At 34.8% G+C, this 142,721-nt stretch overlaps 14 protein-coding genes, 1 non-coding gene and 2 pseudogenes across 20 annotated transcripts in view; 11 read left to right on the top strand and 6 right to left on the bottom strand.

The window, feature by feature from the left end:
• LOC110732749 overlaps nt 1-4,957 on the bottom strand; it is a 5,840-nt gene extending 883 nt beyond the window's left edge. Inside the window, exons 1-5 of one of the 3 annotated variants that reach the window (XM_021912739.1) lie at nt 4,461-4,957; nt 2,231-2,404; nt 1,757-1,879; nt 957-1,494; nt 1-802 (exon numbers count right to left, since the gene is read on the bottom strand). The exon at nt 1-802 is cut by the window's left edge and continues 883 nt beyond it. In XM_021912739.1, coding sequence (XP_021768431.1) covers nt 1-802; nt 957-1,494; nt 1,757-1,879; nt 2,231-2,341 — 1,574 coding nt within the window. In that variant the 5' untranslated portion in view covers nt 2,342-2,404; nt 4,461-4,957. Of the gene's footprint in view, nt 803-956; nt 1,495-1,756; nt 1,880-2,230; nt 2,405-4,460 lie in introns of those variants that run through there. The other 2 variants (XM_021912740.1, XM_021912741.1) reach the window with 2 other exon arrangements.
• Nucleotides 4,958-11,589: 6,632 nt separating this feature from the next.
• Nucleotides 11,590-15,124, top strand: LOC110732747 (flavin-containing monooxygenase FMO GS-OX-like 4). Its single transcript, XM_021912737.1, has 8 exons — nt 11,590-11,976; nt 12,567-12,830; nt 12,925-12,995; nt 13,410-13,562; nt 13,688-13,770; nt 13,891-14,026; nt 14,135-14,308; nt 14,734-15,124. Exons 1-8 carry the CDS (start codon nt 11,646-11,648, stop codon nt 14,950-14,952), a joined length of 1,431 nt encoding a protein of 476 aa, XP_021768429.1. The 5' UTR covers nt 11,590-11,645; the 3' UTR covers nt 14,953-15,124.
• Nucleotides 15,125-15,314: 190 nt separating this feature from the next.
• Nucleotides 15,315-18,036, bottom strand: LOC110732748. Its single transcript, XM_021912738.1, has 5 exons — nt 17,610-18,036; nt 17,325-17,510; nt 17,156-17,230; nt 16,902-17,048; nt 15,315-16,806 (listed from the first exon to the last, which is right to left on the bottom strand). Exons 1-5 carry the CDS (start codon nt 17,610-17,612, stop codon nt 16,438-16,440), a joined length of 780 nt encoding a protein of 259 aa, XP_021768430.1. The 5' UTR covers nt 17,613-18,036; the 3' UTR covers nt 15,315-16,437.
• Nucleotides 18,037-18,938: 902 nt separating this feature from the next.
• LOC110732249 lies at nt 18,939-20,370 on the bottom strand (annotated as a pseudogene).
• A 1,714-nt stretch (nt 20,371-22,084) lies between these two features.
• On the top strand, nt 22,085-29,831 carry LOC110732746 (3-oxoacyl-[acyl-carrier-protein] synthase III, chloroplastic). 2 transcript variants are annotated; one of them, XM_021912736.1, is made up of 8 exons: nt 22,085-22,976; nt 25,768-25,916; nt 26,290-26,426; nt 27,499-27,598; nt 27,687-27,805; nt 28,533-28,597; nt 28,758-28,980; nt 29,151-29,831. In XM_021912736.1, the coding sequence occupies exons 1-8, from the start codon at nt 22,777-22,779 to the stop codon at nt 29,370-29,372; spliced, it is 1,215 nt and encodes a 404-aa protein (XP_021768428.1). In that variant the 5' UTR covers nt 22,085-22,776; the 3' UTR covers nt 29,373-29,831. The 2 variants fall into 2 exon arrangements, with proteins under 2 accessions (XP_021768428.1, XP_021768427.1); XM_021912735.1 differs by having other exon boundaries at nt 22,087-22,976; nt 27,493-27,598.
• Nucleotides 29,832-30,089: 258 nt separating this feature from the next.
• Nucleotides 30,090-33,095, bottom strand: LOC110732745 (probable xyloglucan galactosyltransferase GT19). Its single transcript, XM_021912734.1, has 2 exons — nt 31,608-33,095; nt 30,090-30,719 (listed from the first exon to the last, which is right to left on the bottom strand). The coding sequence occupies exons 1-2, from the start codon at nt 32,537-32,539 to the stop codon at nt 30,308-30,310; spliced, it is 1,344 nt and encodes a 447-aa protein (XP_021768426.1). The 5' UTR covers nt 32,540-33,095; the 3' UTR covers nt 30,090-30,307.
• Nucleotides 33,096-33,188: 93 nt separating this feature from the next.
• On the top strand, nt 33,189-37,874 carry LOC110732744 (protein INAPERTURATE POLLEN1-like). Of its 2 annotated transcripts, XM_021912733.1 has the most exons (3): nt 33,189-34,683; nt 34,790-34,904; nt 37,326-37,874. In XM_021912733.1, exon 1 carries the CDS (start codon nt 33,819-33,821, stop codon nt 34,569-34,571), a length of 753 nt encoding a protein of 250 aa, XP_021768425.1. In that variant the 5' UTR covers nt 33,189-33,818; the 3' UTR covers nt 34,572-34,683; nt 34,790-34,904; nt 37,326-37,874. The 2 variants fall into 2 exon arrangements, with proteins under 2 accessions (XP_021768425.1, XP_021768424.1); XM_021912732.1 differs by lacking the exon at nt 37,326-37,874 and having other exon boundaries at nt 34,790-37,316.
• Nucleotides 37,875-61,123: 23,249 nt separating this feature from the next.
• LOC110732743 lies at nt 61,124-63,248 on the top strand. The gene is made up of 2 exons (XM_021912731.1): nt 61,124-61,588; nt 61,691-63,248. The coding sequence occupies exon 2, from the start codon at nt 62,169-62,171 to the stop codon at nt 62,754-62,756; it is 588 nt and encodes a 195-aa protein (XP_021768423.1). The 5' UTR covers nt 61,124-61,588; nt 61,691-62,168; the 3' UTR covers nt 62,757-63,248.
• A 4,347-nt stretch (nt 63,249-67,595) lies between these two features.
• Nucleotides 67,596-73,923, top strand: LOC110732742 (probable trehalose-phosphate phosphatase F). Of its 2 annotated transcripts, XM_021912729.1 has the most exons (13): nt 67,596-67,938; nt 71,066-71,154; nt 71,279-71,789; nt 71,885-72,025; nt 72,122-72,193; nt 72,279-72,401; nt 72,491-72,547; nt 72,639-72,740; nt 72,833-72,910; nt 73,006-73,075; nt 73,236-73,306; nt 73,394-73,486; nt 73,597-73,923. In XM_021912729.1, the coding sequence occupies exons 3-13, from the start codon at nt 71,505-71,507 to the stop codon at nt 73,666-73,668; spliced, it is 1,164 nt and encodes a 387-aa protein (XP_021768421.1). In that variant the 5' UTR covers nt 67,596-67,938; nt 71,066-71,154; nt 71,279-71,504; the 3' UTR covers nt 73,669-73,923. The 2 variants fall into 2 exon arrangements, with proteins under 2 accessions (XP_021768421.1, XP_021768422.1); XM_021912730.1 differs by lacking the exon at nt 71,066-71,154.
• A 794-nt stretch (nt 73,924-74,717) lies between these two features.
• LOC110732741 (transaldolase-like) lies at nt 74,718-80,993 on the top strand. The gene is made up of 13 exons (XM_021912728.1): nt 74,718-74,865; nt 74,945-75,062; nt 75,149-75,227; nt 75,316-75,391; nt 75,491-75,574; nt 75,666-75,770; nt 77,369-77,449; nt 77,556-77,620; nt 78,234-78,303; nt 78,385-78,462; nt 79,060-79,157; nt 79,256-79,391; nt 80,505-80,993. Exons 1-13 carry the CDS (start codon nt 74,812-74,814, stop codon nt 80,649-80,651), a joined length of 1,191 nt encoding a protein of 396 aa, XP_021768420.1. The 5' UTR covers nt 74,718-74,811; the 3' UTR covers nt 80,652-80,993.
• Nucleotides 80,994-83,764: 2,771 nt separating this feature from the next.
• Nucleotides 83,765-88,507, top strand: LOC110732739 (acid beta-fructofuranosidase 2, vacuolar-like). Its single transcript, XM_021912726.1, has 8 exons — nt 83,765-84,509; nt 85,249-85,257; nt 86,007-86,863; nt 86,963-87,124; nt 87,249-87,484; nt 87,595-87,682; nt 87,765-87,933; nt 88,077-88,507. Coding segments are annotated over exons 1-8 (1,983 nt in total). The 5' UTR covers nt 83,765-84,049; the 3' UTR covers nt 88,079-88,507.
• A 6,256-nt stretch (nt 88,508-94,763) lies between these two features.
• LOC110732740 (monocopper oxidase-like protein SKU5) lies at nt 94,764-99,242 on the top strand. The gene is made up of 9 exons (XM_021912727.1): nt 94,764-95,141; nt 95,445-95,554; nt 95,652-95,922; nt 96,009-96,144; nt 96,989-97,355; nt 97,470-97,835; nt 98,092-98,170; nt 98,392-98,609; nt 98,839-99,242. The coding sequence occupies exons 1-9, from the start codon at nt 94,998-95,000 to the stop codon at nt 98,924-98,926; spliced, it is 1,779 nt and encodes a 592-aa protein (XP_021768419.1). The 5' UTR covers nt 94,764-94,997; the 3' UTR covers nt 98,927-99,242.
• Nucleotides 99,243-103,917: 4,675 nt separating this feature from the next.
• LOC110732738 lies at nt 103,918-107,820 on the bottom strand (annotated as a pseudogene).
• A 15,507-nt stretch (nt 107,821-123,327) lies between these two features.
• On the top strand, nt 123,328-123,399 carry TRNAD-GUC. The gene has a single exon. It is a non-coding gene; the product is annotated as a tRNA-Asp (tRNA).
• A 586-nt stretch (nt 123,400-123,985) lies between these two features.
• Nucleotides 123,986-126,587, top strand: LOC110732737 (thylakoid lumenal protein TL20.3, chloroplastic-like). Its single transcript, XM_021912724.1, has 7 exons — nt 123,986-124,254; nt 124,378-124,543; nt 124,662-124,691; nt 124,921-125,027; nt 125,652-125,686; nt 125,910-126,038; nt 126,174-126,587. The coding sequence occupies exons 1-7, from the start codon at nt 124,119-124,121 to the stop codon at nt 126,363-126,365; spliced, it is 795 nt and encodes a 264-aa protein (XP_021768416.1). The 5' UTR covers nt 123,986-124,118; the 3' UTR covers nt 126,366-126,587.
• A 2,876-nt stretch (nt 126,588-129,463) lies between these two features.
• Nucleotides 129,464-130,724, top strand: LOC110732248 (cytochrome P450 89A2-like). The gene has a single exon (XM_021912163.1). It carries the CDS (start codon nt 130,004-130,006, stop codon nt 130,595-130,597), a length of 594 nt encoding a protein of 197 aa, XP_021767855.1. The 5' UTR covers nt 129,464-130,003; the 3' UTR covers nt 130,598-130,724.
• Nucleotides 130,725-134,101: 3,377 nt separating this feature from the next.
• LOC110732736 (NAC domain-containing protein 7-like) lies at nt 134,102-141,960 on the bottom strand. Its single transcript, XM_021912723.1, has 4 exons — nt 141,368-141,960; nt 137,699-137,877; nt 137,134-137,405; nt 134,102-136,894 (listed from the first exon to the last, which is right to left on the bottom strand). The coding sequence occupies exons 2-4, from the start codon at nt 137,853-137,855 to the stop codon at nt 136,211-136,213; spliced, it is 1,113 nt and encodes a 370-aa protein (XP_021768415.1). The 5' UTR covers nt 137,856-137,877; nt 141,368-141,960; the 3' UTR covers nt 134,102-136,210.
• Between the last annotated feature and the right edge of the window lie 761 nt (nt 141,961-142,721).

Genomic DNA, 142,721 nt, shown 5'->3' with positions numbered 1-142,721 from the left:
TGAATGGTTCCATCAACCTCTGATTTGCTCCTAATAATGCACTGAACATTCGATTCAGAGCTATCAGAAGATCGTAGGTCTTGCTCTCCTGACTGAGTGACTAACGGACCGATGTTAAGTCTTTCTCCATCAGACGTAGCAAAGTTAACATCATCACATCGAATACCAGATTGCATGGTCTTTATGCTGCTCGAATGATGATCTATCAGGCCTTCTGAATCAGAAGAATTAGATAGCTTGCAGCAACTAAGCTGTTCAAGGGGTTCCGCACCCTTCTCTAAGTTTGCTTCTGCTCCAACTGCATCAACCATGTCCATCTCACATGAAAGACCATTTGAAATCTTTGATGATGACCCCACGCTTGATATTTTTGGGTCAGATCTGCTACTACAAAGCTCCTCAGAGGACTCAGAATCAAGATCTACAACACTGATGTTAAGTTCATTACCTTCTCTACACTCCCCATCCTTACTGCATTGTTCTCCATCACTGCCTTTGTTATTTACATCTATTTGTCGATGATTTCCACGCATTTCCACGAACGAGTTCACATTTGCTTCTTTCCAAAAATTGGGGCTGACAAAAGAAGCTACATTGGACTTGGGATAAACCTTATCTAACACAGATGATGAGCTAGTTATTGATGAATTGACCACCACTGAATGATTATTTGAGAAATATGATTGGTCTTCAAGCTGAACTGTATTGAGGTCCAAGCTATTATTTATTTTACAAGTAGGTGCCCTTTTATTCTTGTTCAAAAGATTAGCAAGCAAGGATTTTTTGTGGTGCCCATTTGTTCCTGCACACATGATGACATGAGCAAATTGAACTCTGATCATTAAGCAATTTCCACACAAAAAGATTATAAAATGTTCCCAGATGCAAAATAAACTGTCAATAAACTAGGAAGTAGGAATAGTGGTATGGGCAAGTATTGTAACTCTAAGGTATACCTGAATCACATAGTGATTGTGTCTGACAGCTTAAACCAGCATCTACAGGAGATCTATGCAGTGGGGTTCCATAAGGGCCATCCTTGATGGCACTTTGTGAAAGGCTTTCTGGCTTCAGCTTGCTACTATTCAAAAAGCTATCTGACTTTTGGTCGTCTCTGGAGCAATTTTTTGGAGCAGCAGATCCAGAAGTAAGCCTAATATATGCTTCAGAATTTGAAAGGCTAAAATTTTCATCTTCGAGATCAATGATGTCAATTGAAGATGAACAGGTTTTTTTTCCCTTCCAAGATCTGAGTTCTCCACTCTTCTTGCTAGCATTAGGTCCAATGCTCAAAGATAGATTTAGATGACCTGGATCAAAATCTACTTCATCCCAGGAAGAATTCTTAGTCACTACACCATTTCCAGAGGAATCATCTTGGCCAATAAATTCATCGGCTGAAAGCTGGAGATCAAGATGTTTCTGCATAGTCACAGGAGGTTTTTGCTGTAACTCATAAGACATATTGAAGTTTGAAAATTGCATGTATTCAGCCTGAAAAAACATTAGTTTCACTGTCATATACTAGCAAGAAACAAGGGAATTCCAGTATGAAATTGTTACATGTTCAACTATTCACAAATATTACTGCAGCAAGATGACATCACATTAGGATAACCCAGAAAAAACCTCCCATCCCAATCCACACTACCTCAACAACAGAAACAAAGTAGCAAAGCAGAAAAGATAAAAGTGGCACTGCCATTATTTACGTGAAGGGATATTGTATACTCCGTATAAGATAGCTTAAACTCACCATTGAACATCTTAAATCATTGTTCAAGCCTCCTTCGCGCATATTGTAATTATATAAACTCTTCTGTTTTAATTCTTCCATCCTAGCTACTTGTACTCTGTAAAGTTCATGAAGTTCAGTGACCTGAAGACAAAATCATGTAAAATAATTTAAAAGTTGAGTGAATTCTCATATCTGCACAAAAACACAGGATGTAAAGGACATCCAGATTCTGCAACAAATAACCTTGAATTGCCAAAAAAATATTGAAAATTAAATACAAAAGCACAGGATATAAAAGACATCCAGAGTCTGCGACAAATAACCTAGAATTGCCAAAAAAAAAAATTGAAAATCAAATGAAATTTTTTCTTGGTATAGTTATGGACTTATGAATCTACAAGAATATCGCTGGCTGTCAGAAGTTGAGCATATATAACTAAGGAAAGCATCATAATCAACCATTTTTGTGAGAATTAAATAAAAAATTAATACCTGCCTCCTAAAAGCAAACTCTTGATCAAGCATTGTCTGCTTTAATGTCTCTTTTAATGAATCTCTGGAGTTGTGAACAGAATATAGATCAAGATCACCTTGGTCAAGCATTTTACCCTCGCAGACATTAGAGGAAGAGACCACTCCTGGACTTGATTTCACAATCCCCCATTCCTGCACATCTTTTAACCTTTCAGAAGAAGAAATCGGCATGTTGAGAGAAATGTAAAAAGGCTGCACTACCAATTGGGTATATAAACTATAAAATAGAGGCAAGACATGCATTTAGTGTCCCGTGATCTACTGCCAATAATGATATAGATAGGATCAGATGAGACCAGGGTCAAAGGTTCATGTATTAATTGCAATGGCCAAAGCTTTCCAGCTGATATTTTCCGAAAATAAGGAGTTGAAGAGCGTGTAACAGCCAATAGCATCGATACATTTGATGTACATCAAGTAAAGGCACAATCGTAACACGCTATCAAAACTGAAAGGACTTATATAATACCAATCAGTTTCTAAAGGGCTAACGGCAGTGTTTGTTACAGGAATTCAAGGACTTACACAATATGGATCAGTTTCTAAAGGGCTAAAGGCATCGTTTGTTACAGGGATTCCCCCCATAGGTAGTCAAGTAACAAAAAATAGTGAGTCGGAGCAAGCTAGACCAAGGCTACATTTGTTTTGGTGGAAAACATTTTCTTGGAATGATTTTGAGATTTTTCCCTCAACTCTCCATTTTCCTTTAGAGAAGGAAAGCATTTTCCTACAAAGAAGGTATGCCACATTTTCCTTTATACTTCTCTATCCTTCCCCACCCTTTTAATTCCATTCTTATTATCCATGAGTTTTCCTATAGTCAAAGAAGCAAGGGAAAATCATTTTCACAATCATGCTTTCAATGGAAAATTATTTAATTAGAAAATGATTATGACTTTCCATGAAAAATGTTTTCCATCAAAACAAACGGAGTCCAAATGACGGAATGTGATCAAGCCATATTGTGGCCACAAAAACAGTAGCTATCATTCACTCAAACATGATATGATTCTAATAAACATTAAACAGTTCATATTATATAAAAAGTGTACAACTCTGTTGATTAAAGATGGCATGTACACTTATTCATAAACCCATACACAACTGATCCTGGTTCCACATTTATTGATCCAACATCCAAGCAATACCTCTACTACGATGAGGTCCCATCCCAAAACCATCAAGGAACAAAACAAGTAAAATGCAAAAGTTATACAACCTCAGTTTTTACTTATTGCAACACATCATTTTGACATGCACTTTAAGAAAGATATTAGACTATGGAAACGGACAAATTAATTGAATTTTTTACCATTGATAAGTAGAAAGTGTTAAGTTACGGTATGAATTTAATACCTAAATCCGTCCATTTACCTCTTCTAATCACTTTCTCAAATAATGTGCGAGAAAAGCGTGTTGCAAGTATAAGAAACAAAGGAAGTATAATACTAAAACACCTCAATCATGAACTACTCCATAACCATTTCAATGGAAATATCCAGTAAGTTAACAATTCAGTAAAAACTCTGTCCCTTCGTATAATTAACTGTTTCATATCACATTATCACATTTTCATCTCAAAGATCAAAATTTCACCCATAATTAACCTGATGAAAGCAATTGAAGCAACAGAACTACAACGATCCACGAACTCTATTATGTTCCACACTTTTAAGGATTACATTTCAATTCCAATTACTCCGTACATGATTATAACATAATAAATTCGTGGGTCCTATGATTAATTATTCCAAATAAGATAAACCCAGAAAATTATCAAAATTAAAACCCAACATTCATATAGAATCATGAAAAAAAACCCCAAACACATACAAATAATTGAGTAATTGTAGGTAAAACAGCAATTATATTAAAGAGACTGTACATAATAACTATCATAATCACAATGATATATCTCAATATATGTAACAGTTAGAAAACGGAGGAACGTAAACAAAATCAAATCGAGAAACCCAGCAACAATGTAACCATCCCAAAAAAAAAAACATGAGAATAATATAACTACTCGTATAAAACCATATAGTAAAAATTCGACTTCCTAAAATAAAAAAATAAAAAAAAAAGTTGCATACAGTATAATAATACGGAGTAGCATATAATAAAAAATAATATGAGTAAATAAAAATGGATGGTAAGGCAGAAGATATTTAAGAGAGAGAAAGAGTACCAGGATCTGAGAAAGATGTACGAAAGGAAGAAGAAAAGTATGTAGAGGTCACAAGTAACCAAACAATGTTGTTGATGTTGAATGCTTCCAAAAACGTAGCAATATAATTTAATATTATTATCGAATAAATAATTTATACAGTGGTATAATCTTCCATGTATACCCTGAAAAGAAGAAACAAAGAAAGAATTCTGTTGGGAATGAAAAAATTGAAGAAGATGAAAGAAATAATCAAGTAAAATGTAGTTGAGGTTGAGGAGAGAGAAAAATAAAAAAGTGGAAGCATAAAAATCGGGTAAGTTTCTTTAGTGTGGGAGATTAGAGAGAGAAAGAAGGGGGAAAAAAAATAAGTAAATGTCTCATTCACTCTTTCTCCTCATTCATCAGTCGTTGGGATTCCCCTTTCTCTCTCCTCCTCCTCCTCAACTCCTATTTTCTCATTATCGAACTACGCAAATACACTCCTACGAGAAGTAGGCAGTAGCCCCCCCCCCCCCCCCCCCTTTTTTTTTTTTTTTTTTCTTTTTTTTTCATCTGCACTTTGAGATTTCTGTTGCAAAAACAAGGCCAGTCAGAATTTGTTGGGACACTTTCAATGCTATAAACCACGCTATTATGGACCTTTTATTAGGAGTATTTATATCTACGCTTTCTCGTGATATTTTCTGATTTCATACTCTCTTCGTCTTTTTTTTTTTTTTTTTTTTTTTTCTTATAACTAATATTTGGGTCAATTTTAAAAAATTTACCATAAATTTCCATAAATCTATAAGAAATAGTATAATCATGTGGGATTTTTATTGATTTGTTTCATTGTATATTTTATTAATATAAAGTTTTAACAATTTTTTAGTGCAGCAGGTCACACCGTGTTACCCGAGTTATTTTGTTAGGGGTTACCCGAGTTTTTCACTCAGGGGTTCACACAGGGGTTACTCGAGGGGTTCACTCGATCAAGGGTTACTTGAGGAGTTACTCGGTCAGGGATTATTCAAGTTACTCGGTCAAGGGTTACTCGAATTACTCGGTTAGGGGTTACTCAGTCATGGGTTACTATATTACTTGGTCAAGGGTTACTCGATTAGGAGTTATTTAAGGTGTTCGGTCAGGAGTTACTCGGGTAATTTGGTCAGGGGTTATTTAAGGAGTTCGGTTAGAGGTTATTCGGTCAAGGGTTACTTGAGGGTTCAGTCAGGGATTACTTGAAGAGTTACTTGGTCAGGAGCTAATCGAGGGGTTTGGTCATGGATTACTTGAGGGGTTACTTGGTCAGGGGTTACTTGAGGGTTCAGTCAGGGGTTACTTGATCAGGAGTTAATCGAGGGGTTTGGTCATGGATTACTCGAGGGGTTACTCGGTCAGGGGTTACTTGAGGGGTTACTCGGTTAGGAGTAACCACTGACTGAATAACTTGAGTAACCCCGACAACTCGAGTAACCCTTGACCGAGAAAGTCGAATAATCCCTGACCAAGTAACTTGAGTAACCCCTGTCGCACAGTACAGCAGACGCATACAAAAAATTGTGATAATTTTTTTTATTATTTTTACACAATATGAAAATGGAGATATATACATTTTAAAACGCATCTTGGAAATCGTGAAAAATCAATTGAGACAAAAATATAGGGACTCGTATAATTACCCGATTTGTATTTGTTTAGAAGTTCTGTTTCCTTAATTTAACGTGTTTTTATACTCCACTCTTTTGAGAAAATGTTTAATTACCTGAATTATTAATAGCTAGATTTACATCCAAAATTTGCCAATATTAGATAATCTGAGTATCTGACTTTGACTCATATAGAATTACACTAATGGGATAGAATTTTACTAAACTGAATTCCGCAATTTCCTCTCTTAATTTACCCCTCACAATATATCTTTGGTATCACACTCTTATAAGGTTGCTGTAATTCCTCTCTCTTACAATGTGAAAATTCTATTATGACTCACTTCAAGGGTATTTTAAATTATTATTTTGTATGTAAAGTTAACAAATGTCTTTTTGATATAACACGTAACTATAGTAGAATGGTCATGTGTAATTTTTCAAAACTCATAAGATACATCTAAATTAAAAATATTACGTACAAATTATAATGTTATGGTGTAAAAGGCTATTGGATTAGTCTATTAAAATTGATGAATTAATCTATTATTTAAATACAAGTAGTTATACTTTAGTAGTACGTATTTGGTATTCCTTATAACTGTATAAGGTTATGATGGAGGAGTGATACTTGTTACAATTAAGATGGTGACAGCTTCCACCAGGCCGGCCATCTTCTATCCCTTTCCATGGTATAATAATATACATGGGCTATTAAAGTAAGAAGTTGATCGACTATCAAATTTGCAACGTACCTACTAAAACATCAAAATCATGTTCAAGAGGCATTGGCCCCCGTACCTACAACATCAAATTCATTTTTTTTTTTTTTCTAAAGAACAAAAACTTGTATACTCAATTTATTTTAAGATAGTTGACATCGGAATAATAGGACACAATCTCAGCTCTTACAATTTGTAATTTATAACTAATTAATATTTGAAAACACAAATAAATGTTATGAAACTTAGCAAATAGTATGTACTCCGTAGAAAATATTAGCTCTCATTTTTATTTATATTTTTTTTTTATCTTTTAGAGATTTCCCTATAAATATGTTTCAAATTATTTATGGCCAAGTAATTCATATGTTACTCCGATAAAAACTACCCATAATCAAAACATGTGATCCCGTTATTTGCATATTTAGGGCACAGAACGTCAATAGTTATATGACTTATATCTATTGGATACCCCTTACTTTATTTATGCTCACTTGATATGGTAGAGTCTTGCGTGTCTATACCCTTAACTTTCATGATTATTGCATAACTAAAATAAATCCTTTTTATTTAGTATCGTTAGAGGAGTAAAGTTGAAAGGTTTGCGAGAATGGACCCCACTAAAGCTTTTCAATTAAGGACTTTAAGGTGATGAGTATTAGCATCATGAAAAAGTAATAGCTTTTGTTTCATCTAAAAGGGTACAAGTTAGGTCATGATTAAGGTTTTTTTTTTTTTTTGGTAAATAAATATGAAGGCTTTGCCAACATAAAATCTCATTAAGATTCGTTCAACTCGAGTTAGTAAAGTAGACACTTTTTGGGAGTGTGGATGTGGAAAATAAATGAGTGTGAGTGTGAGTATGAGATTGATGATTCTAACCTTGGAACTTAATTGGTAAATTTAGCTTAATTTGTATTATGATGTAGCTCAATTCGTAGATCTTATTTCCTTTTATTTACTCCATCTATAGCATTTAGTGAGTAATGTATTGGTTGATTAGTAAAATGATCAAATTCAAGGTGGTTATCGATTGATGATTTATTTTTCTCAATTTCCAAATTATACTACTCGAGTATCTGATCCTATCTTAATGTTGCTCAAGACCTAATTTAATTATCACACGAATATAGGTATATATTAGCATATTAAGCTTTAACGCTCTAACAATCTAATAGACATTTTGAGAGAAGCAAATACTTCAATTCATTCATTCTCTTAAATAGCAACATTTGAAATTATGCATTAGTAAGCGCAAGTGAAATTCAAGAGTTACAAATTAAAAAGAATTGAGAAAGTATATCTACAATTAAGATGGAATAGAAAATCCATAAAGTTCTTATTATTTAATTAGGCTATACCGTAATTCAAGGATTTTTAGTTATAGTTCTAGATAGTGAAAATTGTATACGTACAAAAAACCTTTCAGAAATAATAAGTATGTTAATAAATGGGAATAACTAATGACATAAGGTAATAAAGCGAAGAGTAGATCATTCAAAGTCTGATCTTTGTGTAGGTATAGACTTATACTCCGTGGTAGCTTGCTACTTGTTCTCTAAATGAAATATTACTCGATAAGGCAACTTGTTCTCTGGAAAACCACATGTTGAACGCCAGCCAGCTTGTGCCCTTACATGCTGTGCACATTCACTAAATATCACGTCTCACCTCTCCCCTCCCCAAAGAGCCAACATAAAAACTAGCATAATGTTAATTATTAGTATTATTACCAATCACAGACTATATGCATGATTTTCATACCCTAATTCAAATCTGACTTCATGTAAATAAATAAAAACATGATACTCTCCACTTATGCAATCAAACACCGATTATAAAGCTACTCTATAATTTTGTTATTTTTCTATCTGGACCAACTAACCCAAATGGTTGCCACTTGCTAGAATGCTAGATTATGATCTTCTAATTAATAAATTGGATACTTTTTTCTATCATCATTTCATGCAACACTCAAATTAATCCAAACCTGAAATTACGATAATCAAAGCAAGAACATGATGATTAGTATGAGTGAGATAGACAAATAATGACCAAAAATATGGACAGGGAACAAAAGTTAACAAAGGAGATATCCCAACTATTTAGGAAATGAGTGGATTATTGTTGTTAGATTATGTTAATTAAACTAATTACTTCTTCATCTTAATTGGTCCACACCCAAGTACCATTAGCGAATAATAATTCAGCCAAAAGATGAGAAAAAAAAAAGGGTAGCGTAGCTGACTTAACACGACAAATCCATTATTAATATCCAGATAATATGATATTGATCATATTATTATAGCTGTATAGTTGTACTTAGAGGAAAGAAAGAAGGCCGGCATTTGGCTACCTGAGACCTGAGAATTAATCCTTTGAAATTTATCAGGTATCTTTCCCATAAAGCATGGTGCCATTTTATATATTGGAAATTAGATCTGAATTGACACAACCCAATTATGTTGGAGGATTTTTTTATACTGAAATATAGACTTGAATGTAACGTAATACTCTTTTCATTCCGCTGCAAACGATTTGATTTCATTATAATTAAATCATTTAATTTCCTTATATAAATTGGACATTTTTTTTTTGTTTAATGGGGAATACACATCCCAATACTTAGCTTCCCTTTATTGTTATATCCGTTTAACATGGGATGATAATTCCACCACTCATATGTGGGTTTGTTCATAGACTCAACAATGTAGGACAACACTTCTGTTCATAGGCTAAAGTGCTCAACAATGCGTTTATGCGTGTCATAATGTTGTATTGCAAGTAAAAAAAGGAAGAAGTGTTATATCGATATTTAGAGCTAACTTACTTGGTATCTAAACATTTCGTCTTTTATGTTATTTAGCTTCTTCAATCATCAACTGTAAACATAATGAGGAGTTTAGAAACAAACTAATCCAAAAATGTGATACGTACATAAAATCAACGGATTTTTCATGAAATACCACTGAGTTTTTCCAAAATTCACCATATACCACACAAAATTTTCTAATACACCAAATATCACTGAGTTTTTGGTAAATGTCACAACATATCATTAATGACCAACGGACGTTAACACCGTTAGTCATTAAGGCTAATAATGCCACGTGGCAGCTTGTGATTGGTTCCCTTCTAAATTATTTAATTTTAGCATAAATATTTAATTAATTATCAAATAAAAAAAAACCAAAAAATAACAAATAATAATTAAAAAAAAAACCTGCTGCCACCAGCCAGCCCATTCCGGCCGCCAAACCCCTTGCCACCGAGGCCAGGACATAAAATCAATATGCCTTGAACTTATAATTGCAAGAGTTGACTAAATATAGAGTAGCTCTCACAATTTAGTCAAACTGTTACAAATCCTTGCAACTAAAAGTGAAGTATATTTGCCTTCAAAAAAAAAAAAAAAAGAAAAAAAGTGAAGTATATAGAAGTATTAACCTTCAAATAATCAACAATGTACGTAGCACTTTTCCAAAAAAAAAAAAATACTTTGTACTCTTATCACTTAGGAGTTGAAAACCTCATACTATTACTCCCTAGGTATCACTTATTAGGATTATTACATTTCCGAAGGAGCATGTTTTCCGGATAAATGCTCCCTAGTTTTTGGGTTAATCAAGAAGCTACTCGTAGTACATGGATGGGGGTGTCCAAAGTTCAAACTCCAAAATAGATTACTGCCAATTTATCAAATATATTACTCCATTTTAAGCTAAGTAGAGTATCCAGTTAGATTATTCAGGACTTCTGAGAATAGTGCAAGAACGTGGACACCAGTTGATCTTAGGGAATTGGGGATCGATTTTATATAATACTCCATACATTGATACATAATTTCTTGGACTATTGGTCCCTAATCATGCTTATGTATCATGTATGTAGCACTTATCACGGCTATCATCAAATTATGATAGATTGCTAGTACCATAGTTCAATTTTTTTTTTCCCCCTCATTAAAAGTACAAACTAAATAAACTACGCCATATAAGTATTACTCCAATCATATATACATAAACTGAAATTGTAATTTATGTTTAATACTTAATTTTACTACGTAATTACGAGTATAATATGCAATTCTTTTAGGACTATATATAAGTATACATACTTCTTTTAAAATTGGTGTAATTAATGCTTAGCCTTTTCTCTTAGGGTTAATCTATCATTTTTCTTAACATTTATTTTAATTTTTGTTACTCATAATCTGTAACTTGACAAACTATGTTGAGTAAAAAAATATACGTAGAAATTACAAAAAATAAACAAATGAAGCAAATATGATGAGTAGAGAATTAAGGTTGATAATTTGATAAATAATACTTCGTAAGAGATTAAGAGTTGCCTATTGGATCTATTGATTTAAGTTATTTTTAATACTTCATCCGTTCTCAAAATATTGCAACAATCGGACTTTTGCACTATTCATTATTCTTGTTTGATCACATAATATGATTCATATGTTAAGTAAAATATAGTCAGGTAGGATCTTGTTAGATTCGTCTCATAAAATACTTTTACAATATCAACTTTTAAATTTTTTTACCCATTATAATTATATATATTTAACATGTAAATGTGCTTTTGGATGAATTATTATTAAAACGGAGGAAGTAAATTAGTAATCTATAAAATTAGTAAACAAGAATCTAATGCTATAATTTTTTGTACTCCAAAACAAAACAATATTCTATCCAAATTTTTTTTAGCGTACAAACAAATTTCGTGTTGGATAAGAATGGGTAAAAAATGTCATTTTAATTTGGTGGACTAAGTTATTTTGAGAGAAATTAATAATATGACAACCACAAAATAAAGGTATTTTATCCTTGTACTCCTTGATTACGATGATAAAATTAAACAGTGTATCATTTCACCAAGGCTCTACGATCCCAATGACGCCAATTCAACTGACACCCAAGAAAGTCGCCGTAGTTGGCGGCGGCGCAGCCGGCTTAGTGGCGGCTCGAGAGCTTCGAAGAGAAGGTCATAAGGTGGTCGTGTTCGAGCGTGGGCCCCAGTTGGGTGGGACATGGGTCTACTCGCCGGAGGTTGAGTCTGACCCACTTGGACTCGACCCAACTCGCAAAATCGTTCATTCTAGCCTCTACAGTTCTCTCCGCACTAATCTTCCTAGAGAAGTTATGGGTTTTCGTGATTTCCCCTTTGTTGCTTCTGGTAACTCTCTTTCTCTCTGATACAATTAATTATTTTGATTTGATCTAATGATGCAAAGGCTTGAATTTGATTATTGGTATTAATGATATGTTTTTTTTTGTTTTAAATTGGTAATTAGGTTGTGTTTTTCTAACTTGGGCATTGTTTAACCCCAATTTAATGATGCACTCAGCTGCAAAATGCTTGCACCCAGAAGAATACAACTCATTATCGAATACTTATTTTAGTTTCAGTTAGCCTACTATAGTTAATTTTACATCTTTTAAAGTCAAATCTTTGATATATTTGTGAGCATTGATCAATTCTAATGTCCATAAAATACTTTTGGGAAAAGGTTTTTGTCCAAGTCAAATACAGTCTTTATGTGATGTGTGATAATTCTATCAGTTGCCTGCAAATGCACCTTCCCAAAACCAGCTATTGCGTGGTGATTAAATGAACTTTGTGCAAACTATATATCAGGAGTGTATTACGGAGTATATGATGTTGAAATAGGCTTTAAGAGATATGGAGTATGTTCAATAATTACTAGATCTGGGGAGTTGTCCATTTAGACATATTGTTGATGGGTTATGCTGGTCTTCTTTCAGGAAAGGCGGACAGAGATTCACGGAGGTTTCCAGGTCATCAGGAGGTGTTGAGATATTTAGAGGACTTTGCTAATGAGTTTAGGTTACACGAGCTGGTTCGTTATCAGACAGAGGTGTGTCATGTTGGTTTGGAGACTGAAGGTAATTGGAAGGTGAAATCTAGGATGCAAGTTGGAAATGATGGTAGTGAATTTGATGAAACTTATGATGCTGTGGTTGTTTGCAACGGACATTATACTGAACCACGGATTGCTGAAATTCCAGGTACTTTATTAAATGCTATTGTTGGCTCCCTTTTTATATTAAAGATCTTGATAGTTTTTTCATTGTATATATTCATATGATTCATATCTTGCAGGCATTGAGCAATGGCCAGAGAAGCAAATACATAGCCACAATTATCGTCTTCCTGAGTCCTATCGGGACCAAGTATGTGCCCTGTTTTCTATTTTCTTTGGTTTTGTTCTCTTTGTACCTTGAAATCTATGGGGTGATAGTGTTTATGCATATGAAGTCTTTTTTATTATTCAATAAAATTCCTAGCAGCATTCTTTGCAATGAACTCTGTCATGCTTTATACTTGTAATTTAAGCTCATCTGATGTCCTGATGTATGTTCTTCCATAGACGATAGAGAGGTTGTTGAGCTGATTTACATGCTGTCTGAACTTGGCTTCCTGTTTGGGAACGCCAGTGTTCCTTGCTATTGTGATCGAAGCGTGGTGAACTTTTGTATCAGTAGGAAGAAAGAAAAGCATATTGGGCCCCTCCTTTCCCCCCTTTGTTGGAGTAGCTTGCTTTGCTAATAATTCTGATTTTGGCAATCTGATTCTGCTTTTACCAGGTTATAGTCCTGATAGGGAGTTCTGCAAGTGCTGTCGATATATGCAGGGACCTTGCTAAATTTGCCAAAGAAGTCCATGTAGTATCTAGATCAAAACCAGAAGGAAGTTTCGGAAAGCAGCCTGGTTATGATAACTTGTGGCTCCATCCAATGGTAAAAGCACTTACCTAGGGTAAGAAATAGATGGCCATCATTGGAAAGTATGTCGATGGCATTGTTTGTCCCTGCTGAAGGGGATTAGCTGATAGCCTGCCTTTCTAACAGAAACAATAATGCAGATAGAAAGAGCCCATGAAGATGGTAGAGTCACATTTCAAGATGGAAGTGCGGTGCTTGCACAAGTCATTCTCCACTGCACGGGGTATTTCGAAACTCTCTAGATTCTCTGACTACTTATTTGTTTTTTTTAACAAAAATAAAAATTTAAGCAACAAGCTGCAGAATATCACTATATAGTAATTTATCTGCAACATTCTTTCAGCTACAAGTATCATTTCCCTTTTCTTCATAACATTGGTGCTGTAAATGTCGATGATAATCGCGTGGGACCACTGTACAAGCATGTATTTCCACCTGCATTAGCCCCAGGGATCTCTTTTGTTGGCCTCCCATGGAAGGTAAGAATTTCTCCTGGTATTGTTTTGTTTTGTGTCTCTTGGGAGATCATGGTCTCATTGCCAGATGGTTGGACCAACTTAGTAAAAATTTCTGAATATTGGCGACAGGTTATCCCTTTTATTCTCTGTGAACTTCAAAGTAGGTGGATAGCAGGTGCTTTATCAGGTCGGATATCCCTCCCGTCAGAAGAGAAGATGATGGAAGATATAGAATCTTACTACTCAAAATTGGAAGCTGCAGGAGTTTCAAAGCATTATACTCATAACATTGGTGATCATCAGGTAAATTTTGCTCAATAAGAACAATTTCCATAATTAACTTATGAATGCTTGCTCATAGTCGCAGACGCACTAAAAATATAATGCTATGCTACTGTGTTTGCAAACTATTGATCTTGTGAATTTCTCTTTTGTTTACGTAGTATTTAATTTGAAGTCAGCTAATGGGAATCGAGGCTTGCAGAAGTCTCTTTTGCATGTCTTAGTCCAATAGATTTTGTCCCCTGTGCTTATATGTTTCAAACTCCTCTTTCCTTGGTTGTCGTCGCCCTTTCCCTCTTTTTCCTTCATTCATCTTCATGATCCGTTCAGATACTAGTCAACAGCAAATAATATTTGCATGGACAATTACTTGATTTTGATATGGAATTTCTAAATACCTCATCCCTAGAAGATGCTGCATATCTGACTGACTAAAATCCTGGCAGTTTGATTATGATGATTGGCTTGCTACGGAGACTGCTAGCCCTCTCATCGAGGAATGGAGAAAGGGAATGTATCGTGCAGCTAGCCTCCGCAAGAGAGCTAAACCAGAGACATACCGTGATGAATGGGATGATGAAGACTGGAAATTGCAAGCCTATGAAGATTTTAAGCAATACTTCCCTGTCGAAAGCAGTACTGTGATTGCCTCTTCGGCACTTTGATTCAAACTTTGGTACAGGATTATTGACTCAAGATGGTTTAAGTCACACACGTCTTCCCTTGAGAAAAAATAACCAGCATTGGCATCAAAACATATACTTAGTACGTACCAGTATGAATATAAATTTTCCATACTTGCATAGATAATAAAATGTTTTTTGCATTTTTCTGCAATAGCTGAGTTTGTTAGCATATGTGGCTATGTGCTCCATTTCATTAATGTTATTTGTAATGGAGTAATTGAAGGCAGTAAAACAAACCAAATTCTGAAAACAATATCAATTCAAATCAAGTTCACGTATAAATCTGCTTTTTGGTAGGAGGCTTTTAAAGGCCCCACTTATAGATGCTGTGATCCAACTAGGCCCACAATTTGGGGTCTTGGGCTTTTTTTTCTGTCCAGTCCCTACTCAAGTACTGAGTACTGGCCTAACCCAGCTATTTAGTACGACTAGTATCAATCATTTTTTCCTTTTTTTTCTTTTCTTTTCTGTTTTGTTGGGTCTTGGGTTAGGGACACTGGGTCCATTGCGAAGTAAGGTTGTGGACCCTTCACTTATCACATATTCTAAAGCTATCGTTATTAATTTTTTAAAGTTGCAATTTTTTTTTCTCAATAAATGTTGCATTTTCATTTTCTGAGAGAGTCAAGAGTCTACAATTGAATGATTTTAATACAATAGTATTACTCAACCGTCTTACGGATAGAGATGTGTAATGCGAAAACTCTCTTAAAAGTCATTACAACACCCATACTAACGTTAAAAATCACATTATAATATTCCATCATTTCGTGTACTCATAAAAGCTAAAATGACTAATGCTGTGAATTAGAAAATGTATTGATCACGTTTTGAGAAGAAAAGTTAAAATATCGAGAAAGGTGATGGTTCCAAAACGAGGTACAAAATCCTCCAAGTGTATGCATATAACTTCACTTAAACATCACAATGGATGAGAAATAGCATGCTCCCTAGATTCATAAGCTAAATAAAGAAACCATAGTAAAATTGATCCCCATACTAGTAGACATAAAAAAGAAACCATTCTAAAATCAAAGAAACAAACAATTAATATGGTAAAAAAAAAAAACATTAATGCAGTAACAAGAATAATCCAAAATAGTAACATTACTAAAGATTATAGTTCAACCACTAATAATTTAACATACCATATGTTAAAGGTATAACCCTCCAAAATTAAAGATTGAGTTAATTTTCTATCCAAGTATCTTGTGGAAATTACTATACCTATCCAAATTAGCAACCCTACTAAATCAATTTTTTTTTTTTTTTTTACCTCATATAGGTGCCCAAATCAGTAAATATTTTTTAACCTCATCTACAAAATTGGGAAAGTAACAAAAATTTACTTCCCTCTACCTAAAAATAGTAAAACCCTTTACTGAAAAACCAACCAATAATTTTCCTCTTCACAAATTTCTTTTTCATTTTTTATGGGATTGTGTTCAGAAACTTCACTTTCTTTCAGCAGAGAGGAGACCGGTTCGGGACCCCTTTTTTCCTCCGGTTCAGAGAATTGTGATTATGTTCAGCCGGTTCAGCTAATCGACGACACGCTGAATCAACAGAAGAAGGGCGGTTCGAACCGGGCCGAGCTACACCACTTAGATTACTGCGCCTTTTCCTGACAATTTCTGTAGATGCTGTGCAAAGTAGAGCGGTCCGAAGGTCATTGCTTGAAGTTGAACCTGATGAAGTTGGAATTGAACCGGACGAGTCAAGGACTGAGTCTGGTGTTACTACTTGAAACTCGTCAATGTCGGAAAATCCCAACATTTTGTGGTCTGATACGTTGATTCTTAAGCTCCCTTGTGTTGAGATTATATGCTCCACCTTTAATAATTTCAACAAACCAAAAATTAATATAATTGAAAAACAAAAAATATCAAAATTAAAAATCAGGAGAAAAGAAAGTGAAATTGAAATACCTTGCAAGAGAGACAGCAGAAAAGGAAAGGTTCTTGTAAAGAGCGATTGCAGGTGAAGCAGCAATTTCCAGTACTTGGGCTTCTGTTGAATCGAGATTTTGGCCTTTGTCTTAAAAATACCACTTTTGCACTGTTTGTTATGTATCCCTTCATTTTGATGATTCAATTCAATCCCAGAAAAAACAAATTGAATCAGGTTCATAATTTGAAAAAATGAATTAGTTTTTATTTCTGGGAAAAATGAAAAGACTTACTTGAATACCAGAGCAATCCATGAGTTTTTCAGCATCAGACAGTTTAAGAACATCATTGTAAACGTATCGTCTTGCCTATAAATCATTTTTTTTTTTTTAAATCAACAATTTTAATTTAAAAGAAGGAAATTCAATGAAAAAAAAAGGAGATGTTTTTGATAAGAAGAACCTGAAGAAGGACATGTTTGCGGTGGCGAAAGAGGCATTTAGGACAGAGACTAGAGCAGCAATCAAAGCAGAAAAGGTTTTTCTCAGATTTCTTATCAGAAGAAGAATCGGAATGAAGCAAACAAGGCTCAAAGAATTTCTCATGAAGCAGAGCATCCAACCATGTCGGAATTGAACGAAGACCCACCTGATTAAATTCAACAAATAAGTATTTAATCCAGTACTTAAATCATAAACCAACAAACAAACAAAGTAAAATTGAATAATTAAAGAAAGAAAGACCCACCATAATTTAGAAATAGAAAAACAGAGTATTAGGAGAGAGAAATAGAAATCAAATCAGAAATGGGGAGTGTGTTTGATTGTGGGAGAGAGTATAAGAGTGAGTAGAGTGAGTGAGCAGAGAGCAGTGTACGAAAAGGAATTGTCGTATTATAAGGAGATTTTGTGATTTTCTCTCTCCTTATTTCTCTCTTGTTGGCAGGAGCTGCAGTAGTGCACTAACGGGGTTCCTCTGCCAACTGCAATGCAGGGATTATTACTGTATTTTGCCAAATTGCCACTATTCTTTGGCTTTTCATTTTACTTTTGATGACTCATCTTCTTTTATTGTTTTTTTTAACTGTATTTATCTTCTTCTAGTACGGACTTAATTTTATCCTAACACATTTCCGAAAGTTTTTTTTTTTTTTTTTTTTTTTTTTTTTTTTTTTTTTTTTTTGGGTGTGTGTGTGTAAAAAAAGCATTTTCGAAAGTTTTTGCATCACTCAACGTGAAAGGTTTTTGTAAAAATTATATCTGATAATCTGGAGTCTATTAGATTGTAACTAATTCGAAATTGAATCTCCTATTAATATTTTAGTTGGTTGAAAAGCATTCTCAACCTGTGATGTTACATTAATAAGTTTTGAAATCGATCAGTTGATTAAGATGAAACAACTTGATTATCAGCTAATTCAAGCACCTATTGGTTAACCTTTTTGTTTTACCACATGTTCAATAATTTTGGGCATTTCTAGCTTTTAAATATGCTACTCGTCTTAACAAGGAATTTTGATAAGAAATTTGATAAATTTGGAGGCACAAACAAAATAGAGTACTACGAGTATAATAATTGTATTACATTTGTAGCATTATTGAATCAAACAAGTTATCTATCGTCGTTATATAATGTTTAGCTATATTGGGTATTGATTTATGGTCTTATGGAGGATGATTGTTCTTTAAAACCAGAATCTACCATGAACAAATTGGATATATGATTAAGCTACTGAGTATATAAGACTACAAACATATTGTCATGTTAATCTTTCTAGTGAGGTACAATTCTTCACATTGTTAACTTTTGATTGAGACCAAATGCCAGAAATAGGCATATTGAAATCTGATTGGATATAGCATGCAACATTTTATACTGGTATAGTAGTATATGCTTAGTTGAGAGGGCCTAAAGTCCATAAAAAAACTCACGTAGCCCATAAAAGTTGGGCCTGTAAAGTGAGGTCCTCAGCCTGTCAGGGCTATCACTTTTTTTTTTTGGAATCGAACTCGTAACCTTGATGTCATAAAAGGTGATCGGAATACTAAACAAACCTTATCAAACATTAGAGCCAACTTCCAAACAATATAATTATTCACAATTCAACTCTTTTATTAATGTTATGAATCTTATGATACAATAGCGTACACACTCCAAAACGAAACTTAGCAAATAAATGATAACATGCACACAATAGCAAATAACAGAAATACACATTTGTAGGAACATAAATCAAAGAAGTTTCCTTTAAAAACTCAACATTCATCATTCTTTCAAGTGATGGGCCTCAATATCTCTTGTCATTCCAATAATGAAGTCCATCAGTTTAACAGGGTAAGGCCCAAAGTCTTCAAACTTCTCAAAATCAACAGCCCACTTAACTGCAGTGATTGCACCCCTGTGCACCACCTCGAGGGTTGCTACGAAACTTTTGTACTCTTTTAAAAGTGAACCTTCAATTATTTTGAATCTCACTAACTTGTTCTTCTCATCTATAGCTTCAACTATCACTTTGGCCTCACATTTTTCCCCATCTGCAATAATGCAAAAGCAAACACATTTCAAACATGATATAAATTAAAGATGTTATATACACTCTAAATTCACAAATATTAAAGTTTGTTATTCGTCACCGCCATTCCTTATAATTACTGATCGAACAAGAAATAAGTAAAGAAGAAATAATTTTTTTTTATTAGAATACAAACTTACAAGTGGCAAAAGTAAAAACATAGGTAGAAACTAGTCAAGTGGAGGTCGATATGTAAAGAATCCGTGGTAATCCACAATGTCCAATAAATAGTCATTGGTAGTGTATGTAAGCTCGAATATATGTCAATTGTTGGTGTCAAAGATTTGAGATTGTATGGGACATATACGTATAAAGTTACTCTGTATAAGTCTAGTTGTTGAACTCGGGTTTGGTGTTTCTTTTTTCAGTTAAAGACCTAAAAGTTAGTACTTTTGTTATATGAGGATATAATAATACGAGTATATATACTACTCTGTATGTAATTATTACTTTTCAACATCTATTCCGTAATTATTGATGAACAAAGTTTAGCAAATATATGTTAAAAAAAATACTACGTATTTATAAAGAGGGGAGTTATAGTTAAATAATTGAGGGGAGTTATAGTTAAATAATTGTGAAGCATAAAGTTTGCAATTATATATTACCAACGGAGTAATTTCAGAAAATGACAGAGTTAGGCTTGCCAAATTCTCCTTCATGCACGTCGCAGCTATGAATTTTATGAGGAGTGATGTTGGAGATATGATGAGGTTTGTTACCAAATAATTCATGAAACACATCTCCTGATGACTTGATATCAACTTCAACTTCCATCTTCCCTAACACTCCCATATTTGATGATCGAATATGTGAGAAAAAAAAAAAAAAGGAAATAAACACAAACAGATTTTGAGTTGTAGAGAGAAATAGAGGATTGTTGTATGTTATTACCCTGTATTGGCTATATTGCCTATATAAAGAAGATTATATTGGTGACCCATTGAAGCTTATAAAATTATGTATTATTTTCTAATTTGTCTTCAATAATAGACGAATTTCTTATTAATTTGTTATACAACTCTAAACCTACCAAGATTTACAAGATCCATAAACAAATATATAAATTTGATTGGGATTGTGACTTGTAATTGTAAATCATAAAACCATGACGTCTAGACCCAATTAAGGATGAAAATATATGTTTCACATACAAGTTTCTTTGTTTTTTAAAAAAGTAAAAGTTGAAACTATGTTATTATTGATTTTTGATAAAATAATAGAGTAGTCACTACTATATACTTACCTCTTTTATTATTCGGGACCAAAATTGGATTTTGAACTATTGATATGACAACTAAATTCGGAGAAAGAAACTTTGTTTTTTCGTTACACTTTAATTCATTGGTTGTATGTTGTTGCACAAGATCAATAAAAAATGCTTAATTATAGACTCATATCCACGCTAGTAGCCTAGTATACATTACTGTTAGTACTGTACTGTAATGGCTGAATTATGCTAATGATGTCAAATCAACGTACAGCTATCTGCAAAGCCCAACGCATTTAATCACTAATCAAAGAAATTTTTTTTCCTCTTTTATTTTATAACACCTAATATCGTTGAAAAATTCCGTAATATGATTCATGTGGTTGGCTTCATGTAAATAATATAGTACTATTCATGCAAATCTTGCTGAAGGAGGCTTAATCAATGAATCAATACGTCTTGACGTCTTCAATGCATTGTTAACCATAAATGACTAACATGACCCACTTACTAAATATAGATAATATTATTCACTGAATCAAGTCATCAATACGTCTTCAAATCGTGACTTTCGATGAGGATCTGGATAATTGATTTAAAAAAGTTATAGGAATTCAAGAATTTATATTACTCCTACTCCAAATTATTGATAGCAAGGCCAATTGATGGCATATTTAGGTCAAAGTTTTATCACTTGAGCATGAACTTTTTTAGTCACTAGAGTAGCTAACGTAATTGCGCTTGCGAGTCATAATTAGTCATATCTTGAGAGTTCTTTCTGTTATTGATAGCATTAATAAGGATAAAATGTAAACATACATTTTTAGGGATATGAATGTCTGTACATTATTCTTAAGAGTCAAAAAGAAAACAATTAACATTATTGAGGATAAATAAGTAAATAGATATTTTAGAGGGTCTAATTGTCCAAACACTATTCATAAGAGTCATTTCAAACTTTTTAAAAGGTAGGGATATATGGTTATATCAATTAATCTAATACATACATACATACATATAAATAAAGATGACATTTTTCAAGAGTTTTTAGAGCACCACATAAAAAAGTATTATTCCGACCAATGAAAAAAGAGATTTAAATTTCATTTTAGAATAAAAAAATTCAATCGCCACATCAACATAATTAACAAATGAGATTTGAGAATTAATTTCAAGTGCTAGCTTAGGTAAAAAACTACGAACAGTGGTTTAGAATTAAAATTATTTAAAAAAAATATATATTTTCACATTAAACTCTTTATCATAATATCTGACGAATGAGATAATATAACTAAAATTTATTTATTTTTAATAAATGTCATTTTCTAATAACTAATATCAACGAATAAATTCGCATTATAATCACATAAAATTAATAAAAAACTATCCTATTCTAATTAGCAATAGTAATTTTATCAAAATATAATATGGTCTAACTAAGAATAATATCTTTTCATGAAATTTATGAATAAAAAAAACTGTGTATCACACGGGCTTTTATCTAGTGTATATATTCAACCAAGCTTGCTTATTGGTGGAGTTGGTGCAAAACCCACTTGTGATTTTGAAGTCACAAATTTAAGTCTCACCAACTACATTTGCTTGGAAGTACGTAAGAGCTCTCTGCTCTCAAACATTAACTTGCTTATTTGGGTTTACTTAGTCTATAAAAGTCTAAGAAATGCTGATTCAATAAAGTCATTCATCCTATCAACCAACCAAAAAAAAAAAAAAAAAAAAAAATGGGGGAAAAAAGAAATATTGAAAAAAATTTCAATGTGAATCAACTCGTTTTTAATGATTCAAGGTTTTTTCTTGGAACGGTACATTTGTGACAGTCACAGAGTAATAAAGACGTCATTACTATATTAAATTAATTTTTGCAAAATGTCACCAAATCTCCCATCACTTCACCAATCTCTTCTCTTCTTTGGAGTCTCCGAAAAATTGATTTTCCTGTCAATAGTTCACCAACAGTATTTCCTCCTCATATTTATTTCTTCTAATAAAACCTCCTAATTTCTCTGTCAATGGGCATAAATTACTCCCAAATTATCATCTTTCACATTTTTCCCAGCTAAAGATCTCTCCTTTTCAATCTCTATTTCTCACTCCTCTTTTAAGAACAACAAATGGCGGCTTCTTATGCTTTTCTTTCACCTTCTGTACCTTCTTCAACTCTCAACAACAGAATTTCTCCATCTTTAAGCTTAAATGGATCTGGGTTTTGTTCCTATTTGGGTATCAGCAAAAGGGTTTTTTGTTCTTCCATTGAAGGTGCTGAGAAACATGCTGCTGCTGGTGTTTCTTCCACTGAATCAAGGGCTTCTAGGTATTCTTCATCTTTCATTGGTTTTTATATTTCTTTATTGATCATTATATTATGTGTGATCAATTTGATTTGCTAATTCATGCAATGTTCATATTAATTATACAATGTGATGGGGTTTTCTAATTAAACATTTAATCTTAAGATCCGAATTTAGTACTGTACGAGACATGCACTGGAATCTGCTTCTAAATTTGAGGAGATAGTGAATTATGTGACATTTGATCGATCTTATGAAGTACATAGGAATGATATGATGATTGTTATGTTCTTCAAAAAAGAAAATAAAAAAAATGATGATTGTTATGTGTGTTTGATGGATGATCAATGAGTATACGGCTCTGAATGGGTAGCTAAAAGATAATGTAAACAATAATTGTTTTGAATGTAAAATTGTCAATTGGATAGTGGTTCTGCACCAAAAAAAATTATTGACCTTGAGCGATTAATATAACCTGAATGAGGTTATGGGTTGTGATTCCTAATGCCTATCGGTTCTGGCCTTTAGGATGAAATTTCACTTGGGCTTTCTAGGATGTGTAGTGGAAATCATATCAAGCTCAATTTGTAAGGAACCAATGTTGAATTTTCACTTGGTCAAGACTAGTGTTGAGCCCCTTGCTTATGTCTTCTTATTTAGAAGACAAAGTTATTGTGTGGGACGTTCTTTTCTTTCAGCTATAGTACAAGATTAACAATGTGATATGTTTAAAACACTTATAGCTTGTTTTTATATAGTATTTTTCAGTTGCGGAATGGAATCAATCAACCATTTCCATTACCTAATGTTTGGTATGAGAGGTGTGGTAACAAACTCTATGTTATAAAGCTAACCGTTACCACCCTATTGCTACCTTTCCCAACTATGTGGTGACAAAAATGTCTCTCTCTTCAATCCCCAATTTACTACTCCATACAAGGGATTCATTTCTGTATGTATACCAAACAACAAATAAAAATAACTGTTAACATAACCCTTTCTCCTTTTTTGGTTCCAACTTATTTCTTATCCAAATTTCATTCCAAACTTGCACTTATATTCCTAAATATTGATCCCACTTTTCCACCCTATTAAAAACCTAAGGTTGTCATTTGGATAAATTGGTTTCCTTGCAATTCTTGCTATTAATGTGTGTTTGAGGTATCTATATATATTCAGTTGATTTATTGAAAATAGTTGATGAAGTGGCTAGCGGCGCTAGCCACTATCAGCTTTAGGTAGCATTAGGGTTATGCATTGAGAGTATAGGCACATTGCTTTTGAGATTGACATTAAGGGCCTTCTACTGGAGTCAATAAAATGACCTGTCTGTTCCTTTGGCTTCATCATCCCTCTTACGAAGCTTTGAAACATCTGACTATATTTACCATTGGATATTAAATTTGCATAATTGACTAAGGTTTGGGTTGTTGGGTGTGGGATATGTCAATAGAATAGTGTTTGTGTAGTGGGATTGCAATTTGCTGTTAATACTTCCAACTGCTTCAACATTCCATGAACTTATGTGAGTTGTAATTAGAATATTGTAGTTTTGGTAAGATCATTCTGGGGCAACATAATTTAGTCATTAGATAGTTGAGTATGAAACCAAATATGGGGTTAATGCCAAGTTGGAGCAATGGAGGCAAAGGTTGGAATCTAGTGGGTTTAAGCTAAGTCGGAGTAAGACTGAATATTTGGTATGCCGCTTTGGTACTCAGAGGGGGACAAACAATGATGTGGTCAGTTTGGATGGAAGGACTTAACCATGAGTGAATGTTTTAAATATCTTGGGTCGATTATCCAGAAAAATGATGACATTGATCAAGACGTGGTCCACAGGATTAAGTCGGGGTGGCTTAAATGGAGAGCGGCTACGGGAGTATTATGTGACCAAAGCATTCCCTTACAGTTGAAGGGAAAATTCTAAGGGACTGTCATACGACCAGTGTTGCTCTATGGTACAGAATGTTGCGTTTCTAAGAAGGAGCACATTAAAAAGATGAAGGTTATGAAAATGCGCATGTTAAGATGGATGTGTGGGAACATTCCAAGAGATAGAACCCGAGGTTATTCGCAAGAAAGTAGGTGTGACAGACTACAGGCATTGCAGACAAAATGAGGGAAAATCGCCTGTGTTGGTTTGGGCATGTAAGACGGAGATCCGAGGGTGCACCGGTACGGAGAGGGGAAGAGTGGGACCGTGGAGGGGTTAAATGAGGGAGAGGGAGACCGAAAATGACTTGGTTGGAAGGAGTTAGGAAGGATATGAAGTATATGGATTTGCATGAGGATGAGACATTGGATCGTAAGGGATGGAGGAGGAAGATTTTTGTCGATGACTACATGGAATAATCAAATTTGGTTCATGTAGCCAACCCCATTTAATGGGATTAAGATTTTGATTGATTGATTGATAGTTGAGTATGAAGCTGGTCTTTGCTTTCTTTAATGTCCTATGAGCTTTAGGACGGGTCACACTTCTTCTGGGTTTCTATGTGGTAGTCTGTAAGTCAGTGCTCATCGTCTCATCCTAACTTAAGATTTCTTTTCCTTAATTTTTATTCCTTGGGGGTTGTTTAAGTTAAACTTGTTAAGTGTTTGCCTTCTGTTGTCCCCCATGTAAGTATCGCTATAAGCTTTGCCTATCTAGATGTCATGATGGTTCTTCTACACATTTTTTCCTTCCAGTATGTGGATCTTTGGCTTCCCAATATTTCCATTTCATTACCCTTTTTCTTTTGAAAAAAAATCTACACTGGTTATCTCACGAGCTCTTATTGAATTTGCTGATTTTGATGGTTCTTAATGCAGGCTGATAAATAGGGGTTGTAAGCTTGTGGGTTGTGGTTCTGCTGTACCCAAGCTGCAGATCTCTAATGATGACCTTTCTAAAATTGTCGAAACTTCGGATGAATGGATATCTACTCGAACTGGAATTCGTAATCGACATGTCCTTTCAGGTCAGTGTCTATTCACTTGTACATTATAAGGAACTTTGGAAAGGGTTGTGTTACTGTCTATTGTTGATTCCTGTATATTCGAAAACTCATAGTGACCTTCATAAGTCTGCTATCTGTTGCTGTCATGGCTTTGTCTTTTGGGTCAGACTTGCTATTATGTATGTCTAACTAAACAGTGCTAGGTCAGCAAAACCCTTGATCTGATTGTAAACTGAATTTCAGTAGGTTTATTTACTTCTTTCAAAGTTGTACATGTTATAAATCAAACCAAACCAACTGAGAGAGATATGGATTCTGGTTGTCTGTCTACGAGTTATTCTTTGAATTAGTTTATGTCCCAGTCCGATTTTTAGGTTTTGTTGCTCTATTACAGGTGAGGATAGTTTGGTGGGCTTGGCCACCGAAGCAGCAAGGAATGCTCTTCAGATGGCCAATGTTGAGCCTGATGATATTGATCTTGTCTTGATGTGCACCTCTACACCCGAGGACCTCTTTGGCAGTGCTCCTCAGGTAACTTTTTCTTGATGTCAACTACTCTTTAATTTATGTATTTCAGCTTTTAGGATTCCTTACCCACCCCCATCCCCCACGAAGAAACCATCTACATCGACTACAATACATATGTGTGTGTTCTGCAAATGTAAAAAATTTCAAACAGAGCATGATAATTTCTATATATGTCTCATGCTGCAAGTTGACTTTGTAAAATGTTTAACCAATGGGTTTTATGCGATCCAGGTGCTTCAGCTGTTAGTTTTGTAAATTTCTAGAAACAGCTTCTTAGAGTCACAGCTGGTCATGAACTTGGGTGTCATAGTGTCAGTGTGTGCATGTCTTTCTTTCTTCTTCTTCTTCTTTTTTTTTTTTTTTTTTTTTTTTTTTTTTTTTTTTTTTGTTTGTTTGTTTTTTGGTTCGAAAACATTTTGGATAAAAATTAGTTATTGTGCCCAGGAGCAGATTTTCTATGTATTAGTGTATTGAAACTTTTTTCTTTTGCCGAAAAGGCATGAGAAAGCTGAGTTTAGATATAGAAAGCTTAGGATATAAACCAATATTACTTTACTTACATTCAACTTAAATGAGGTCACCCCCATCAATCAAATATAATTTTGCCTAATGTTTGCTGCTTGTGTAAATTCCTAACATTCAACTTAGTGGAACTGTTGAATTCCTTTGTGGCTCGATTTCACATAATATATGAATATGGAAAGCTAAGGATATAAACAGATGTTTACCAACAATTCAACTTAGATTAGATCAATCGAATATAATTGTGCCTTATGCTTGTTTATTGTATAATTTTTCAATTGAAACTGCTGAATTCCTTTGTGGCCCAATGCTCATGATGACATGAACATATCTTAATGATTTTTGTAGATTCAATACTACTAAGCAGTCAAGGTTAAAAAATGGAAAGTAATAAGGTGAATGCTTGTAATAGGTAATGGTTGATGATGATAATAGTATTGGTATAACCGTATAAGCAGAAATTTTAATTCCTGAATGTAGATGCATATCTTGCACTTATAATTTTATATTGCCTTGTGAACCATTCAATTAATGTATCCTTAATCAGATACAGAGAGCATTGGGATGCACCCGAAGTCCTTTGTCTTATGATATTACTGCAGCTTGCAGTGGATTTCTGATGGGTTTGGTATCAGCTGCCTGTCACGTAAGGGGTATTGACTTTGTTATCTTTGCTCTCATAAAGTTTTTGTATTCAATCTCTAGAATAAAAAATTTAATTGTTTACTTTATAAATTGCAGGTGGTGGATTTCAGAATGTGTTAGTTATAGGTGCTGATGCTCTTTCTCGTTTTGTTGACTGGACTGATAGAGGGACCTGCATACTTTTTGGTGATGCTGCTGGTGCTGTAGTAGTGCAGGTGAGCTGCCAATATTCTTTTGGATCTTATTTGTTTGTTTTTATATGAATTAATTTTTTGTTTTGCGACTCCTAAGGCTCTCTCCTTAAGTATTTTCCTTTTGAAATTGTGAGGGTGCCTGTAGTATTGTTTACCTATACACTCTTTAAAAACAAAGATTCTAGGAAAAGGTGCAAGGGTTGATGAGAATTACCCTTTTTTACTGTAATATCAAATGATAACTACTAATTTCCTCGCCTGCTATCAGTTGGAATTTTTATTTTATTCAAGCAAACATGTGCACCTGTTTTTCTTATTTATAAAGAAAAATGGGCTTTAAATAACATTCTTCTATTGTTGAGTAAATTCAAGGCAATTTCTAAACATTAGATGAATATTTTGAGTTTTGTCGATAACATCTATATTGTGCTTTGTCATCTTTGTGCACCTAATCATGAAATACATACGTATAGAGATGCTGTAGCAAATTTGTAACATGTAAATTAGCCATGTTTCCCTTGAATTACGTTATCATATACCAGCTATCTGAACATTCTCTTTGAGGTACATCTCTTGTATATTCTCTTTGTGATCAAATTTTGTCTGAAAGAGGAGAGAATACAAGCATATAAGATAGGGATATTGATGACTCTCTGTAGACTTGACTCTTGAGTGGCATTTATTTCTTACACCTCAAGGAGTTCTGTACATACTCAAATTTATCTGGTATTTTTATTGGACCAGCTAGGCCTGTAACAGTGAAGAAGACGGCATGTTTGCTTTTGATCTGCACAGTGACGGCGATGGTGCAAGGTATGCATTTGAGTTTCAATGTTCCATCGGACTAGATGTCTTTAAGCTATGTACACTTGGACATCTCCAGATCCTGCCAGCAGGATCATTACTGAGTTATACTTGGACTAGATGTGAAATTGCTGCAAGTCATTTTCTCAGGCATTTTTTGTACATGCAGGCATTTAAATTTATCCCTGGGACATGATAAAATCGATGCAGCAATAGGTAGCAACGGTGCTGTGACAGGTTTTCCCCCAAGGCGCCAATCTTATTCATGTATCAATATGAATGGAAAAGAGGTCTTTCGCTTTGCTGTTAAATGTGTGCCCCAGTCAATTGAGGCTGCACTTCAGAAGGCTGGTCTAAATGGTTCCAATATTGATTGGTTACTATTGCATCAGGTATTGTGCACAGTTTATATCCGTGAATGTATTTTCTGAAATAACCTATCATGTATTTTAACGTATGAAATTGGAAGAATATTCAATTCTCTTTTACCAGTCTTAATTTGCAAGTAAAACTATGGTGCTTTATTTGCCCATACATTGAAGCCCTAAAATTGGAAGTGCAGGCAAACCAGAGGATCATTGATGCTGTTGCAACACGTTTGAAGGTTCCTCCAGAGCAAGTTTTGTCTAATTTGGCAAATTATGGTAACACCAGTGCTGCATCAATCCCCTTGGCATTGGATGAAGCCGTTCGCAGTGGAAAAGTTCAGCCGGGACATATCATTGCTGCATCCGGATTTGGTGCTGGTCTTACTTGGGGTTCGTCCATTATTAGATGGGGTTAGAGAACAAAGACTTTGCGAAATCATCTTAATGCTAAAGATGAAGGGGTTTGGGGGAAGACCAGAGAAATGTTGTTCGTCACTTTGAGTTCATACTTGAAGAATTAGTTCCCTCTGGTTGTTATAGATGACTGAGGAGCTGCAGCTTCTATGAATTCAAAAAGCTCCATCAAAGAGGCCCCCTTCATGTGTTCATCACCTGAAAAAGCTCGATTTATTTCTTATTTCTACATTAGATGTATTTATTTTCACTTAGAAAAATAAAAGTTCCTGAGCTGTTATTCACATTTTTCTTTTTTCACTCAGTCAGCGTTTAGCAGAGCTAGGATTTTTTGTCAGTAGAGTGATTTAAACAATAGCTTCTCTAGGCTTGTTTTCCGTATTTGTTAAACTTGTATGTTGAACGATTGTTAAGTACTTCATCTTCATTAAACAAGCCATTGCCATTACTGATTTTCCTAAGTTGCAGAGTACATTAAAAATGTTTCTTTGAAAAGGATAAATAGGTCTGAGTTTGAATATATTTTAGGGGAAACTAAAATTTTCAATATTTCTTTCCTGTTGTACTAACAAAATTCCTATAAAAATAAAAGAGGAATTTTTTGAATATAAAACATAAAACGCATAAAAAATGTTGGTTATGCTAAAGCAATGTTATTTGTAAAATCTAAAATTCACACGAGTATTGCAATACAACGCTAAAATTACAGCAAAAGAAAGTGTGAGATTACTCTACCATTTATTAGCAAAAAGAATGCATAAATATCTACACGCAGTATACAAAGGTGACTAATAGTTCCTCATATACTAATATACTGTGTTTATATACCCTTTAAAAGAATGCAAAAACAAATATAAATACACAATTGGTGCCTGAAATTAGGGGGAAAAGGAAAAGAAGGGGGGGGGGGGTGCAAACTGTTGCAGCAGCCAGCAGCTTAAACATCCTTCAGTCTATCCTTGATTCTCTGCAAGGTGCCTTCAATTGCAATATCAAAGGCATCCTTCTTAGCCCTTAGCCCCAAAGAACTCCCATGCTTCCTATACATAACCTTAGGAATCAACTCCATCACCTTCTCCCTCATTCTCCTCACTTCTGCTCGAGGGATCCCCATCAGCACATCAACCACCTTCAATCCTTTAAATACCACATCCTCCTTCGGTATTGTCACCGAGAACTCCTCATACTCAGCAGGCGGAAGATGCCATTGGAATTGATTCTTGGCCGATTGATCTTCGAAGAAAACAGGTATGCACCCTGCAAGTATCCCATCGAAAGTTGATCTCCTTGACGGAGTCTCCCCTGGAGGTTGCAAGCAGAAGCTAGCCTGCAGCATTGGCTTCATGTACCTAATCAGAGGATTTAAGCATCACTATTAATGAGCATATCTTCGATAAGCACTCAAAATTGCAGGACAGCTGAAGGAGGTTGTGCCCCTCTTAAACAAATAGGCTTTTATGGGTTTCATAGGAGGTGCAAGTCAGCAAGTGCATCTAACATACCTAAAATGGTGAAATGCCAGTCTCAACTCTCAACCACTCGGAAAAAAGGAAACTATGCTTGTGCACCTAGGGAAATAATGAGGTATTTTCAACAATCAATTTTATAGTGAGCTCAAATTTTCAAGATATACTTGTGTGAGTTGTATCCTCTCCAAGTATTGTACTCTTTAACATGGTAACAACGTCTACAATGTAGCATCATCTTATTTAATGCAAAGATATGTGTATGGTACAGAGTACAGAAGCTCGAGTTTGGGAAGCTCAATCGACTTATGAGTTATGACAGCTCAAATGCAAGCTCCAACTAAGCCTACAATTTTTCAGGTTCAGATATACCAATCCTCACTTTTTAATGCAGGAATCACAACTCAGTTATTCTCCTTCATTTGTATATAAGTATTTAGCATCGAGTTATTTGAGCAAAGCTTAGACCGGGATTAGCTCTCACTACTGTCCCGAGCCAAGCACGAATAATTCGCCTAATTGCCAGCACCAAAATGCTAGGGCTTATTATCACCCCATGGTACTTCAGCACAAAGAATTACATGACAGCTTGTTCACACATAATGTATTTCTTAGTGTATCTAACACAGATTACTAGATAGATTGTTTCCATTCTCATTCCAAGGTTAATATTATCACAAAAACATAAACCTAGTACCTAAACTAGGAAACTAACAATCTTAAATCACACAATTAAGCTTAAATTTATGAGAAAATGATGAGAATAAATACCTAATAGGATCATGCTCGCAAATTCCATTAGAACAATCAACAATCTCACACAACTTCTGGAACCTTCTACCATCAAACACCGACGAATTCTGAACCGCCCCACATTCCTCCCGAATACTCCTCCTCACATTCGGGTTCCCCGTCGGCGACTTCCCACCACCGCCGGCGAAAAACATGAGCGTACTCCGGCGAGATTTCCGAACCCGCAAAATCCAAGAATCCAAAAACCCTAAACTCGAAGGATGAAACGACGTCGGATGAGGAATCGCTTGTTCCTGCCATGGCCAAGCTCTAGACTCCAAGGTCAAAACCGTCAAATTAAAAAACTCCGGCAACATCAAAAACGACGTCCCCCATAACCTCTCAATTTCTTCACCATTTTCATCACCGGATTTTTCCGGCAAAGGCTGGGAGAAATCCCATGAAGTGCGAGCCATAATAAGGAAATGATCATGACCGTTGTTTCGACCCCAGATATCTGGATCGTTGGATTGAAGATAGGAGAACAAATCAAGGCCGTGAAGATGACTGACATTGTAATCAGGACCGTACAAAAAATGCAGAGAATCAAGAGAAGAGTAGTAAGGGAGAAAAATGGCGTCGGATTGAAGAGGATTAGGAGAGAGACAAGGGTATTCGAGAAGACGACGATGGAAGAAGAGTTCGAGGAGATGAGTGTCGGTTCGATACCATGAATGAGAGCGGTTATGGGTTTTGGGGCCGAGGCCGTGATTGGCTAAATGAGGGCAGAAATCGGGGTATAATGGGAAGAAAGATGAGCAGTTAGTGAGAAGGTCAAGGTTGAATCTTGTTGGGAGTTTTCTGATGTGGATCCGACGGCCTGTGCAGTCGGAATCGGAGGATGCGGTGGTTTTGAGCAGAGAGAATGTGAGGAAGATGAGGATGACGGTGGTTGTTGCGGCGGATGCCATGGCTGTTGTTGTTATTAATCTGGGGAGTGGAATGGTGTTTTAGAGTGAAGGGTTGTACTGTACTATCTACGTTTTGTTTTTTTGCTTTTTGTATTGAGAACAAAAAATAGCGTTAATTTAGATTGGGTTGGATTTGTAATTTTGACTAGATTATGGTTTGGGAGGAACTATAGATTATAATAGACTCCTTTGTTTTTTAAGGGATGAATTCATGAATTTGCTTTAATTTGATTTGATGGTAAATGATGCTAAGATTACGTTGATATAACTTTTTAAAATGATAATTGTAAGTGATTTTATGCCTGTAAAAAAAAAAAATGTCATTTTGTGATGGTTTTTCCCCAAATTTATGATTAAGCCTATTATTGAATTACAAATCACGAGTATTAATTTAAAAATAATTATTGTGTTGCATTTATATAGGTTTCAGTAAGCTTATTTAATGATTAAGTGAAAGTGAGGGATAACTCAAGTGGTTAAAGGTTGAGAGCTCCTCTCCCAGTTTCAGATGATTCTGGGATCGATTCTCATCACCCGCCCTTACGGCTCCTTAAACACCCAAAAAAAAAAAAAAAATTATTTAGTGGTCATACAATTTGGGCATAACACAAATCAAATGTGTGTTTGTTTAACCTAGCAAATTAACTAACTTGTCAAATCAATGAAAATTTGAACTTACCTTTGTGAACAAATAATTTATAATTGATTTTATAGAAATTAACAAATAAGACCCTAACTTTATATCTAAAACACGCTAATTTTAATTTTTAAAACCCCTAATCTTCCAAATATTAGAAAGAGGATAGAGGTGGTCACGACTATTCATGAGTCGTGACAATAATTTATGATTTGTACTCTGTAGCATTAGTAGTGTGGCTCAAGATTGCATACCAATTTGACTAAACAATAGATGATTATTAGCCGACGATAAAAGTCATAACGAGAATAATGATGAGAGGTCAGAATGTGTGGCTAGAAAGCGAAAATACATAGTCATCGTCTGTTAGCCCTCCGTCAAAAGAATAAAAAAAAATAAAAAAATCCAAGGGATTAATTAGGCTGATTTATACATTGTTTGATTTAATCTAGTTTTTGAATAAGGCACGAAACAATTCCCTCCAATAAGCTAAGCCTACTTTACCTATTAAAAGCGCCCTAATCAACGGTCAATTAATATCTCTCCTTCCCTCCAACCTCTGCAACTAATCATACTCCAATCATACGCCCTGTTTTTGTCTCTTTCTCTTCGAAGAAAATCAAGAAAACTCCATTAACAACCATGATGAAAGCTTTAATCAATCGATTAAAGAGCTGTCGCCCTTTCAAAGAATTCTACGCAGATTGGATTAACACCCTAAAATCCAGCCTTCTTCCTCTTCTCTCTCGTTCTCTCTCCTCCCCTTCTCCAGACCCTCTTCTTCTTGCTACCCAGGTCGAACTGCTTCACTCCCATTTCAATTCTTACTTCGCTGCCCTCGATCTCGCTTCAAACGACGATGTTTCTCAGCTCCTCTTCCCAGATTGGCGAAACCCCCTCGAAAAACCCTTTCTTTGGTTTGGCGATTTTCACCCCTATATCTTCATTAATCTCCTTCGTTCTTTTCTTGAAGAAGATGATGATGATAGTGATGAGACTGATAATGGTTTTCTGGTTAAGCCTTGGAATGTCTGGAAAAATGTTGATGTTTCTTTGGGGCATTTTGTCGAACAGGTGGAGTGCGGTTTGAGATTGATGGTTCCTTCTGTCGTGGCGCGTTCTAGAGATACTCAGGCTGATTTGGTTGAGAAATTGGGTGTTGGGTGGAGAAAAAATGGTGAGAATTTTGAGGTTGATGAGGTGGTCGGAGAATTGGTTGACAAGATGACTTGTGTTTTCTTGGATGCTAATAGGTTAAGAAGAAGTGTTCTTGCTGATATTATGGGGACTTTGAATGTTTATCAAGCTGCTTCTTTTCTTGAAGGTCTTGCCAAATTCTATGCTGGGTTTTGGGATCCTACGTTACTTGCCAACTTTAAGAATCCTGTGGATTGATTGGTTCAAGGTTTATTTTCATGGAATTCTGGTTTCTTATGTCACAAATTTCTTAATTTTTGATGAATTGGATGATATGGAAGGGACTGCCTTGGAAATTTTACTTCTTTTGGTGAGTTGTTCTCATCATTTTAGTCTTTATTATCTTGATTTTATTTGCTTACATTAATGTGAAAGTTATGCTGAGTTATTTTTTAAAACTTTTCTTTTGATTGCAGGGAATTATCAGGCTGATAATCGTTGGTTAATTATGTAGAGGAAGACTGTTTTTTTCTTATAATGTTCTGCTTGTGAATTCTCATCTGGAAAGAAAACATTCCACGACTATGCGTCGTAAGTTCTGTTGTAAAAACTTTGCTCTTCATAGCAATTATGATCCATAAATCAATTTCAAATTTTCCATAAACTAGTTCTTGTTGCTTGCAATGTTCTTTTTTCATCTTTAATTGCTTTTATTTTGGCTATCTCTAGGGAAACAGGCTCTTGTCACCAAGGGAATATTTGTCTCAAATGGATTGAATACTTAATAGGTCCCTAATGAACATAGATGTTACTGAATTACCTATGTAAGAAAATAAGTTCTCTATAAAGCTATGCAAGTTTTCTGTTCCTCCCTGTGTGATTGCTACTCTTCTAAGATTGAAAGGGATGTATAACTCTAAGGTAGAGATATTGCAATGTTGGATAGCTATGCCACACAATGAGTATTTTATTGCTTATTTCGGAGGAACCAAAAACACATATTTGGAGGTAGAGTTCCGTTGACATGGTAATGGAAATAAGATTTCCTAGCAAAATTGCATACAAATCCATTACCATTCCCACTATATAGGACCACTTACCGTTAGGCTGCTGCGTAAGGTTGAAGGGTGGGAGGAGGGGGATTCAAGTTCACATCTTATTATATTCATATTTTTTTTTTCTTTTCATTTGCCTCATTGGATATTTACCCTTGTGAGTAAGATGATATTGTGTGGAACTTCATCCATGGGATCACAATCAACAAATAGATGACTAGATGGGAAATTCTTCTAAGATTGTCTTGGGGCTAAGAGGGTGGGATGGATGCTCAGGTAGAGACAGGCGGTCTAGAGATGTTCTGATTCTCGTCATGTAATTGGCTGAAGCAGCCTGGTTCATTTCCGTTTACAAGGGTATGTTCACACTTGCTGTAGCAGCTGTGCGGAGCAGTGGCTGATAATAAGCTTAAGGGGAAAAGAAAAGGTTCTTGTAAACTGCTACCAACTAACATTACTTTTTGAAGTTCATAAATTGAAATAAGGGTCATTATGAACAGCAAAGCTTCTGCGACTATTTTTAAGGACGATGTAGTATTATTGCATGACTCCATATGAATTATAGGCTGATTTTTAGAGAGATTTTGAAATCAAAAACCATGAAATTTTATATAGTTGCTCATTTTATGATTCTCATAGATTCATAGAATTTGGCATTCATTGGACTGAGATTCATGTTTCTTCTCTTCCTGAATTCAGAGAGTAATTTATGTACTCCTTAGTGCTCTCTGGGATTTGTGGGTTCACTTTATGCTGAAATAAAGCATAGACTAATTGTTATCATTTATGTACATGCATGAGCAGCAAATTGTTCCTCTTGAAGTATTAAGAAATGAACCACTGTACAGAAATTTGGTTTTGTGACAGTTAATTTTGACAGCCCTTTGCCAGTTTCCGGTGTTATTGTGCTTCTCTTCTGGTAAATGTTAAGAGTTTTGTAAGCATTCTACGTATGATAAAAAAAAAAATAAAAAAAAAATAAAAAAGGTAAAAAAAAAAAAAACAAGGTAAGACTTTTTAGCAAAGACTTGACTGCAAGAACTTGATGAGATTATGATTTTTATGAATGATCTGTGCAAAACAAATCTTCAGTTCTTTTAGGGGTGCAGTGGGTATTTCAATTCAAATAATTTCAGGCTTCAAATTTTAGTTTCTGTTATGTTAAATCCAACAGATCTCAACAACATTTTTGAGTCTTTTGAGGCTCATAGTTGACACTTATAATCATCAAATCAGCTCAAATCAATGAGGCAATTATGCGGACTAAATTCTATAGAAGAAAGAGATTTCGTTTTTTATGTCGTGTTTATTGCTTCTCTCAAGTGTTTTTTTGGGACTTTATCTGCTCTTTGAGCTGATGATACGAGCTTCTCATATCTCCTACCTGTTACATTCTGATGTCTTTTCAACTATGTATCTCAGAATTTGTTCCTTATGGGCCTCTGTTTTTTAACACCTTGTCCAAAGTCCAAATCGTATCCTTTCTAGTGTGACTGCATATCCACCAACTTATCAGCATCTGCGTGCTACATGTAACCTTCAAACATGGTGTCATTGTGTATCATTGGTCTATAAATGAAGTCCTACTTTTGATCAGTGAAGAAGCATATTTATGGTGTTTTAGCTCTCGCCTTTTGAAATGATATGCTATCTTTTACTATAGAGAGGTTTGATGTAAATGACTGATCCCAGAAAATTTTCATTTATGGCTTTTCCCGCTCTCTATCTTTCTTTTGCTTCATGGCCGGTTACTTTGTCATTCTGTGCCCTGAGCCTTTTTAATGTGCTGCATGATTGGACTAGAGACCTATTTATAATGCTATGTTTATATTCCAAAAGATAGTTTGTCCTAGTTGATTATATATGCTTAATTAGGTCATGGTAAATGCTTGAAAATGCTAATTGTATTTCAAGATCTTTGCCTAATTTGGTCATGCTGGAATCATGTGTGGTTTAGATTGCTTGAACATGACTATCAATCCAGTCTCTGAGCTTCTGATGATGGGATCTAAAGCTAATTTTATGAAGTAGCAACTACGACTGTAGCTGAGGCAGGACTTGCAACATTGATATGAAATACTGAAAATTGTGTGAGTTCACTATAATTAGATGGTGTCCTCAGTATGTTCAATCAATTGCTGAGTGAAGATATTGATGAATTGATGAAAATCCCAAGGAAGAAGGAGTTTTCATTAAGGATAAACCAAAGTCAGCGTCAATTATTTTTGTGCAAACTATAAAAAAGATTGAAGAAATGATTTCTGTACAATAATCTTTTGTTTCCATGATTTAGCAGTTCTTTTTCAATTTTAATTTTTCTTTTTTTTTCCCCAAAACTCTTGTCATATGTTGCTATATTCAGTGAAGTGAAATATTTTTGGTAAATTTCAGCTTTGAATTGATTCTCATTATTTGCTGTGCTGTTATTCAATGCCTTAAAGTTTTGTCTGCTTTGAAGTAGTCGGTCTGTTCATTGTATTTCCAAGCAATGCTCTGCCAAAGCTAACATCTCTGCCTGGGCTAAGTGGCGCAAAATACATATGAACCTCAGTACCTCACCCTGCCCTAGGTGTGACCGTTTGAGCCTTATTGAGGCACTGGGTATGATAAGGATATCTGTGCAGTAATTTTATGCTGTAATGTCTAAAATATGAATTTTGGATGACATAAGCCCTAAGATCATTAAGAGAACATATGGCATCTTATTATCCTGTATTATATGTTATCTTAGTTAGGATTCATAAGTCATAACATAATCGCAGACATAATTAGCTGTTTTGAAGATGAAGCAGTAAATTAGACTGATCTTATTATAATATAATCGGATGTTCATAAGCTTTAGTAACAGGACGTTGCAATTTTCTTTTTTCAATCTAATTTACTACGTAGTATATGATTATGTTGAGTCAAGTGAGTGAAGGAGTTGCACCATACTTTTACCTGAGGCTTGAGCTGGCAAGCTGCATTTGAACTCGAATCAGTTCTACTTGAAGGTTGTATCAGTACAAGATCTTTTTTAAGACAGTATAATTTTCAACATTATATGAATTGTTTACCATAAAGCAACATGTGCATGAGTTCTTCAAAATGTATAGGTGTATTCTTTGTGCAGATCATATCATTGAAATGCATGGCTGAAACCTAGAGCTACCCATTCGTGTGTACTTTCTTCTTAATCATGTTTCATTAGTCATTTAAAAACTTGTTTTTCCTCTAAGATGTGTCAGATTAGACCTTCCCCAGGTGTTTGAGAGGCATTGTCCCCCACCTCCTCCGGTGTTTCCTTACAATGTAGGGGCACAGTATATGCTTTTTGCCGATCTGTATCTGGGTTATGGTTGAATCTCACTGTTAATAAATTAGGGTAATTAATCACGTGAGCACATAAAGATAAGCTAATAATGCCATCTGAACAATGTAGTTGCTTGTTCCTGATATTGTTGTACTTGTACGAGATTAAGAAAGTACAAGTGGAGCAATTTGTAGTTAATAGATAACATTATCTGAAATCTACAAGTTGTACTGTTCATATTCCTTAATCTGCAAGTTGTACTGTTCATATTCCCTGATATTTCGTGGTTTCTGAACAGGGTCCTCTTTTCATAGGTGGCTTGTATAGAAATAAGGAACACTCACTTACAGCTACACATCGGGTTATGTTTATGCATATTGGCTCTCATATTTTTGTGTTTATAACTGTTATTATAATATTTCTGGAATAAGAGGTCAATTCCAAACCTAGTTGCTTTTTTGTATTTCAGTCAAAGCAATTTTGTCTCCTTGGATTTTTCATTGCATATCAACGTTGTCATTACCAAACATGGAAATTTGTACTTGTTGTCTTACCTTAATCAAATTACACTTTCTTCGAGAAAATTATGACTGCATGCCGCATCTCATGCATGCATTGATTTTATGTCTGTAATTGTTCGATCCAGTCTAAATAGATTCTCTTTTTCTGTGGAATTTCATTGTTTATTGTAAAGATAATCACTGTATGACTGTACTTAACTTGTACCTGATTTAAAATTCTAAATAGAGAAACTTTCAAGTACAACCCATCTGTAATATAGAATGGACTTTACCTCCCAAGAAAAGGTTGAAAGACTAAAATTTATAATGTGTACTGCATGAAATTTATACGGCGTATGTTTACATGTTTCTCATACACTTTGCACAAGTGGCAATAGAAAGCCACCATTGAACAATCATGTCTGCTACTTATATGAGTTATGTCCATTGTTTATATACTTCATTAATGTATTTACTACTTCCTCCGTCCCATATTATGATTCCTGTTTTCCTAATTTGGAGAACCAAAATATTGTTCTTATTTCTATTTTTGGGTAGTAATTAAAGACTATTATATCCTCATTTTTTTAACTTTACTTCCTAAATTACCCTTGAATTTTACACATGACTTGTACTTTTTTCTACTTTCTCTCTCTAATTTTTGTTTATAATTGTACTTTTCATCTTTTTTTATGTACTTCATTAACTTTACCCTATCTAACTTTTGTCAATAATTGTACTTTTCACCTTTTTTTTATTTACTTCATCCACTTCCTCCTCTCATTTTTTAAATACCGTGAAAAATACAAACATGAACTATAATATGGGACGGAGGGAGTATTTACTCGTGAGTGCCCTCGCACATGATTTGAGCTTTGATTTAGGGTTATATGAACAGCATTATCTTAAGATAGTGCTGCCAGTTACTGCTTATTGGATGTATAATCTGTGAGGGATTGTCTCTATTGAACATCTTTCACCCCTTCGTCACTCATTTGGCTAAACTCATTTCCTAAATTTCTGTAATTCTGATGAAACCATGGGAACTGTATCTCATTCGTTTAAAAATGAACTACTTGTAGTGCTATAATTTTTAGGATAAGATTTCCCAATATCAGTACTAATTCCGCTTATCATTGTCATTTGTCAATAATCATCTCATCTCAGATGGGCCGTTAGCTCTTCTATGTGGCTTGTAGATTCAGATCATTGAACATACTACAGCAACCTGAAGCCTCATATCTGAGGTGCTCAACTTTTATCCTAATAATGCTGATATTAGGTTTACTCTGTTCAGTTGAGTATTTTATGTGCAACTTGTGAATTAAGGGTTGTTTGTGTCTCTTGCAATGTTTTCCCTTGGATCTATAGTGCCTCTTAATTGAATGATATGCCCATAGCGTAGTTAGTAATTGGTACAGTCTTTATCCCCAGCTATTATATAATATCTTCTGCTTCTTGAGACTGCCTGCTTAATTGCACCGAGTTTCATGCTGTTTGTTTCAGATTAAGGTTTAGTTTAAACGCTAGGTATTTAGATCTGCATTACAGAAGCCCCATGATTTGCAGAGCTTTCCACATTGTCTATGAGAATCCTTAGACTTGCCTTTAACATCGATACAATAATGTGCAAGTACAGCTCATAGAACATGTGTTTTCTTAAGCTATTTTGAAGTAATCTCATCATTAAGAGTGATAATAGAAACACTGTGAGACGATGCCTTCTCGATGTGATAATTTTCAAGTGGAGCTTTTCTATGTTATCCAGTTCCTGCTGTCTCCTCATTAACCTGAAGAGAAGCTCCTATGTGACACATGTTATCTTCTTTAATTTTTCTGTTTGAGTGTGACCTTTGAAACAACAAATGGGTGCCCTAAATAGGGTCAAAACACACCCTGAATGATGTGAATCGAGTCCCCTTCCTTATAACTATTTTTATTGCTTTATTTAGGTACTCTCTTGGTTTTGCCTTACTCTTAAAGTAGGGGTTTTACAAGTGAGTTTTTAATAATGTTTTTATTATTTTCTTAGTAGTAGTTATGGGGCCTTGGGCTTCCAAAGTTGTGTTAATTAATTAGTGGGCTCTCTTGGTTCATTAATTAATTATTAGGGCTTTTTATTTAGTTTGCTTGCAGGGCAAGTAGGATAGATTTATTTTTCCTATATATACTAGTTGTATGTCAATTATTTTAACAAGATGTTTTATGAATTATAATTTGAGATTATTGAGCTTTTGCTTGAAGAGAACTTTGTTAAGGTTCAAACTAGTTGTTAACTAGGGTTTTGGGATCGTTACTCCTAAAATCAAACTTAGAAGTCGTTGCCTTCTAAGACTATCTTTCAAATTTCCACCCTTAAAATCACTCAAATCCTTCCATCAAATATAAACCGTCAAAATACACATCAAATTGGTATCAGAGCCAGGTTTTGTAAGTTCTCCCGACTTACACGATTGATAAGAAGAAAAAAAAAATCCTTATTCGTACTCAAGCGGATGAATTGCAGAATTCGTTGGTATCTGTGCAAAAGGTACTCGTAACTTCTACATAGTAGTTTACTTGTTGGTATGTGCTCTTAATTTGCTTGGTGAGTTAGTGGAATTGCTGCCAAATTACAAAGTATTGGTTTAGTTAGAAGAATAAGTTGTGCCGTCATTATTGTTGTGTTGCAGTTATCGTAGTCGGTGGTATTAATTGAATTTTAAAGCATACTAATTTAAGGTGATTGTATTTTGGTAATTAGTTGCTTTGTTTGCTTTATCAAAATATTTTTATTGCCTTTAGTACGACTTGCTGCAAGATTATTATTTTTGGAGATAATTGGCCACGAATAGGACTGTGATTATTTTGACATCATGAGTACTTTAACAAAGGAAGATCTGGATACTATGCTTGTTGATATGATGAGAAATTTTAATGCGAGTCTTGAACGAATGAATGAGAAAATTGAGAAGAGTACACAAGAAATTGCTCAAACCAATCAAAGGGTTGAAACTTTGTCTACTCAAGTGATTGGGGAAGGAAGAATAATCAACAACGAACAACCTAGGGGAATCATGAGAAATTTTCCAATTGACAATGATCGAGATTTGAAGTTGTTGGAACTTCCGGAATTTACAGGTGATGGGGATGCCGAAGACTTTTTAGATTGGGTTCGTCAGATGGAAAAGGTCTTTGATTATAAAGGTTTTGATGAGCAAAAAGCCTACAAGGTTGCAAACCTAAAACTGACGAGATATGCTTCTCTATGGTTTGAGAATTTACGTGCCAAGAGATTGAGAGAAGATGAGCCACGAATTAATACTTGGAACGAGTTGAAGAGACAATTAAGGAAACGGTTCCTACCACGGGAATTTATCCAAGATCAATTCTTGAAGTTGAATCATCTTGAACAAAAGAATCTTAGTGTCGCTGAATACACTAAAGAGTTTGAGAAATTGTGCATGCTTTGTGATTTGCAGGAAAAAGAGGAGATGAAGATTGGACGATACATAAAAGGGTTAACACCTTCGATTTCTCACAAGGTGGAAACATCAAATTATGTGTTCTTTGATGATGTCTTAAGGTTGGCAGAGAGATTTGAGAAACAGGAGAAAGAAAAGAAAATTTCTTATTTCAAGGAGAGGAAGTCATTCTTTAATGGTGAGGGTTCGAATATCAACTCTAACAATTCAAACAATGAAGGGAAGATGATTGTTGTTACTCCCGAACAAGCTGCATTGGCGAAAAAAGTTTGTTTCAAGTGTCAAGGCATGGGACACATTGCTAGAGATTGTGGTAACAAAGTGACGGTATCCAAGAAGGAACATAGAATGTTGTTGGCTTATCTTGACCAAGAAGAGAAAGAGAAGGAGAGTACATGTTTGCTCAATACAGAGGAAGAGTTTGATTTTGAAGAGTTTGAGGGTCAAGAAAAGATTACTCCTGAACCTGAACATCACCATATCGGTATCTTAAGGAGAGTTTTGCATGCTAATTTTGTTCCTCCTACTACACATGAGCAAAGGGAAAATTTGTTCCATACTATATGCAAAGTGGGTGATAGGAGTTGCTCGTTGATTATAGATACGGGATCGTGCACCAATGTTGCATCTACTAAGTTGGTTGACACTATGAATCTTTCTACTAGGGACCATCCTACTCCTTACAAGCTTAATTGGTTACATGATGGAGATGGACTACAGGTTAAAAGGCAAGCTTTGGTGAACTTTTCCATGGGTTCATATTCTGATAGTGTATGGTGTGATATTTTACCTATGACTGCTTGTTCTATACTCTTGGGTCGTCCTTGGCAATATGATCGAGGGGTGTTATTTAATGGTGTTACAAATGTTTATTCAGTGAAGGTTGGGGATAAGAGAGTCCAATTACATCCTTTACCCCCTAAGGCGCCACCTATTCAAGCTCCTGCTAGAGAGTTGTTGATTATGCCTAAACTTAACAAAAAGGAAAGAAGGGCTAATATGTTGTCATTGAGAAACCAACACCCTTTTGAGATTGGTGAGTATGTTTTCTTATCTTTAAATGCTCAAAAAATCTTTAATAATTCTAGAGGTAAGAATGAACCATTAGAGGAAGGACCTTTCAAGATTGTGCATAGGGAGAATTATGATACTTTTCAAGTACTTCTTGGAGCGGGAATTTGCGCTACTATGAGGGCTAGTGACTTGGTACCTTGTCTTCCGAACGAAACTTGAGGGCAAGTTTTTTTTTAAGAGGGAGGGAATGATGTGAATCGAGTCCCCTTCCTTATAACTATTTTTATTGCTTTATTTAGGTACTCTCTTGGTTTTGCCTTACTCTTAAAGTAGGGGTTTTACAAGTGAGTTTTTAATAATGTTTTTATTATTTTCTTAGTAGTAGTTATGGGGCCTTGGGCTTCCAAAGTTGTGTTAATTAATTAGTGGGCTCTCTTGGTTCATTAATTAATTATTAGGGCTTTTTATTTAGTTTGCTTGCAGGGCAAGTAGGATAGATTTATTTTTCCTATATATACTAGTTGTATGTCAATTATTTTAACAAGATGTTTTATGAATTATAATTTGAGATTATTGAGCTTTTGCTTGAAGAGAACTTTGTTAAGGTTCAAACTAGTTGTTAACTAGGGTTTTGGGATCGTTACTCCTAAAATCAAACTTAGAAGTCGTTGCCTTCTAAGACTATCTTTCAAATTTCCACCCTTAAAATCACTCAAATCCTTCCATCAAATATAAACCGTCAAAATACACATCACTGAAAGAGCTAGCTGAGAGATTGATCAGACGACCTTAACTGATTAGATTAGTATTAGTATTAGCTGCCAGAATGTGATGACTCTGGACATATGGTTTAAGTCCGATATCTGTGGTTCCTATGGTAAATGGTTTCATAATTTTGAATTACTGTGGACATAAAACACAATTCTGCTAGCATTATACAGTGCACTCCGAGACTACGAGAGCACTGGTACTTACAAAGACTTAATTAGACTGATGCATGTTGCACCAGCTTTACACGCCGTGCATACTTGAACCTGGCAGAAGTAAGTCAGCAACACCAAGTCCCTAGCTCTGAAGTTACTGGGTATAGATAAAGTATCAGATTATGCCTGAAATTGGATCTAGTAATAGGTGAACTTGACATTACTCTCGAAAGTTTTTCTAAATTGTACTCCCTCCGTTTTAAAATCTGCATTATTTGACTTTTTGCACAAATTACATATTCCATTTTTACCATGAGTTTTATTAACTAATAAAAATAAATGTTATAATTATAACATAGAATATAATTGGATTCAAATATGGTTAAAGTTGTTCATTGGCAAATATGACTAGTCGAAATGGATCAACAAATTAAGATATACTTGTATATTTTTCGAGATCATGTGTTAGTAATTTTTGTTCTCATATATACAGAGATTTGGATATCAGATTCCTGCAGGTTGATAATAAAAACAATAGAATAATGTTACATAGATATGTCAGTTGATCAGCAACATGCATGCTCATAAATTAAAAGTTTGTTTCTAGTATTGGGCTTATTGTGGAAGTTATTGAACTTGTAGACAGTAGACATGATGAAATCTCTTTTGCCTTGTTTGTTACTCGTAATTGCTTAGGTTCTGCGATTTGGTTGTTGTTGTTGTTACTCGTAATCTGGGAGCGTACTACTTAGGCTACCAAGTGTTACTGTGTCAGTATCATTACTGTATGTAGTAACTGATCCAAAGGAGTCCAAAAATTAATGTATTCCCCACTACAAGTTGGCCAACGTGCGTTACCACTCACTCATTAAACCTGCATGGCTGTTGATTCTTCAATCAAGCTCGGATAATCAATGCATCCCTCTCGGCCCAGGCCACGCATTTGTAAAAGTAGCTTTTAGAGTTTTGGCCAAGTTTTCGGCCCTCAACATAATAATATGTGTGGTAAAGGGTTATTAATTTATTTTTTTATTTTTTGTAGTTTGGCCGTGATAAACACTAGTTGTTTGTAAGCTAGTTTTTTTTAACTATCTAATACTTAGTATATATCTAACAACTATTAGTACTTCTTAGTTCATATCATTGAATTGACTTGGAGTTGATTATTGGTGGGAAACCTAAGCTATTATAAATCTATAATTAGGTTTGAATACATCTGCTATTAGTTGAAACTTGGCTTAATTTGATTGACTCATTAAAATTTTATGGATTTGTAATATAATTTAAATGATATACATAAATGTATGAAGTGTATTAGTGTTTACATATACAAACGTACACTAGATTCTCAAAGATTTGTGAAGTAGACTTTTCTTTCTAATAATGGGTGTGACTCAATTTTATATCAAACAATTAGTACAAATTACCTATTATATATTTTTTTTCAATTTCGATATTGTAATCATAAGAAAAAGAAATTAAGTACATAAAAATTAAACTACTTAAAAACACGCATATATGCTGACTATTTTGAGATGTTCCATCTTTTTACTTAAAATGGGAATAAAAAAAAAAAAAAAAAAAAAGCTCAAGTTCTCATGTAATTATTCTCCAAGTTGCAAGGAGTATTTTTTTCATACGGTAGCATTTTATATTGCATGGAAGAACATAATATGAACTTTAGTATATTATTTTTATTGATTGATAATTTATATTAACAGGCAACAATTTTTTTTTTTAATTTTTATTTTTATTTAGATGTTATTTGATAATTATATATAGAACTAACTATGAGGTTAATCGTTGAGAAAAACTGTTAAATTAAAGGATCGGAGTTAAAAGAGAGTATGACAAATCAAAGCAAAAGCAACTCGGTCTCCGCCGACAATTATCTGAAAGTGTAATTAGGCACCGACATGGACAAATGTTTAGACGTGCATGATTTTACGCAAAAAATGACCAATTATTTCTATGAAAAGAGTGCATGTAAGGTACAATCATAACCATTTTCTCTTTGTATTGTTCAATGTAACAACTAACAAAATAACAAAAGTCATTGACAACGTTAGGTAATAAACGACTAGCACTAGCTAGGTTATTTGGTGTAAGTGTGTAACATGATATTGACATCAATACATCATTAAGAATTAAGATATTGTCTTTCAGCAAATCGTGACGATTAATCTTACTTGTTTAATTATCACATTATTACTTTGATTTGACTGCTAAATAGATTCTAATTAAGAGAATTTAAGTTAAATTAATAGTGGTTGTTGAATACGGAAGACTTCTCTTAAAATTTAAAGTTTAATAATGTTATGTCCGTAATAATTAATTGGTAAAGTGTACATCTTGATTTTGTACATTACAATTACTCATACCAAATCAATATTTTTGAACTTCTTCAACCTATTACTCCATTTACTCGTACTAAGCTACTTTCAAATTTTCAATTATTAAAATTAATTATGACGTACAAATGAAGAATGTATGGAATGATAGTCTTAATTAAACGGCCATTGTGCTAGAAATAGTCTTCACGGGTAGTCATACAATAATACATGGTGTACCAAGTGATTATGGAGATATTACCGTTGCGTTGCTGGCCTATTTTTATGATGTTGTACCCGTAGTAGCGTGCAGTACAACACATGAATTGAAGTTGGTGGAGTTATAAACCTTAGCTTGAGGTTGAAGGGGTGCCAATTTAGCCTTTTCTTACGTTATACCTTTGATGCTTAGAAGTTAGAAGCCAGGGAGCTGATATAGTGATGTAATATCACCACATGTGGCTATGTGCTAGCCTAATTGTCGCCTTGCGTGGTGTTTAACTCGTTTAAACGAGTACTATGTAATTATTAATATCATTATAATTAATATCATTGTACGAACCATAATTTATTTATTTTTTTATTATTATTATAATACATCAATGAATACACATATTCAAAGTCTTAACTCATTGGTCAAGACATTTGCACGATTAGAAAATCATGCAATATGCAATGGAATACTACTTGTTTGGGTCCAATTTAGTCCAATTGGGCTTAGGCATTAAATGATCCAATTAAAAGCCCAAGGTCAAGGTTCATCTCTCCAATTGTGCTAAAGTCAAAGATCAGTCCTCAAGGTTAGCCAATTGGGCTAAGGCCCAACTTCTCCATGTATGCAGAGGTATAAAAGCCATCAATATTACATTTGTACATTCATTCAAGAAAAGCCTCAAGCAACAAATTCTCTTGCATAGTGTTCTCTTTCTACGCACTGTACTGACTTTAGCATCGGAGGGGCCTTCCTCGGCAACACCCCCGAGGCTAGTTTACGTGTGTTTACTGTGCAGGAAACCTTCGGCCCAACATTACTTGGATCGAATCTAGTCTTCTCCACTTCATCGGACCTTCGACAAGGTCCCATTGTTTTCACCCGAAACAATTTGGCGCCGTCTGTGGGGAGGACTTTCAAAAATATTTAAGCCAAATTTCTAACCAAGATCATCTTGCAATTATCTTAGTAGCAATGGCTAAGAACCGCAAGAGCAAAGGCCTCCGTCAAGGAGCGGGCGAAAAGCCTAAAACCCCTACACCATCACCCTCGCCGGACCGGAACTCTCCCAAGGGTGCCAGCTCGGGGGGAGGATCATACAGGGAGGATTCCCTTTCTCCCGTAATTCATAACTCTCATCATAGGCCGAGTCACTCTCGGTCTAGCAGGGGTGAGTCCGATCATATGACACATGCAGTGCCCCAAAGCCAACCATCGACTGTGCGCCCTCATTCCCATACTCGGCCGAGGACCCCTTTGACGGGGCCCAGCTCGGAGGAGGTGGCAAGAGCGCTGGCAGTGCTCATGGAGGCAATGAGGGCACAAAATATGCCACCACCTCGTGATCGAACTCCTCCGTATACCCGGCATCAACGGAGGAAGCTAGACCATGATGGTGGGAAGCTTCCTTCCTTCCGGGAACTGGAAGAGTGGGAAGAGGATACCTGGAAAAATGAAAAAGAGAGGAAAAAGAACCCTCAATTTTTCAAAGGATCCTCATCCTCCCGACCAGAAACGCATAAGAGCAGCAACTCAGCTTCTCGGCCAGAATCCACTCACCGAGAACAACCTGAGACTGTTCGCCGAAGCGTCCTCGACCGACTCGGCAGCAAGGAACCGAGCGTGCACAGTCGCCTCTCGTTCCCTGCGGCCGAGGCCCAAACTTCCCAGCCAGGGACGAAAACCACTCCTACCTCTCTAAGAGGGCGGAGCGCGGTCCCTTCGGCCAGGAACAAGGGCAAGGCCGTTATGCTACCCGCCAGTTCGCCATTCGAGCAATGGATACTGGAAGAGCACGTGCCCACGGTTAAAATACCGTCGCACATCACATATGACGGGACCTCGGATCCGAAGGATCACGTGGCCTCGTATGAGACTCATATGCATCTTTGCCCCAGATCCGAAGCGACTTGGTGCAAATATTTCCCAACCACTCTCAAGGGGGTCGCGCAAGCGTGGATCTCCAAGGGAGTAAAGCAAGGCTCCATAACAGGGTGGGATGATCTGTCCTCCAAGTTAAGGAGCAAGTTTTCCACGGCAAACCGCCGAGAGAAGACTACTGCAGAACTCATGAGTCTGCAACAGGGGGAAACCGAAAGCCTCCGAGACTATCTGACCCGTTTCAGTAACGAGTCATCCAGCGTCTCTCAGCTGGACCAGGGGCTAGCCGTTTTTGCAATGCATAATGGCCTTCAGCCCGGGAAGTTCCTAGACTTCATGGTCATGCATACCCCGCAGACCTTGGAGGAAGCTCTGAATGCCTCGGATAAGTTCATCCGAGCCGAAGAATGGAACAAAGCGAAAACCCAACCTCAATTCGGGGGAGGGAAACAAAGACAAATACCCTTGTCTGAAGGCCAAGGCCATAAGGCAAAGGGAAAGTCAAAGGCCTCGGAGCAATCTTCGGCCAGCGACCCAAAGAAGGAAAAATCTGCCTCATACACAGGCAGATATGAGTCCTACACTCCGCTCTCTCTTCCACGCGCCAAAATTTACAGCGTGACGAAGGAGGAGCAGAGTTACCGAAAGCCGAGACCACTCCCAGAGTGGTATCAGCGAAAAAATAAAAATCAGTGGTGCGAGTTCCACGAGTCTCCGGGACACAACACTGAGGAGTGTATCCAATTGAAGGACCAGATAGAGGACATGGTCCGGAAGGGATACTTGAAAAAATACATCGCGGATCACCGCGAGAAAAAAGAGTCCGAGAAGTCAGCAAAGGACTCTCGGCAAGACCTCGACTTCCCCCGGAAGAACAGTAAAAAACCGGAGGGGAAATTCTCTCCGATCAATGTTATCTCGGGAGGAATATGCTCTCGGAGGGAGCACAAGCGACACCTTAGGGCTTTGACTCACCAGGTGAACAACGCTGACATTCAGTCTCCCCAATCGCCGGTGCCGAACATGACGTTCACAACCGCCGACTGCCGGGGGATAACGTTCCCTCACGAGGATCCGTTGGTGATCATCGCCACGGTGGCCAACCACGACGTCAGTAAGGTCCTTGTTGACGGTGGCAGCGGAGCAAACATTCTGTTCCGAAGGCCTACAATCAAATCAAGCTGAAGCCCAAGCACCTTACGCCGGTACCCTACCCGATATCCGGGTTCAACGGGGCTTCAACTTATCCAGATGGGAAGGTGACACTTCCTATCACCATCGGCTGCGATGAGGCAGCCAGGAACGTCATGATTGAATTTTTGGTCATTGACGCTCCTTCAGTGTACAACGTGATTTTGGGGAGACCCATAATTCATGAGATCCAAGGGGTCGTCTCAACTTATCATCAGCTGATGATTTACGTCTCAGACGCTAGCTTCCCCGAAAGGATACAGGGCAACCAAAAGGACGCCCGAAGGTGAAACTACCTCAAGCCATCCAGTAGTCGCCCAAATGACGACAAGGATGAGGAGGAGAAAGAAAAAGAAAGAGAGCCAAGCACAAAAAAGCCGAAAGGCCTAAGTGCTTCGGCCCAAGGATCTGTACCCAGAGGTAAAGGGCCCGAAAGGGAAAAGGCTAGCTCTTGAGATGAACAACAAGACTCAGAGAGCCAGCCGAAGAAAAAAAAGACTGGGACACCTGCTGACATAGGCAGCAGGCCAGATTATGAAGAGTCCAGTCCATCAGCAATGGACATGGACCAACAGACTGAAACAGTTGAGTTGGCCGAAGGAGACGTTGAGAAATGTGTAACAATCGGGATGGACCTTGATCCGAATACCCGTTGTGAACTTATTCAGCTCCTTCGGGACAACATAGATGTGTTTGCTTTCTCGGCAGCTGATATGCCCGGGATAAGTCCAGACCTCATCTCCCATAAGCTTAATGTTGACCCAACGTGCCGACCAATTAAGCAAAAGAAGCGGAATTACTCCGCTAATAAGAACCGAGACATCGCAGCCAAGGTTAAAAAATTGCTGGAGGCAGGCTTCATCGAACCTTGCCAATATCCAGAATGGCTGGCAAATGTGGTGATGGTTCAGAAGGCCAATGGTACCTGGAGGATGTGCGTTGACTTCACGGACCTAAATAAGGCTTGTCCGAAGGATTTCTATCCCTTGTCGAGGATCGATGAGCTAGTCGATTCGACAAGTGGCCATGCCTTGCTTAGTTTCATGGACGCATTCTCGGGGTATCATCAGATCTTCATGCACCCCGACGATCGAGCAAAGACAGCATTCGTTACGAACGCTGGGGTGTACAATTACAAAATGATGCCCTTCGGATTGAAAAATGCGGGGGCAACCTATCAAAGGCTGGTGGATCAAGTTTTTGCCGATCAAAAGGGCCGAAACATGGAAGTCTATGTCGACGATTCGATCGTCAAAAGCAAAAAACCTGAGGACCATGTTAAGGACCTGGCTGAAACTTTCGCCACCTTAAGAAAGCATCAAATGAGCTGAATCCAAAGAAGTGTGTCTTCGGCGTGAAGTCAGGAAAATTCCTTGGGTTCATAGTCAGCAAAAGGGGGATTGATGTCAATCCCTCCAAAGTCAAAGCAGCGCTCGACCTTCCTGAGCCGAAAACAAAGCGGGATGTTCAGCGGCTCACCGGAAGAATGGCAGCCCTCTCGAGGTTCATTTCCAGAGCTTCGGATAAGGGGTTACCTTTCTTCAAAGCCCTGAAACTCCCGAAAAGAAAAGAGCTCGTTTGGGAGGAAGAGCAAAAAGACGCCTTTAAACAGCTTCGGGAGCATCTGGCTCAACTCCCAACGCTGGCTAGCCCAGCAGAAGGAGAAACTTTGTACCTGTATGTGGCCGTTAGCCCAGCCACCATCAGTGCAGTACTGCTGAAGGAAGAAAGTAAAAGTCAACAACCGATCTACTTTGTCAGTCATACACTGATGGATGCCGAGACTCGCTACCCTCTACTCGAGAAAGTCGCTTTCGCGGTAGTAGTAGCTGCTCGGAAGCTGAGGCCCTATTTTGATTGCCATCAGATAGTGGTCTTAACTGATCAGCCGTTGGAAAAAGTTCTCGGCAAGGTTGAAAAATCTGGTAGGCTAGCCAAGTGGGCTTTTGAGCTCACCGAATTCAGCATCAGCTACCGTTCGAGGGCTGCCATTAAGGCTCAAGCTCTAGCGGATTTCTTGGCCGAATGCTCATACCAAGAAGCGCTAGACAATGAAAAGAAATTCTGGACCGTGTTTACGGATGGATCTTCCACCGAAAACGATTCGGGGGGCAGGAGTAGTGATAACTTCTCCCGAAGGCAAATCCTTTGAGTATGCACTAAAATTTTCTTTTAAGGCCTCGAACAACGAAGCCGAATATGAGGCAGCAATCGTCGGCCTAGAATTGTGATCTCCCTGGAAGCCGATCATGTCTGTATGAAAACAGACTCTCAGCTAGTTGCATATCAGGTTAGCGGCAGCTACGAGGCCAAAGAGCCCTCCATGATAGCTTATCTTGCCAAGACCAAGTCAGTCATTGCAGAGCTGAAAACTTTTGAGGTTCAGCTGATCCCAAGGGGTCAGAATACTCAAGCCGATGCACTCTCCAAACTTGCCAGTTCATCTCTTACCGAGCTGAACAGATCTGTATATGTAGAAGTGCGTCGAGAGAGAAGTGTCGACGAAGCACCTGAAGTGTGCTGCGCTGACCCAGAGCCTAGTTGGATGGACCCCAACCTAGCTTTCAAGCTTCAGGGAGAAACTCCCGAAGATAAAGCTTTGGCCTCCAAGATGAAGAGAACCAGCTCAAGGTTCATTGTCTTCAGGGGGGAACTTCTGAAAAAGCCCTTCTCCGCCCCATTGCTGAAATGCGTGGGACCAACAGATGCAGATTATATCCTACGGGAGATTCACCTCGGCATCTGTGGGAACCACATTGGGGGAAGGACCTTAGCCCACAAGGCATTGAGGGCTGGATATTACTGGCCCACCATGATCGCAGATGCTAAGGAGCTTGTCCGGAAATGCGAAAAATGTCAAAAATACGCTTCAGTTATCCACCAGCCAGCAAGGGATCTTCAGCCGATCCTTAATCCACTCCCGTTTGCCCAATGGGGACTGGATATACTAGGACCATTTCCAGAGGCTGTGTACCAGAAAAAATGGCTGATAGTTGGTGTTGACTACTTCAGTAAATGGATCGAGGCCGAAGCAGCCTCGAACATTACAGAGAAAACTGTCAGAAAATTTATCTGGCAGAATATCATCACTCGTTTTGGCATCCCGAGAGTATTTGTCTTCGATCATGGGAGGCAATTTGATAACTTACCGTTGAAGCGGTATACAGATCAGTTCGGCATCAAACTGGCATATTCAGCGGTATGCCACCCGCAAAGTAACGGACAAGCCGAAGCTGCAAATAAACAGATCCTAAATGCCCTCAAGAAGAGGGTGGAAGATCAAAAGTCCAAGTGGCTGGAGGAGCTCCCTGGAACCCTTTGGTCCCTTCGGACAACTGAAAAAGAGGCAACGGGCTATTCACCTTTTGAACTGGTGTATGGTGCCGAAGCCGTTCTTCCAGTGGAAATTGGCTCTGAGAGCCTACGAGTGCACCACTTCTCGGCTGAGAATGAGCGACTGATGAGGGAATCACTCGATTTCCTCGACGAAGTAAGAGACTCAGCCCGAGACAGGATGACCGCTTATAAACAGAGAATCAGCAAATTTTATAACCGAAGGGTCCATGCAAGGCCTCTTAAAAGTGGAGACCTTGTCCTTCGGAATGCTGCTGCAGTTCAGAAAGGCCGAATCCATGGGAAACTCTCAGCTGCATGGGAAGGGCCTTATGAAATCTGTGATGAGCTTCAGCCAGGGACATACCGACTTCGGCAGTTGGATGGAACTGAGTTGAAAAATTACTGGAACGCTGATGTACTGAAAAAATATCATGTGTAAACCCTTCGGGGCAGGACAATCTTTGTAAGTACATTTTGAACTAATGAAAGGCCTTGGAGCCACCATTTATATAAATGTTTGCAACTTTTTATCCTTTCAAAGTTTTCTTGGTTCTATCTACTCTTTAAGGGTTTTTTATTCAGCCTCGTCTGAAACCTTCGCCTTCAGGTAACTGGGTTTCAGATTGCTGACAAAACTCGTCTTTTTAAAGAACACTGGTCTTTCAGTTGAAGTCAAACTTTAGTAAGACTTGTTCTCCAAAGACATGAGTCCATGGACAATTCTGGGATATTGCCTTAACTGAGCCTTGTATCCCAGAAAGCCATTATCCGAAACATTGCCTTCAGTTGGCCTTGTGTTTCGGATATCCATTTTTCAATGATAGACAGAAAATCAAGGATAACAGCAACTGTTGGAAATTTTTTATTCAGCCTCGTCTGAAACCTTCGCCTTCGGGTAACTGGGTTTCTGATTGCTGGCAAATTCGTCTTTTTAAAGAACTCTAGTCTTTCAGCTGAAGTCAAGCTTCAGTAAGATTTGTTCTCCAAAGGCATGAGTCCATGGACAATTCTGGGATATTGCCTATCCCAGAAAGCCATTATCCGAAGCATTGCCTTCAGTTGGCCCTGTGTTTCGAATACCCATTTTTAAGAAATAAAGAAATTGTTTATTCAGCTGAAGCCATACTTCAATTTCTGGGGGGGCAAGAAGCACTACCAGTGCAAGTTTATGTTCAGCAGAATTGAAGAAACAGTAAAGCACTCAAAAACAAAGCAGCTGAAGAAAAGAACATCAAATTAATAATTTATGCTCAGAAATTGAGCTACAAGTTCAAATAAGTTAAGAAACTATATCGGCAGCCGTCTACAAGAGGAAAATAACAGCTGCCGAAATACGTACAGAAGCAAAAAAATAAACTGTTTTGTACGACAAGGCAAGCTGAAGCAAAAAACAAACAAGGCAAAAAATTCAGAAAGCGGCAAGTCTAAAGTTGAGCGCATGATGAACCGCAAGATTCTGAAGACGACTGCCCGAGTTCCTATGCTTCGGCCCGAGGATCAGACTGGTCAGCATTGTTGGGCCTCATGGTGGTCTCAGCCCCAGCAGCAGAAGAAGCAGGCTTTGCACTCTGCCGAGCCTCCCTTTCCCTCTGTTCAACCTCCAACTCCATTCTCTCAGCTTCTTCTTCGGCTTCCTCAGCCTTAAGAATTTCAGCTTTGACTGGAGTTGCATACTTCATTTGAGGGTCTTCGGGATTCTGGACCCATTCAGCACATTTGGACCAGTCCAACTTCGGCTCAACATGAAGGCAGACTCTTCGGCACACTCTGAACCCGTTTCTAAAACCCATTTCATATTCTTCCTGGGTATAGACACGGACTTTGAGTATAGCCTCAGCATCAGCCAACTTCTTCTGGGTCTCCTCCAAGTCTTCCTTGGATTTCTTCAGCTCATCGGCGAGCTTGAAGGAGGAACCTTTTAGCTCATTCAGCTGCTGCTGAACTTGGGAAGCCTCTGTCTGGGCCTGGGCCACTTCTTCCTTTTTGGCCATCAGCTGATCCTCAGCTTCTTGGAGCTTAGCTCTCTGAGCTTCAGCAGCAGCAACAGCCTCTGAGAGTTGGACATCCCTGGCTTGGAGCATCTCTTCAGCAGCCATTCTGCTGGCTTCAAGAGCTTCTAGCCGTTGCTGCACTTCAGCTTGTGCAGCAGCTCCTTCCTGGATTCGGCTCTCAATGGTAGCCTTGAATTTGGAGATGTCCACTCCCATGTGCTCTTGGAGGAATTTTTCCCCTTCCATCAGTGGGGGAAAAACTTCCTTCTCCATAGCATCGCAGAAGGTTTTGAAGGCTTCAGCAGCTTTTTTCTCGTATTCTTCACCCTTCTGCTGCTTCTCTTCAGCTGCTGCTTGCTTCAGCTTAGCATGCTTTAACTCCTCTTCGGCTATCTTTTTCTCGTGCTCGGCAGCGTCTACCCTATCTTGTAGGGTATCTATCAGCTCTATGGTGAGAGTCTGATTGTGCACGAACTGAAAACAGGAGCACAAGTTAAAATAAAAAATAGAGCTGAATTTTAGAGGAGATAAAGGCAAGGAAAATCACCTGCATCATCAGCAGTTGGTTAGACCTGGCTGGGTCAGGAACTGATCTGCTGGATTCGCCCATCCCAGCAGTGGCCTTCAGCGACCAGATTCTTGCCCTATCTACTTCGGACGTGCCAGCAAAATCGCCGAAGTAGGCTGCAGCACCTTCTCGGTTCTGACCCCATATGAGGTCCAGATGTGATATGGGATTGGAATTCGGGGGGCCGAGAAACCCATTTCTCCAGATTGCAGAGTCTGGAAGGAAGGAAAGGATGACGACGGAGCTTCTTTAACTTTGGATGGCTCAGCATCCTCCTTCTCAGAAGAGTCAATTATTATGACCTCTTCTTCTTCAGGGGTGAGGACGAAAGCCTCAACCTCTCTTGCAATGTCTGCCGTGAAACCCTCAGCACTGGGCATCACGGCATCCTCATTCTTGTGCTCAGCAGCACTCTCTTGAACTTCTTCTTGGACCCCTCCCTTAGGTTCAGGAGTTTTCTGATCCACCTCCATCTCGGGAGGTGGCAGAGGGGTCTTTGGAGGTGATTGAGGTGGTGGCCGGGGAACCCTCGGCGATCCATTGCCTTCCTCGGGTTCCCTTATTTCGACGCCGATGGTCATCGGCCTCCGCTGAAAGTCATGGGGGGCGATGATGGCTATTCTTCGGCGCCTTTTCTGAAGCGGCTGCTCGTCCATGTCTGAGTCTGAGGACTCTTCTTGTATCTGGTCTTCGGGACGAATAGGGGCTTTCCCTTCTCTGTGTCTATTACTCTCTTCAGACTGTAAAGACAGGGGGGAGGAAGAATGTGAGTAAAAACAAAACAACAAACAGAAACAGACAAAATTAAGTCTGAAAGCTCACCGAGGTCTTCAGCAAAGCCTCGTCTTCTTCAGCTGCCCTAGCTGCAGCTTCTTCTTCAGCAGCCCTGGAGGACCCTTCTCCTCCTTCACAAGCTTCAATAACCCGTGCAACCTCTTTGGCCGTACGGGCAGCTTCAGCTTCTTCGTCCAGCAGCTGAAACCAGGGATCTCTCTTCTTCCACCAAGGCTTCTGCCTTTGATACAGAGCAACATCCTCAATTTGGAAGTGGGAAGAGTCTAGATGAGCTTCTCTATGCCGCGGTTCAGTGATAGAGGGGCCCCGATCAGTTACAACTCGTTCTCAGTTGACGCCAAGACGAGCGTAGTTAATGCCGACGTTGGTCTCGTCCCGCTCTGAAAAAGAAAAGGAGAAAGGTCAGTTCAGTTAGGTTGGCACAGCATAAAAAAGCGAAGTGAGAGGAGAAAAAGAGATAATTAAAAAGCCTCGGCCCCAGCCGAAGAAGCTTACCATCCTTAAACTTTCGGCTGAGGCCGACAGCTGCTAGCATGTTCTCTCGGAAAACATAATGCGTATCGGGGAGCCAAGTCTCCGGGATATGCTGCATTCGGCCGCTGCCCCCCCGGTTCGGCAGCTTGCTGAAGATATTCTGTTGATTAAGGTTTGGATCTGGGCCGTTATCTGCGGGGGGACCTAAACTTCCCATGTCGGGATCAGGCTCAGCAAGGTATCGGGGAGCGCTGAAGACGCAAGGGTGGCCCGGGTCCGTGGGTGCCCTAACCCAAATCCATTGACCTCTCCAGTCCTTGTCTGAAGAGTCGTTCGACCACATGGTTAGGTACTGGGGCCGAGACTCAATCCGGTACCACCCAGAACCATGACTTCCGTGCCCACTTTGAATATTTGGCACTAGCCGATGAAGCTTTTTGAAGCAGTGCAGGTTCGGCACATACCTGAAGAACTTGCAGACCCATAAGTATGTCATCACCCTTCGGATGCTAGTAGGAGTTAGCTAACATAGGGAAATATTGTAATGGATCAGCAAGTCTCGGACGAATACGTCCAAAGGGAACCTCAGCCCATACTGAAGTTGTCTTGTGTACACCCCCACATACCCCGGGGGTGGACGATGGATTCTATCGGATGCCACGGGCATTCGGCACCAATACCCATCAGCTTCAAGGATGCCGTAATGCAACTCAATTTGTTCGGCAAACCGATACTGTTCGGCATTCTCCACCCACCATGAGTAGGGGCGGTTCTTTATCATGGCCGAAGCTACTTCGGCATCCTCCCACTCTGAAAACCCGGGAAGGATATCCCAAAGGACAGCGGGAACTTCATCGTCCCGCCCAGAAGCGCTCGGCCCCTCCGTTCTCTGAGGAGGAGCCGAGGAAACTGGAGTCGCCCTGATCCCTTCAGCAGGGTCAGACTCTGCTCTTCGTCCATTCCAGGTCCCAATCCTGTTCCTGGGATCGGGAATTGGCCTTGCTCTTCTTGGAGCACGGGCTCTACCCCTAACTCCTCTCGCCATTGATAATTTCAAAGAAAAAAGTCGAAAAAGGGGAAGGAGTTCAAATTCGAAGAAAAATAAACTAAAATCAAAGGAATTTACCTTAATCTGAAGCGAAAGTTGCCGATTTACGAATTGGTAGTGGCAAGTCTCAGTTTCTAAGCTTAATGCTCGGGGAGTTTGCGAAGTTTTGATGCGGGTTCTTGGGTTCTCTCGAGAATTCTAGGTTTGTGTTGGTGAATAAGTGAGGAGAGATGACGCGCCTCTGATTATATCTCCAGAAATGGGAATACGGGGAGTCCCCGTTTCAATTTCTCTTAAATACCCCACTAAGTAACCGTTAAACACACGACCTTGCGATTAAATTGCCCATTATCCGTCCAACTTCCACAATTATCCGCCTTAACTGTTGTTATCTCATTAATTACGGTTTAATTACGGTTTAAATTCAAATTTTTGGATTAATTAAATCATTCACTTCCCTCCTTTTCTGATTAAATCAAACCCGACCCGTCATCCTTCCAAATCGGGTCTGGGGGGCAAGTTGTTTGGGTCCAATTTAGTCCAATTGGGCTTAGGCATTAAATGATCTAATTAAAAGCCCAAGGTCAAGGTTCATCTCTCCAATTTTGCTAAAGTCAAAGATCAGTCCTCAAGGTTAGCCAATTGGGCTAAGGCCCAACTTCTCCATGTATGCAGAGGTATAAAAGCCATCAATATTACATTTGTACATTCATTCAAGAAAAGCCTCAAGCAACAAATTCTCTTGCATAGTGTTCTCTTTCTACGCACTGTACTGACTTTAGCATCGGAGGGGCCTTCCTCGGCAACACCCCCGAGGCTAGTTTACGTGTGTTTACTGTGCAGGAAACCTTCGGCCCAACATTACTTGGATCGAATCTAGTCTTCTCCACTTCATCGGACCTTCGACAAGGTCCCACTGTTTTCACCCGAAACACTACTTGTAAAAAAGGGCTTATAATTTGTAATAAAGATTGTTATCTCCGCTAAATAAGAAAAGAGAAATATATGATTATATGGTACTTATATATACATGGTCCATTATTAAGGTGGGTAAAGCTGTTAAGCCTACATTAACATAGCACATTATATACTTTGAAATATTAATGCTCTTTCGATCAGAATAGTTTTTCCTTTTTTTTTTTTTATTTTTTATTTGTTTATTTTCAACATTTTAGGGTAGTGAATTCTAGTGATAGTAGAAGACAACAATATAGATTAGAGAGTGGCAGCACAAAATCAAGGCAGCCAATTGCAAAAAATAAATATGATATGAGGCGAAATGTTGTCGTGTGAAACAAAAAACCTAAAAGAAAGCAACCCCATCAAAAATGGGAACCAATATAAACAAACGTTGGTGCTTTTCTAAGAGATTGATGGAACTTTGGTTTTTTTCTTACAAATTTAAAAGGTCCCACTAATAATTAATTAAACTACTTCGTAGTAAGAAACTACAAAATTGATGTGGACCTTATGAAATGAAAATGATAAGTGATGAGGAGCTGACTCAGATGTAACCCATTTTATTATATTGTTACCCTGTTTGCATCAATGTAGGGAAGAAGACAATGGAAGTGAAACGAAAAAAAAAAAAAACAAATGCTAGTACTTTTGAATGGGATTCTAGCCCATAATTTGTTTGGAAACAAGATGGTGACTTTTGCTTGTCGATCTCAATTTATTTATTATCTTGTACTATTATAATAATTAGATTGACTTCTCAAATCCTAAAAGTTAGGGCTCGAGGTTGAAAGTCATCATAGGCATTTTATTACAAATGAATATGTTTTTTCTCATAAAATACATGACATACATTTGTTTTCATGTATTTTACTCTCTTATTATTTTCACATTCTACCCACATATATGATGGAGAGGTCTCTTTCTTGAATTCTCCTTGATTTTTGTTACTATAATACAACTATACAAGTAATTAAGTCATATACAAGATAATTAAATTTAATCAAATTACTTTTTACACTTAGCTTCTAATCACCTCTTTTTCATTTGGAAATTTAAGCATATACTAATTATATAACTAAACAGTTTTTTTTAGGTGCTTAATACAAATCTTTGATTGTTATTTATGATTTCGTAATTTGAAGCAAATCTATCAAATAAATAGTTTAAAAGTTTTCTGTATTCAACTAGAATTGTTTTACATACGAGTAGTATAACCTAATAGACAGATGGATGACACAAAATATCCTCTCTTGATAAAGGTAGTCCATATGTAGCAATGTGTATCAATGTATATATATATGAACATGCATATCTTACCCACAGTTGATATAGTTGATTAAGAATAATGGTGATCAAGTTTTCGTATTATATTTCAGTAATCATCACCCGAGAATAAAAGTAATCCACACCCACGGCAATAATGGGATTCTCAAAGACAAATTTCAAAGGAAGTACGCAATTAGTTGTCAGCTGAATTTTTCAACTCATACGGCTCAGCGCAATACATGCATGATACATGCATTGCTTTTCAGCAGGGTAAAGCTAATTAAAGTCAAATCCTTTTTAGGAATATCTTTTAATAATTACCTTTCCCAAATTCATCAGCTTTTTGGGTTTATTTCAATCTTTAATGGTTCAAGGGAATCATACTTGTATTGAATTGACAATGTTTTATGGAATATTCCATTATAATTTTTAAATCAATACATGGTACTTGATGCTTTTATGTACTTACTATCTATGATGCACGGACACGCCTGCCAAGTGGCATGTCCGAGTCGACACGCGTGTCGGACACGGACACGCGTGGGACACGGGGGGATACGTCTTGGACACGCGAAAATCCGTGTCCGTTTTTTTTTTGAATTTCTTCTGTACGGACACGGGTCGTGTCTCACCCAGACACGGTCCGTTTTGTGATGGACACGCAATTACGGCTTTACAAGCCCAACTTCCTCCATTCTCTCTGACTCTCTCACATTCTCAATTCCTCCATTCACAATTCACAAACCTACTGCCTTACTCAAGCTCCCTGAGTCCCAGACCGTCAGCCACTCACCGTCGCGCCGATAACCGCCGTCGCTTCACCTGCTGCTGCTGGTCCAGACCGTCACTCAGTTCACCGTCGCTTCGTCGCCTACAGCCTACTCTCACAGAGACACAGACTTCACTCGCCGCTTGTTGTTTGTCCTCAGCCACCACCCCAGTGTCGCCAGCCACCAGTCCACCAGACCACCACCAGGTAACTCGCTCAACCTAGGTTTTAGGCCGTGGCTTGACTGGCTTCTGTACTTTGTTTTTTTTTTAAATTCAATTAATTTAGTCGCTAACTCGCTCAACCTAGGTTTCAGGCTGTCGTTGTTCGTCCTCAGCCACCAGTCCACCACCCAGTACCGTCCGTCGCCACTCGCCAGCCACCAGTCCACCACCAGGTAAGGGTTATGTGACTTCTGTCTTCTGTACTTTGTTTTCTGAAATTCAATTGCTGAATGCTGATGTTAATTGTGAGGTGGAGCCGTGGAGGCAGTATCACTGTAATTCGCAATTGTTAATTGTTAAATGTGATGTTAATTGTTAATTGTGATGTTAATTGTGAGATGGGTTCAGCTGTCAAATTGTATTGTGCCCTGGTTGCTGAAATTGTATTGTATTGTTGACTCGCTGACTTGCTGGTTGCTGAAATTGTATTGCTGAGTTGCTGACTTGCTGGTTGCTGAAATTGTATTGCTGACTTGCTGGTTGCTGAAATTGTATTGTTGTGTTGCTCACTTTGCTGTGTTGTCTTGCTGAAATGTGCTGTTGTGTTGCTGAAATTGTCAGGAATGTCTTCTAGTTCCTCTGCTTCATGCAATGTCAGTGGTAGTAGTAATTCATCTGAGTCAATGAAAGACCTCTACCCTTTGTGGAAGTTTGTTGTTAAGGGTGATAAAATATCGGGTGGTGGAGGAAATTATAATTGGAAATGTAACTTTTGCGGCGAAGTTAAAAATGGTTCATACACTAGAGTGAAAGCTCATTTGCTAGGTGAACAAGGGAAAGGGATTCAAACTTGTAATAAAGTGAAAATTGATGACCTTGCTAAACTAAGATCGCTTCATCGTGAATCCGAGGATTATAAAAAATCTTTGTTACCAAAAGTTCCACCTTTTTCAAATGAACCCATATCTTCTCACACATCAACTGAAGCTACATCAATGAGACTAGGTTCATTTGATAATGTAAAGAAGAGGAAATCAAAAAATACAATTTCCGATGCTTTTAATGTGAAATCTCGTGACCACTTGGATTCTGAAATTGCTAGAATGTTTTACACAGGGGGGTTGCCTTTTAATCTTGCTAGAAACCCTTACTATGTTAGTTCATATACAATGGCTGCCAATTCTAATCTCTCTGGTGATGGTGAAGAATGAAACTATTAGTACTTTTGTTTATTTTATTTATGATTTGTAAAACTATTATTAAGACATGTATTTGGTTTGATGGTTTCTTGATATGTATGAGACTACGTTCGTACACTTTGTTTATTTACTTGTTTTAACAAAATTGTGTGTTTTGAGGCTAATTATTTAGTGTTTTATTGAATAGGTTGTCAAATTCTCGTTTTTTTGATATATTATATGCCTTGTTATATGCCGTACCCGTGTCCCCTATTTCAGGATTGCCGTTTTCCCGTGTCCGTATCGTGTCCGTGTCCGTGTCGGTATCCGTGCAACATAGCTTACTATGTATTATAATAGGCATTTTTTTTTTTTTTTTTTTTTTTTTTGGATAAATCAATAATTTCAGACTACTATCACGCTATCTGCTAGCTAAAATATTCAATACAAACAATTAACACTATTAATATACTGTTTAGTCATCAAATGATCGAGCAAATATACAACAGACTAACAATCAACAAGTGATTATCAAACAACATTGATATGAATAAAAATTAGATCGAGAGTGATAATATACTTTAACTATAGTAGTTAACTAACTAAATCACCATTAACCACGAAGTCCATCGTCTAGTAAGTCATTCTATATATAGAATTATGCACCATTATTCTTCAACCTAGGAAAAGCAGGTGAGAATATCTTGTATCAAGGAACTCCAATCGCATTTTCCTAGAGCCTTGCTTTTATTTGTTTTAGGTCAAGGTGCCATTTTTTTCTCCCTCTCCCTCCTCTTGTTTATTGGACCGGTTGGTACATAGAATTATAATACATGTAGCAAGATTCCCTTATTATTGAAAGAAGTTTTAACATTGACTTAAAATAAAATCCAAATGATAAGCGATTTTTAGTAAACGCAAACCTTTCACATTGATCCAAATAATTAAAAGTATTTCGATCATTATACAACACATATATACTTTTTTTATTTTTATACTTGACTTGGTTTGACTTATGCACTACTTTTATCAATTGCTCTCCTTATGACCCGTAATTATGTAAAAAGATTAAACATAACCATATAAAATTGTGTAATATATTTCTAACACATATTATCAAAATATTTAAATTTTTTTATACTTTAATAAAAGTATTATCGTTAAAATTATAAAACATGGTAATATATATATAAAAAATAGGTCAAATAATAAAGGAAACAAAGAAAATAATTGTTTTAAATTTCTTTGTCTCTACAAGGTTTGAACAAGAGTCCTATAATTTGAAACGAATATTCACCAATCTATATACTACGTTACTAACACAAAACAAAAACTAATCACGAAGCCTTATTACATGATTATATCTCTGCAAATTAAACACATATACAAAAGTCAATACACACACATCACTCTAGCTATGATCTGATGACATAGCAAGATCGAGAGTACTATTATTTTATTATCTTTAATAAACGCGTAAAAGTTTGTTTGTTTGTTTGTTTGTTTTTTTTTTTTTTTTTAAACATATATTTAATAATTAAATAATCCTTAAACTTACTTATCACTATAGTTCACCTAGCTAGCTACACCTTGGATTTTTTTTTGCTCCTTTGAAACTCTTCCAATCAAATAAAAAATTAAGAATAATGTAATTAATTATTCTTTTTACTTTAATTTTTTCTCAGCTCCTTTGCATTACGTTTCAATATTTTTCCCTTCAAGTACTTAGTATAAATCAATACAATATACCCCCCTTTTTTTTTAGTTTATATAGGTGTTTAGATGACACAAGTTATCAATTTAATTACTTAAACCTTCACAATACTAATGTTACTAAGCTAAAATCTTAAAAATATTCTACTGACTTAAATTAAAGATCAAAGTGATACTCCGTATTATATAAACAAAAACAAAAAAAAAACATTTCAAATAGAGATAATCAATGAGCCAATAAGGAATTAGATTCTTGCATCAAATTTAGACATTTAGTGCATAAATGAGAGAGAAATGACCAAATGAGATGCATGCTTTAATTTTGGGGTTTGGAGTGAGAATGGAATCGACCCAAAAGATCCTCATGTTCCTCATAATTTATGCCTACGTGCTTGAAGTAACGTCTGTTTATAGTTGAACATTTTGTCTGTTTTTTTTATTCTTTTTTCTTGACACTGCATGCATAAAGAAAATCAGGGCTTTAAAAGTATACTCGATCGCTTTAACTATTCACACACTAATAGCAAATTGTCATAAATTATGCCATGGAGTATAAAAAAGAAGTTAAATCATCTGTCTTTAAGTATCTTGGCTAAACATTATAGAACTAATTAACATAATATTATTACAGTTAATAAGTCGTCAACAAGTAGATGGTCTAGACGCTAGATCATAGATAAGTTCATAACTTACTACGGAAAATTAAGCATGAAGCAATCCCTATTTTAGTTTGGTTGCCAATTTTTATTAATGCTCTAATTAACATGGGTTTATAGACTCTTACAATTGTAACAAAACAACAAATGTTATAGACTCTTGCAATTGTAACAAAACAACAAATGTTACATGCATTTATCCATTAATAGACAATATTAACGTAACTTTGATTATTATATACTCATTTAAGTAACAAGTGAGATCCGATACTGCAATAATAAGAGTGAATGTTGGATCGTATGATGAGTAAGTTATGCTTTGGCATCAATCAACGAGAACTAACAGCGTTGTCGCAACGTGGAGCCACGTCGAAGGGGGTACACCATTAAAGATGTCAAACAAACGACGTCAGTTGGCAAAAGACACCAGCTTTCGGTTTTGTGGAGGGAGGCAAAGTCGGTCGTCGAAGTAAAGATGGTGAAAAGTCAAAGGAGTTTATATCATATGACACTACACCACGTCACGCATTATTGCTGCTCCTCCGTTGCTTCCGCATTCCTCTTACTCATTTACACGTGTCTTTAAAAAAAATCAGCAAGAAATACTTTGGCAATGTTAAATTGTCATTTGAAAAGTAGTCACTTTAATTTACTCGTAGCATAATTTTGTTGTTAAGTTCTTTAATTTACTTTGAATCACTATTTCACTTGACACTGTCTTCTACTAAAAAGTAAAAAGTACATGAAAAATTATTGCCGAAAATGGGCCCTAATATGCAAAGTAGGTTCTTAATTACATTAACTACTCCACCTTTATGCCAATTTTCGTATTTCTAGGATTATTCATAGTAATTAGGATATTCGCCCATTTTTGCATGCAAGTCTTAATCATAATCTTTCTTAATTTTTTTATTTGAGCCTTTCGGTCGTTATGGTCCTGTGGTACGATTAATCTAGCTAGATGTTACTACTTTTTTTTTTTTTTTTTTTGAAGAATGAAGATGTATGTAGCAAAATGTCACACAGCATACCAATGTTATACAATAGGCCTGTTTACGGATCGAATATCCGAATATTCGGATATCAGAAACTGATATCCAAATCCTATCAGAAAATTTCGGATATCTGATATTCGGATATCCAAAAATTCTGGATTGGATGATTTGGATATCCATTATCCAACATTAAGTAAAATTGATTATGATTATTTTCTAATTTCACTAATTTTACCGCTTTTTTTATCACTAAGTTGTACAACATATTTTAACAAAATAGTAGTCTTTTTGCAATAAAAATTATCATCAAACATATTCAGAATATTATAATAAGTTAATAATAAAGAGTCAGTTTTATATGAACAATTTAAATTTTTATATATATTTCATTATTTCAGCCTTTATATTTTGGATATTGGATATCCGAAATTTTGAAAATCAATATCCAAATCTGCATCCGATATCCGCCTTTTCGGATCGGATATCTGATCCGAAATGAAAACTCGGATCGGATATTCAAATATTCGGATCAGTTGCGGATCGGATTTTCGGATAGTTTTGTACAGACATATTATACAAGTATATTATGTTAATGTGGAGCAAGATTAGGAGAGTATCACTCAACACTACATCATTTATCTCAAGAAAGTATGTATAGTCGTACCTCACATTATTAATATATAGTTGATTTCAGGCATAATTGATATGAAATATTGGCCGCTATGATTAACAAAATAGATAATCCGTAAATACATATATTTTTATTCAAATTCTTACAAGTTTGTAAGAATTTCTGAGTTGTATGTTTATTTCAATTCATATATAGCTAAAAATTATGCTAAGCTAGTCAAATAAGTCATAATTATTTTAGGGCCAATAAGTTTAAAACTACATGTATTATTGCTCAAATATGTTTAAAATTGCGCATAGCTATTAACAAAGTCACCGCATTTTGGCATCTCTTTGTAAAGAAAGGCGCATAAATGTCAATTTATTAAAAGTCTTTTGATTCATGAATGGGAGCATAATTTTATTTCTTTCATCATTCTTATCCGAGATATAATATAAAAATGATTGCTAGCATCTTTATTGTATAAGGAAAATTATCATAGAATAGTAAATTTATGAAAAGGCAACCAATCAAATCACAAAAAAATCTCATTTCTTACTAATGTCCACCTCATTATTCAAACACAATGCAATCATGTATCCTAATTAATCACATCATATAAATCATGTGATTGCATATCAATGCAACAATTTGAAATCTTCTATTTATGTTTAGCCTATGATTATCACCTTATGTGCCTTAATAACAAGGCCAAAGTCAATCTTGATGGAATAACATGCTAATTTAACTCTAAAGTTGGTGAAGTACATACACAAGTGACACTCATATTAGTCATAGTTTCTAAGAGTGATGAATATTTTATTATCATAAATCATAATTATAATTTTAATGCAAGTAGCTAAGATTGAAATATATATACACATATAATATTGAAATAAAAAACCGATAAATAAAACTAATGTGAAAAATATTCTTTCTAATTGGAGCTAAAAAACCCCGTCCAAATTTCCTTGTAAAGCACGTCTTCTAGAAAACCTATGAAAGTCTATATATACAAAGAGTTGTTCGCAAAATTTCTCTCTTCTCTCAATTCATTTCTCGCTTTCTATTTGCTTTTTTCTTCAGCCGTCTTTCCTTCGCTTCAAAAGCTCGTTTCTTTCTCCTTCATTCCCGTTTCTCCTCCCGTTTCTTTCAGATTATAAGGCGTTTCTTTTAAGGCTTCGTTCTCAAATTTCCAATCTTTCAGATTAATTCTGCATTTCCGCCCTCAATTGATTCAGGTAAAATGGTGCAAATTTTGTTTTCTTCTTTAATGTTCTTGAAAGTTTTAATCTTTTTGACAATTTGTATATATTTTATGATCCAATGTTGTTTAATTATCGATAAGTTGATGTTGAATTTGGCATTGTAATTATGTTTTTAATCAATTTTAGATCTGTTTTTTTTTTTTTTTTTTTTTTTGTTTATGCAATTTTCTAATCGTGCTTATGCTTGTTGTTGATGGTTAATAATGACAGCTGTTGATTAAATTTCTTTTAATTATTTCCGTGAATCATAAAATTAAAAAAGATTAATTTTTTTTTTGGTGAAACATGCAAATCAGCTGACTTTCATTAATGGTGAAATCTATGCCCTTTTGTTTAACTTATGAAGAAGTAATTGATTTGTGCATTTTGGCGGTGAACGTGGCGCATGTTGGGTGATTTATTATTATTCATACCTTTTTTATTTAATTATTTTTTGGTTCTCTGTTTCATAGATGTATAGAATAACTCAATAAAGTAATAATTTTTTCTCAAAAAAAAAATTTGGTGGTTGAATTAATGAGTTTCTTGATTTAATTTGTTTATTTGGTTGCTTCTAAAGGTAGAAGCTTGACTTTTTCTTGTAAATTTGTTTTTAACTAACCCTGTCAAAAACTAATTCTTTCTTGAAAATATTCTAGGCTACATTACATCAATTTCAATATGTAATTGAATAATTTATAGCGTCTTAATCACGAGCAATTATTGCATGGTCGAGGATAACTACCCGTGAGAGTTTGTTGATTTCTTTGATTATTTAGTCTTGCAAGTTTTAGTCTTTACCATTAATAACTGGGATATTAAAAGTGGGTCCCATTTCTTATAAACGACTAAGAAAATGACAATTATTACTTGCAATTTTTTAGTCATGGAAAATGATAGTTTACCCAACCCCCAATTACCTTTATTTCAGGTGGTCTTTGCTTCTGATCCAAGAGCCATGTATGTTACAGTGACCTGAAATAGTATATGGTACGGTCGGTCCATAGAATGGGTTTGGTTTAGTACCATAAGTTTGGAAGTTAGTTCTTGGACATTGCTTGAAAATGACCAAGTTTTCACAAACATGTCTTAATCATAAAAATATTATTAATTTAGTCAGCTGTTATTATCTTTCTTCATCACAACGTTTTATGAGTAACTAAATACAGCATTAAACTAATTGCTAGCTGTAGCCTTTTATGCTTCACCTAATTTATGTCACACTCAAGTCTAGCTAATATTATTTGATTTTGATATTATACAAGTATAGATTAATGGTTAATAACTGAATTAGTTATCAAATTATGCTGCATTTTCTGCTAAGTTGGTGCACCAATTGTAATTGTAATTGTTTGGCAATAGAATTTTAGACGCCTTTTTGATTGTAGGAGTGTACTACTTATAGAAAAAAGTTTATAAAGGAGAAGACTTTGTGCAAGTTTTTCAAAATTTTTATGGGTGTAATTGACTTTCAGCCAAGTTACATTGTCAAAAGTTTGGTCTATCTTGAATTTCAACTTTATATGTGTGATTGTCATGTTTAATTAATTTGTAAAGCCTTTCCAACTCGAGGGCTGCTGTGATGATATGCATATATACCTGCCTTGTCTTTTTCTCAAGTATGCACGCTTAATTTGTTAAATTATTTATGGTGTTCATGAATTAGTATGTACTCCTTCCATCCCAAATTGCTAGCCACACACGGTTGATCGAATTGAATAGCCTTTCAATGACTCGAGTAGATTTGAAAAAAACCGCATATCTTAACTTATTTGCAATTAAAAGGAAAGTGAAAGCTTGTTTTGGGAAACCCGACAATTTTAACTCTAATACTTCCATACTTCGTATAACCATAATGTGATTTTAGGTTCGAGAGATTACGATATTTTCTTATGGACTGTCTTCCATATCATCTTGGCCTTTTCTATTTCCTAATGGTATGGCTATATGAAAGGTTAGTCCAAAGACGCTTTCCACTGTGTTGGTGTCTCTTGTTGTGTTTTTAAACTAGATGTAGGAAGGTATTGTTTTTTCTTGAATACCAGCTGGAAACTTTTAATGTATGTAAATCAAGTATCAACACTATATTGGAAGTGTATGTATAATGTATAACTTTTTAATTTCTCAGGATTTATTCTGTTTTAACGGATGGTGGGGATTTATAAGTGGTTCATTTATTTCTTATATGTTTTTTTTGTTGTCTTATAAAAATTTTGGTACAATCAACTTTGTTTTTACAGCCTAAAGTGACAATTCATTTGAAGTAATTTCATAATTTTTCTGTAGTGTGTATTAATGTGCCGACTGCTTGATTTTTGGTGACATAGCTGTGAATAGTTTCTTTGGGACAAAGTGGACCTTATCATAAATAAATAAGTTTTGAACTGCCAAATTATTAGCATATTAAATGTCTACCTTACTTTTTTAAAATAAGGGTATTGGGGGCTTTCCTCTTTTTTTCCATATGTTTGGTCCATTAAAAATTTTACTCTTAACTTTATAATCCTACCAAGTAGCATGTGACATTGGATTTTTTTTTGCCAATCCTTTGAAATCTTTGAGAAGATTTACTTCCTAATTTGTAAGCAAGTACATTTACATGATTACATGCATTTGTAAGCTAGTACATCTTATTTACTACGGAGTACATAGTTAATTTCTTTTAGCTTGTTGTGATCCAACTCTGCTTTGAAACTTGGAAATTTATGCAAAAAAGGCATTGTTTATGTCAAGTTTATGATATGGTGTATTACAGTTACATGCTCATTTAGATTGTGCCTGTCATCGGTAGTTGAGCGTATATATATGGTTTGTATAAATGAATAGAATAGGAGAAATAAACTAAGGTTAGAAAGGTGATGGTCATTAATTAATTTATTGCTGTATAAATGATGGTCACTACTTGGTTGCTAGCCCCATAATTATTTGCATGTTTCCTCAATTTATAAAGTTGTCCCCTCCCTACACCAACTTGTCTTTCCTTTCTTAGTGCCACTTCGATTGCAAGAAGTGACAATGTAAGGATTGACAAGACAAAACACTATATTATGATAACCACATTGTGTGTGATTGCGATTTTTAAGCGTGAACTTAGTTGAGCTAATTATGTGCTATACTTCAGGATTAAACAAAGAATTTAAACCTCTGAGCTAGGTGGAAATGATTTGCAGCTATTTTGTGTAAATGCAACTTAGGATTCGAGATGCAAAGGTATTTATTGTGCAGACATTTGTACTGTCTTGTGTGTGTGTGTGTGTGTTTTTTTTTTTTTTTTTTTTTGCTTCTATGCATTTAACAATTTGGAATTGATAGATATGTTTGTTTCTTTTACTAGTCTTCAGGGAATGTTTGCTTGATGAACAGTTTTTCAAGTTGCAGCAATAAGAAAACGTTAAAGAAGTGGTTTTTCATCGACAAGAGGGTCGGATAGTTGAGATTTTTAACTAAAACATTTGCGTAGCTCAATTACTAATTCTGATTAGTTAATACATTCATATAAGAAGCCAAGTTAGTCTCTAGTTTTAAGGTAACCTTTACTAGCAAAACTGGATTCGCTGGACATGATTTCAGGCCAAACCTCCCCTGTTCTGGCTGATCCCACTCCCATCAAGGAGAGAGTAGGCATTCATTCGAGCCTAATGCCTTACTCAAAGACCGGAACATCATTCTCAAAGGGGTTGTATATACCGATTCCTAAGAAAAAATCTGGCAAGCTTGAAGATGTTCTGTCTAATGGTTGGTTAGATGCCATGAAGTCTTCATCCCCTCCTCGCAAGAAGCTGCTTAAGGACTTCAATATTGGAATTGCTTCAGATGACACTGATTTTGTTTACTCTTCTTGGATGGTAACATATTTTCCTTATTGGTTTATTATGTAAGTAGCAAGTGTGCATTGGCTTTCTTCTAACAAGTTTAAAATTTGTTTTTTCTTATTCTATAGAAGAAGCATCCATCTGCCTTGACTTCATTTGAGCAAATCTTCGATTCTGCTGAGGGCAAGAAGATTGCAATCTTTTTGGACTATGATGGGACCCTTTCTCCCATTGTCGATGACCCTGATCGTGCACTTATGTCTGATGATGTAAGGAACTCTAATTGTTGGTAATATGTTATTTTACTTTATTTTGTGTTTATAGCTTTGTCTAAATCTTTTTTATGGAATTTGTCAAATAACCAGATGCGCTCTGCTGTGAGAAATGTTGCTAAGTATTTTCCAACAGCGATAATTAGTGGAAGAAGCCGTGATAAGGTATTTAATAAAGCCATATTTTCTTTTTGGACATGCTCCAGGACTATTGATATTAATGTAATGTATTCCTCATGCATTTCCTCAGGTATGTGATTTGGTAGGTCTGGCAGAACTACACTATGCCGGTAGTCATGGGATGGATATCATGAGCCCCGTGCACAAAGTGTCTGATGGCAATTCTAACACTAATAACTCTACTGACAAGCAAGTGAGATTTGGAGCCTTTACTTCAATGTAAATTGGCATATATAAATATGGTCTCAATTTGATTTACATTTGTCTGTTTTGCTTTTGCAGGATAAGGAAGTTAGTCTGTTTCAGCCTGCTAGCGAATTTTTGCCCATGATTGATAAGGTGGGTAATTCCTTGAGTTTAAAATTTTCCCTGCTACTTGGGTTAACATGTTATTGAATCTGCAACTAATGTTTATCGTCCATCGTTTTAGGTTTTTAACACCCTTGTTGACACGACTAAGGATATCAAAGGAGCGAAAGTTGAGAACCACAAGTTTTGTGCATCCGTACATTACCGTAATGTTGATGAGAAAGTGAGTAGATTACATTGATTTTGTTAAACAAACAAATGACTATGTAATTGTGACAATACCTTACTGTATCTGCTTTGTAATCTGAACTGCAGAATTGGCCTACCATTGCTCAGCTTGTTCATGACATCCTTAAAAGCTATCCTCGCTTACACTTAACTCACGGGCGAAGGGTACTAGCATCTCAGCAATTTATTTTCTGTATTATAGACTTTTGGCAAAAGTGAGCTGTGTGGATTCTGATGTGTGTTTGGTTTATAATATGTAGGTTTTAGAGGTTCGACCCATTATTGATTGGGATAAGGGGAAAGCAGTTGAATTTCTGCTTGAATCCCTTGGTATTTTCCACCTCTCTCACTCTGCTTCTTTTTTCTTTCTTTTTGCCCTCAACCCCCCGGCTTGAGTTGCGTTACTCAGGCTCCTCTTTTGTTGGCAAAATGTCTGCATTGTGAAATGTTTTGCTAAAATTCTTGTATCTTCTGCACAAATATAATGCAGGCCTAAGTGATTGCGATGATGTGCTACCAATTTTCATAGGAGATGACAAGACCGATGAAGATGCATTTAAGGTGTGCACAATATTTTGCTACACATTTTATCTTCAAATTTTATTGTTAAACAAAATCATAGTAACTGTATGCCTTAATATTTGTTAGGTGCTACGGAATGGAGACCGGGGTTATGGTATTCTAGTATCCCCAATCCCAAAAGAAACCAAGGCATTCTACTCTCTCAAGGACACTTCAGAGGTAGCTAATCTTTGGCCATAAATTTGTTATTTGTTTATGTGAAACTCGAATTATGTTCATTCAGGCAATAAGTATCTGATCATCATATATTATACGCTTGGGATGAGCAGGTAAAGCAATTTTTGGAGGCTCTAGTGCAGTGGAGGGAGCATCACCACAGTAAAAAGAGCAGCACCAATTAATTTATAGGATTTATGATTATATATTTTTAGGCTAGTGATAAGATTTTCAATTTATGCAGCAAAGGCTGCCTGCATTTTTCACAAGTTCTAGTTGAAGCCTGTAATTTAGTTTCTTCTTTTTCAAGTTTTCATTTTTTGTGAAAAAATTTCCACATCTCTCCCACCTATAAAAGTAAATGTATGTTTAAGGGTGGAGAGCAATCTCAATTTAAATCTTTGTCAAGTGATTAATCCCAAGGCTAGCTTTTGTGTTTATTGTAGTGTTGTGTTTCAACCCCCGCTCCCCACCCCACCTCACCCCACCCCATGGAGTAACAATTGTTTCTTTAGTGTCGTATTCAGAATCATTATGCCAAAACAATCATGGTTAGAACCATGAAAGACACCAATATTTGTATAACCCACATACCATACGACGCCACCATAAATCTTTTCTATTCAAGACTGAGATAATGCCTGTGTTTCCCTTAAAGCAATATCACTTCTGTAATGGCCTTTCACAATGATCTGAGCTAGATTACATGTTTTTCCCTTTTCCTTGTCAAGAACGAACCATGCCCCTGTCACCAAGTTGGTGAATTCTTAAAATACATGATAAATTTCATAATGCTTCTTTATTTGAATGAAATTCTATTGCTCTTTGAAATATTTACTGGTCAAATCATGTCTTAGTTCAAATATAACAAATCATATAATACTTCAATAGTTTATAAGATAGTATCCACTATGTTACTCAAACTCTTCATTTCATCTCAAATACCTATGTTAATCCTCGACACTCAAACATGAGTATAACAATTTATTTTCTTAAGCTAAAATCATGAGAATTTCCATAAATTAATTGAGTTAGACACATACTCATATCGAATATAAATACCCGAGTCTAGGTAACATATCCGATCGTCATTTTGTTAAAGCGATTACAAAACCACACTCTTATCATATTCTATGTTCGATAAACCTATTGTTGTAACTTTAGATCAAACTTTTTTTTTTTTTTTTAAGGAAACTTTTTTTCCCCCCTTTATGTAAAGAAAAAATAAATATTTACCCGAAATCGGCCAAAATGACAAAAAATAACCTCTTGATAAATTTGTTACTCACTCACACAGTATCAGAGTTAGCGCGCACACAGAAAGAGAAATGTCTGCAACAACTTTGTCTTCTCCGCCATCATCTCTCTCCTCTCCTCTTCAGGTAACTCTTCTCTTTATTTTTTCTCTCTTCTTCTCCGTTTCCATTTTCATCAACATCTCTGCAATTTCAATGGCAACAGGGGTTAGGATCAAAGCTTCCTCTTCGCCTTAATCTCACCTTCAACTTCCGACGATCATCAATTGCATTTCCTCAACTTCGTGCTTCTGCGAACAATCTCTCTTCTTCTCTCGATTCTGGTAATGCATCTTTTTGCTCAACTTTTTTATTTTTCAAAATAGTTTGTGATTTTTTGTGATTATGATTGTTTTGATTTAATTTGAAGGTTTGAACTCTGAACTTGATGCTGTTTCGAGGTTTAGCGAGATTGTTCCCGATACCGTCATTTTCGATGATTTCCAAAGGTTATTTACTTTTTAATTACTTGTTTTTGTTTCTTTTTTGATTCGATTGTCTGATTATCTTTGATTTTGATTATTTGTGTAATCATAGGTTTCCACCTACTGCTGCTACTGTTAGTTCGTCGCTTTTGCTAGGTATTTTGAGTCTTCCTGATACAATTTTCAAGGTATTAAGATTATATTTGGAAAAGTTTGAGAAGATTTAAAGAAAATTGAATTGTTGTTTATGTGATGAATTTAAAAATTATGTTTAATTTTGGTTGTAGAGTGCGGTTGATACTGCATTGGCAGATTCTGAGTGTGCAACTATTGGCAAGTCTGATGCTAGATTGTCATGTTTCTACGACAAGGTTTCACCTATTTTCTTTGATTTCATATGAAATTTTTTGAATGTTTTTGCTGGATCAAGTTTATGATTTGTGATTGTTTGGGGATGTATAGGCCCTGGTGAATTGTGGTGCTGATTTGGCTAAGCTAGTACCTGGTAGGGTTTCGACTGAAGTGGATTCTCGTCTAGCCTACGACACTCATGGGATGGTTCACAAGGTATTGTACTTACTCGCATACTCTGATCTTCTTTGAATGGTGCATCAATGAAGTTCAATTAAACTTGTCAATGCCTTTTAAATTCTAATTTAGCGATATGAATAAAGTTTTTCTGTTCCATTGGAGTGCTTTTACTGGATGAGCATCAACAATTCTTCTTTGTGAATGGAATATGTTAGTTTTAATGGATGAGCACAGTCTCTCTCCCCCCCCCCCCCCCCAAAAAAAAAAAAAAAACAAAGAAACAATTCCTTTGACAAGCATACATGTCTTCCAAATCTTCAAAGCATTACAATCAAGGAAAGAATTCTCAATATTGAGTGTCTTTGCTTGGGCATGAGCTGATAAAAGTATTGGGGAATAATAAGTTACTGCAAAACCTAAATAATGTTTTACAATCAATTATGCATCTGATATTTTAGTATATGGAATACTGGGTCGCAATTATCTATACATAGGTAATGTTTGGTTAACAAAGGAAGTAGAAATTCACATGAATTTGGAATCCGTGGGAATTAAATTGCTTACTTTAAATTCATGGGATTTTTCTAGAGTTGTTTGAATTGCAATGTGGGAAATAACTTCCCATAGTAATTTCTATTTACCTTGGGGGAGTTAGGTAATTAAATTCCTACATTGTGTGGCAAGTGAAAATTCCTAGGATTTTCTACTTCCCCATTCCACCATTTTTTTTGTCAACCAAACAACTCTCCCTAATTAGTATTCCTAGGATTTTCCAATTCCCACATTTTCTAATGCCAACCAAACATCACCATAGTACATTCTTTTTGCACTAAAAAGGTATATCATCCATTCCTCATTCTTGATGTCTTCCTCAAGATGTCTTAAGTGAAAAACTTCAACTTAAGAAGTATGTACAGCTGTTGTGCGCAAGAGGTGGAAATGCTATACCACTTTAAGCTTTTATGGCCATTCAGGCATCCAGCCATCTCATCACTGTGCCATTCGAGCTTATCTGTGCTACATTGTTTGTAAAATGCACTTCCTTCATTCCTTTTTTATGTCCACCTAACATACAAAAAAAATAAAAAATTCACATTGCGTGTTACTCATATTGATGCACTTTACACTTTATATGTCAGCTTAGAGTACCAATAAAATAGTTCGGGTATGTTCTCTTCACTTGAATTTGATTTTTCTGAATTTATTGTTGTGACTTGAACTTTGATATCCTTATTGTGTCTTATACCAACTTAATGTGAAGTAAAGGAGCCATTCAATTTTTGAGTATGCACAACTATAAAAGACACCTTTGTGATAATAGAGGGAGTATTTTCTTTTTTTTTATCATTTTTTTTGTTTATTTTGGAAGGAGTGAACCTCTGACATGGCATGATTTTCTTTGAACATATAATTTTGTAAATGAAAGCTGCTCTATCACAAATCAATTTTGAGCTGCTTTGTAAATTGACTCAAACTATAGTCTCAGATTCCAAACCTTGCAAACAGTGTTGAATATAGGGAGCAGTAGATTTCAATAACATTCATAGTACATGTCAAGCCAGCATCGTAGATTGTCATTCATGAAATAATTCTTCTAGTTCAAAATCACAATTATTATGCTATCAAAATCTCAGGTGCACAAACTTTTGAAGCTATACAATGATGTTGAAGTCCCCGCAGAGCGTTTGCTATTTAAGATTCCTTCAACATGGCAGGTTTTAGAAGCAATATCTTTTAATTTGTTTGATCCATTCGCTGTGTAAGTGTGAACCTACCAATTGTTAATAACTAATGTTACAATTGTTGATTTTATGCTCTCAGGGAATAGAGGCTGCAAGGGTTCTGGAATCTGAGGGCATACAAACCCACTTGACTTGTGTTTACAGGCATGGATATATAACAACTCATGCTTTTTTGGTGATTTGTAGGGATCAAATTAATTTATATGATAGTTCTTTTTTTGCCACCACTGGGGAAAATTTAGATTGTTTCTCTTGTAAATAATGGATATAAGCTAACTGAATTATAAGTTTATAACCATTTTATCCATCTCCAAAGTTGCAAATTGTTTGTCTTAAATCTCGTCAATATTTCATATTGTGTCGTTTTAAATCCGCTGTGCTAATACATATTTCATGCACCACCTCCACAGAAACTGCTTTCATTCTAGTTGAGTTCAAGCTTTAAAATAAAATTAAAATAATAAATCCTAGGACTATAGGGTTACTAATGTGTGAAGCTAGGAAAGAAAGAAACTCTATTTGTTTTGGATTTAATTATCTTGGGGGTGTACATCAATCCTTCCACCTCTCAATTGACAATTGTTGTCACCTTGTAAATCGCTGATTCCAAAAGTGGCAAATATTCTGATGGACGGATTTATTAGGTTGATTTTTTCTGGTTAGGTCTTAGGTATGGATGATTTCATGATATACGTACAAATCTATGCATGTGGCTGCTGCTACATGTCGCTTATGAGTTTTTATTGTGATCATCCAGCTTTGCTCAAGCATCTGCAGCAGCCCAAGCTGGAGCATCTGTTATTCAGATTTTTGTTGGTCGCATAAGGGTAAATTTCCATCAAAAGGAAACATTGAGCTGGATGCAATTTTGTGTCTCGTTTCTTTGTTAATATTGTGTAGTTATTCAGGATTGGGCACGTAATCATTCCGGGGACTCTGAGATTGATGCCGCTCTTAAAAGAGGGGAAGATCCTGGGTTGGCTTTGGTGAGTTACAAATGACTTCCTAAATTACTGCTTCCATTCTGCTAATGTCTACATGTGTAGTGATTTCAAAACTGATTAGTTTAATTTGAACTGAGACATTTGATCTTTGAACTAAGAAAAAATATCATTTGAAATGTGTGAATGAGCTGCCACTGATACAATCAGAGTTAACGGATTTTACCGTGAACTTTTCTTTTTTATCTTTACTGAACCTAGTGATTGGTATTGTATAACCTTTTGTAGTTGTGTTACTGAACAGAGGGCGGGGGGTTCAGCTCTGTATGTCATTATCACTAAATGTCAATGATACTTGAATGTGGGAAGAAATCAAATGAGTTGTTTTGCTTTCTTGAATCTTTACAATTACACTTTTGCCTCTACTCTTATACAATTATTTTTATTACAAGCAGTTTATTAGTAAGCTTGTCTGCAGTTGAGTGGACAATCTTGTTTTGCCTTGTGCTCTCATAAAAGTAGTTTATGAAATTTGGATTAACCTTAGGTTTGTAATTATACATTCCCATGTTGCATTTGGAGTCGGGTCTTTTGGAACAATTTGTTCACTAAGCCTTGTCTCGTTATATGGAACCTTTACAGGTGACAAAAGCATACAACTATATTCATAAATATGGTCACAAGTCAAAGCTAATGGCAGCAGCAGTTCGCAACAAGCAGGACCTCTATAGTCTTCTTGGGTAGGAGTACCTACTAGCCTTAAAATGCTACTCCTGTTAAATGTTTGAGTTCTGAAGTACTACCTGTTTTTACTCTGTTTCCTATTCTCAATCTGCAGGGTTGATTACATTATAGCACCTCTTAAGGTACTGGGGTCACTAAAAGAATCTATAACCTCTCCTGATGAGAAATATGCTTTCACGAGGAGGCTATCCCCACAATCTGCTGCTACTTATGAGTTCAGCAAAGAAGAGGTTTGCTTCCATCCTTGCTTGCATATTTGCATGTGTACTTGTTGAGCTTTTGATGAGATCTTCAAATTATAATGATTCTGTAGTAGAGTGCTTGTGATCTAAAATGAATCTAACTATTTTTTTTTTTTGCTCAATCCAAATCTATATATTTAAGGATGAAGTAATTGCTTGATGAGATCTTGTTGTATAGTAATTCTGTGGCCTTTCTAATGTCTCTGCTGCATTCTTATATAAAAGAAAAAAAAAAGGCAATTTGGGCTGATTTTTTTCACTCTAAATTAGTAGGAATATTCATCTTTTAAGCTGAGTTGGTTCATAGTTGGTGTATGTCACAAACCCACCAAGACAAATGTTAAAATCTTAGTGGTACTGTGGAATTGACCCCTGCTTTTAGCCGTTATAGACTTATTGATTGGTGAGCTAGGACGCCTAGGACTTTGGGTTGGGTGGGCTAGGTTTTCTTTTCCTCCAGCCTTAGCCCTTAGCTATCCCATTATGTTTGGTTGACCTTGTTATTGATCTTTGGTGGTCAAATTGGGGCTGCTTTCCAAAGCCCTAGTCAATGTAAATTGCCCTGCGTTAACCAAATAATTCTGAACTTATAAATTTTAGTGAAAGTTATAGATAGAACTTAGAAACATAAGAAGAGTAATCTTAGATGAGACAGTAAGATCCAATCTAAAAAATCAGAAAGTCTATGTGGTAAAGATATACTTCCTCCGTTTTCTTTTAAATGCAACACACCTTTTTTCACGCTTTTTTAGGAGGTGATTAGAGTAGGTAAACAGACAAATTAATCAAAATAATTTATACACATATTAGCTAACCCTTCTCTAATCGTAGTGTTAAAATTATTTTGATAAAGTAGCTCGTTTACCTATTCGAATCACCTCTTAAAAAAGCTTGTCAAAAAGGTGTGTTGCATTTAAAAGAAAACAGAGGAAGTACTAAGTATTATATATCAAAAGGGATCATTGTATCCAGGATTCCCTGAAGGTATTATTAATTCCACCCCCCAAAGGCTGTATTAACATTGCTACCATTAAGTTAAACTTTTTACATCTTGAGTAGTACACTTGAGGGTGGGGATGCTGATCTTTTCTTTTATGTCAGCTTGTGAAGTGGGACCAAAGAAGCTTGGCATCAGCGATGGGGCCTGCTGCAGTTGACCTTCTCACTGCTGGGATTGATGGTTATTCTAATCAAGCAAACAGAGTTGAGGAGTTATTCGGGAAGATTTGGCCACCCCCAAATGTGTGAATAATTGATGCTCTTGGTTACAAGTGAGGACTAATTTTCTCTTCCAAAAGAGTAAAATGATGCATTCACCACTTGACTCAGCTAATCTTTCTATCTATGAAAATAAACAGCCTTTCTGTCTTTTCCTCTATTGGATGAGAGATGGAATGCTATCTCGAATAAACAGATATTATCCTTTCTACTTATCTAGACTGTTGACTTGTCGAATATAAACTAGAATACTTATTTTGCTTCTTTGTGCTTTGGGGATGGCCAGTTGGGGGTCATCTCTCTTGAATGTCATTTGACACGAACATAAATGGTTTACTATTCATTAATTTCAAGGAAAATATTTGTGATATATATGAGTTCCATCAGCTTCTTATCCTCAGCTTGTGGTCCTAGATTTATTTGGAAAACATTCATGATGGTACTTGGAAGAATTTAATTCACTATGTTAACTCTATAAGTCTAATTTGTTAATCATATAACCACGTAGCAGTGATATTTTTCTTGGTGATCGAGTAGATGACTCTTGGCCAAGAGCCACTTAATATATTTGACGAAAATAGAGTTTTTGGGGATAAAGATGTGGAAGGGATCTTGTTGAGAGAGAGAGAGAAGGGAGATCCATTATTTAGAGAGTCATCGGTATAGTTTGTACTCCCTTCGTCCCTTATTGTTTGCCCCATTGCAAATATATGGATCAAATTTTTATAACTTTGACCATGAATTGTCGTGAATCTATAAGTGATAGTATATTCACGTGGGATCTTGTTAGAATCGTCTAATAGTATATTTTATTAATATCAAGTTTTTATAACTTTTACGCATATATAAATGGAGATATATATGTTTAAAGTCACGTCTTGGAGACCGTGAAAAGTCAAATGAGACAAAAAAATAAGGTACAAGCGAGTATTGGTTAAAAACCTACTACCCCAGCTATGAGATTCATTCTTTAGAAATAATTTATCTGAGCCAAATCCACTGACTACTATATTCTGAGCTGTGTCTGATCATTGAACTACTGTAAGAAACTTGCAGTAATCATTTTGAGCTGACATAAATATAAATATCCTCTTTATTCTGTGAAAGATTTACTGACATTAAAACTACTTGCAAGCTTTAACATGGTCTTAGTGACTGCATCTGACTAAAACAAATAAGACAGGCCTGCGTTATAGCTTAACATGAGAAGATTTATACAGTACCTTGATAATTACAGCAAAGCTAATACCCAAAACCTCTGAGAACCAAAGATTTAGGTCCATATTAGCTTTACTGCATTAGTCAAACAAGCCAAATGAACCAATTAAATCCGATTGCCAGTTGTTGAACAGGGCACTCTACATCAAAACAGTATTTGTTTGAGCCTTAAAACTCAGATTGATTGAAAGTCCTTTTCTCCAATCCCTCCCCATTTTACTCCTAAAATAACACAAGTACAACATACACAATAAAATAAGGCGATTATCAAGGGATTAGGAGATAAATTAACCACAAAGCAATACGTGTAAGTTAATAGTAGGAGTTCCGAGTTCGTAATAAGGTGGGTGGATCCATAATCCAGATCACGTTCCGCTGTTGATGTATCATGTACGTTGATTGCTACAATTATGGAGAGAAAATGAGAGGAGCATGTGATGTGAGGGAGCTAAGAAATTAGGAATAAGAGAGTAGTGCACAGCAAACATGTGCATAATAGGACCCAATATTAACATGGTTTGTCTGCCCTTATAATCAATTATTAATACCAACTTAAACCCAGGCCACCCCATCAATCATTCAACCTGTCTACTTACTATTCATACTGGCTACCTTTGGCTTCATTGGTGGTTTGGATTATGTTATTGTTTTCCTTTTGTCTTCTTCAATATTAACCATATTCATCACAATACATAGCATGTTTTTTGATACTGTAGATCGCCAAAATTAATATTTTTGCTTTGGTTTTACCAGTTCCAAATTATTTGGTAATACAGAATATTACAGTATTAGGTAATTACTAATTAGTCTTATATATACCTTTTTGGCCATGATTTCAATCAACTGATAATTTGTAATATATTGACGGGGCGTTTGGAATGTGGAAATGGGAGTTTGGGGATTAATAGGTGGGAATGGGATTGGGAATTAATCGTTGGGAATTCATGAAAATATACCAATACCTTATTTGGATAGTGAGTTGGAATATATAGGAAATAAATAACAATTTTACAAATTTACCCTTACTAATATTTTCTTTCATGGTTTTCATTAATGGCAAAAATGTCATTTTAAACTTATTCCCATTTCCATCCATTTATTACCTACCCTCCTTAGGTAATAAAAACTTTTTTCTTGATTTGGGATTAAAACTCCCAATCCCACCCTCAATTCCCAAATACCAAACACCCCCTGAAAGAATCGAGTGGTCGTAGTGGTAGGTTGTGACTCTTGTGAGTATTGTCCTTTCTATTATGAGGTTGAGGATTTGATTTTAATCTATTTTGTACTCGTTTTTTATAAATCACTCCTTGTTACCTTGACAAAATACAGAGGATTAGAGGAAGTACTCCGTTTGGTAAATATTTAAAACGCCACACATTATTTGCATCTAAAACCTAAATTGAACATTATACATATCCGGAGTGCATGTGTATATAAATTTATAAATTGTCATTATCATTATTAATGGGAAAATTGTGTGGAGGAGCTACATACCTTATCTAAAGGTGTTTTTGAGGATCATTGCTATCAATAAAGATTCCTTAAGTCCTCAAATTTGTCTCCTCTTCAAAATTTTATCCTCTAGAATTGCAACTCCTAGTGAAAACTTTTATGTAGTTTTATTTATATAACTTAAAACTTTTTGGGCTATATGGAACTTTTAAGGAAGCTAGGGATAAATCAACTATTTTTTTTTTTAAGGATAAATCAACCTTTTCCATAGAAACAAAAATTACGCTAAATAATTGAAAAAAAAAATATTGAAAAAAAAAGTAAGGCATATACAATTGGCCTAATGGGCAGTGAATAAAATATATTGAATATTCTGAAAGTTTACAGTTGTTCCTGGGTTATATTCATGCACACAAAACAGAAGTAATAGAATCTAAGATTTTCAATATTACATTATAATTAATAATATAATGCAACTTCCCTAACATAGATCAATGTCTCTATTTCTCTCTCTAATCAAGCGGGAAGAAGCGACCATTCTTTAGGTAAATAAATATTTTATGTGATTCTCAAATCTCAAGCAAACATACACTATAAATAAACCAACTTTTTCTCTCATTCACATTCATTATTACTTGTTGGCAAATCACTTATATTTGCCATCCTGTCTCTTTTTTTAAAAAAATACCTTTCTTTCAAACTCCTATCAATATCCAAATACTTTGTATAACCTTACAAATCTAAGCAACACTACAATGGTTGAATCCTCATCGGATTCTACCCTCCCTTACTCCTACGCACCATTGGCTCCAAGCCATGACCAATGTAACATTGGTTCGGGTGATGATAAACAACAAAGGAGACGGTCCTTAAAGATCGGGGTGCTTATTTTTTCCGGACTCATGATATGTGCATTGATCGTCAGTTTTTTGGATTACAATAATCAGCCCATTGTCGTTGACAATGATGGTGTCAAGCCTAATGATTATAAGTTGTCGAGGCCACCACCTGAGAACTTGGCTGGTGTAGAAGTTGTGCCGGGGTCAGAGGAGTTGTTGTTTAAGGTGACGCGTGGTAAGCCTCATGGTGTCTCAGAGAAGGCTAATGGGTTTCCATTGCGCGGCCTTAGGCTGCCTTTCTTTGATTGGAATAATCTCCAGTTAGCTTGGCAGAAAACTTCTTTTCACTTTCAACCACAGAAGAATTGGATGAATGGTACTTTTTTTTTTTTTTTTTTTTATCTTATTAACTTATTATTATAGCTTTAATATTGATAACATAATAGATAATAATCTGTAATAGCTTCTAGACCTTTCAAAACTGAGACTTAATGAGTTAATGAAAACTAGATGAACTGATTTTGCCCCGATACATTTTAGTTCATTACGAAATTAATTTTTAATAGATCACACTATGACCCAACGCGATTGACCTTGATCTAATTTATTGAAATGGACATGAGCCGGCCAATGGGAATAAGCTCTAACAACTAGCAATGCAATCATGTGAATGTAACTAGGCTAAAGGTATGGTTTTATTAATATAGAAAAGTGAAAAAAAAAAAAAAAAAAAAAAAGGGGGTGTTACTGTTACAATATCTATATGACAGTGTATGTTAAAAAAATTTGATTTGTTGGAGTACTTTAGGTTTAGATTAACATAATACACCATGATGTTATAAGTGGAAGTACAAGTATATTCTTTGATCAAAAATACCAAAAAGAAGAAGTGTCCTGCTTCATTGGCTCTGTTGCATTACTACCTGGCATAACGGTATAAGCATATTATATACAAAAAGTCAAAAGTATGGTACATAATCTCTAAACTGCATAATGCCAATGTATGGTTCTGATGATTTTTTAACTTTGGAATTTCTAACATTATCTTTTTCGTTTTCTTAATCTTCGCCGTTGGTGATTGGTCTTGCTGTGGATGTTGAATTGTTCGCCATCAGATCCAAACGGTAAAGTTGCTCCTCCTTTAAGTTATGATCTGTCATGTGTTCAATTTGCTTGACAAAGAGTTAAGGTTTATAAAATAGCAGCTGTCTGCATGGATTTATAGCATAACATATTTGTGCAATATGCATAATTTTGATTGTCTTAAACTTCATAAGCATATGAATACTAAGAAGTAAGAAATGTCCTCCAATCTGAATCTGTAGTTTCGTCATTTGTAGCTTATGTTGTAACCTATGAATGCATAGCTTCAAACATGATTTTTCTTATCGTTGTTGTTATTGTTTGAACCGTCTGAAAACCTTGTTCTCTCAGTTTATAAACACCTTTTTCAATCAACATATATCAGATGTGGTCAGTAAAAATTTTAGTTTTAGCTGATGAGAAAAAATTAACTAGGAGTTTAATTTTTGGCTAGGAGTATAATCAGTTGAGTTCAGTAAAAGAGATCATGATATCAGTGTCATACTTTATCCAACAAGGATAATATTCAGCTGACAAAAGTAGATGCTTCAAATTGGAATTATTACATATGTGCTGTAAGCCTGTAACCAAAGTGACTGCCCTTTTCCCCTATGATCAAATTGGCATGTGCAAGGCTTCATTGTTTCACTTAGATTACACTAGCAAGGCTAGAGAAAGTTGCATACTTGCATAGATATCCCGAATTTCATTCAATAACATGATTTAATTACTCGCAAATTTATAGTGAAAATTGCATCCCACATCTGATGAAGCTAAAACTATCAAACAGGTCCATTATACTACAATGGGTGGTACCACTTCTTCTACCAGTACAACCCTGAAGGTGCAGTCTGGGGCAACATTGTATGGGGCCATGCTGTGTCAAAGGACCTCATACAGTGGATACACCTTCCCATAGCCATGGTGGCAGATCGCTGGTATGACTTCAACGGCGTGTGGACTGGCTCAGCCACCATCCTACCTGATGGTCAAATCATGATGCTCTACACTGGATCAACTAACGAGTCAGTCCAAGTCCAAAATCTTGCCTATCCAGCTAACTTGTCTGACCCTCTTCTCCTTGAATGGGTCAAGTACCCTGGTAACCCAGTTCTCGTTCCTCCTCCAGGAATTGGCAAATTGGATTTCCGTGACCCTACAACTGCCTGGTTGACCTCAGAGGGAAAATGGAGGATCACAATCGGGTCCAAGATCAACAAAACAGGCATTTCTCTTGTGTATGAGACCACTGACTTTAAGAACTTTGAGCTCTTGGATAACATTCTCCATGCTGTGCCAACCACTGGTATGTGGGAGTGTGTTGACTTCTATCCAGTCTCATTAACTGACACAAATGGGCTTGATACCTCCATTAACGGTCCATTAGTGAAACATGTGCTCAAGGCAAGCATGGATGATGATAGGAATGATTATTATGCGCTGGGAACCTATAGTGAGGCCAATGGTACATGGGTTCCTGATAATGGTGCCATTGATGTTGGCATTGGGCTTAGATATGACTATGGAAGATTTTATGCTTCCAAGACATTTTACGACCAAGAAAAGAAGAGAAGGATCTTGTGGGGTTGGATCACAGAAGGTGACAGTGAAGCAGCTGATGTAAAGAAAGGATGGGCATCTCTCCAGGTAAAATTATTGTCTACAAATTTTTTCTTTCTGTTCTAGTTTTACTAATAATGAATTATAAGACAAGTTTGTAATTTATATTGCTTGATGATTATACAGGGAATTCCAAGAACTGTTCTGTACGACCAGAAGACTAAAACCAACTTAGTTCAATGGCCCGTGGAGGAATTAGAAACCCTTAGACACAACAGCAAGGAATTTGACAGGATTGAAGTTACTGCAGGATCTGTTGTGCAACTGGATGTCAGCTCTGCTACAGAGGTTCTGATTCATTCTTTGACCTTTTTTTTATTAGCTCATTTGTTTTGTTTAATTGTAGAGCCGATTAGGTAAAATCTTGCCTTGCTTCAAAAACGAATAATCTCATGCTTTGGTTACTCTACAGATGGATATAACTGCAGAATTCGATATTGAAAAAGAGGCATTGGAAAGCTTACCTGTTACAGGAGAGAAGTATAGCTGCCCTGCCAGCAAGGGAGCCGCTCAGAGGGGTGCTCTTGGTCCTTTCGGGTTATTGGTTCTTGCTGATAATGATCTCTCTGAACAGACTCCCATCTATTTCTATGTGGTCAAAACCTCTAGTGGCAACTTCAAAACTTTCTTCTGCACTGATTTATCAAGGTTGGTAAATCTTTAAATAAACATGTCATAGCTCTGATTGTTCTTGATCATTTCTTCTTAAATTGCGAACATGCCTAAGCTCTTCTTTGGTTGATGATACATATATGCAGGTCATCTATAGCAACTGATGTTGCCAAAGACATCTTGGGTAGCACAGTACCAGTACTCAAAGGCGAAAAATTATCCATGAGAATTCTTGTAAGCTGACTTGATATACTCTGTGTTAAATCTCCCCTCCAGGCTTCTAGCCAAAATCTAACATCATGTCATTTGGAAACAGGTGGATCATTCAATAGTAGAAGCATTTGCCCAAGGCGGTAGAACCTGCATCACATCCCGGGTTTACCCAACACAAGCAATATACAAAGATGCAAAGCTATATTTATTCAACAATGCAACTGAGGCCAGTGTGACAGCATCTGTCAAGACCTGGCAGATAATTTTTGCTTGTGAGTTCTACTACTCCATTTGATGAGAATTTCATCCACGTTCTTCTTTATTGGCCTCCCTTTATGGAACATAGGCTCTTGCAATTTCATTTTTTTTTTCCTTTTTGTTTTAACCATTAATTATATTGTGTTTATGTATGTAGGAAACCAGAACATATAGAAGAAAAGAGAGAAAATCAGCAATTCATTTGGTGGAAGAGGATAAGCAATGGGAGTGGAGTGAGGTCTAGTCAAGTCAATCACAAGCCATGCCATGCAATGCCGTTCATTCATTCATTTATTAATTATACAGCAATCATCATACACATACATATGTTTCTTGATCACAAGAAAATCACAATTTTGGGGAGAAAATAAATAAACATATTCTCCATAATCGTTGAGATTTTGGTTAAATGGTGTGGTCGCTTGTCCACTCCCATTACTCAATCCCTTCAATCAGCTCATTATATTGAAGTTCATTCATCCTTTATTTATTTCATTGTTGGAGAATTAGTGATAGCGAATTTTGTTTCTTTATCAGTTTCCTATTACAAAGACTTGATATAAATGACAAGAAACTCATTGCTCATAACTCAGAGTTCTCCAGTATAGTGCATATATAAGTTCATTTGATGATTTAACTTTCGATGGATCTTTCTTGAATTTCCCTCCGATGTATGTTGGACAAATGACAATGACTAGACTCTCATCCTACTTAAGTCATTATGTATAGAGACTTGTACGAGTGAAAATACTTTCAGAAACGGAAGTAGTATTAAAAGTTATTATACGCAACCAAGTGTCAATGTCAGTGCTGGAGCCATTGACAGAGTCCAGCCCAAATGCGGGCCATACTAGAATTGAGTTGAGGTCAGCTGATCATTGGATTCGTCGGTAGGTAGGAGAGATTAGTTGGTATAGTTTCTTCAAAGTCTTCATTAATTTGGAAAATCAATTGTTACAAATTTCAAATTAAATTTAGAGGGGTATATAGCCCGTATAGACAGTGATATAACAACTACCAATGTGGTCCCAAATTTAGCGCCTGCATTAAACTATAATGGACCATGCTACATTTTGGTTTACATTGTCATTTAATTAATACGTTTGTTCTAGTACTACCTGATTGTTTTAGTATACTATAATCTCCTCGACTTTGGGAGTTGTGTTTTTGTCATAATTCGAGTGATCATTCAAAAGTTCATCTACCTTGTGTATAATTTGCATAACTATTTGATAATTTTAAGTGATCGTTTAATCGGTAATATTCTTGAAATAAACATAATTTGGAGTTTCGTAGACACGTAATAACAATAGCCATTATATTATTATCCTTTAATCAATACATTACCCCCAAGTCCAATAATTTCTTAAAAGCAATTTAAGCATCAGATTACCCGATTACTAATATTTGTTGGTTAATCAAGGATTAATAGTCTTTATTGGATGTCATTTAAGACTCGACAACAAGTTTTGTATTTTACGAGAATGATTGCGTGGATAATTACTAGATAACGGCTCTTTTGCGAAATTTGTGGCGTTTGCAAAGCAAGTTTTCAGTGCTTGCCACGTTAGATTTGCATGCATGATTACATTTGTTAAACACCATCAGTCAATAATTCTGCAAGATTTACGGTGTCAATAATCCTTTTTTTACCTAATTATCTCTGTTTTATCTTACTTCATTTTTATTTATATTTTTGATGATAGAAAGTAACCAAATTTATTAGCTTAAGGAGCATCAGAATGTTTTATCTTACTTTAAATGATAATAGGAAGCATTTTATACAATTCTTAATGGAATTTTATAATGTAGATACACAATAATATATATATTACCTTTGTTTTTTTTTTTTATTATTTGTAACAAACGGTATTATTTGTGAGATATAAAAAATATTTTTGTTGTAAATAATAAGAAACAGAGGTAATATAAGATTTCTATTATTGCGTAATTAAATTATTTTGACAAATATGAAGTAAATAAAATGAAAATCTTAAAATACTTACAAAATTTAAATTTAAAGAATTCATATATTACCCTAGGTTCGCCATTCTCATGTGTACTTTATTTTCATAAGATTTTTCATATAATTTGTTAGTAAGATTGCCAAAAAATACTTATTTTATAACTTAACACACGTCTACAAACACAAGTTAAACTAGCCGTATCATTAAAATAAAAAAAAATAAAAAAAAAACAATTTTATTGGTAATATGTAAGGTGACTTTTGGGCCAACATTTGAATGTATGTACTGGCAATCGTAGACTTTTGTTGCCAAATGTAGGAGATGCAGCAAGTCAAATTCTAGAAACTGAGTCCATACATTAGAATGTTGACTTATATTAATAATAAACAAAATGATGACTCCATAATAATGTATGGAATACAGATTGGAATATAAATAACTGAACCAAAAAGAAAGTGAATATGAGTTGCCAATGAAATGAAAAAATGTCCGAAATAGAGAGCATGTGAAGAGAAATTATTCCAGTAGTACCCACATGTTTCCGCGTCCCCCCTCTTCCATCAATCAACAGCAAAGATATACGAGTATAATTTTGTACAGTTTCATTACTCTTTTCATGATTTTCTATTCAATGTTCTCCAACCGTAACTCTCATTTCTGCCTTTCAATCAAACCTCGTTGCTATTTATTCACTCTCAATCACCTAATTTAAAGCTCATGATTGTAAGGCTAAGGACAATTAATCTAACCCGAAACCAGTAACAGAATACATTATCATTGTACTGTATGTGGTATTTAATCAATGATTTAATCTAATCATCTCTTTGAAACTACTTCACAACATTTGACTGTAAAGCTGTCTACTTTTTGCGTCAACTTAACTTCTTATAAGTAATTAGCTTTGATTTTCATCTTATATTTTTACCTGTTTGAACATAATCACCCCTAATTAGACTTAAAATTAATCTTAATTAAAGTAAATAGAAGTATAGAACACGCTCTATATAATGATCATATAAATCATAATTTACATTTCAAAAAAAAATGGGATTACTAACAGCGTCGATAATGCTAACAATATATGGTACCTAAGTTTTAAACATTTTCAAAGTGATGGTATAATTATTCTAGATTTTGGTACTAATAATACTAAGATTATGAAAATAAAATGACAAATGACTGCAAATAATCAATGATATGAGAAGAGGGTTGCATGTATGGTGGGCTCGTTGCATTGGCTGGACCTTGTTACCAATATCTGGCTATCTGCTTCTCTACACTTTTTGCATCATCATATGGCTCAAAAAATAGACAAAATATTACATGCATTATTATTAATCTTGTACCAAAAATTTCGTTGTCCTTCTTTTGATAATTCTGTCAACAGCTTTAGTATATATACTTGTATGTTGTATACAATTATACATAATCTTTAATTATTTATAACCTCAATTTGTAGCTTTATGCATTAATTTGGCACGGAATCATCAAATCTAATTTTTCTCCGCAACTTTGATGCTTTTCTTCCAAGTGATTGCCTCCGCTCCACATTATTAATTCTTTAATTTAATACTTTTTAATCAACTATATGGTCATATTCAGTGGATAAAGACATATAATTAAGTACAAGGGGGAAAAAGTCTCAACTATCACTAAAGTTGTCTCTTTATAAGAGTTTCTCTAATTTAAGTTTGTTATAAAAAAGGGAAAATAAACCATTAAAATTCATTGCAATTTTAACTTGCTCAAAAAGGAAGGGAGAAATAATTTCACACAAAAATGCTAAAGGTCACAAACACAAACAACAAAGAGTTGTAGTATTCAAATGATGTGACACTCATTAATTGGTGCCAAGCAATTGAAAATTAAAATTTCATTCTTCATTCTTCAATTTTCTATTTTCTATTTTTATTTTCTTACTACTAAATCATTTTTGAGACAATTTTTTTTGTTTTTTTGGTTGTGGAATGTTTGCGACCTTTAACACCACAAATGATTCACCTAACTATATTAACTAAATTTATTTGAAATTATCTAATCTCATTAAAACTTATTTTATTTATTTGTAAATTGAATTTGAATAATAATTTATTTATTTTTTGAACAAAGATTAATTCATAAATAAAAAGTCATACGACATCTACAAAGAGATTTATATCTAACAGATACATGACAATGTAATTAAATAAAAACATCATTTCAGCAAAGTTACGATCGTTGTCGCAAATCATACATTCTTTATACCCTATTTCACATTGCTGTGATTTACAGCTTTTTTCGACGAGGGGGTCTATCGATACGTTGTAGTAGTGAAAAAAATGTTCGCCTGATTCGTCTTATTGTAATTGAAAAATTAACCTCTTTTTTGATCCCGCACATATCTTTACTCATGAAATAACCCTTCAATAATCCATCAAACAAAAAAGCAAATCCTCCCTCAAAAGAGAGAAGAAAAATATTTTATTTTAAAGGAGAATAATCCTCCTAAAGAAGAAGAAAAACCCTTTTTTTCGAGGGAGAAACGTTCCTCCTAGAAGAGGAAGAATTATTATAAATCTAAAACAAACAAAAACAAAGAGAAAAGACACACAAAAAACAAAGATTGGGGCTTTCCACCGATGGAAGCCCCTCCAAAATTCAACAAAGGAGACTAGGGTTTTTAGGGAGAGAATAGGGGAGAGAGATAATTAATTTCCTTGTTCTTGAATAATAATCTTCACTAATCCTTATACGGAATATGATTTTATCTTCACCTGAATTTAGTAAGGCAATATAGGGCCTATTCTTTTCCTTCTTGGCAGATGCAGTGTGACTTGGTCAGTTACATTCTTAACAATTACAGTTACATACAAATATTCCATAAACTAACTGTTAGCTCGACCGTTGAGCAACAGTAAAAAGATGAAAAGCAATGCATGCACAAAAAAGGAAAGGTGGACGGATAAGCTGATGATCTGGGCATGATGCAACAGGAACAAATGAATGAGGGCGCATGTACAATAATACAGCTCATTATTTAATATACAAAGTAGAAAAGGTACTACTTTACTGTTTATAAAAAGGTCCCCTTTTGCTAGGAAGCAACGGTCAATGAGGTAAGTGCGCGTGTGCTTTACCCATTTTCTCTCCCATTTTTTCCACTCGTATGTTACCGTCTTCGATACACATCTTTAATCACAGGTATATTCAATATAATTTGAGTAATATTCTGTACTCATAATTCTAAATAATATTAATACGGAATATATTGCAAATTCAATTCAAGTCGAATCTAATAACACCGCAATCAGTAAAGTCAAAATGTAACGATAGAAAAGATAAATAAATAAAAAAAAAAAAAGCGGGAGTAATGTTAGTAATAATATCTGACCTGTCAATTAACAATGGCCATGCTACTTTCTCTCTCATTATTCTTCCATCAAGATAGTATTATATCATGACCGACAAATGCTAGCCTATATCCAACTACCCTTATTTCTTTATATTTAATTAAATCATAATTATAGTTATGTAATCACTAACTTTTTTTCTTAATCATATCTTCTTCTCGATGTGTTGCTCTTGCTCCGGCGTAATTTTCTCTATTGACATATTAATTCTTTTCCTTATTCCGATAAGGTTTTTGATCATTTTAATAATTATAATTAGTCGGTATTGTGATTATATTGTAGTTATATTAATTAACATAAATTAGTAATTAAGCAATGTATTATGCAAGATAACCTTGTTTAACAAATCAGATATTTCTTATGTATATAATTGTTGGAATATTAATTGGATTGTATTATAACTGATATCGAATCATTTTGTAATAGCCATTAATTGATGTACATTGTACTAGTTGATGTTTATAATTTATAAAAATACACGAGTAGTAGGTTCATATAAATGTACATGTGTATTTTTCATTTAAGATTAAAAATTAACAATTTGTGGACCAAACGCCAAAGGAAACCATAAGAAAATGACAAAAATTGCTCAATTTGCTAATTCATTTTGAGTAAAAAAGCTAGTTATCAACATAATATTGGTGTATGGTTATATGAATATGTCAAAAGATAATTGGAAAGGTAATTACTAAACAAGGATATATACCTTTTTATGCTAAAAGCATAGCATATTGTTTAAAAAGTGTCATAATTAAGAAATAGTCATAATTAATTTACTTTAGTAATAAAATGCTTTTCATTTACCTCATAGGTCAAAAATGTATTTACTTTATTTTATCTACATAAACATTGCTGATTTCTTTAAGTTTGTGAATTTCTAGTAAATAATGTTTAAACAAGGGTTAATTTTTAATTTTTTTTAAAAAACTTTGCAACTTATTTTTCTTGTGCATGTAAATTAATAGAGATCAATCCCACATTTCTACTTCATAGATATTGTTTTATATAATGGTTCGTTTTTTTTTTTTTTTTTTTTTTTTTTTAAAAAAACTTTGTACTCGTATAATACATCACTTTTACTTCTTTAGTAAAAAGCTATTGTACTCCTCATTTAGATATACTATATAATCTAAAATATTTTGTAAAAAGTTTGAAAATTCTAGCTAACTCGTGAACAAGAATTGTGAAAATTATCGTGATGATAAACAAGAAGTATACAATTTGTTGTAAGATCTACCACGATCCATAAATTGATCTCAATTCACTTTTGCTATTAATTGCATAAATTTCAATATTCATTTATTCTCAAAACTACCAAACTAGAATGTGAAAACAAAACACATATGCTTAAAATTTTCTAAACAAAAATTTAGATATAAGAAGAGACTAGTATATCTAAAGTTTATGCTTACGTGAACTTATACCATACTTCAAATTATAATTTTTTTTTTTAAAAAAATGAGGTGTAGCATTTTCCTTATTAAAAAATGTTTCTTCCTGAAAAAGAAGAAAAAAAACGATTATCTGCCCCCATAAAAAAAACCTCATATTCTGTAAATTACAATTTCATCATTGTCTCTTTCTCTCTCTTGCTCTCCTGCCTTTGCTTTTCTCTCTCCAAAAGCTGATAATGTAAACACACAAACTCAAATAAATTTGGCATTAAACTCTTGAAAACATCAAAGAAAAACCTCCATTTTTTCTGAACCCCAGAAAAATAAAATGGTTTCAACTAGCACTACAATAATGTTAATTGGGCTCCTAATCTCAGTGTTAGTGAGCTTATCTTCAGCTGGTGATGCCTTTGTTTACTATGATTTTGAAGTATCATACATCACTGCTTCTCTTTTGGGTGTTCCTGAGCAGGTTTACATTCTTCAGATCTTCTAATTTCTTGCTTAAAAATTTCATTTTTTGGGTCATTTGATTATCTGGGTATTGCTTTAATTTTGTATTAAATGATGGGTTTTACTCAAATTTATGTTAAAAAAAAGTAGTCTTTCTTCTAGATCTACAAAATGTGCTTTAATTTGTACCATTAAACATCTAAAGTTGCAATCTTTTTTTTTGAACTGTTCATGTTCATGATTTGCAATTTTGCTAAAGTTCTTAGCTTTTTTGTTTTGAATTTTTTTTGAAAATTATTGGGAATTTTTTTTTTGGATGTAGGTCATTGCTATTAATGGTAAATTTCCAGGACCTCCCATCAATGTCACTACTAACAACAATGTAGTTGTTAATGTGCACAACAAGTTGGATGAAGAACTCTTAATGACATGGTATCATTTCAATTTCATTTCATTTTTTGGTTATAATTTGAGTGAATATTAGTATCATATTGTATAAAAAAGATGTATAATATTGGCAACATTACAGGGCAGGAGTATTTCAAAGGAGAACTCACTGGCAAGATGGAGTATTAGGAACTAATTGCCCAATTCCTCCAAAGTGGAATTGGACTTACCAATTCCAAGTTAAGGATCAAATTGGGAGTTTCTTTTACTTCCCTTCTCTCAATTTCCAACGAGCTTCTGGTGGTTATGGAGGAATTATTATCAACAATCGTCCAGTTATTCCGATTCCTTTCGCCACGCCCGAGGACGATATCATCCTCATGATCGGAGATTGGTACTCTAAGAGCCACTCGGTTAGTGTTACAAACCCCCATTAGTTTGGCATAATGTAATCTTGGTCATGTATGCATTTTTGAAGTGAAATCTTTGAAATTTTCAGGATTTGAGGAAAACCCTTAATGGAGGCAAATCTCTAGGAATGCCGGATGGTGTTCTTATTAATGGAAAAGGTCCTTACAAATATAACAACAGTGTTCCTGATGGCATTGATTATGAAACTATTGATGTTCATCCAGGTAAATCATAAGATCTTAGTTTTAAATTTCTATTTTTGGAAATTAATGTTTATTGCTTGTTATATTTGATTGAATGTTATTACTATATGTAACTATGAATAATGTTATTTAAACAGCTTTTTTGAGAGTTTAACTTTATTTGGCTGGTCAAGATTTCTGCTTGCTGGGTTAGAGTTGTTCTTTTGCTTTTAGTGTTTTCCACATAATTTGTTGACTAAGTTTGTGCCTCACTTGCTTAATTCAGAAGCCATGTGCTTCATATACTGTATGAATGAATATTATTTTATTTAATTTGATTGTTGATTATTTTAAATAACTCTTTTGCTGACTAAACCTCATTATAATGGTAATAATATTTCTTTGGTGGGGTTATTGTTGTTGCTTATGGTTATATTATCTTCCTTCTTTGTGTGTTGGACCCTATTTGCCTGCACAATTATTTAATTTTGCAACTTTTTTGCTGTCATGACAACTAAGATAATCTTATTGAAGCTTTTTTTTATTGTGTAAAACTTATCGTATATCTAATTATGGGAGCTAGTTAAAATATTGGGGGGTTGTATCCAGGACTTCTAAGTGCGTCCTGTCTCTCATCACGATCTTTTGAGGCTCCCTATAAACCAAAATAATTAAGCAAAATTAGGGGAGTGTGACTGATGATTTGATTGATTAGTCTAACAAAAATTTCACTTACTAATTGAATGTGGAGTATAGAAAATATGTTTTCTGGAGATTGCTCTTGCTTCTTGTTTCAGTATTTGATTTATCTTTTTGATACACCAGTGTCGGATTAAGTCTAAGTGATTATTTATGTTAGCTTAACATTAAACAACAAAATTTTCAGGGAAAACATACCGTCTTCGTGTACACAATGTTGGAGTCTCAACTAGCTTGAACTTCAGAATTCAGAGCCACAATCTGCTTTTGGCAGAAGTTGAGGGATCCTACACTGTGCAGCAAAATTACACTAGCTTGGACATTCATGCGGGACAATCTTACTCATTTTTGCTAACCACTGATCAAAATGCCAGCTCTGATTACTACATAGTCGCCAGTGCTCGGATGGTCAATCAAACGACTTGGCAGAAAGTTACTGGTGTTGCAATCTTGCGTTACTCAAATTCCAAAGGTAAGGCACACGGCCCCCTCCCAGACCCTCCACAAGACGAAAATGACAAGACATTCTCCATGAATCAGGCCAGATCAATCAGGTTTGTCCTTAAAGTTAGCCTAGAGCAGTACTGTGTTAGAAAGTGATTAGAAAATTAGTTACTCTTTATATACCATGTATGTGAGCTGAAATGTTCTGTGTTCATATTGTGTAGGTGGAATGTGTCTGCTAGTGGTGCCCGTCCTAACCCACAGGGTTCCTTTAGATATGGTGACATAAATGTGACCGATGTATTCCTCATACAAAACAAGCCCCCGGTGAAGATAGGTGGGAAAAAACGCTCCGCACTTAATGGGGTTTCATTTGTCAATCCTACCACACCAATAAGGCTTGCTGATAAGCACCATTTGAAAGGCATTTATAAGATGGACTTTCCCCACAAACCCTTGACAGGGGCCCCTCGCATGGAAACATCAATTATCAATGGTACTTACAGGGGATTTTTGGAGATCATCCTTCAAAACAATGCGACCAAGGTCCACACTTACCACCTTGATGGCTACAACTTTTTCGTGGTTGGGTAAGGATCATCCTCCCTTCTTTAGCCTTTCCAATTATGTCATCGTTTAATTTGTTGCTAAGCCCTCAACTTATTCGAACTTTTGAAAGTTTTGAATTGAAGTTGAGTAGCCTTCATCTGAACTTATTAGTTCATCTAATTTAATTAACCCTTAATCTTATTCTTTCAAGTGAAGAGAACACGGCTATGCGATTGTATTTATTATCTGTACTAATCATTCTTATTATGTTTTTTTTTTTGGATGCTTTCAATACAGTATGGATTATGGTGAGTGGTCGAATAACAGTAGAGGTACATACAACAAATGGGATGGAATTGCTCGCACCACAGCACAGGTATCAAATCTTTTTTTATTCTACTAATCCATGCTTCCTTTTTCATCTTACTCCATTTCACAGGTATCAAATCTTTTTTTATTCTACTAATCCATGCTTCCTTTTTCATCTTACTCCATTTTGAAATCAATCAAGTGAGCTGTAGAAAACTTGAAAGCTACCAGTAATTCAAGAAAAGTTCATATTATGAAAATACTAAACCTTGAAATTTCCTTCTGTAGGTTTATCCTGGGGCTTGGACTGCTATTTTGGTTTCACTCGACAATGTCGGTGTTTGGAATTTGAGAACTACTAATCTTGACTCATGGTATCTTGGACAAGAGACCTATATCAGGGTAGTCAATCCAGAAACCGCAGGCAATCCACAGTTGGCGTTGAAAACTGAGCTGCCTGCTCCTGACAATGTCCTGTTCTGCGGTGCACTCAAGAAGTTGCAGAAGTATGTTCTTGTACCCCGAATGTCCCATAAATTTACTCCGTATTTGCCTAACTAGATAGCCAATCAATGGGGCAAAATGTCTTAGATACCTTGGATTCAAGTGAGGGTATTATTAACATTTTGCCCCTGTTTGTTGTCCAACTGTTAGGCAATGCTAGACTCTCATTGTCTGCTTATCTGAATGTACAAGGAGATTCATAACGTTTTTTTGCTGTTTCTTTCTGTTCAGGCCTCAAGATATCTCTTCTGCAGCTATCAATCCCATCCAGCTCATCTTTACGTTGATGATATGCACGACCATATTTCATTTCCATTGAGGCATTATAACTCGGATGGATGTGATTGTTTTAGTTTTCGGGAGCATGGACTGTTGATGAGATTTGCTTCTAGAGTGTGCATGTTTTTTTTTTCTATTTTTCCTTTTTAGGTTTGTCAATATGGATATCCACATTTCTTCGGCCCCCCTTTTTTTTATCTTAGATTTTTAATACTCTTACTGCTCCCAGAGTCTGTAGTAGCCTAATTCATGAGAGTAATCATTCTTTCCATTCCACGATTTATTTATCAAATGTAATCATGACTATTTATTGTCTAAATTTCAATACTCAATAGAGTTCTTCTCCTTGTCACCAAGATGTCATGTTTATTTATAGATTCCTTGCCATTTTTGAAGAAGGTTATGGATACAACATCCCTAACTGTTTTTATTCTTGTCGCGATACGTACATATGGAAGCATACATCTATTCCTGACTATAGTGGTCAGAAATCAGAAGTACTATCATGCTGTAACAATCTTATACAAGTACTCTTGCAGAAGTCAGAAATTGTGTTAAGAAGCTGAACAGCCCCTTAATTTTCTAATGGACTGCAATTTCTACTTTAAATTACAGTTTTTCCATGTCTTCTGTCACCACAATCAGTAACGACCATGACAAAAATGTAAGACACAAACTATGAAATACTAGAATTCTAGAACAATTTACCACCAACATTAAAAATTTGGTGATACCCCCACGAAATTCACACAACTTTTTTTGACACTGGTTCTTTGATGTAAGTGTTAGCCAATTGGAGGGTAATATGGTCACTGTTCCATTGATTTTGGCAGAAGTTGAGCTGATGGGTATTGCTGAGCTGGAATATGAGCTTGAAGGAGGCGTAACAAATTAGATTTTCTGTTAGTTTGTTATTTTCATTTACAAGTGCAATGTATGGTAATGAAGGCTATTTAAGCCAGATTAGTGGATGTAATCATTTTATGCTGAAATTAATACAAACTCCCTCCTCTCTCTAATCTCTCTTTCTCTCTCTATTCTGTTATCATCTTCCTGATATTGATTATTCCTCTCGAGGTCTCCCTTCTATTTGGATTACTTCTGAGATAATCAATCTGCTACTCATCCATTAAATTGGATTGGAGCATGGTATTAGTTGAATTGTCCTGTTAATTTGATTACTCGATTTTAGCTGCATCATTCTTGATTCCTTTGAAAATAGTCTGATTTCGTGGATTTTAACCTTTAGCTTTGGACAATTTTTTTCTTTTCTTGACCCGAAAGAAATAAGCCTGGGTGCTTCCCATGGACCTCACGGGAGGCCATTTGGGTTGTTGGAACCACACTTTGCCTTTATATGGTTAATTTTACTGCTTATGTATACGCCTCTTCTCATTGACTCATGGCCGTCACAGGCCTTTATGTGACTGATTAATGACTATGGTTCCAAAACAATTATACAGTTTCGAGTTTTTTTGACTATAAATCCTGAAATTTACGGAATTGGGTCTAAATTCATGTTTTAGCCTTCAAATTTGGCTTCCAAAGAATGTTTTTGGACGCTACAAGATTTCGAAGGTATTCATGGAGTCCCAAGAGGCCATCCCCGTACCTTTATTTTTCAAAGCCCAAAAAAAAAAAACAAACAAATTTAATTTTTTGAATACAAAAATACAAGTGGTTAAGTGATGTGAACCCATTAAAGTTTTGCTTGGTGGCATTAAAAAATTAAGATCGATTTTCTTGCAACGCCTTTGTGACTTCCTATGCACTAAAAAATGAATTAAAACATTCATTGAGAGCCTAACAAAAAACATGCAAGTGTTAGATAACCAACATGCTGGGACAACCTACTGGGCTCGCATAATTTGGGTATGACGTATGTTTTGGGCCCAGTGTATTTGTCTGTTGGGCCGTCACTTTATCGCTGGATCATGTTTGACCAGTTGCGTAACCATTATCAAAGTAAAAGGTGATGCCCCAAACAGGCCTTTAGTAATTAATTATTCAATTATCCATCTGTTTCTTAATCTTTGTCCTACATTAATATTTTGAAACACATTGAATCGAATTTTAAACCAGACATGAGCATATAATTTTATCTTATGTTGATAAGTATTCATGTATACATATGCTTCTTATGTATAACTTGTATAATTTGATTCAGTTCATAATTATTACAATTTGATTCAGTTCATAATTATTACAATTTGATTGTTCAAACATAATAATTGAATACTTTTAACTTGTATACTTGTTTTTTTTTTTTTTTTTGAGTATTGTATACTTGTATTATTGAAGCAAGAAATTGCTTTATCTTTTTTTTTTTTGGATAGATGGGAGTAGTGGTAAGCAACTAAGCATCCAATGCAACCCAAAAAAAAAAAAAAAAAAAGGTTTGCAAATGACTTTGGATGGACTTTACAGGTCATGTCAAATATATGCCTACTGTCTACCCTGTTACCAAAAGCTTCATATTGACCCCATCCAAAAAAACAAAGCTAACCACACAACGATATCTTCAGGTAATCATGTAAAGTATTCTTCTCTCCCTCCGCAAATCATATGGAGTAATTCCTAACAATTTTATAACTAATTTTTTAGTGCGACCAATTGACTTTTTAAGGAGCGGAGGAAAATCTAATTTGACTTGGATGAAAGGAGTTATGTAGGGTAATTATAATTAAATAATCACAGAAGATATATTATTGGTTCATGCAAACCGATATTGTTTTATTGCCTTATTGGAATGTACTAATGTAGATATTTTTGTTGTCATATTGTTGAAAGTTGACTATACTGACATACTTGTTATATTAATGACAAGTGATGTATGAAATAGCAAAATACATAACTACTGTGGTTGTTACGTACGTAAGCTTGCCTATCTTGCATGTCAATCTCGATCATCTAAGAGGTCTAATTCATTTGATATAGGATATACGAAGTCCTTAATGATTTTTTTTTTCCTTTAATTGCTTTTTAAGATGGATTCTTGATCATATAATTTGTATTACTTCACTATTCTATCTACATTAAAAGAAGTTATGTCTTAATTATAGTGGTATGATTAAAGTTGGAATATGGACTAAAAAAACTAAATTGGACTACTATTTATGAATAGTGAGAATAGTGCATTTGTCTTTGCTCCCTGGGCACCTGCAGAACCAAATTCATTTTAACCATCTTTATCATGCCATCATTCTTTGTGAATGCCTTTTTCCTTTTCCACTTCTACTTTTAGGTCTCCCTGGCAAAAGACAAATTCTTTTTCAACAAACTTTGAAGCAAAATAAGAAAATTATTGCCTATGTAGACTATTTTATTGCTTTGTTTTTGTTAATGGTAGGCAAATGCCATTAAAAAAAGCATAACTGTGTGTGAATTTATTTATTTATTTTTCTTATTAGCTTTTATCATTTTTTATATAACTAATTGATAGTTGGACTATGAGACCATGTTTTTCTTGATGAGCTCGATCTCATTTTAAGATACAATCATTTACAAAGGCATGTCATTTTGCTCTCGATTGTAAGATTTAATATGTGTATTAAATATGCCTAAGAATTATTCGTCAAACCCTTACAATTCGAATTAGACGAATTGAAGTAGTTTAATTATATATATGTTATGAATCAAATGCTAGATATTGAGATATTGCAATCGATATTTGCATATTCTTAAAGTAAATTAATAGTTAGGGTTTGATAGTTGCTTAGTGCGTGTATATTTTTTTTTTTAAAACAAACTTAGTGCGTGTATTTAATCTAAATATAAATCAACAATTCTTGTTGGTTAAAGTTCTTACAATAATGTAAACCTTATTGTTTGTAAGATGGAACAATATTCGAATTAGAACGTCATTAGGCTAATTTCTCCTCCTGAATGAATTTGAGTGTAAGCCTTTTGAAAATAATAACTTCATTAAAGTTGCAGGTGTACATCATGGCATATCTATCAGCCTTGAAAATGAAGATTTGATAAGATAATTGCATTAGAGTTAGAACCCTAATAGGCACGCAGTAGGAGGTAGGTCACTACCAATAAGGATGTTGAGACATCTTTAATTAGGTTGTCCTTGTAGAAAAGGGATCATATCACATTATCACATATGAATATATAGGAGTAATGGGAATAGCCCACATATATATGAATTTCCTTTTTTTTTTAATTAATTTTTTTTTAATATGGATTAAGAAATAAGAAATCCGAATGATGGATTTATATACTCACTTTGCTCCATTATTGTTCTTTTGATTAGAATTCTTTTAAAAGACCCAAAAAAAAAAAGAAAAAAAAGTAACTGTAGCTAGGAAGAGTAGAGTCATATTTATGTGTTCCATGAGCAAGGACACCTTATGCTCTATGCTTCCCAATTCTAGCAAAAAAATATACAAACAAAAAATAAATAATTAACACAATGATATACAATAAATAACAAATTATATATCGTTATAAACAAAAAAAATCACATTGTTGTTGAATAAAAAACTAATATATTATATTTGCACCGACGTTAATTTCTAGAAAATATAGTTGAAATTTGTGTTATTTTCCGTTCATATAACTCGTTTTTGTAAAACTTTTGCATTGTTAGTTTCAAATGTCTGTATTCTTTTGGTTCAACACAAATAAAGTTCTTTGTTAATCAGGATGACAAAAGGCATGGTACGCATAAATGCACCTAATATATGGTATTTATTAGTCGACAAAATTGATTGTTATATACGAAGTATATATACACCAATTTATCGTATAAGTTAGCAAAACACACAAGCTAGTTCAAGTACAAACCAACATGCATCTATTTGAAATAATAGAGAAACATCCAAAACCAACTACCACAATTACTTTCCTAATTATATATCAATTCTTATTAAGGAAGGTTGTTTTGTACTAGAAATTGTTTTTGATTAATTGATATACTTACAATCACACCACAAAATCTACATACATTATTGTAGCGTGAATTATTAAACAATAATAATATAAACAAGTTAACAAGTACAACAAAATAATTCATGGAAAGAGTAATAAAGCAAAGGTGTACTATTATACAACATCAAACAGATTTCATTGAATATTACTGGTGGGTTATGAAGATATCACAAAAGCTGATCTGAGAGAGCTTAATAAGCTAACCTGGATATCAAAATTAATAACCCACCTAATTACATTCATTAACGACAACGACCACGTACAACGATGGCGACTCTTATGAAGAACAGACAGAAGATCGAAGTAGCCTAGCTACAGAAATTAAAAAGCATCAGCATATACTATAAGTTTTAATTTGGTTTTAATAAGGAGAGAGACACCGCAACATTTGCTTGAGCAGCGAAAAATCCACTCCTTAGGCGGATATCTTCTCCAGCTTCCTACTTCCATTAATAACATAAACAGACAAAGTTTCAATTGAAAAAAAAAAAAAAAAAAAAAAAGTGTAGAAAATAAATGTGGTTTTTTTTTTTTGCCCTAAAAATAAAGAGAATGATGACTGGGATGAAGAATTACCTGGGGATGGTGAGGGCGCATGTTACTTGTCCTTTTCACCGTCGTTCCGGCATCAACCCAAATTGGATGTGGGGAAAGTGGGCCCACTGTTGATTTAAACATATTTAGAATATTTTTTTCATTGCAATATCCTTTTACATTGCAAATTGACATGAAACCCTAACATTTGACATAGGAACATAATAATAGAATTAAGTAGACGGTTGTAATCCGGCATTTTTTATTCATAAATTTAAGTCACAGGTTGGCATCAAGATTTGTTATCAAATCTCATTTACATCATTTATTCTTTAATTACTATTTAGCGAAGCTAAGGAGGGGTTGTATTAGTTTCGTTATAGAGCTCTATTAAAAATTGTTAGGAATTAGGATCCCGTAAGATTAGCAAAATCGTCCCGGTGACTCAGAATGACTTGTATACAACATGCATCAGCGCATGCATGAGATAACCATAAAAAATTAAAGATCTATCAAACTAGGGATCACTAATTACAGCAAAAATGAATATAATGCTCCACTCCTATGATTAGAGGTGAATATAATAAGTAAACTTACATTCTTGGCAGCAGCACTGAAAGCCTCTCTATGAGAAATATCAGGATTTTCAGCCTTAATACGCTGGATTTCCTCTCTGCACATACAGTTCATTTTAAGGTTGTTGTAGACATACATATATATAATTGAATGTAAGGGAATATATATATATATATGATCACTCACTTGATGAATCGGTTGTAAGCTGAAGGCACTCTCTGTCTTTTTTCCGGAGCTGTTATACAGCGGCACACCAAATGCAAATTTTAGCAAATAATATTTACAAACTTTTTTTTTTTTTTTTTTATATTCAATTAATAAGTTTACACATGAATAATAATAGAAACACCTTAAATTTGACAAGATAGTTAACCAAAAAAATAAAAAGAAAAAACTAGCTAATTTCTAGAGTTCAAAACATATGGATTTTTTTTTTTAAAGATTATGCATAACATGATTAGAGTATAAAAGTTGTTAATAATAGTAACAAATCATGCATAATTTTTCAATATAATCCGTATTCACACCACAAGAAAATTTAATTTTACAATATTCCTATAAATTTCCTAAAAAATAAACACTACAACAAACTTTTTTATTTTAATTTTATGCAATGATGATGATTATATAGACACATACAACTGTACAAGTAAATGATTATTACTTTCCCCTAAACTTCCGGATGACAATGATAGTAATATCTCTTTCATTCACTCACTAATCGACATATAAAGACAAAAACAGTATTATCTTTATAACCTGCACTGTCCATGGTTAATTACAGTAAAGTCCATTGTTAACTCATTTGTTATGAACCTCAAACAAACCCCTCTATCTCTAAAAAACATCCATGTTTATTTGTTCTTTCATATGTCTTCTTCATTTGATCCGATCAATATGAACAAACAAATAATTTACATGTGCCTTAACCAATTCATTTATTGAAGCAATCAATTAAGAGTTCCGATTTTGAAAAAAAGACAGTTCATCTATGTAAACAAAAATAGATTAGACATCAACACCTTGCCTAGACTTTTCACGCATTTCACTACAGAGTACAATTTAAGAGAAAATAAGCGATTTCTTTTGAATTTTCGCAAAAATTCAATACTCTTTCAAAAAAAATTGTGACTCGTATGTATTGCCTATCAGCGACTACTAGTATATATTTCGTGGCATTTATATAAAAAAAAAAAAAAAATTATTAAAAATATGACCGCAACCGCGGATGTAAGTTATGTACTTAATGGCAAAAAAATTGATTTGATGTAGCTTATATGCATAGAAATCAAATTGACCAAAGTAGACTAGTTCGTTGTTGCTTTAAATTTCAATAAATTGATTAATAGGCACCTATAGCTAGCTATGCCAAAGTAGAGAGTAAGAAAGTCTTGATCCAGTGCTGAAACAAACACTGAATCAATGACAAAGTTGCTGCATAAAGTTGACATATATAGGCATTAAAAGAACATCCATCCCCACCCCCCTTTTCTCTTCCTTAAACTATAAACCCATTAAAATTAGTAATAATAAAACTTAATTAACATGGAGTACTACAACTTGGGATGAATTATAATATGCTCACTTACGTCTGTTAGTGGTAGGAGCCCTCGGAAGCTCGTTTGGACCGCCTCTGCTTGATGATGGATTCATGTAGCTAGATGCACCATTTGGTTGTGTTAGTGAGAAATTTGGTGCTTGATTTGGCATCTCCCCCTATAAATGAAATGATTCATTAACAAGGTCTAATTTAATGGAAAAAAAATAATAAAATTATAATCAATACAGAATTAGAATCTTATTATTATGCTCTAAAATGAGCATTTAACTTGCATCAAGATGATACCTTCAATCAGGATAGTTTTATTCTGAATTCCTAAAATAGAAACCCTAGCTAATAAATTTGATATCATAGAGATAGTAGTAATACCAGACGATAATGGGAGTTGGGAGAGTAGTAGTTATGATGATGAGGCAAGTGATACTGACTAGCCGGCGGTGGCTGAAGTAGTAAAGATCGTGTGTTCGCCGGCAGGAGATGGGTGCAGTGCCCACAGCGGACCGTCACCGTCCTGTACAAGCTGCTTGATGGCACACTTACCTGTCCCAAAAAAATAATAAATTAAAACCCTAAAATAAATTCATAGAAGTAGAAACTAGATTAGGGATGGTTACAACAATAACAACCCAGTATGTATATAAACCCTGAGCACACTACAAGTCGTGTAACAACAACCCAGTATTGAACCGGACCGTGAACGCTAGCAACAAGCCGGTATGAATCATATCAAGTATGTAGATATTGAGGTGACGAAGAAATTGAGTGAATAAATAATAAAGTGGTAGTGAGAAGGAGATGATGAAAAGAGCGAGAAAGAATACCGCTAGGACGGTTTCACAGCGACTGCATTGGAGATAACAGAGTTGCTCAGAAGGTGAGAAGTGGTCCAATGACAAGCTTGTTGTTGTTGAAGAGGCAGCAGTGTTAGAGCTTGACATTTCCTTGGATCTCTTTCTTTCTTTTTAAATTGATTTGAAATTTGATCAATCCTTTGATTTTCTCAGATTTGATTTGATTTGATTTGATTTGATTTGATTTGATAGATGAAACCCCCAACACCTTGGATCCTTTCTATTTAATTTGCCTTTTTTTTTTTTTTAGCTTATTTTTCAGCTTTGTGTTGTTTTAATTTTCTGCTCAGAATGAAAAACAGGTGAGTGGGAAGAGAGAGAAGTAGATAGTGGGAATTGAAGAGCTGTTCTTGATCTACTAGTTAATTATAAGAGAGAGAGAGAGAGAGAGAGAGAGAGATAAAGAGTGTCCTTAGTTGGTTATCTCTCCTTCATTTTCATTCATCCCTATTCTCTAATTTGTTCCTTTATGTTTCCTTTTATAACCCATTTGCCTCTACACCTATATCATCTTAATGCATGTCAGTCTACCACTATGCATACATGTCATGTACTTTGATTCATTATGTTAAACGTTATGTATGTATGTAATGTGCACTTCATTATGCCTAACATTATGTATGTTATATTATTTATATAAAATTGTGTATGTGATGTACACTAGCTTCATTCTGTCTAATGTTGTGTATGTGATGAACACTTCATTCTATCTAATGTTGTACTGTGTATGTGACGAACACTTCATTCAGCCGAAAGCTATGTTTCGTATGTGATGTACACTTCATTCTGCTTAACAGCTATGTATGTGATGCACCTCAATCTGTCTGAGATTGTGTATGTGATGTACTCTTCATTCAATGTAACGTTATGTATGTGGTGTATACTACTTCACTCATTTTTCCAATGGTAGTTATGTATATGATGTATACTACTTTAGTTTGTCTAACATTATGTGTGTGAGATACTTCATTCAGTCTCACCATAAATGACCTCTACCTTTTTGGACTACTATCCGATTGATTCCAAATTTAATGATTTGTAACAATTGTTTTAACTGTACCTTTTACTCATAATTTATATTAGTGTTAGAGATGTGTCTATAACTGATGTGCTAGTTGTGTATAGTCAGAGAAGACACTTATTATGGATTTATGTACAAGAGTAATGACGATCTTCTACTTTCCTTTGTATGCCAAATTTTCTAGTGAATCCTTAATGCCACTGTATACATTGTCCTAACTCATTAATTAACAATATAGATTTTTAAACATAATCATTGTCTTACATAATATCTTGGAATCCAATCATATCTAGTGCATGCTATTCAGAATACTCTGTATATAATAACCTTTTTCAACATTCCAAATAGTTTTATGTTGATTATTTGCTAAATTAAATTGTGTATATATCTTAAGGCTTCATTCTCTTAACCTTAAAAAATAAGTAACAAGTCCAATATATAAGTGCAAATGGGTTCATTCAATTCTAATAAGTTGTAAGGTTCAATTACGCCTAATAAGTTTGCTCCCTTGCAATTAGGTCGATCTAATAATAAGATCCAATCAGCTAGGTTCAATAAGTTTCAACCATATCAAATAACTTCAGATAAGTTCATAAGACGTCAATTAAAGTGAATGCACCATTAACAAATTGGGAAATGGTAGGAAACAACACATTACAAAAACTTACGCACTAAGAAAAAGTGAAGATTGCAAGAGAAGACACATGATTACATGGGATCCCTAAACAACAGAAGATTGATGGGATAGAGAGTAGGTGAATACATATATAGGGATTATAACAAGTAAGAAATTCAATCCATAGAAGTATGTGAAGGTTAGCGGTATTCCCAAAGTATCCAAGTATAGTGTAGATAATAGCATGTATTTGTGTGAATTGAGAGATGAAGAAAATGAAGATGAAGCAGAAGCGCCAGATATGGGAGAAGACTAAGAAAGTGACATTTGCATATTGTTTTGATCATTCACTTGTTGCTTTCATACTTTTTAATTAGGGGCTACCACCCCACCTTTCTTTAATTTGCTTCTTCAATTCTATGTGGTTCTTATTTTCCTCTCCCCCCCCCCCCTTTTTTTTGTCCTTTATTTATTAATTTATTAATCTTAGGGATGATAAAACAATGTATGGTATGGCTCTTTTTTTCAATAGGTCAACCCGCTGTAATTTCTATAATATGGGCAAGTTTACACTATTACTATTCTTTGCCTGACGACTTGTAAAGTACTGTAGTAACACTATAGCTCCAAACTTCAAACAATTAAAGCATTTCTTACTTAAATTAATTAGTCTTACCACTTTCTTTGCATTTCATTGGTATGTGCGATTGTAGATAGTTACATTAGTCAAGAAATATTAACACCTAAGTTGATAAATATCGAGGGAGAGGCCTCTTCTTTTTTCTTTTTTTTTTTTTTTTTGGTTGATCCTATTGTGGTACCATGTGTGACTTTATGTAGAAATCAAATCACCCTATCATTAGTGAATTAAAAGTTTATTGCTCATGCTTCTTTGAAAGTGTATATGTAACTTAAATACTACGTATGAAGTAGTTATGAAGTGTCTGACTATGATTAAGTTAACTAGCGTGAAACTGTACCTCTAAAGTCTTATGATTATATGCATATATGTCACATTTTATCATCTTAAATTCTTAAATAAGTGTTCGTATCACACTCTAAGATTGCTATTTTATCTATAAGCATGTATGAAGGTGCCATTCGGATTCATATATAATTGCAAGATAGTGTATTTTATTGCTGATTCATATGCATCAAGCTAAGCTCAGCAAGCAAAGGGAGTTAAGGAGATTCGAGAGGAAAGACTAACATCTAAAACCATTAACTAGCAGTTGAAGAAATGCTCAAATATTATTTACTTGGCAGATATAGATATTAGTAGCTACAGCCAATTAAATAGCAAGGGTAGCAGATGTGGTAACAATGGAACTTCTCATAATCTTGAATTGGTCCTATATGCTATATATAGCTAGGTTTCATTAAATTTTGTATAGTATAATTTTTTGTATAACCATTTGAAAAATATCAAGCAAGTAGAGAAGAAACCATCAAATCCATAAAGTTACTAATCAATTCATAACCATTAATTAACAATAATTTCAATACATCATATTCCCTCGCAAAACTTATTTGTCTTGGGATCACATTCGCATGCCTTATCCTCTCGAGAGACATAAATGTATTGGATTCGAATATCCGATCTAAGTTTAATAGACTCGATTGTATATTCAATATTTCGGATCATGGAAAACATGATTAATTTTATATCACGAACAATCCATAATCAATTAATCACATATTGGAATTAAAAAAAGGAGGAACAAAAAAAACCTAATAGTTGCTTTGTATTCAAAGCCCGCAATATTCATGTCTTCTTTTTTTTTTATTTGGAAAAGACGCAATATTCATGTTTAGAAATAGATCAATTTTAATCTTTTTACAAAAATAATTTTTTGCCTTTTCGTTACTCCGTATCAGACAAACAATATTAAATTTTTTATAAGGCAAAGAGTATGCTCAACTGAATTTCAATTCTCATGATTTTATAATTGATTTTAGGGCTAGACAATTAAAATTACACCTCATATCTAAGTACATGCGATTTGGAGGTTTCGAATTATAAATGGGTCCACCGCTTAGTTTTAGGTTATTCGTATACGATGTTTTAATGTACGGCGTATTTAATAAAAAAATAATATAAAAAAAACGTACAAGTGGTAATTAATTAGGTGGATTAGAAACCGTTTGATGCGGAAGCAAAAACCCGCGGATAAAAAGCCTACATTCATTCATTCATTCATTCATTCATTCTAAACCTCCGGATCCGTCTCCGCCTCATCTGGGCTATACAATCATACATTGTTACTACTAGTATTATTAGTTTAATAAACTTGGATATTATGATTTTTTTTTTCTTTTAAATTTTATGGGTTGAGATTTTACTTTTTACGATTTGACCACTCAATCACTCTCTACTTTTGCATGCAGATGTGAATTTAATTCAGTAAAGCCAAATATCTGTCTTCCTGTCTCAGCTTTGTCCTATTAATTATTTTCTACCGCTATACGAGTACTACTCTTTTATCCAAAAATAAAATTAGGGAAATTATCAATGATACCCCCCAGGTTCGGACTTTTCTCAATGATACACTTCATTAAACTTTCATTATCACCGGTACACCTAAACTTTTTCCTAAATACCTACAGTAACCTTAACGTTAACTAAACGTTAATTATGGTCGAAACCGACGAAACTCACCTTCCCTGCCAATCCCCTGTTCCACCATTCACACCAATATAACTCCCCGCTCCTCTCAATTACCCACGCATCACCACTTCACGCCCCCACAACGCCACCACAATTTCAACCACCATCCACCAAACACAACCGGCAGCTCGCCACCTCACCGCATCACCAGCTCCAACTCCCACGCATTCCCACACCCAGACCACCTCCAATCACCACCGCAACAACTACAACAGCAACAGCCACGCATCCCCTACATCAACCTCAATTAATTACAGCACTGTCACTACCCAGAGCAGCGCCTCTAGCTTCGCAATTCCCCTTTGCAACCGCTACCACCATCTCCAACCACCGTCAACATCAATTAGAGAGAGAAAGTGAGAAAAATAGATGGAAGATTTGGATGATTATTCCAGAGAGAAATAAGCACTAACCTCCCCCATTAATCCAAACCCCCCCCCCCAAATTTCGACCTTGCTGACCAACCCTGTTTCGGGGTTTTCTGATGTCCTGCGGGAGAGTTACAATTCCGAGACTGGAACCGGACGCCTGTACCTGCAAAACAAACGGATGCTCCGAATGATTGGAGATCTGCCTCCGACGGTCAAGTTAGTACTTGATTAAGGAGTAATTAATGCGGAAATTAAAGTGATTGGGTCTCTCTAGGTGAGAGTGTTTAATGTGTGTAATCTGCATCATCTCCCTTAATGAGGATTAAGGGAGGTATTTATAACCTTGGGAAACGTGTCAATCTAGGTTTAGGTTAACCTTGGGCTGATTGGGCTTCCCTCGGAAGTTGGGCCTGGGTGGCCGACTTCTCCATTAGGCATGGAGTATGCCACGTGTCATGACATAATAGGTCCAAGGCGGACGAATAAGCGTGTGCCACGTGGCAAGCCCTGAGAGGTCCAACTGGGGAACACTTGGCAGGACCTGATTGGCCCACGTGGCGCATTCCGATTGGTGGGAGCAAAATCCCCTAATCAAACCCCATCCCCCAATTTCGGCGTCGCTAACCTCCCCCATCCTCCGATTCAAGCCGCGTCGAACTCCCTGCCCCGAGTTTGCGTCAAACCCAATGTCGGGTTCGGTTTAGTGGGTTTTCGAATGGTTTTGAGGTTGGCTGGGTTTGGGTTAATGGGGTTTTGGGGTTGGGTTGACTGGTGGTTTCGGTCTGGTGGGATGGTGGTTCTAGGGTTTGGATTTGGGTGGTGGCTGAATTGGTGTGGCGGTGGTGGTTTTTCAACGGTGGTGGCTGAAGTGGATTCGAGGTAGGGTCGTGGTTGGGGGGTTGTGTTATAAGTTGGCTGTCAAGTTGTGGGGGTTTTGAGGTTTGTGGTGGTGGTGGTGGGGGTGGCGCCACAGTGTTGTTGGCCTAGTTGGTGGAAGGGGTTGGAGGAAGGCCATGGTGGGAGATCAGATGATGGAGAAAGAAGGTTTTTTTTTTTTTTTTATTTTTAGAAATAAGTTAAAAATAGTTAATTAATTTTTTTTAAGTTAAAAAAAATTGAAAAAAAAACCAAAACTAACGTTTTTTTAATGGAAAGGGTACGATGGGTATTTAGGAAAAAGTTTAGGTGTACCTGTGATAATGAAAGTTTAATGAAGTGTATCATTGAGAAAAGCCCGAACCTGAGGGGTATCATTGATAATTTCCCATAAAATTAATACACACTCGGTTGCTTTGCCTATATACTTATTGTTTATACTCCCTCCGTTTATTTTTTATTGCCTCTTATTAATCATTCTTATAAATCTAATTGGTAATGGGGTATTATAAGGCAAGAAAGAATGATTTCCACATGACATTTATTAGTCAAGAGAAGACAGACGACAAGGTACGTACCTTGTCACCTTGAGACTAATAAGTGATTTGATGGACAATGACAAAAAGAGTATGATACATAACTACGTAATTATGTTGACCTAAGTTAGGATATACGTTGAGATATGGAAACAAATGCCAAGCCTGTTGGAAGAGTATTGGGGGATTTTGTATTATGTGTGAGTGTATGTAAAGATTTGGTTAGAGTCCTTTCTTCTTAAGTCTTAACCATAATCTCGAATATTTAGGCTAACTTGGAGTAAAAGTTATGACATAGACTACCATTTGGTGCAATATTTCGTAGTTCCAAACACCAAGTAGGTTTTTTGGGACCTTTTTGGATATCATGAGAATCACCTCAATGCATAATCTTTTCGGGTTCAAATATTTTCTTTATAGGCCAAACTTGGAGGCTAATACAGGAAATAGCACCAATTTTAGACGTTTTAATTAGGATCTTATGTCAAACACTTTCAGAATTGTGGGGATGCATCCCTGGTTCATATATATGGCATTGTTTGGAACCATATATGACCAATAGTCGATCACTTAAAGGTTTGTGGTGACCTTGAATTTATGAAACAATTGCGAAAAATGTATATTTAAATGATCAAATTGACAATTTCACATCCAAATGACCTTCTGGGTTGTCGTGGGATCGTCCAATGGAGAGTAGCGACTGAGTTATTGTATAATTATTGTAGAGTGTCTTTAACTTTATAAAGAGAAGTGTATTGCACGAAAATTTGAATTGATTAGTACTATTATATAATTTAGAACTTGAAATATAAGAAAAAGCATAATAAGAAGGTGATCAGGTAGCAGAGATGCATTGTGTATGTTAAGGTGGATGTATTGATCAACAATTAGTCATATCCAAGTCTACAATCTTTATCTTTCAAATAAAAGTGAATATAAGTTCCAAACCCTAAGGTAAGAATATCTTTTTCGTTATATAACAATTTCATTGTATAAAACTACTCCATGAACCGCCTCAAAACTAAATTTAGACGGAAGTAGTAAACCACTAAGGCTCTTACACGTTGGTGTTCAATCCGTCCTACACGAGCAGGACCAAAAGACTTTTGGTAGTAATGTAAAGTCGTAAACTCAGAACACAATTACCCTAGGCCTTCATCTGAAAGTGCATGTTTGTACATTATTTGCCCACTTTCTGGCGCCCCACTTATAAATCATCTAAAGGCATGGCTTATCACACCCTCCACTTGACCATAATATAGCCAAACGAATTATATTTTGAGTCAATTTTAATCGTTTTCCTTGAATGCTGTCAACAAGTGGTCCTCTTAGCTAGTTCATTAGGACAACGTGGGACACTAATAAAACATTAGATGGATTTTATTTATGTGCTGTCTAACCCATGCCATTTAATGTTGTGAAAAGTTACAAACAAGACTAGCTAACGATTTTTTTTTCAAGCCCAATTTTCAAGGAACATCCAACATATATGGACAAACTCGAACCACCAATGCTAGCCATCTCTCTAGCTTATATGCTACGTGAATTATTATATTGAAACAAAAGCTTCTTCAATTCACCCTTTAGGGGCCATTATATTGAGATTTTGGTGGAGAAATATATTATAACGGATTGGAGTGACCCAAGGAAATAGGTATTGACAAAAAAGGAAAAGAGTTTTATTTAAAAGATCGATTTTTATTAATTAATGAGTTTTATGAAGTAACATCTAACTACTCACTAGTCTTCATCGTTTTTGAATGGTTATAATTCCTTGATTGGTACATATACATAGCTTAAGTTGTCAATTTTGTTTATATACTTCAATATGACAAATATAATTTTTTTTTTTATGATGATACTGTGTACTATACTATACATTTACTTTGTACAAAATAATTTAAATGGGGTTATTAATTTAATTAAGCATAATGTTACATACAATACATTTCCTCTTCAATTTGATAGATTATATTATTGTATGTAAACCTTTTTTTTAAATTAATTTTTCATTTGAAAGCGAAAGTACGAGTAAAACCTAATAAGATATATATACGGACTATATATAAAATACTTTGTATTATTTGAGAATTGAGATTAACCAATCCTACTCTTAGGAACTTTTTTATTATTTTAATTCAATTTAAACTATAATTTATTACTATTTTTGTTTGGGTAAGGGCTAAGGAGGTAGGTTAATAATGTGGCAGATCGTCTCATTTAGAAACTAATACATTTTATGGTTTTAGCAAAACCCAACTAATAAGATAGGTATATATTCTGACAACCTATGAAATTTTGGAATTGTTTGGCTTTTGGAGAACATAGATGTGAAAGTTTTGATCTTTACATACATTTTCTTTTATTAGCTTATTACAGAATACAAATCTGTCATTTTTGGAGCATTTCGTGCAATTAAAATTGTGAATTGATTCCAAAGTGCAATCAAACAATTACGTTACTGGAGTTTATTTGATCAATATGAATCATATACCACACCTTTCTCAGTTCTTACATACCTTGATTATTCTTCCACTCAACATGTCGTCAACATAAATCGAAATCACTTACTCGATTCCTTGATCTCCATATGAATGAGGAGAAAAGTGATTTTCATTTTGATACCTTGATATTTAACCTATATGACAATCAAATGGTTGCACAAATAGGAATTCCATATGTAGTTTTTGTCTTATTATGTACAAGTATATATTGTGTTGTCTCCTGCTAATAAAAGTACTCCCTCCGTCTCATAATGCAATTCCTCTTTTCCTTTTTGGGTAAACCAAAATGCAATGTCTCTTTCTATTTAAAGGTTGTACTTTTTGACATTATTACCCTCTTTTTGATGAGTTGTCATATTTTTTCCTTTTCTTTTTTGTACTTTTAACATCAATTTCCAACACTTTCTCTTTCTATTTCTTAAATTATTCCCAACTATTTTTTTTCCTCTATCTCTCTCTAACTCCACATGCACATATGTATTTCTAATCGAATTTACAACTTTCTTAATACCCGCGTAAAAACCCAAAGAGGCATTGTATTATGAGATAGAGGAAGTACCATTTTTTTCCATGTACCAATTAGTAAGTTTAAATGAATTCTAACATGTACAAATACAAGATGACGTAATTAATAAAATCCTAAGGCTCTGATACCTTATGAAAGATCAATAGTAATTAAAGATTTATTACTCTTGTACGGTGCCTAGTGTTGCATATATATACGAAATAATTTTAGATTTACACACCTATATTATATGTAGGTAAATATATACTCTATTACGAGTATTTTATATTTTAGATACATATTAAGAAATAAATTCAATCACTATTCATATTTATTTTTATTTTACAAAAGTGATAACTTTTTCAGAACTTTCTACCAAACAGAGTAATAGATTAGTGGATCCCTCTTCCTTCCCCTGTTCCTGATGAACCTTGCTGGGGTGTCTCTAAAGATGGTCAATTTTCTGTTAAATCTGCTACATGGTTGGCTCACGACCTCCCTTCTTCTTCCCCTAAATGGGAGTTTCACTGGTTATGGAAATTGGATATCCCGCCTAAGATTTTTTTTTTTTGTGGCAACTCTTCTGTAATAGCGTTCCTACTAGACACACTCTTGCCTCCAGAAATATTGATATTCCATCCCTTTGTGTTTTTTTGTAATGCTCACCCTGAGTCTCAACAACATTTATTACTTCATTGCCCTTTCGCTTCCGCACTATGGTCTTCTCCCTCAGTATGTCACTGGATTGGGGCTCTTTGTCCCTCTTCCCAACTCCTAGATTTTTTTTTCGTACAATCAAACTTCACTCTTCTCATCTTCTCCCTAAGGTTGCTATCCTTTTTTGGAGTATTTGGAAATGTCGTAATGCAGTTATCTTTAAGAGCTCATCGCCCAGCATAACTGTTGTCTATATTCGTGCTTTCTCTCTTTTTAAGGAATGGCAAGCTCGTTCTTTTTTAGATTCTATTTACCAACCCGATAATTTGCCCCACTACTAGCCTCTACATCCGACTTCCAATAGCGTCACTTGGTCCCCCCCACCGATCGGATACTGTAAACTTAATTTTGATGGCTCAGCTACACTTAATTCAGCTTCAGTGGAGTAGTGCTTAGGGATCATTTAGGGAATCATATTGCTAGTCGTTCATACAACTTGGGTTCTTGTTCAGCTTTTCTTGCTGAAGCTATTGCCCTTCGTAATGGTCTTCTTTTGGCATAAGACCATAACATCTCTCATATTTTCACTGAAGGGGATAATTTAACTGCCATTAATATTTTCCAAGGCCATTTTAGCTGTCCTTGGAAGCTTCACCTCCTAATGTCATATATCAAGACAATTTTGGAATTTTTTCAGGCTTTCAAGTCTCAACATATTTTTAGAGAAGAAAATCGGGCTGCAGACTATGTTGCTTCTCTTGGTTACTCTACTCCAACTCATCAAGATATTGACCCTTTTATGGACAACAAGTTTTCTTATTTTTTACTCTTTGATAAATTAGGTCACGGTCTTGTGAGAAGACGGTCGTGTATTTCACTTTCAAAAAAAAAAAAAAAAATATTAGTTACTAACCCATATACTAGCTAGACAAAACTAGACTCAAAAGGAGTGCTTTTAAACTTAAGACAAAACTAGTATTATTAGTACCATACTAGGTATCCCTAATGTTCCTCTTATAGGGAGCTAAATATGAAGGATAAAATGACATAAATCATAGGGATTATAAATCCAAGTATAAAGTAGTAACGCTAATACATCTTTTTAATTATGAAAGCGACTCCAAATAAAGCTTAATTTGCTGACAGTACAATATATTGATCTATATGAACAGCAGCATGCATGTATGCATGCATACCTATAATTGTCTTGGCATAAGTAGGTCTAAATTAACATATGCATCCTTCTTTAACAGTGCATAGATTTATCAGAGAATCTTAGCTTAAATTAATTAGCCTTTTTCAGTTTTGGCTTTTTCTCTAGTTTGACTTGTTGTATTCATACTTTGGATATTACGAGTAATATTAGCTACGTTTGTACCACCTTGTTCGTTTGACTATATAGATGACTACTGTCTTTTCTAAGTATTCTCGATACCTAATCTAATTTTTACTCGTATTAGTGTTGGAATTCTGGTACTTAGTGTGTGTACTATTAGTTGCATATTTTCACAATCAATTTTTTGATTAGATTCCTTTGTGGTTATGATAGAAGATGGGAATGTTATAGCTAATAATCTGCAAAGACGGTTCCAACAATCGAGGGCCAGCAAGCTAAGAACTTATATACGGAGTAGATCATTATATAAATGACTTTTAATGTTTACCTTGATTTGTAAGAGCTACGTAGTAATGTAGTTCAATAAAGTAGATTCGCTCGTGTAAGGGCCTTCAATGGCCTTATTAGTAGCTTACGTCCAGAACAAATATAGGATTGAATGGTTAAATTAGTTGAAGATGTGTGGTAAGATATCCATCTTCCTTTTACAGGTTTTCGGGCTCAAATCTCTATAACATCATCTAAGAGTCAATCTACGTACAATTTACTACATACTATATTTTATTTTGATTGTGAGATCAAAACACCTTCTAGCAACCAGCTTTCAGTTTTCGTGTACTTAAGTAGAATTTATCCAACGATAATAGATATAAGTTGAGATTATTCCGTAAATCCTTATATACTTAGTTTATATGCTACATAGTATCAATTGTTAATTTTGATTGAAATACAAAATATATATATATATATATATATATATATATATATATATATATATATATATATAAAATAAAAATAAAAATTGTTAATAAAGCAATTGAGGTGTAACAATTTGGTGGTTAAAGAAAAGAAAACTTAAAAATCACAAGTAGTATCTAGCACATTATTATGCTTGAAGATTTAAGTATGAGATTCTATGTGACGATAAAGGAATTGAAATATTATTTGGACATTAATATAAGAAAGGATAATTGAAGATAATGAGAATGTATATCTTAGCATGTAGCCTGAAACCAGAGCCACAAGAATGCTAAGCATAACCCCACAGATGTTTGCTGCTTGCAATGGCAAATTCGTCGACCATTCCATTAACTTGATGTATCATTTTGAACTTTCATGATATCAACCTATCTTGAATTATACTTCGTATTTTGTTTGTTACACTATATATATATAAGTAAGCCAAAAAACCGAGGATATATGTCTATAATAACCCAAAATGGTTGCACACTGATGTGTATTTTGACGGTTTATATTTGATGGAAGGATTTGAGTGATTTTAATGGTGGAAATTTGAAAGATAGTCTTAGAAGGCAACGACTTCTAAGTTTGATTTTAGGAGTAACGATCCCAAAACCCTAGTTAACAACTAGTTTGAACCTTAACAAAGTTCTCTTCAAGCAAAAGCTCAATAATCTCAAATTATAATTCATAAAACATCCTCCTAAAATAATTGACATACAACTAGTATATATAGGAAAAATAAATCTATCCTACTTGCCCTGCAAGCAAACTAAATAAAAAGCCCTAATAATTAATTAATGAACCAAGAGAGCCCACTAATTAATTAACACAACTTTGGAAGCCCAAGGCCCCATAACTACTACTAAGAAAATAATAAAAACATTATTAAAAACTCACTTGTAAAACCCCTACTTTAAGAGTAAGGTAAAACCAAGAGAGTACCTAAATAAAGAAAAATAATAGTTATAAGGAAGGGGACTCGATTCACATCATTCCCTCCCTCTTAAAAAACAACTTGCCCTCAAGTTTCGTTCGGAAGACAAGGTACCAAGTCACTAGCCCTCATAGTAGCGCAAATTCCCGCTCCAAGAAGTACTTGAAAAGTATCATAATTCTCCCTATGCACAATCTTGAAAGGTCCTTCCTCTAATGGTTCATTCTTACCTCTAGAATTATTAAAGATTTTTTGAGCATTTAAAGATAAGAAAACATACTCACCAATCTCAAAAGGGTGTTGGTTTCTCAATGACAACATATTAGCCCTTCTTTCCTTTTTGTTAAGTTTAGGCATAATCAACAACTCTCTAGCAGGAGCTTGAATAGGTGGCGCCTTAGGGGGTAAAGGATGTAATTGGACTCTCTTATCCCCAACCTTCACTGAATAAACATTTGTAACACCATTAAATAACACCCCTCGATCATATTGCCAAGGACGACCCAAGAGTATAGAACAAGCAGTCATAGGTAAAATATCACACCATACACTATCAGAATATGAACCCATGGAAAAGTTCACCAAAGCTTGCCTTTTAACTTGTAGTCCATCTCCATCATGTAACCAATTAAGCTTGTAAGGAGTAGGATGGTCCCTAGTAGAAAGATTCATAGTGTCAACCAACTTAGTAGATGCAACATTGGTGCACGATCCCGTATCTATAATCAACGAGCAACTCCTATCACCCACTTTGCATATAGTATGGAACAAATTTTCCCTTTGCTCATGTGTAGTAGGAGGAACAAAATTAGCATGCAAAACTCTCCTTAAGATACCGATATGGTGATGTTCAGGTTCAGGAGTAATCTTTTCTTGACCCTCAAACTCTTCAAAATCAAACTCTTCCTCTGTATTGAGCAAACATGTACTCTCCTTCTCTTTCTCTTCATGGTCAAGATAAGCCAACAACATTCTATGTTCCTTCTTGGATACCGTCACTTTGTTACCACAATCTCTAGCAATGTGTCCCATGCCTTGACACTTGAAACAAACTTTTTTCGCCAATGCAGCTTGTTCGGGAGTAACAACAATCATCTTCCCTTCATTGTTTGAATTGTTAGAGTTGATATTCGAACCCTCACCATTAAAGAATGACTTCCTCTCCTTGAAATAAGAAATTTTCTTTTCTTTCTCCTGTTTCTCAAATCTCTCTGCCAACCTTAAGACATCATCAAAGAACACATAATTTGATGTTTCCACCTTGTGAGAAATCGAAGGTGTTAACCCTTTTATGTATCGTCCAATCTTCATCTCCTCTTTTTCCTGCAAATCACAAAGCATGCACAATTTCTCAAACTCTTTAGTGTATTCAGCGACACTAAGATTCTTTTGTTCAAGATGATTCAACTTCAAGAATTGATCTTGGATAAATTCCCGTGGTAGGAACCGTTTCCTTAATTGTCTCTTCAACTCGTTCCAAGTATTAATTCGTGGCTCATCTTCTCTCAATCTCTTGGCACGTAAATTCTCAAACCATAGAGAAGCATATCTCGTCAGTTTTAGGTTTGCAACCTTGTAGGCTTTTTGCTCATCAAAACCTTTATAATCAAAGACCTTTTCCATCTGACGAACCCAATCTAAAAAGTCTTCGGCATCCCCATCACCTGTAAATTCCGGAAGTTCCAACAACTTCAAATCTCGATCATTGTCAATTGGAAAATTTCTCATGATTCCCCTAGGTTGTTCGTTGTTGATTATTCTTCCTTCCCCAATCACTTGAGTAGACAAAGTTTCAACCCTTTGATTGGTTTGAGCAATTTCTTGTGTACTCTTCTCAATTTTCTCATTCATTCGTTCAAGACTCGCATTAAAATTTCTCATCATATCAACAAGCATAATATCAAGATCTTCCTTTGTTAAAGTACTCATGATGTCGAAATAATTTTCAGCAAATTATTCCTCCGTATTTTAAGACAAAAACCTCAAATTAGTCTAACAAAACCTTTATAATAATTTGGACAAGGAATAACAACTCTCGCGCAACACTCTAATTTTGTATTAGCAGGGGATTCTTTTTTTTTTTTTTTTTAAATAATTCATCAATACCTAGAATTTATTTGTGTGTATCTGTGTACCGAAATATGAATGCACAAAAGTATTAGTTGCACTATCTCCACCAACTTGATGATTTGCAGCAAGTAAATCAAGAAATTAATATGCACTAAGAGACAAATTCACCAACTAAAACTCTAGAATTACGTACCTCTAGTACTACGTAATGCTTACTTCCAGATTCGAAGACAAAGTACACTACCGTAATCTAATTGCAAATCACCCGTAATACTTGAAAAGCAACCAAAAATTGTTCTAATTACCAAGATCGTGTAAGTCGTGAGGGCTCACAAACCTAAGCTCTTGATACCAATTTGATGTGTATTTTGACGGTTTATATTTGATGGAAGGATTTGAGTGATTTTAATGGTGGAAATTTGAAAGATAGTCTTAGAAGGCAACGACTTCTAAGTTTGATTTTAGGAGTAACGATCCCAAAACCCTAGTTAACAACTAGTTTGAACCTTAACAAAGTTCTCTTCAAGCAAAAGCTCAATAATCTCAAATTATAATTCATAAAACATCCTCCTAAAATAATTGACATACAACTAGTATATATAGGAAAAATAAATCTATCCTACTTGCCCTGCAAGCAAACTAAATAAAAAGCCCTAATAATTAATTAATGAACCAAGAGAGCCCACTAATTAATTAACACAACTTTGGAAGCCCAAGGCCCCATAACTACTACTAAGAAAATAATAAAAACATTATTAAAAACTCACTTGTAAAACCCCTACTTTAAGAGTAAGGTAAAACCAAGAGAGTACCTAAATAAAGCAAAATAATAGTTATAAGGAAGGGGACTCGATTCACATCACACACAAAGGAATTTTGTCGTTTGATCTAACAAACTATCAAATTATTGTGAATAAAGGACAAAATTGTATTTGGTTTTTGCTCCATATATAATGCTAGTACCTTACTTAATAATATTAAGTGAGTAAAGTATTAATTCAGTAATATAATTCCAATGAGACACACAAATACAAAATTTACTGTATAATTCTATACTAAAAATATTTACAAATATTTTCTAATTATTTCTATTAAAATTGTTACAGCTACAAATATTTAAATTGGTCAGTAACTCTCAAACAAGTCGTTGTAGTATAGTGGTAAGTATTCCCGCCTGTCACGCGGGTGACCCGGGTTCGATCCCCGGCAACGGCGCTTTTTCTTTTTCCTATTTGATTTTGTTGTTTTTTTTGAAACAAAATTTTGTCGTTGGAACATATTCAACATACTATCATAGATTAGTATATTGCTGTATTATTTATAATACTTACATATAATATTTATAATGCATAATAATAGGGCATTTAGGATGTTTACAGTATGCTCAAATTGGAGAATGCAGACTGTATCAACAGTTTAATACGTCTTTCGTAAAAATTGGTATTTTAAAGTAATTTTAATTGTTTTTTTACAAAAAAAATTAAATTTCTTTCCTTTGATACTCCAAAACTCATCCAAATACATAAAAATTTAAGATGATCATAAGAAGAAGCAGAGCCTAAGCTAGTTATTTTTAACATTAATATGCCTATTGTAAAGTTTTTGGATCTACAACATAAAACCGAGCTGGGCTAAGCCTTTAGAATACAAGCCCAATATCCAAAAGACTTTTATACTACTGTAATAAATTGCTTAGGCCCAAATTAAAGCCTAGTGAACTTCACTAAAATCATTTGATATTTGCAAAGTGAAATAAAATCAAAAATAAGAAAAAGGGAATGGTCAAACGTGTCTTCTTCTTATCCAATCATATTCATCATCTTAAGACAATCAGATATTGTTTGGAGGGAAAATTAACAAACCTTCTCTAATATTTCTTCAATCAAACTCAATTTTAAATCACAAAGCTTGAATTTAGTACAAATCAAAAAATTATGGCAACTTGTTCGTTTTCCTTAATACCACTAAAATCAAATTACATAAAAAAAAATTCTCAGAAAAGTTCAAGCTCCTCAATTTCAATTATTTGTGAATTGGAACAAAGAAGTCCCAAGAATGTACTTTTATCAGGTCTTTTAAAAATTTCGATTTCATGAATCTTTAAAAACTTTATACTTTGAATTGGGATTACTTGTTCTTAATTGTGGTTTTGCATAAAAAGAGAAATTGATTAAAGTTGGTTGGTTAATGCAGAGTCAAAGAGGTTAAAGGCATGGATTTCTACAGCATTGGCAGCTGCTGCAGTTGTGAGTTTGAGCACTAGCTTCCCTGCCTTGGCTGATTTGAACAAGTTTGAAGCCGAAATGCGAGGCGAATTTGGGATTGGCTCTGCTGCTCAATATGGTTCTGCTGATTTAAAGTCTGCTTTTCTTCTTTGATCATATTATTTCACTTGCAACTTTTACTGTCAATTTTTACAAATTTGGAGTTGGTTGAATTAATTGAGATCTTCCTCTTTTTGTTCTGGTTGGTTGCAGGAAAGCTGTTCATGTCAACGAAAATTTCAGGTAACAAAAATTTATCTTTCTGTCTGCATATGATTGTCACATTATTAGAGTTCAAATTACACTATCGACATGACTATAAATTTTGGACGAGGACTCAAAAGACTTGAGCTTTTCATATTTTTGTGTACATTATGATCTGTGATTGTAACACAAGAGATCCAAGAGTGCAACATTAAGCAGGAGAAGTGAAAAAAAATGTGATAATGATGTTATACTGTAAACTTTGCAGAAGGGCAAATTTCACATCAGCAGATATGAGGGAATCAGATTTCAGTGGATCTACATTTAATGGTGCTTACCTTGAGAAAGCTGTTGCTTACAAAGCCAATTTCACTGGTATGGTTCAATTCATCAATTACTTCACCACATTAAATATATAATCTTACATACATTACTACTTCATTGCATTGAACTTGCAGTATCAGTTAACTAAAATAAATCACAAAATGGTTTTATGTTCAATTGGACTGATTGACGCGGTCATACTTCTACCATTTACAACTTATTCAAATTCAATCACCCTGCTTTAGCTATCTGGTGTGAATTCAGTCTAGTGTGAATGCCGTTTGTAGGGATAAACTCAATGTCTTCCCTCCCGTAAAATCATCAAAAGAAAAGTAATTATAGTCTTCTCAATTACTATAGATGTTTACTTGGACTAATTGACATGGTCACCTTTTACAACCTATTCAAACCCAATCACCCTGCATTGGCTATCTAAGGTGATTCTATCTTAATTAGTTGTTTGCAAGACATTATAAGTAGCCCATAGGATAATTAAAAGAAAAGTAATTATGGTCTTATCAATAGCTATAGATAGTAATACCCCCTCAGATCAGACAAGAGTTTCCGGCATAAAAATATGATCTGTACAACTTTGTTTCTTAAATTAGACATTCTTAGTATAATGTTCCTTGGTGGATTTTGATAAACTGATGTCAAAATTTTCCAAATTTCCAGGTGCTGATTTTAGTGATACGCTGATGGATCGTATGGTAAGCTACTGTCTTACTGATCATGGACTATTGTAGATCATTTATAATCTCTAAGAGAATACCTACTATAAACTTGTCACCTTGTTCTGTTTCAGAAATCTGACAATTACCCAAATCATGCTAATTACTCTAGTTTTAGCTTTTGATTTCATTGATTAAAACTTGATTTAGTATGGATGAGGTTTTTCTCTGCATACTCAAGCAGGTTTTCCTAAAATTTCAGGTCCTAAATGACGCTAATCTTACAAATGCTGTCCTTGTAAGATCAGTCCTTACTCGAAGTGACCTTGCTGGTGCCATCATTGAAGGTGCTGATTTTAGCGATGCTGTTCTAGACTTACCTCAGAAACTGGTAAAAATCTTTTTCACACCAAAGGACTCAAATGTAGGAAGAGCTAAGCAAACATTACCTGCTTATGTTTTAAAAAGTTTCTTTTGAGTTTAATGGTTGAATACTGCTAAATGTCTATGTGTCATACATATACAGGCTCTATGCAAGTATGCAAGTGGAACGAATCCCATAACAGGAGTAAACACGAGGGTAAGCCTAGGTTGCGGAAACAAGAGAAGAAATGCTTATGGTAGTCCATCTTCTCCCTTACTAAGCGCTCCTCCTCAAAAGATGCTTGACCGCGATGGATTCTGTGATTCTGAAACTGGCCTTTGCGATGCTAAATAAACTGGTAATTTTCAGTGAACAAGAGCAAGAATTCTGTTATACTATGAAATATAGGCTGCTTTGTTAGAAAGTCCAAATAGTTGGGATAATTTGTAGCAATCTCTTCTAGATACTAATTCAAACTGTCAAATCAAATGTTTGATACAAAGTATTGTTTATAATTGAAACTTTAAAAGACTACTGTCGATATATATAAAAAAAGAAAACAGCTATATTAATATATATTATATATTGCCTCAATTTCCATCCCAAATAACACAAAACAAACTTAACATAGTTAATAATACAGTAGAATAGAATAATCAGGAATAATGTGCTAACACAAGTCTTAGCACGCAAAAACTACAACCATTACAAAAGTTTTAACAAGTCTAGATGCAACTAATGTCTATCAATGAATCAATCTAACATAGAAAAGAATAATCATCTTGAATCTCCGTCTCCAATTACACGAGATCTAGCCTTCTTGAGATTACCATTTTTATCCCTCCAAGGACAAAACTGAGGAGCCTGCAAAGCCGAAATCACAACTCTTCCTTGATCAGAGAAATCGCGAACATCAGAAGTCTTCCTTTTCTTGACAACAGGCTCTTGTACACTCTTCTCTTGGACTTCCTCAAGACTCTCAGTCCTCTTATCAGGAAAATCGCGAACAGCAGAAACCTTCCTCTTCTCATACATCACAGAACCTGTCTGTCCAAATCCATCAGGAAACTCGCGAACAACAGAATTCACGCCCTTCACCTCCTCCTCCTCCTCCTCCTCATTGTTACCATCATCAACGAACTCGAATTCGTACTCAAAATCATCACCATAACCATCAACATTGAGAAGTCCATTAACAAATTCTTCTTCCTCTAAATCAGAACCAGACCCTTGAAAAATATCTAAGTCGGGTATGTGATGTTCAAATTCACCGTTGAAATAATCAACAACGTTTTCTCGGGAAATCATAATCTCGTGATTATTAACATTATCATCAACATAATAATCATCAATGTAATCGGGTTCTTCTTCTTCATCTTCGGAATAATAAACAACAGGATCATTATTGGGAATTACAATCTGGGGTTTGTGATTGTTGTTATCTTCATCTTCAGTAACATCATCAACGGGACATTCTTCGAAATCAGAAGGGTATTGGGGTTCTTCTTCGTCGTCAGAAACATCAAACCCATTACCGACCGCCATTATAAAAAAATTTGGTGGTTTTTTTTTTTTTTTTTTTTGTGCGTAATTAGAAGATTAGAGTTTATGATGATTGTGAATTGAAGAGTAGGGTTTTGAATTTTGGAAGTAAATGTTGTTGGAGCATATGGATATATATAGGAAGACAGAGGACTTGCTACTTCTACTTAATTGCTTGGGACCCAAGTTTTTGCTACTCTAATTTTGGAAACACGATTAGCAATTTAATTTTACAGCTTGTTTAAATCTGGGATTCTATTCTTGATTTTCTTAAATATACTCCGTATTGTTTTTACAATGATTCTATTCTTGATTTTCTTAAATATACTCCGTATTGTTTTTACAATGGCTGAAAAATTATGAGAGACCGAGAAGAAAGGGTGTACAAAGTACTTCGTATTTAGGATCTTTCCAACCAAAAAAGTACAAGTATTAATTAAAACAAATATGGGAAAATTAACTTTGCAAACTTAAATAAAATTAGGGATAATGTTATATGAAGGGTTTTAAATTAGGGATAATGTTATATGAAGGGTTTTAATAATAATAATAATAATACGGAGTTTTTGGGAAAAAAAAAAATGTTTTAAGCTTTGAAATGCTAGGTATAAATGTAAATTTATCTTCAAACCATATACATGTATTAGTTGTAATTATATCAATGCTCAAATTTATACATACAAAGTATAATTTTATCAGATTCTTCTACATTATTTGAGACATTGTATGTAGTTACTAGTTAGTACTTAATTATACTTCATATTAGTTATCTAAAGGTGATAAAAGGATCGTGATTCATCTAACTCTTCTACAATATTGGACTTGGGTCAAGATATTTAAGTGTCTTTTTGTTTCAAGGTAGAGTTGGATTGAGTATCAATTAGAACCATTTTTGTCTTCGGAATAAAATACCACGTGTGTGGTGTATTATCAAAATACATATATTTATATAACAATTTATTTCTTAACGGAAGATAAAATAGTTAAAGAAAGAAAAATTGTTTCATGTTTTTGACAAATAACTTTGATTGTTTCAAAATGTTCCTATGTTTTTATAATCTAAGTACGTGATTATTGATTATAATGTTCCAAAAGGTGAATTAACTCCTTTTCCAAAATCAAAGGAGCTAGTAACTTCTACAAGTTTCAGAAATAAGGACCCAACTTTGACCTCACATAATTATTTAGTCATTCATACTATTCTAAGTTCACCCATCCTCCTCAAAATAAACTAGTAAAAAGTAATACTACATCCCTAAAGTCTCTAACTTTCATGAGTAATAATTTATAGTAAAAAGGTTTGTTGATGACGTATTAGCTTAGCTACATAATCAATGGTGATATAAGCCAAGACGAATGCAAATTAAAACACTTAAGAATTTTCAACCTCAATTGTTACTATAAATATACATAGCAACATATATAAGTATTTGTACAACCAAAAAACACAAGGCCAAACATGGAGACATGGTTCATCATCATAGTTTCCCTTTGCACCTCACTACTAGTTAAGCCCTTGCTTGTTTTTCTTACACAAGTATTCAACACCAATGTTAAAACCAAAATTCATCTCCCTCTACCACCAGGACCCACCATATATCCCTTTACTTTACTGTGGAAGTACTCATCCTTACATGGGCCGGTTCCTCTAGTGAAGCGCCTTCGTTCTAATTTTGGCCCAATATTAACTCTATGGGTGGGTTCTCGGCCAACCATTTGGATATCCGATCCATCTTTAGCACACGAAATACTCGTTAAAAATGGTGCTAACACGGCTGATAGGTTAGTGTCACATCCTATCCATACTATGTTCAATAGCAACCAACATACTGTAAGCTCTGCGGCGTATGGGCCTACTTGGCGAGCTTTGCGCCGCAACTTGGCCACTCACTTTTTGAGCCCAGCCCATCTTAAATCCTTTTCTAGCGTCCGTAGATGGGCTATGGAAATCCTTATTCACAACCTTGAGGCCCTTTCTAAAAATGGGAGCCCAATCCAAGTTCGAGAACATTTCCTTCAATCCATTTTCCACCTACAGTTTGCAATGTGTTTTGGGCTTCTTCTAAATGAAGCCCAAATCAAAGAGGTACAATCAATCAGTAGGCGAATATTATTGGGCCTGCCAAGTTTAAAGTTCAATATCCTCAATGCATGGCCTAAGTTGACCAAAATTTTGTTACCCGGGCGATGGGCCGAAATCCAAAACCTAAGAAAGGAACTAGATGACGTGTACCTTCGCCTAATCAAGGCCCGAAAAGAAATAACAAAAGATGAAAAGGACCAAAAAATGGTACAATATTGTTATGTTGATTCTTTATTAGAGTTGGATGTTCCAAATGAAGATGTAGAGGGAGGGGCAAGAAAATTGATGGATAATGAAATGGTAAGTTTGTGCAATGAGTTTATTAATGCTAGCACAGATTTACCTACAACTGAGTTAAGAGTGGACCATGGCTAATTTGGTTAAATACCCACAAGTACAAGCCAAGCTAGTGGAAGAGATCAAACTAGTTATTGGGCCCGAGCGAAGGTCCAATATTCTAGAGGAAGATTTGGATCATATGCCCTTTTTGAAGGCCACTATCTTAGAAGTCCTACGACGCCACCCCCCGGCCCACATGGTTATACCCCATCGGGCCGGGTCAGATGTTGAAATTAGTGGGTATATGATACCCAAGGATGCGGCTATTAATGTCTTGGTGGCGGACATTGGGCGCGACCCAAATGTGTGGGAGGGTCCAATGGAGTTTAACCCGGATAGATTTTTGGTGAAGTCGGATTCGGGTCAGGACGAAAAAATTAGTGTAAGTTTTGATGTGGCTGGGAGGAAAGAGATCAAAATGATGCCTTTTGGGGTAGGAAGAAGGATGTGCCCGGGGAATGTGTTGGCTAGGATGAATTTGGAATACATGGTGGCTAATTTAGTTTGGCATTTTGAGTGGAAAGCAATGGATGGTGAAGTTGTAGATTTGGATGAGAAGGAAGTGTTTGCAATAATGATGAAAAATCCTTTGAGGGCCTTAATTTCACCTACAAGTACCTAAATTATGAGACATTTTTTGCTTGCCAACTAAGTCTTAGCTTAGTTGTTAAAACAAGCATTTATATCAATATTGAGTGATACTTGACAAGGTATTGTGTGTTTGCTTTGGGTTCTAAACATAATATATACTTCAAATGTCATTGTAAGCATTGACGAAAAATTGTACTCATCATTTATTATTATACTCCGTAGTGATTTTTTTTTCACCAGTCTCTTAATTCTAAAATATTCATACTTGTATTTGTAATAATTGAGCCATCCACATTTTAATGTTAATTGATTGACGAACTAAAGTTACATTCATGTTGGTGTCTTTCAAAAATTATAGGCTTAAGAGTTAATCTTTATATTAAATGGTATTAATTGAATTTTTTTCAATATTTAAGAAGCATCTTTAAGACTACTTGTAATCAATCTCTGTTATATAAGCCAACGGCTTATTTAGGTCTTTCGAGAGTGTGAGGTTGAGTCAAATTAGGTGAGATTAGATTAGTTGTTAACTTATTTGGAATGTTAATCCGGTATTATACACTTTTAACTTGTAAAAGTTGATGACAAAGTCAAGCAAAGAAACAAAAAGTGGGGGAAAATGTCGGGTTAATGACTGCGCCTCAAGCATAAACTGTAGTAAATGTGTCCTCTTAGCCTATCATCAGCTTACTGTTTTTTTGTATAATATCTTGAAAGTAATTTTTTTTTTTATTTAAATAATGTCAGACATTATTTGATCACTCACTCTCAAGCAAATCATGACGGCCTGATATGTTATGTCCCATCTTCAATAATAATGTTTCCATTTATAATTCTTCATACATAAAATCATTTGGTATTTCTCTTGTTCTTTTCGTACATCAATTTCTTATCAATATACGGAGTACGAATGTAGAGGTTGTACTGTACTGTATGGAGTATATTCTAAGACGGATCGAAAAATGTGCAAACCATAATCATTTGTACTAGCTAATATTATTTCTGTCTAATTAGCTTGTAAAAATTTGTGTGTATTTGAATTTAAAAGTATAATTTCATAGACATCATTTGATTATTCTATTATTACTATTTTTTATGATAGTGAAATACATAAACAGATACTTACAAAAAGTCATTTTCAAACAATTAGTTTTAATAATCAAATAAGTCACTTTTCAACAATATAACGTACAAATCAACTTAACATAATCATTTCTAGTCCGCGTCGTATTTAGATAAGAGTATAAGACTAGCCTGTACAGTTGAAATATTTTTAATCCTTCAATAATGTTTGAATACACAAGCTAATTTAAGTATTCAGTTATAAAAGTGTATGATCTACTCTTTACTACAAATATTATGTAATACATCAAAAATAGAGGATGTACTGTGATTCTTGGGGGCTTTACTAAGTGCCAAGTGGATAAAATCGAATTGTATAAAATAGATGGACCCATGCAATAAGAAAGCTTTGAAGGACATAAAAATGAAGATGTTTCAGGCACTCACATGGAGGTGCTGCTACACATGTTTAAAATCAAATGATAATTATCTTTCTTAGTCTGGAAACAATATATTTCACTCTAAATTAAAACTTGAAGTAACTCCTAATTAATCTTTCACACTCATTTTTTACATAATGAGGCTCCTTAACTTTCTAACCCCATTATATATATATGGCCTCCTATAGCTATAGCATCCTTATTAGTGTGTTTAGGTTAATACATACTTTTCTTTTTTTGATGACCATTATTTGATTTGGGGGTCCTAATAGTTTCCACTATAATAATTATTATGTTCTTTTCATAATACATATATATCCACTTAACTAACTATGTTTATTTTTAGCTGTTAAATTTGAATGAAATAATTTGTTGAAGTAATAATCCAAAAGAATAAATGTAAATTAATTAGCTCTATTGGTTATCAAGGATTTTGCTAGTTGTTAAAAATAAATTATTAAGGATTTTTTTTCTATTGAGTTTACTATTTTCTAATTAGTACTACAAATTTCATAAAAAAAAATTCCAATTAAATTATCCGATCCCTCAACTCTCCTCCGATTTTATCTGCTTCGTGCAAGAGTTATATTGAACTTTTGATTTATTCAAGTGGTAGGAAGGTTATGATAGCTCTGAGACAACACCCGAATATGCGTAATTTTACACCCTCTTATATATACTATCCTTCGTAGTGCTCATGTGCAAAGATGTAAGGTGGAGTAGAATTTAATTTAGAGAGTATTTATACACATGCATGTAGGATGGACACACCCTAGAAAGGTGATGGTATTTTGTTATATGCATAGTACATAGTCTATTGGCGACTTGATCATGCCCTTGTTTTTTGCTTTAGCAAATTAATATATCTCACTCCTGTATGCGTGAAACAAAAGGACATAAAATATAGCTAGCTTACTTTCTTTCTTTTCCTTATTCCACAAGTGAGTGTAAAACAAGGGAAAACCCAAAATATAGCGAAACTGGAACTCAACTTTGATGGGAATAGCCTAGCAATCAAGCATGCTTATCAAATTAAACTAAGCCATTAAATTTGGAGATCAAGTTTTAGGTTAGAACATCTTACACTAATTTATTTATTGCTAAACATTAAAATGCTACTTGAAAAAATACTTCAGACGTTTATATTTTATGTTCTTGTTTTTTTATTGTACACATTTGTCAATATGCATCATTCATCATTGACTATTTATATCTCTATTAATAGAAATTGAATATGATGTTTTTTTAAAATTCACTGTGAAATGTCAAACAAAACTTCACATGACTACATTGGTTCTTACATATTGTGAATAAGTTAGAAAATTTACCTAGAACTTACGCCCTTACATGCATGAAAACAATCGCCTCGATAGAAACTACTCCATAACATACTTCTTTATTGTGAAACCATCTCACACAAAATTTTGCCAAAATACAATATTATCCAAAACTATAAAATAAATATAAAGTTTAGAGTTGGAATACTTTATTGCCTAATTAATTAACCACAATGTCTCTGATCTGAGCACGCTCAATGATTGTGTCAAACTGCCAAAATGAGATCGTAACATTTACAATTAAATTTAACTTTTTTGGTATTTGATTTGTCCCACATTGCTTAAAAGCAATTGATTGATTCAGATGCTTGACTTCAACCTAAGTAAGATGATCCTACTGGGTCTTCTTCTAATAAAGGATAAACAATTATTATGTTAGCTCATACTATAATCTAATTTTGGCCCACTTTTTTTATTTTATTTTTCACAATATTTTCTAGCCATTTATATAAAGTTTGCGGTCCATTAAGAATTTTGGGTCACACATTAAATGCATTTGCATTAAGCTATACAGCATGGTGTATATATTTTTTTCTCAAGTGCCAATGAAATAAAAATATTTAATAGAGTTTGTTAGAGCTGAAAACTTGTGCATATACACATGTATATATTTTGTTTGCTAGGAGAAATGAAGCTTAATATTACGAGGATGAAGAGCGAAGATTGTTTCATCGTTCAAGAATTATAACTTCACTCAGGTATGTCGTCGCTCTTCGATCGAACAGTAAAAGAAGATATATGCAGCTTCAGCTTCTTTTTCTTGAATGTATAGTGTACATTAGTTTTTGTACAAACACATTCAAACGTATGTATGCCGTTCATCATTGATTTCGATGCCCAAATAAATTAAACATGTATGCTGCATGTTTTAATTTTGTTGTCAAATTAGTAGGGTTTTTTTTTTTTTTTTATTTTGCTATAACTATATATAATGCTATGTCCCATCGTCTTCTTCATTTGGATCGGGAGTACTTGAAGCATGCTAGCTATGGTATGCATTCTTATAGACGATTATGTAGCGCGATAAGACAAAATTTTCTGCAGAGAACCAAAGATTGTTGTTGACAACATGGAAATAATCACATTACGTACATGCATTATATATGTTTATGTACGGTACATTTTCCAAAGGTTTTATGTTTTTGAAGAACCTGCATGCATGTTGAAATCCAAGCTTCTAGCTTTGATAGGGGTATCAGCTACCCTGTAATTAGCGTATGCTTTGAAATGTATTGCCGAAAACTCAAGAAAATAGAAACCTTTAGCACACCTTATATCATACTCCGTACTTACTAAAATAATGGCTAGCTATTTATTGTAGCAAACACATACACCTAGTGTTGTACTTGATAAGTGCGTGCGAAACCTATACACTTCATTTTAACATATATATATATGTATATGATCTCCACTAGTATGGTAATTTAACCAACATATTATTCTTTGGATCTATAGGTTTTTATATATATTCGAAACTAGCTATATATATTGCAACAAAGGTGAACACAATGATATAGTACGTACCACATTACATATAAGTCACATACGAAGTATATGAGATATATGTAGAAAAACCTTAGCTTGCATGATATGATTTATGTTCAAAAACTCCGTATATTTCAAAAAGAAAAATGATACAATCTTAAGAGACTACTATTAAGCTCATAGGTTTTTAAATTTTAAATTACAATCATTACGTTAGCAACCTTAGCTTTATAATACACCGTAGGAAATGCTGGCATTCCTATATTTATGATTTATTCCTAGCCTTCATTGAAGTATTTAACAACATAGACATTTAATTTACTTGTTCTTTTATTCAGACAATTATTTACTCCTAAATTTATAAATCAACTGCAAAGAGGCAATTTTAAATGTTCGGTTATTAAGGTCATGAGAGATCAAGTGCAATTGGCTAATGATATTGCAAAGAATTGCCGCAGCACCCTCTCTAATTTAATTATGTAGCTGTTTTTTCTTTCCTTTGCCGTTGTCAAAAAAAAAAAAAAAAAAAATGCAAAGAGGCAATTTTAAATGACAATTTACTAAATTTAATTTGACAGGTGAAAAATATAAACCAAACGAAATGATATGTGTACAGTTGTACACCAACCAATTTCTCTTTGAACATCAATATGAGTACAAGTTTGTGTCCCTTAAAACTATGGCCTTCACTTATTTCTTAAATTATTATATTGACCATTCACTTGAAACTCATTATAAAAACATCCATGAAACTAGTAGTAAAACCTCTAAAAATGGAAACTAAAAGTATATGTATGCTGCAACTTAATTAAAAAAAAAACAAACAAAAACATAACAAAAGGATTACAACAAAAGCAACATGAAGTATTAGTAGATGACATGTAGAATGGAATACAAGGACTAAGAAACAAGGAATTTGATAAAATACTAGCTTAGTAAAACATAATATAATTCATTATCAAATGTAAGTTAATTAAGTTCCAATAAGAATAAGTACAATCAGATATTCGTTCGTTCTGAATATGAATCCCAATAATACTTGGAAACCTTTCAATCTTCTAAACATAGATGCTATCATCATCCAATAACAATAGGCACCACATTTCTAAGTTCACTTTGAGGATCAACCCTAAGTTTGATCTCACAAATTCAATACCCCACTAATAATATTGCATTACCATGTTTATTATGTACAAGGAAACTTATCCAAGATTTCTCTTGTAGTAATTGTATTCCCCTATATAATCAGTATGTATATGTATATATAAGATCAGGTTAATTAGGTAATTAATTAGCATATAATATCGTAAATGTCTTTGTTCAATTCCACATATCAATTTGGCAGCTCGAATTTGACGTTGAAGCATATTGATCTGATGAGGCCCCTAAATGACCTTGCTTATTGGAGTTAGGGCTTATCACCATGTTCATGTGCTCGGACACAGGAAATATAGGGACATTAGAGTAATTTATTTCCTTATTCGCGGCAGAAGGACCGTGTTGTTCATCTTGGCTAAGTTGAGAAGCAACAAACTTATCAAGCACCCTCCAATCCGTAACTTGATCCTCAACTTGTTCCGACCCACATACATTACCATACATCGAATCAAATTGTTGTGAATGGATCATTTGGTCTTGAACGAGCAACGATGATGATAAATTCGTGTTTGTTCCATAGGGTGGCATTGAGTTACAACTTTGCATACTGGCTTGGGGCATTTTAGGGCTTTCTAATTGAGGTAATTGAAGAAAAGGGTCATGGTGAGATATATTGTAGGGTGCTATTTCAAGCTCTTGTTTGCAAGGGTACATGTTGTGGCGGTGTTGGTGGAAATTACTATGATTTGGTGTATGGTAATTATTGGGATGGTGAGGAATCCTTCTAGGAGAGTCCATATCAGGCATAAAGGAGAGTTGATCGTCGTACCAACACGGTGAGTCATCTAGCTTGCGAACGGTTGCCATTCTCTTCTTGAACACCCTGCATACTACCCATCCTTCCTCCTGATAAAAGTAGTGCACAAATATATTAGCCAAGAAAGTGCATACTTAAAATTTCTAGTACATACGTTCGAATTCTAGATATTAATTTTGTTTTGTATCACTAATATGATTGAAGTCGTTCATCTCTCTCAATGCATGTAATAGTACACTAATCAATAATAGGTCGTGTATAATGTATGTTACGCAATTTGTGTAAGATGACCTATAAAAAGACCTTTTAGTAAGCGTGTTAAACTTACTTGGGGAGTTCCATTTTCATTTGTTTCAAGACGGTATTCATGCATGATCCAATCGGACTTCTGACCATTGGGAGCTCGACCTTTATAGAAAACCAAAGTCTTTCTCATGCCAATCAAATTATGCTTAGAGTAGATAGCTTTGTCCCTTCCAGTTGCTTTCCAGAATCCGGCTTTGGTAGCTCGATTAGTCCTAGTTCCTGTTGGATATTTCTTGTCTTTATGGCTGAAGAAGTACCATTCATGCTGCTCTTCACTACTTATCTTGCATAATTCTGTTCAATTTAAAACCCAACATTAAAAAATGTACGTCATTAAAACAGTAGAGTATGTTATATGATTACACCGAGTATACTACTTTGGCACGTCTAAATATAACAAGTTCATACATTCACAACTTTATATTGTTCAATGAATTTTATATACTGCTTTGGCACGTCTAAATATAACAAGTTCATACATTCACGACTTTATATTTGTGATGAATTTTTGCTCTATTAGAGATGGATAGAATTAAAAGAAATAATTTGTATGTATACTTGCAAAAAATGAAAAAGATTATAAATACCTTGAAGATCCCAAGGTTCAATTTTGTAAAGATCAACATCTTTAATAATATCACACATCTTTCTTGCAGCTACTTTCTCACGGAGGTAGTAATCCACAAGTTCTTCATCAGTTGGATGGAATCTAAAGCCCGGAGGAACGTGCGACAATGTGTTCATTTTATCCAACTAGAGCAAAGACCTGCATGCCATTTTCAAAGGAGATTTAGCAATTTAATCATACATTTTGTAAATTTGTCAAATCATGTTAAACATCATGTTAATTCTAGTTTGTCGTCTCAATTTATGGTTAGATTGTCTTGCATACATTTAAGTTCAGGTTAGCAACATGCATTGTCAAATGAATAAGCAATTATTATTGTGTAGTTTTTATACAAATGCATCATATATAGCCTTGATAAGCATAATTGGACACAGTTACGAATACACTATATGTATCATTTTATGATTGTTGATCAGTATTATACTTAATAACTTTTTGATAACATTAATTTTCCCTACACATCCAATAAAAGATTGCTAATCATGCAACATACTGTATTACGTGTGTATTTGTACTAATTCCTTACTAGATAATTTTTTATACAAATATTGCTAGTGCTAGATCATGTAGCTAGCACTTAATACATAAAATTAAGCCACTAAATGAAGCTTAATTAAAAGGGGTTTACATTGTTAGTAATTAAGCCTAGCATTAGGATGCATAATTCTGTCATAAGATGTGGAAGCAATTCGTGAGACTCAAGTACTTGGCAACCACCAATTGCACTAACACTTACAGAGGACCAAACGCATGCCAAATTAAAGCCAAAAATAAAGAAAAGAAAAAGAAAACTTAAGAGAGTCAACCTCTTTTTATCTGGTCAAACAATTACTGTGGCAGACAAGATGATGTTGGTGAAACAAATGCAAATATTTAATGTTTTAAACGCGCTCACCAATCAATAGTTTGTTGAAACAATCAGACAAATTAATCTTTTTTTATTGTGGATATGAACCCTTGATTTGCTTTATTGTACCATAATTCTCTACCATAAAGCTCGTTAGTCTTAGTGATGACACCTCATATGCAACACAACTTTGTAACCCCTGGCTTCTCGCCTGGAGGTCAAAGAGTTAGCCAATTGCTCTAACCTCTTATCTCTTTTGTTTATCTTAATGAATAAATGAGTATTGTTATGATATTGTTAAGTACCTATATACTACAATAGTATTATTGATGTATAATATTAATTGTAAGTTTGAAACTTAAATGAAACTTAATCTTTAATTATTATTTTTAAATTTTATATTATTGAAAAAAAGTTAAGCATCCATTGTTAACCTGGTACAGTACGTAGTATTATATAAACAGCGCAATATTTAGCTAGCTTACTGGAAACTTTTGCTTCTAGTCAGGTTTCACTAGCTACCTTAGACCTCCACCAAATTGTTACCAAGTTTAGTACGCATCAGAATGCCATGTACTATTCACTCCATTCATAGGGTTTGGAAAATGTACAGATAATTGTTAGAGATGATCAACATTGTGATACATTACTTAATTAAAAAGGGGGAAACTGGAATTATAATTACTGCTAGAAGAGACTTATTAAGAAAAGGATATTGGGCTCTTTTGTGGTGTGACCTTCAGTCTTCAGTGCACTAAGCTACTAGAACATTGGAAATTTCCAAATCCTAACAAATTAAACACCTAAGTATTTCATGGACTAAATGGTTTTCCTAGATGATTTGAAGACGGTAAGTAAAGGTAAGGTGATTATAATGTTCTTATAAATAAATTAAGTAGATTAATGACCTTAAATAGCTTTGTAAGATATAGTTGTTCGAGCATTCGTAATAGAGAAAAACAAGGTGTCATGCTTTAATATGTTTAGATTGTTGTCTTACATACTTTCTGTATGTTTTATTATGTTACTTCTTACTATTGACTCTCCTAATGTCAAAATCATACATATTGAAAACTAAAGGAAGCATGGCACAGATCAAAGGAGTAGTATATCATTTTTTTTGTTGTGTTTAGTTAGTTGGGGGGGACCTTATTTAAAGGTATGTAACATTATTTCCTTATGCAAGTTTTAGAGCATACGTACTAGAGAAAGAGATAAAATTTGAGATGTTCTCTGGTTTAGGGGACATGTAGAAAGATATTTTCAACAAAATAATTATTACTACTAACTTCAATCGGAGAAAGTCCTACATTTATCATAACTTTTGAATGATGGTTAATGTATCATCAGCTGATTGAACTAGATAGATAAAAAGAATAGAAGATTGATTTTTACACATTATTTAGGCTAAATGATCAAACAAATTACACAAAAGTCTTTAGCTTCCCATAGAGCTAAACTTAATAAATACAAACATGTTGATTACGATTAGATAATTCAATCATTCTAAATGGTTTGATTTGCATGCATGTTATGAAAATGCATGTCAACATGATTAAGATTTGAAAGTATACCTAAAGCATCAAGATTACCCATGAAAAAGATGATAGAGTAAAGCAATGCAATCAAGATTCACACTTTTAAGTGGTTTTTCCATAGTCGTCACTTTTGTAGACTTAGTAAAGCAGAATAAAACCAAAGTCAATGCTATACTACTACATACATTTCAAAGAGATTGAACAAACTAGATCATTATAGCTTTCGATGTCGAGAATAGGAAAAGTGGTATTTCATATACAAGGTTAAAAGGGTAAAATTTATTAAAAAATATATAAATATATATAATGCTCAATGTATATCTCATTATTTCCATTCTCGGCCCATACCAAGTAATTAATAATAATGCATAAATTTCCATTTAAGGCATACTATGTGATTAGTTAAAAAGCTAAATTCACATTCCCATTGAACCAGATAAAAATTACAAAAAGCTAAAAAAAGGCATTAATTGTAGCCACTCATGAAAGGAACTCAATACAAGAATGCATTTTCAAGTGTTCATCACCTTCGTTTGTTGCTAAAATTTAATGATTGATATACGTACTATTATAAGATATGAGTATTTAAGTTAGAAATAATTTTAAGGATTGTAATTAAAAGTCGCACACTTGCTCTTGCTTCTACATTTTCCTTCCCATGGTAGACATGGTAATGTTATACCAAAAGATGGATAGATCGATCCAAGTTCTATTCAAAACTATTGGTGGACTAATTAAAGTACTAAGCAAATAACAAAAGCAAAGAAGGTGTTTCATCTTGCACAACCTATTAAATCCTCATGAAAATTTTATCATCTCAAAGAAAGCTTATCAAAAATTTTGAAAAACAAAAAGAATGGGATATTTAAGAAGCAAAACAAAAACCCTTTCAGCTTCTTAATTACTTAGAAGACTTCAAGTTTTCATATCATGCACCTTTTTTCAATCATATTACATAAATGAATCTAATATCTTCAAACAAAAAAAAAAGTCGGTTTTTGATCATTTGATGTGTTTAAGAAATAGAAATAAAGAAGTAGCAGCAGAGATATCACAATTGATGATAGAAAATCTTGAAGCAAAAGCAATCGCAACTATACATGGGAGAAAAAAAAAAGGTAATAAAACCCTGATTATTATTATGGTGATTATCAAAAATCTATTATGTAGATAAATATGATGCACATAATTAGTAAACTAGCTTAATTAGATGAAGGTGATTATATAGGACTAGAAACGTAACCTTTTTATATGATCAGCTTTTGCACTCCACTGTATGTCCTTGAGAAGAAGATTCAAACTTTATTTGTTCAACTGGGATACGATCAATCACACCATGTATGTAGTAACTGAAAAACGACACTTATTTAGAAACGGAGGTTGTAAGTAAGAGTGTGAATTGATCTTTTTAGCTTTCTCTTCCTCGGGAATCGAATTAGAGAGAGGAAAGTACTGAATCTTGAGGTCTATTGGTGATGAAGAGAGAGAAAGAGAGGAAGCGGGATCAGATCCCGAGGTAAGGATGGGATGGGATGGGATGGGTTAGGAAAAAGAATGAAGAGAAAGAAAGAAGAAGTGAGAAAAAGGAAGAAGAAGGAGGGTTAAATAAGAAGCAAAGGAGTTTTTAAAAAGCATTTATTATGATAAAAAATGAAAAAAGCCCTAATAATAAAACCAAGGCCAATCCCTAGGCGAAAGCTAATGTAGTCTCATTATCATTGCCATTGTACTAGCTTAATTTGTTTATATATGTTGATGATCTATATGTATCTGTTTCTCTCTCTTCCTTATCTTAGGATTGATTGCTGCGAAAGCTTTCGCCGCGAAAAATGGGGATTGTGGAGGCAATGAGAAAGATATGGAGGGTGGGATGGTATGGTTAAGCTTATAAGCTTAGGGCTTATATCATGGAAACATCTCTATCTTTTCTTTTCTTCCTCTTACCAGCTACTGATAATGACAATAATAATATTATATATTAATATATACAAGTAATTAATACTATAAATAATAATTAATAAAGTAATTTTGGAGGAGAATGAAAAACGTCAGCACAGCTAGAATGGAAGTGGAGAGCTTTAGCCTTGTTAAAGCCTCTTCTAAAAGATGGTTTCATTTACAGATTTGGAATTATGCGACTTTTAGTTGAGATTTTTTTGGTGTTTTAAATTTTAATATTATTAAATTGGGATAAATAATGGATGATGAGTTGAAGTAGAAAGAATGTTGTCCTAACAAAAGCTCCAAACCCAATGGCCCTTCTACAGTCCTTGTCCCATGCCTTATTGCATCATGCAATGGTTTAACCAATCAAAAATAAATTTTAGCTTTCATTTCTTTTTTGTCAATATACACTTTCCTAGTTACAATGGATAATTAATGTTTTAATGAGTTGAGTTACCTCTAGTTGTTAGCTAGTTAATGATCATACAATTAAGAATTTTATGTTGTTAGACAATAATATACAAATTTATATTATGAGTACAACAGTATCATTCTGTAAGAAATTCAAATTAGGTTTATCACATCTTACCTTGTCCAACCTTGTCAATACTCTTTTGTAGTTTTCATCTCACAATGTGAAATATACAGAGCTA

This window comes from Chenopodium quinoa, unplaced genomic scaffold (assembly GCF_001683475.1).
Source record: "Chenopodium quinoa cultivar QQ74 unplaced genomic scaffold, ASM168347v1, whole genome shotgun sequence".
Taxonomy (NCBI): Eukaryota; Viridiplantae; Streptophyta; class Magnoliopsida; order Caryophyllales; family Amaranthaceae; genus Chenopodium; species Chenopodium quinoa.
Note: the sequence above shows the minus strand (reverse complement) of the source record. Positions and strands in the feature narration are given on the sequence as shown.

Coding starts and splice junctions, on each gene's coding strand:
- LOC110732747 (XM_021912737.1), top strand. CDS start 11,646: ATGATAAAATTAAACAGTGTATCATTTCACCAAGGCTCTACGATCCCA. Junction 11,977..12,566: donor TTTCCCCTTTGTTGCTTCTG/GTAACTCTCTTT, acceptor GTCTTCTTTCAG/GAAAGGCGGACAGAGATTCA. Junction 14,309..14,733: donor ATAACATTGGTGATCATCAG/GTAAATTTTGCT, acceptor AAATCCTGGCAG/TTTGATTATGATGATTGGCT.
- LOC110732748 (XM_021912738.1), bottom strand. Junction 17,231..17,324: donor GCAAACATGTCCTTCTTCAG/GTTCTTCTTATC, acceptor AATGATTTATAG/GCAAGACGATACGTTTACAA. Junction 16,807..16,901: donor TCTGCTGTCTCTCTTGCAAG/GTATTTCAATTT, acceptor AAATTATTAAAG/GTGGAGCATATAATCTCAAC.
- LOC110732746 (XM_021912735.1), top strand. CDS start 22,777: ATGGCGGCTTCTTATGCTTTTCTTTCACCTTCTGTACCTTCTTCAACT. Junction 26,427..27,492: donor TCTTTGGCAGTGCTCCTCAG/GTAACTTTTTCT, acceptor ATCCTTAATCAG/ATACAGAGAGCATTGGGATG. Junction 27,599..27,686: donor AGCTGCCTGTCACGTAAGGG/GTATTGACTTTG, acceptor TATAAATTGCAG/GTGGTGGATTTCAGAATGTG.
- LOC110732745 (XM_021912734.1), bottom strand. CDS start 32,539: ATGGCATCCGCCGCAACAACCACCGTCATCCTCATCTTCCTCACATTC. Junction 30,720..31,607: donor TGCGAGCATGATCCTATTAG/GTATTTATTCTC, acceptor TCCTCTGATTAG/GTACATGAAGCCAATGCTGC.
- LOC110732744 (XM_021912733.1), top strand. CDS start 33,819: ATGATGAAAGCTTTAATCAATCGATTAAAGAGCTGTCGCCCTTTCAAA.
- LOC110732743 (XM_021912731.1), top strand. CDS start 62,169: ATGTCTTCTAGTTCCTCTGCTTCATGCAATGTCAGTGGTAGTAGTAAT.
- LOC110732742 (XM_021912730.1), top strand. CDS start 71,505: ATGATTTCAGGCCAAACCTCCCCTGTTCTGGCTGATCCCACTCCCATC. Junction 73,307..73,393: donor CCGATGAAGATGCATTTAAG/GTGTGCACAATA, acceptor AATATTTGTTAG/GTGCTACGGAATGGAGACCG. Junction 73,487..73,596: donor CTCTCAAGGACACTTCAGAG/GTAGCTAATCTT, acceptor TGGGATGAGCAG/GTAAAGCAATTTTTGGAGGC.
- LOC110732741 (XM_021912728.1), top strand. CDS start 74,812: ATGTCTGCAACAACTTTGTCTTCTCCGCCATCATCTCTCTCCTCTCCT. Junction 75,063..75,148: donor CTCTTCTTCTCTCGATTCTG/GTAATGCATCTT, acceptor TTTAATTTGAAG/GTTTGAACTCTGAACTTGAT. Junction 78,304..78,384: donor TTTTTGTTGGTCGCATAAGG/GTAAATTTCCAT, acceptor GTAGTTATTCAG/GATTGGGCACGTAATCATTC.
- LOC110732739 (XM_021912726.1), top strand. CDS start 84,050: ATGGTTGAATCCTCATCGGATTCTACCCTCCCTTACTCCTACGCACCA. Junction 87,485..87,594: donor TTCTGCACTGATTTATCAAG/GTTGGTAAATCT, acceptor ACATATATGCAG/GTCATCTATAGCAACTGATG. Junction 87,683..87,764: donor AATTATCCATGAGAATTCTT/GTAAGCTGACTT, acceptor ATTTGGAAACAG/GTGGATCATTCAATAGTAGA.
- LOC110732740 (XM_021912727.1), top strand. CDS start 94,998: ATGGTTTCAACTAGCACTACAATAATGTTAATTGGGCTCCTAATCTCA. Junction 95,923..96,008: donor GGTACTCTAAGAGCCACTCG/GTTAGTGTTACA, acceptor TGAAATTTTCAG/GATTTGAGGAAAACCCTTAA. Junction 98,610..98,838: donor GCACTCAAGAAGTTGCAGAA/GTATGTTCTTGT, acceptor CTTTCTGTTCAG/GCCTCAAGATATCTCTTCTG.
- LOC110732737 (XM_021912724.1), top strand. CDS start 124,119: ATGGCAACTTGTTCGTTTTCCTTAATACCACTAAAATCAAATTACATA. Junction 124,255..124,377: donor CAAGAATGTACTTTTATCAG/GTCTTTTAAAAA, acceptor TGGTTAATGCAG/AGTCAAAGAGGTTAAAGGCA. Junction 125,687..125,909: donor ATACGCTGATGGATCGTATG/GTAAGCTACTGT, acceptor CTAAAATTTCAG/GTCCTAAATGACGCTAATCT.
- LOC110732248 (XM_021912163.1), top strand. CDS start 130,004: ATGGCTAATTTGGTTAAATACCCACAAGTACAAGCCAAGCTAGTGGAA.
- LOC110732736 (XM_021912723.1), bottom strand. CDS start 137,855: ATGAACACATTGTCGCACGTTCCTCCGGGCTTTAGATTCCATCCAACT. Junction 137,406..137,698: donor TGAACCTTGGGATCTTCAAG/GTATTTATAATC, acceptor TAAATTGAACAG/AATTATGCAAGATAAGTAGT. Junction 136,895..137,133: donor ATGAAAATGGAACTCCCCAA/GTAAGTTTAACA, acceptor TACTTTTATCAG/GAGGAAGGATGGGTAGTATG.